This window comes from Sinohyriopsis cumingii, unplaced genomic scaffold (assembly GCF_028554795.1).
Source record: "Sinohyriopsis cumingii isolate HCF-2022 unplaced genomic scaffold, ASM2855479v2 utg000198l, whole genome shotgun sequence".
NCBI classification, from domain to species: Eukaryota; Metazoa; Mollusca; class Bivalvia; order Unionida; family Unionidae; genus Sinohyriopsis; species Sinohyriopsis cumingii.
In genome coordinates, this window is record NW_028315875.1 from 3092992 (window position 1) to 3237170 (window position 144179).

General features: G+C 37.2%; 3 protein-coding genes and 1 pseudogene across 3 annotated transcripts; 3 read left to right on the plus strand and 1 right to left on the minus strand.

Annotated features, from left to right (window-relative positions):
* Positions 1 to 821: 821 nt before the first annotated feature.
* On the minus strand, positions 822 to 106190 carry LOC149774584 (polypeptide N-acetylgalactosaminyltransferase 1-like). The gene is made up of 10 exons (XM_089945026.1): positions 105889 to 106190; positions 87512 to 87678; positions 63351 to 63528; positions 57203 to 57403; positions 54563 to 54680; positions 47187 to 47375; positions 46440 to 46574; positions 30881 to 30985; positions 20115 to 20249; positions 822 to 1837 (listed from the first exon to the last, which is right to left on the minus strand). The coding sequence occupies exons 1-10, from the start codon at positions 106188 to 106190 to the stop codon at positions 1709 to 1711; spliced, it is 1659 nt and encodes a 552-aa protein (XP_089801152.1). The 3' UTR covers positions 822 to 1708.
* A 566-nt stretch (positions 106191 to 106756) lies between these two features.
* LOC149774585 (uncharacterized) lies at positions 106757 to 118584 on the plus strand (annotated as a pseudogene).
* Positions 118585 to 131638: 13054 nt separating this feature from the next.
* On the plus strand, positions 131639 to 132517 carry LOC149774586 (SCAN domain-containing protein 3-like). The gene has a single exon (XM_089945027.1). The coding sequence runs from the start codon at positions 131639 to 131641 to the stop codon at positions 132515 to 132517; it is 879 nt and encodes a 292-aa protein (XP_089801153.1).
* A 5055-nt stretch (positions 132518 to 137572) lies between these two features.
* Positions 137573 to 141185, plus strand: LOC149774587 (5-hydroxytryptamine receptor 4-like). Its single transcript, XM_089945038.1, has one exon. It carries the CDS (start codon positions 137785 to 137787, stop codon positions 138739 to 138741), a length of 957 nt encoding a protein of 318 aa, XP_089801164.1. The 5' UTR covers positions 137573 to 137784; the 3' UTR covers positions 138742 to 141185.
* Positions 141186 to 144179: the final 2994 nt, after the last annotated feature.

Genomic DNA, 144179 nt, shown 5'->3' on the forward strand with positions numbered 1-144179 from the left:
GTGTATGAATGAATTAGCGAAAAAAGGAAAATTGATTGAGTCCTTAAAAGTTTCTAACTAATCCATTTATTGAGAGAGAGAGAGAGAGAGAGAGAGAGAGAGAGAGAAGGGGGTGGGGGAGAATAAAACTATGCATTCTTACCACCATCACTATTACCCAGAGTCAAGATTACCCATTAGTGAATATCGCACCGTAGCCCCGTAAAATAATTATATATTTATCCTGCAAGCAAGTCGACTTCAAGAATATTTCAAACGTTATCACATACTTTTATACACTGTCAGATTCAAAGGTTTTATTTTTGAAGTTCCAGCTGAGACTGTGTTTGCGTTTATCGTTGACTTTATTAGGTCTATATTTGTTCAAATTTAAATAATAATGTCAGACCAAAATTTAGGGCACTTACATTTTTGTTTTAGAAAATTTGAAGTTAATCTAGTCACGTGGGAAAAAATCAAATCAAAGATAAGATTTTTTATAACTTGCAATATTTGTGCTCTTACGTTTACAGCCGTTAAACTTTTAACACAAACCTTTCATTGATGGGGTACTGGAATATTTCTTTTCGTTGATACAAATTAGTATCTACAATACGGATATATTCTTTATATTCATCTGTTTCTGTATGTTTTCATTTTTTCTCATCTTTAATGCTGCTAAAAGTATAACTTTAGAACCAATTGGCTGAAAAATACATAAAATAGTAGTTTCTTTAAATAATAAGCTCATTGGCTAAAGTTATGAAAAGTTTGAACTTGATTTCAAAGTCAACAATTTGTTTGTGTCATGTATGACATCTTTATTAAAACATAAGAAGAAATACAGTGCCTGAATGTCACAATTCCAAGAAATACAGTCCATGAATGTCACAATTCCAAGAAATACAGTCCATGAATGTCACAATCCCAAAAATACAGTGAATGTCACAATCCCAAAAATACATTACATGCATGTCACAATCCCAAAAATACAGTACATGTCACAATTCCAAGAACTACAGTCCATGAATGTCACAATCCCAAAAGTACAGTCCATGAATGTCACAATCCCAAAAATACAGTACATGCATGTCACAATCCCAAAAATACAGTACATGTCACATTTCCAAGAAATACAGTCCATGAATGTCACAATCCCAAAAATACAGTACATGCATGTCACAATCCCAAAAATACAGTACATGTCACAATTCCAAGAAATACAGTCCATGAATGTCACAATCCCAAAAATACAGTACATGCATGTCACAATCCCAAAAATACAGTACATGTCACAATTCCAAGAAATACAGTCCATGAATGTCACAATCCCAAAAATACAGTACATGCATGTCACAATCCCAAAAATACAGTACATGTCACAATTCCAAGAAATACAGTACATGAATGTCATAACTTTAAGAAATACCGTACATGAATGTCACAATTTCAAGAAATACAGTACACGAATGTCAGAATTCCAAGAGAACTTTTGTAGTTTAAGTCTTGATACGTAGTTAAATGATTTGCACTTTTATTTCGTCCTCTTGTAGATGCACTGTATGTATTACAGATAACGTCCATACAGCAACCATACAGTGGATGGACAGTACCAAAGTCAATAGTTAAATTAATAGAGATCAAATATATCTAAGGGGAAAAGTAGCATTTTCCAATACCTCTATTAGTCTTCATTCTACCAATAAAATACAAGCCTGTCAATCTAATGTTAAGCAGTGAGGTAATGGTTGAATTGCCATAATTGTGTGATGCTGTCGTTTCTGCAGTTCCTCATGATGGGTCCAGATGGGTCAAGGTCGAGGCAAAGCCCGCTCTTCTCGTGCTTTAGGTAGCCGTCCTGGTAAACAAACAAAAATCAATTTTCTTCAAGGTCAGTATATACAATATTTTTTTTATGATGTAACGTATCTAAAATTATCATCTTCATATTATTTGTTTGATTAATTTTTATTTCACTAATAAAATTGTAATTGTTTCATTAAAAACTCGTTGTTGAAACCAGTTTGTAATGTCTCGTGTTTCTTGAGTCACATACATGAATTAAAACTCTTCTTTTCAGAATGTGCAGATTGTAATGAATCAAAATACAGCATTATGCCCATCTCGGCCAATTATATGTCCGGTTTAATTAGTGCATATTATAGCTTTGGGGGACCACATTGTCTAACAGACAGGCATAAGAACTAATTGGTCAGCGGGAACTTGCAAATTGGAGGGACTTGTATGCCGGAGATGAGAAGTGCTTTTAGGAAAATTAACGTAAAGCATGCTTAGCTCAACGAAACTATATATAAATATACTACTGAAATAGCGTGAAAAACATACATAATTGCCAAATCTTCAATCCTTTCGGAAATTATTATCTGTTGAAAATACTGTTACTGAGCAAATTATTTCGTTATCCGTCAGCTTCCTTTTACTAAATTTATATTTGCTTTATAGCTGCGAATGCATATAATTGCATTTTACTTTAAGACATTGGCCGTCAGTTTTGGAATTGTAACTTTACGACCACTCTCACTTACGAATAAATGCGATAGTAATCATAGTAACGGGTGATTATACTTATGGGAAATTTCGAGATAAACAAGACAGTCATGTGTAATCTAAATCCACTCATAATTTTTGAAGACATTTTGATTTTGATCTCAAATTCATGGATAACCGGTAGTCTGAATTGTGTGTCCAGTTATGCAAACAGGTCACGTTCATTCAAACGCCATTTCTAATTTGTTTCAAGGTACTTTGCTAATAGATCAGACTAGTTAAAACATAAAAATTATTAATCATGATTTTTGCAATGAACATAAAGCAACACCGTGCTGATTTTCAAACTCATCCATTATCTGATAAACTTAAAGCAGTGTATTAGATCTGGTCATATTTCATTAATTTTTGTCATTTTTTGAGTTCTTGTGTTCAAAAGCTGTATATAGTGCATACACTAAACATGTGCATTTGAACTTCACCCAGGAGCAAAGGAGATTTTGCCATGATAAATAAACAAGAGAAGATTTAGTCAAAATGCATCCATATTTCTTCAAGTTCTCGTGGTCAATAGCAACCACAGTTAAAACCTAAAACATACTATTGACATGGAAATGCAAGATCACTGTCGAACTTATCGAAGATGTCTTTCAAGTGTCTCTCTCTCTCTTTCTCTCTCAAAAGATCTTGCATTAAAATGAAGGCATTTCATGTTTTTTCTCTCTCTCCAGTCTAGAAAATGAAAACTATTTGGTAAAAATATACAAAAAAGTGAACGAAAACGAAAGAAACCAAGGAGCTGATGTCACGATTAGGTAAACCAGATAAAATTTAAATTTCCATAGCATTGTTTATCACGTAAACAAACCGGCAGAAAGGTAGCTTATAATATGTTACCTTGTAATGTAGACTGATCAACACACAGTAATGAACATGAGCGTTGGAAAACTCATGCGTAGATCACGTGCTGTCACTGTTATAGCTTCATTACCACACGATATGTGTTTGTTGTTGTTGTTGTTGTTATAGGTTTTAACGCCATTTTTCAGCACATGATAGGCTATACATGGCGGCCAGTATTAATGGTGGAGGAAGAACCCGGGAAAACCCCGGAAAGAACCACCGACCCACGAGAAGCTACTGGCAAGCTTTCTCACATACCCACATTGGCCGAATCCGAGACTCGAACCCACGCAGACAGAGGTGAGATGGCAGATATGTGTTTGATTTAAAATCTGTTCGTTTTAAGGTACGTATTATTCTCATCCAGAAACCTAAACTCATTGAACATTATCATCATCTGCATTTTCACTATCAGAGAGAAGCAAGTCTCTTTTTCAAATTCGTTAACGTCATTTAGTGAAACAGTATTTTAATCATCAATGAAACAAAGTTATCTGACCAGAACGACCTGGGGAGACTTGAGCAGTAAACAAAGGTTATTGTCGCACCATTAGTTTAAGCTGGTTTTAGGAAGGGTCTGGGTAGACTTGAGCGGTAAACAAAGGATATTGTCGCACCATTAGTTTAAGCTGGTTTTAGGAAGGGTCTGGGTAGATTTGAGCGGTAAACAAAGGATATTGTCGCCCCATTAGTTTAAGCTGGGTTTAGGAAGAGTCTGGGTAGACTTGAGAGGTAAACAAAAGATAGTGTCGCCTCATTACTTTAAGCTGGGTTTAGGAAGAGTCTGGGTAGACTTGAGCGGTAAGCAAAAGATGTTGTCGCCCCATTACTTTAAGCTGGGTTTAGGAAGGCAATGCAACTTTACGATTCACCAATATACCGAATTCGGTCACAATTAGGTCTTGTGCGAACGACACTTCTGCAAGACAAATATGTTCCTATGGACCTTTGACCGTGACTCAAAGATCATAATAGTCATCTGCGATATAAGCGAAAAATGTAATGTTAGTAAAATTTGATCAAAATCCATTTATATTTGTTTAAAAATATCTCTACAACAATGTTTCAACAGTGATTGTATTTTCATGGTGGGAAAGGGTCAGGTTGCTAATCAGTATACAGCATTGCCATGCTGCTGCATATTATGCCTGCGAAAGTCATTGTTCCCGACAATTTGCTATGTCATTCAGCTCTCTGATGGACATGCAATGCCAAACGTTTAATATATACACATATATGTTGAGCAATATTTTTTGACTTATTAGTAATGCGTGACATTCGTTCTGTTTTCAATGTTGCACGTAGTAAAGAGCCTGAAACAAAACTGTTGGGTAACTTTAATTGTTTTTTTCTAGGCATAGTACATAAAAGACCCACATCATGCTATGTCATGATATTTCACATGATCCCAAGTTCAAATAATACTGATTACCAAATTTACCTGAGATTTTACTGAGTTGTATCCTTAAATATGGTTGAGGTATAAATAAATAAGCGAATAATAATAAAACTATTTCTTTGCTAAAGCTTTTGTGTACAGTTCAAGTACTTTTCGTGTTATCTGACTCTGAACCAAACATCACACTCTCGTCCATATCGATTTGGATGTACACGTTCAAATATACTAAGTTTGACCAAGGTTCATATGTTTTGTTTTGTATTTGTTTTCTTGCTTTATTTCTTTTCTTTTGCTTATGATATTACGTTACAAGAAAACTGTTGTGCACAATAAAAACAAAGCACAAATTTGGACCGTTGACCTTCCGTTATGAATGCGGACTGGTTATCGCTCGACTGAGATATCTTCAAGATAGACTCTCATTCTATTTGCTTAAAATCGATTAACATGTGTTGCAGTTATTATAAATATGTGCTAGCCTGCAGATGACAAACCATAAGCTCCACAGGTTTGTGTGCCACTTAAGCGAAAAGATAAAACAAGCTGACAATCATTACTTCGCCAAATCCTATGCAGTTTCAGAGAAGAACACGATCCGGACGCACGAGTTTGTAACCATTTAATTACAAAAGTCGGAATAACTTTGAAACCGAGAGTAGTGAATGGGGTCACTTTAGCGTCAAGGGGAATTAGCATTAAAAAAACACCCTGGATCACTTTGGCGTCAATGGGAAATTTAACATTACGAAAACCCCTGGGTCACTTTGGCGTCAAGGGAAATTTAACATTACGAAAACCCCTGGGTCACTTTGGCGTCAATGGGAAGTTAACATGGGAATATATTTTGGGTCTGTTGAGCGACAAGGGAAATTAACATGGGAAATAGATCGTGGGACTGTCTAGGGACAATGGGAAATTTAACATGGGGAATAGATCGTGGGACTGTCTAAGGACAATGGGAAATTTAACATTACGGAAACCCCTGGGGGGATATAGCCTCAAGGGAATTTAACATATGGAAATTGAACATGGTGGGTCTGTATAGCGTCAAGGGGAATTGAACATGGTGGGACTGTCTAGGGACAATAATGGTAGAGGGTCAAACACAACAGAGACAGAGACATACATACACTAGTACAAGCGTGAGATTTATATATAAAGCATTACCAAGACCTGAAATCTTGCTGGGGTGTTCAAAATTTTGCATAATTGTAATGATGCTATAAATCGCTATAATCAAGGAAATGTTCAACGACAAAATGGATGTGACTAAAAGTAACGCTAAAATGACGAAATTGTCCCAGAATTTAAAGGAAAATAAACATATCCCCGAAAATTAAGTTACAATGGTTTAGACTAAAATGGATAAAATTAGTAACTACTTACAATATCAACTTGTGTGACGATCGTGAATAAACACCCATGTATCTATTTATAGCTATAATCAGCTGAAATTCCTATGAAATCTCACTATCTATTTATAGCTACAACTTGTGGGTTATTCCTTTGGAAAACCCCACTATCTTTTTATAGCATCAGCTTGAGCGACGTTCCTGTTTATGAACTCTAGTACATATATATAGCTACAACCTGTGGAAAACCCCAAGTCCATATTTATAGTCTCAAAATTTCCAGCGTCAGTGACGTCACTGTACTGGAAACTAGGGGATGAATGGCAACAGTGTTGCAAGTGGCTGACCTGAATACGCGCTACTGTAGGTAGGTAGGTAGAATGTATTTGATAGGGATAAAGGGAGTTTTATAGGGACAAACAGAGACCAATACACACACACACACACACACGCACACCACAGAGGGAAGAAGAAAAAACAAACCCAAAATATACCATTCACACAGGGAAGAGGAAAAAACCCAACAAATATACTATCCACACGTTCTTACACTAACACACACACACACACACACACAGATCGAAGAATAAAACCAAAATTAAAATATACTATCCATACAAACGTACTCGAACGCATACAAACCCCAAATATACTATCCACACTCGGGAGGAACAAGAAAAATAATCAACCAAATATACGATCTAAACAACGTACGCGAACACACACAAACACACACACACACACACACACACACGCACGCACATCACAGAGGGAAGAAGAAAACCATTATTCACTATCCACACGGCGTGAAGAAATAACCCTTTATATATACTATCAACAGAGAGAGTGAAGAAAACAACCCATTATATTCCATCAACACAGAGTGAAGAAGAAAAAGTTTTTTGAAAGCACCTAAGCCCTCACCTGCAATGACCAACTCTGCCAAACACCTACATCCCACCCCCACCCCAACACTACAAAACCCATTTAACCCGTTATTTTATGGCATCAGTGTGTGATTTAGGAAACATCAAGACACAAAATGATGGATGAATAGACTGACTATTGTTTACCGACTTGCATGCCTAAAGAGCGTGCGTGAAGGAAAACAGCCTTCCATTTCAGTTCTAACTAAAACATGATCCAGAGGGATAGAGAGAGGTGAAAGAGCACAATTTCATAAAGTGTGAGTAAAAACAAAACACGTCATCCTTATTATACAATGTCAAGACCAAGAGACACTTATGTTTTCTTTCTGGTCTATTCTCTTTTAGAAGGTAGTATGAAATTTCACATCAGGGCCAACGCATCGGCTCACATTGTCAATTTTTCCATTTCCTTGTCTTCACTGGCACAAGTTCTTCCTCATCTTCAATTTCTTCTTCTTCTGAATCCCTCTTCTCTTTTTCGTCTTGTTTCTGTTTCTTCTCTTTTCTCTTAGGGCACTCTGAATCCCAGTGTCCTTTCTCCTGACAACGATATTAGGTATCTTGACTTTTGTCTCTCTTTCTTAGACGAAGCAGGTATTCTGGAGACAAATACCCATTTACCTTTGCAGATATAGCAAACTTCATCAGCACTTACACACTTTCGTATGACTCTCATCAAATCAACGACCAAAAGAGTAAGTTTTGTTGCCACTTTCGCCTGTGAATTATGCTTTCGTATGACTTTTAGCATATATTTGACCAGCAGGTCGATCTGTGCTGACTCTTCCATCTTCTTGATCGTTTGAGAGTGGAATGAATACTGTGACGCTAAGACACACTCCCTATATACAGGGACCTGCTGCGTATGAAACCTAGTCAAATGTAATTTTTGCAATAAAATGAAACGATTTCATTGAGAAAGTAAAAGGCAATGACGTGCCGTGTCGCCTCACACAAGACCTGAAGTGTTAGCTCAAATCGTGTCAGCGATTTCGAAGACGACATAACTGAGCTTTAATCAGTGATCTCCAATTATGCCACAAAACCACTAGTCCTGATTCACGCCAAAAGAAATTTCGTTCGGTCCATAAAAAATAGTATCACATCTGAGAAACGCAAAAACGAACTTCCAGAAAACTGAGAACGACGGCTTACACATACAACGTGAAATGTATGAGTTCAAGTAGTGCGTAAAACTTAGTCAAATTAAATTTTTATAGTCAAGACGAAACGATCTCTTTTCGAAGAAGAAAGCAGACACCAAGCGACAATGGCGATCCGTGTCACACAACACTTTTCAAAATGTATATTATCAGAGGTTTGTTCTAGCGATCTGCACGGTTAAATTAAATGTTGATGTATTTTGCAATAAGACGGACACGATTTCCATGGGATCGCCCATGGTACCATTGTCCGTACATTAGTTTAATTTTTTTAAATATTTTTTTTATATAAATCGCCTATAGGATAGACAGTGAACCTCAAGGATGATGACCCAATCTGTCTGTCTATTGATGCGTGTATTTACTTAAGAAGAAATATGACCTCTAAAACACAAAGAGATACGGCAAGCATGATTAGAATGAACACAACGATGTTTTCCTTCACGCGCGTGTAATTTAGAGTTTCAATCCTCTTTCAAGACAAACTTGGTCTCCTTTTGTAGGGCTTGAAATATAAAAAAAAAACTGAAAAATCTTAAGCACTTTGCTATAGATAATTTCATCAACAGACTAAACAACATAAATACCGTTACAACACCAGAAAGCCTTAAATCTTCTATCAAAAAGAAATGCATGAAAAAATTAAAGATTAACGATAACTAACCAATGAAACCGAATTTAACAAAGGCAATGACATGTGAAGAAATGTCTCTCACATTGGAAAGTAGGCGAATGTAATCTGTCATGCACCATCAACTTGAAAAAATTATAAACAGAGAGAAATCTGAATTCAAAATTCATTTGTTTTTTTTTTAAAAAATTGTTTCGTTTCTTTTTTCTTTTTTGGAACAAATCTAAGCACTAATATAGAGTGGAAAAGGGAAAATGCACATAAAAGCTTTGATATTTCTGAAAAAATGAGGGGATATTCCTAACGTTCATAATCACCTATATATGCTTGGACTTGTCTGTGACTTATCCACAAAACAAGATGTACATATTTCTGGTCAAGCTGCAAGTGTGTGCGTGTTTTGGAAAATGGTAAAAATTGGATATACAATTTTCTCGTGACACTTATAAAGTGAAGAGTCTGTGCAAGTGTCAAAAGCTAAAGTCATATAAGTTTTGTATTTTGTACGGCTTGTAAGGATTTACACTTTAGAAAATGTGAAGTATCACAAGTTATTGTCACAAACAGAAGTGGAACATAGGGGCTTGCAAGAAAGAAAATAACCCAGACAGTTGGTGTCATCAAGAGTGCTAGAGACGGTACCCGAACTTGCTTGCTTGCTTGCTTGAATTAAAGTGATTTTCGCTCCAATGGAGCATGTATCACTGGTTTAATCACGCACCGCGTGATTTTTAATTACTCCTGGGGAAGGAAAGAGAACCTCATCCCCCAGGCTTTTATGTACTCACAGACTACTTTTAAATTTAGCCACTCAAGATGTAGGACTAACTAGTCCTTAACAACCTGACGGAAAGGCTTTAAACATAAGTGGGAATAGTCTCACCACACACTCATTTTTCTTAGTTGGTTTGAAATGCCTCAGGTGTCAACCCAAGCAGTATGTAAAGCCCGCTACGATTGGTCGGTAGCGATGGCGTCACATTAGGACACATGGGCGTGTGGCAGGTCGAAATCGTTCCACATTCTGCCACATGTACGATGTCCGAGCGTGGTAAAGGAGGAAAAAAGGTGCTCAGCAAGCCAGCGATGGATGTTAAGTACTCCCCAAAACGCCAGCCCGTACTTATTTCAAATCAAGTCGTGTCACCAAAAAAGAAGACGTGTACGACATCGAAGGCATTCTCGAACGCAGAACCCGTAAAGTCAGAGAGGTCAATGTACGTTCGAAAGGATATCCACCCAATTTGATTCTTGGATCGACGTTTCGCAAGTCATCGACTATAAAAAGAAGTGACCATCATGCCCTTTCACACAGATTCGGCTACTGTGATCACTCCTTCACCCAGTTCTTCTCTGCAAGATTTGCAAAAACAACCCTTCTGGGTGTGGTGTGGAGAACGTGTGCCTAAAATGCAAATCGTCTTTTTCTGCCAAATCTTCGTGGTGTATTGTGTCATCGGGGCAGCCATTGCCAATTTTAGTTTGCAACAAGGAGACAAACAATTGTGGACCATTTTGTTAAGCAGTTGCATTGGTTACCTGCTTCCCAATCCCTTCCTGAAATTCTCCTCGAGCGGGAAGAACGGGAATCTTGCGTCCAGTGTCAGTCACCACTCTAACAACAATAACAACAACAACCCCATTTTGGGCGGAGACACTCCTCTGACGTCTAGCAACCCCTCCGACAGCCACAGAACTCTGGAATTATGAACAATAACAACCAATTTTACTTAACCTTACCCAGTGACAGTTCTATGGAGGTGTTTCCCAACAACATTTTGTGCTGTTACACGGTCAAGTTACCTCAAACCATCCAATTAGATCACGAAGCCCATTGGGAAGTGGCGTTGGTGGAAATCATTCACCCAACTCAAATAAAAAACATCACCTAAAAGCAAAACACTTTCCAGGTGGAAATCCTGAATGCCCAATTGGAAGAAGAAATCAATAAAATCGGGATTTTAGGGGACACAAGACCAGCCAGCAATCCAGCCTTCATTATCTACACCTTGAAAATTCCTTCAGGTTATTATTTTAGTGGTGAACATTTGGTGGACACTATTGCGGACAGGTTCAACTTAGCCTTTGGCAAAGCACTGAACAGAGCCAAAAAAAAAGTGTGAAGATTGAGTACCATAAAGTGGCTCATCGTCTCATGATCAAATTTCAAGATACGGACACATTGTCCCTCAGGTTCAATGGTAGTTTGTTTGAAATTTTGGGTGGACATGTAGAAATGGTCGCAAACAATTTGAGTCCCAAGATCAACAGTAATATGGATTTTTACAGAGCTTTTGGAAACCCGGTAGAACTGAACCAAGGACTGAATTTGATCTTTGTGTACTCCGATGTGGTGGAGAATTACGTGGTGGGATACACCTCCGTGCCGTTACTGCGTGTCATTCGTTTCAAAGTGGATAGTGCCACGACCAGTGACCAGGAAGGTGGAAACACCTATCACGTACACCGCGAATTTGTACATCTTCATTATTTGCCCGTCAGTAAGTCGTATTTGGACACTGTCAACATTGCTTTAAAAGGAGATCTGGGACAAAATATTCCATTCTCCAAAGGGAAAGTTACAGTGAAACTCCATTTTCGAAAACGGTTCTCTAACGAATTGTAAGTCAAGACAGCGACGAGGGACATTTCCACCCTATAAAATCCGACCATATTCGTGTGGAAATTCAGTTTGCAGAAAATCTAAGCGCAGATAATATGGTGAACGTCATCCTGTATGCTGAATTTGACAATACGATAGAAATCAACAGTTTGAGAGAAGTCATTCTAGACTATTAGAAGTCATGGAAAACTTTTATCAATGTTTATATAGTAGGGATTCTTTGGACATGGAATGTGAAGATCCTTAGGAAGGAAAACCCCAAGACAAAGACGAAGAAGTCACCATGATGAAGTCTAGATGGCCAGAACAAGAAGCCCATTTAGTTTCCTGTTATGCTATAGTTTTGGCAGAAAAAAGTGAAGGAATTGATCAAGAAAGATTGCTATGGATGTCATAACGATCATCCCAGTCAAATTCAATACGATAAATGCCTGATGTTGAGTCAAGAAGAAAAATTGGACGAATATCTGGACGAAGCTTGGAGTCTCATCTCGGAAGAAGACGTGTTGCAACAGTGGTATAAAGATTTGCGTGAACATTCTTTTCCTCCATTAACAACTCAAGAGATTCATCGCATCGAACCTCTCTTGGATCAGAGTTGGGAGACGAGACGAAGAAACGGTTACTTGTCAGACATTTTCAAGCAAAAAGTCAGGATCGAATTGATCACTTATCATTACCTGTGAAGAAGAAGAAAAAAAAACACACAAATCATTGGATACCTGGGAACTTTATTAGCTTTTGAACCACAGCTCGTACACGGCTTCTTGGAATCCTGTCGCCTGCGCTAAAGATGAACTCCCTCATCGCAAACCTCAAGACCATCAAGCTTATGTGATCAACACGGACGACAGTCATCTCCCAGGAACCCACTGGGTAGCCGTCTACTTTCCTCAAGAAGGATGTGTGGAATATTTCGATTCGTATGGATTGCCTCCTTTGGAAAACGATATCATTGACTTTATGAGAAGAAATGCTCAGACCACCCGATTCAATAATGTGAAATTACAAGGCACAGATTCCTTGGTGTGTGGACAATATTGTGTGTATTTTCTGCATCATCGCAGCCTGGGCTATTCCTTAGAACATTTAGTGACTCATTTTGATCCTCGTTCTTCTTCTAGAAACGATGTGAAAGTAGATAAATGGTTTTGTGACCATTATACTGGTCTTTTGTCTCAAGCTAGGAAACGTAGTGTCCATCAATGGCCTAATGACTTCCAACAGTGGAAATCACAATTTCATTCACAACGTTGTCAGCCCTGTCCAAAATAATGTGTTAGCTGAGAAAAAATGTTTGTGATTTGAACAAAATGTTTGATCTTATATTGTTTAATTATTGTTAGTGTTAAGTGATTTTGAATAAAAAATGTTGTGTTTTGAAGAAAGAAAAAATGCCTTTGTGATTTGTTTGGCTATAGATATCCTGATTCATGCTCTTTGACTTCTTACTATCCCTCTCATGACACTCATTGAACGTTCCGACTCGAAAACCGTGTAGGTATGTTTTCCTTCGCGTCCGCGCTTTGACTTTAAAGCCGGGGTAGTCTCCAGTCTGCCCATCCATTGTCGACCCATCTTCCTACGAAGATGTGCTCCAGACTAGCTAAGTTGAACGAAGCCTATGTGAATTTGCATACGTTCATGAAAAGTTTTATATCGCGACCTGAAGAGATAGACAATGTGAGAATGTTGAAAGTCACTGAAGACCTGAAAGAAGAGCACTTCAAGGAGGAAATCAAGAAGGAGAAAGAAGAATGGACGGAGAAGTACAGACTTCATAAACAGCAGAGAGAGCAGCAACAGCAGCAGCAGCATGAAACTGACAGAGGCTTTGTCGACTGTCGTATCGATACCAAAGAGTTCTTCTCCTCTTTCCGAAGAAGCAGACCTTATCCTGTGAGAAAGCCTGTCGTCAGAGGAGGCCGCCATCTTATAACCTAAAAGATCGCCATAGCTTCAAGTTCACCAAAAAAATAAAAATAAAAAAATTCAGGGCTACCCTATACTCTAGAAAAGAAATAACATTCCCTTGCCTATGATATGTTAGTCAGTTAGAAAAAAAAACCAGAAGTGAGTTCTATAAGCACATGATTTCTTTATCTTGGTTAGAAAGTGTGACTCTAAGCCCTTCGTTTCCGTCGCTTATCAAAATGTTTAAAATAGCGATGGTCAGTAAAAAGTGAGTGTTTCTTTTAGGTCTGTGCGGTTTTTTTTTTTGGGTTTTGTTTTTTTTCTTTGTGATAATATGGATAATGTAAGTTCGGGTACAACGAAATTAAAATAATTAGACCCAGAACTCGGTGTGGAGGGAAGAAATATACGCAACAGCAGCGGGAGCAAGAAATGCAGACCCAGCCAGTTAGTACTCCACCCACCTCGAGATCACAAATAACATCTAGTCAACAGCCGACTATACCTAACAAACAACCCACCCCGGAAAGAGTGGTGGCAGAATAAAGGGTGAATTATGTTAGACAAACGGTATGGCAAAATCAGACTCAATTATCGGAGGCACTACGTTCTTCTCTCACTCCGATACTACAGGCAATCCCAGCTGAAATAACAACCACAACAACAATAACAGCGACAGACACCATAGCAGCGGATTTGAAACTATCTACCTCAACTGAAGAATTAGTATCAGAACCAGAAGAGGAAATAGAGGCGGTTGAGGAGGAGGAGGGGGACGCTAACCCTCGTTGAGAAGTACACCGAAATGGGGCTAGATCAAGCATTGTATGACGTCAACAAAGCAAGACAGTGTATAAGAGCCATACAGTACGTTGCCTATAAATCTCTAGACACCTTTAAACCAAGACCTTCTCAATGGGGATTTGGGGTCATAGTTCTACCCCCAATTCTACAGACAAGCCTACACTGGATACCCCCTCAGTCAACCTGTAGAAGCCGCTGCTTACATTGTCGCCCATCATGGCTACGCATTTCCTGATATCAAGAATCATGAGACTAGAAGTGCGGGAAAGATCGTGAGGGCGAAAGAGAGACGTGGTATCTTCTAGCAGAAAAAACAGCCCTTTTAGGGCTCCAAAAGATTGCCTTTATTAAATAGGGAACCATATTTGGCTTGGTATCCCTCCTTGACTAAACTATTCTCGAAACAAACTTGACCCATTGGAACACCACAACAAACTTAACTTGTTAAACCTAACAGTGACAAAATTTGTATATGTCGCTTAGACATATTAATTTAAATAAGACCAGTATGGTTAATTTTATGTATACAAAGTACTAATATTAGATAGATACGTTAGGAAGTAGGAAATTTAATACACTCGTTAGATTTGAACTAATTGCACAGGTGGAAAACACACTATTGGTACTTTTTATCGTCCATTAGCAAAAACGGGACTTGATTTGAAATAAGTACGGGCTGGCGTTTTGGGGAGTACTTAACATCCATCGCTGGCTTGCTGAGCACCTTTTTTCCTCCTTTACCACGCTCGGACATCGTACACGTGGCAGAATGTGGAACGATTTCGACCTGCCACACGCCCATGTGTCCTAATGTGACGCCATCGCTACCGACCAATCGTAGCGGGCTTTAAATACTGCTTGGGTTGACACCTGAGACATTTCAAACCAACTAAGAAAAATGAGTGTGTGGTGAGACTATTCCCACTTATGTTTAAAGCCTTTCCGTCAGGTTGTTAAGGACTAGTTAGTCCTACATCTTGAGTGGCTAAATTTAAAAGTAGTCTGTGAGTACATAAAAGCCTGGGGGATGAGGTTCTCTTTCCTTCCCCAGGAGTAATTAAAAATCACGCGGTGCGTGATTAAACCAGTGATACATGCTCCATTGGAGCGAAAGTCACTTTAATTCAAGCAAGCAAGCAAGCAAGTTCGGGTACCGTCTCTAGCATTCTTGATGACACCAACTGTCTGGGTTATTTTCTTTCTTGCAAGCCCCTATGTTCCACTTCTGTTTGTGACAATAACTTGCGATGCTTCACATTTTCTAAAGTGTAAATCCTTACAAGCCGTACAAAATACAAAACTTATATGACTTTGGCTTTTGACACTTGCACAGACTCTTCACTTTATAAGTGTCACGAGAAAATTGTATATCCAGTTTTTACCATTTTCCAAAACACGCACACACTTGCAGCTTGACCAGAAATATGTACATCTTGTTTTGTGGATAAGTCACAGACAAGTCCAAGCATATATAGGTGATTATGAACGTTAGGAATATCCCCTCATTTTTTCAGAAATATCAAAGCTTTTATGTGCATTTTCCCTTTTCCACTCTATATTAGTGCTTAGATTTGTTCCAAAAAAGAAAAAAGAAACGAAACAATTTTTTTTAAAAAAAAAATGAATTTTGAATTCAGATTTCTCTCTGTTTATAATTTTTTCAAGTTGATGGTGCATGACAGATTACATTCGCCTACTTTCCAATGTGAGAGACATTTCTTCACATGTCATTGCCTTTGTTAAATCCGGTTTCATTGGTTAGTTATCGTTAATCTTTAATTTTTTTCATGCATTTCTTTTTGATAGAAGATTTAAGGCTTTCTATTGTTGTAACGGTATTTATGTTGTTTAGTCTGTTGATGAAATTATCTATAGCAAAGTGCTTAAGATTTTTCAGTTTTTTTTTTATTTCAAGCCCTACAAAAGGAGACCAAGTTTGTCTTGAAAGAGGATTGAAACTCTAAATTACACGCGCGTGAAGGAAAACATCGTTGTGTTCATTCTAATCATGCTTGCCGTATCTCTTTGTGTTTTAGAGGTCATATTTCTTCTTAAGTAAATACACGCATCAATGGACAGACAGATTGGGTCATCATCCTTGAGGTTCACTGTACTTTCGGTTCTTTACTTCATACAAACTCCAAATTTATTAGTTTTAATAAAAAAAGATAACATGCCCCTCAATACTGTAACACGTCTGTTCTGACTCTACCGATGTGAGTGTGAGTGTTTATGTTAAAATGTTTAAGTAAGATATAAAAATATGGTCAGCTTGGAAACGCGAACCAATACTGTGACGCTCAGTATTTTGATGTGGTAAGAAGAAATGGTACAATACACAAAGAGGGCTTGTAAGTTCACATTCCAGTCTGTCTGCACTGTAATGGTAACAACGCAAGAGCGTAGGGATTATTATGCCACACAGTCCTAGAACAAAACAATGCATCACCCGTTGTAAACCATTTCATTGGCGATACTTATTTTCTTACCGCATTCACTTCGAATTGACTTGAGTAGCTATTCACACAGTGACGAGAATGGCCATGCTTTACTGGGTCTATCCTATAGGCGATTTATATAAAAAAAAATATTTAAAAAAATTAAACTAATGCACGGACAATTGTACCATGGGCGATCCCATGGAAATTGTGTCCGTCTTATTGCAAAATACATCAACATTTAATTTAACCGTGCAGATCGCTAGAACAAACCTCTGATAATATACATTTTGAAAAGTGTTGTGTGACACGGATCGCCATTGTCGCTTGGTGTCTGCTTTCTTCTTCGAAAAGAGATCGTTTCGTCTTGACTATAAAAATTTAATTTGACTAAGTTTTACGCACTACTTGAACTCATACATTTCACGTTGTATGTGTAAGCCGTCGTTCTCAGTTTTCTGGAAGTTCGTTTTTGCGTTTCTCAGATGTGATACTATTTTTTATGGACCGAACGAAATTTCTTTTGGCGTGAATCAGGACTAGTGGTTTTGTGGCATAATTGGAGATCACTGATTAAAGCTCAGTTATGTCGTCTTCGAAATCGCTGACACGATTTGAGCTAACACTTCAGGTCTTGTGTGAGGCGACACGGCACGTCATTGCCTTTTACTTTCTCAATGAAATCGTTTCATTTTATTGCAAAAATTACATTTGACTAGGTTTCATACGCAGCATGTCCCTGTATATAGGGAGTGTGTCTTAGCGTCACAGTATTCATTCCACTCTCAAACGATCAAGAAGATGGAAGAGTCAGCACAGATCGACCTGCTGGTCAAATATATGCTAAAAGTCATACGAAAGCATAATTCACAGGCGAAAGTGGCAACAAAACTTACTCTTTTGGTCGTTGATTTGATGAGAGTCATACGAAAGTGTGTAAGTGCTGATGAAGTTTGCTATATCTGCAAAGGTAAATGGGTATTTGTCTCCAGAATACCTGCTTCGTCTAAGAAAGAGAGACAAAAGTCAAGATACCTAATATCGTTGTCAGGAGAAAGGACACTGGGATTCAGAGTGCCCTAAGAGAAAAGAGAAGAAACAGAAACAAGACGAAAACGAGAAGAGGTATTCAGAAGAAGAAGAAATTGAAGATGAGGAAGAACTTGTGCCAGTGAAGACATGGAAATGGAAAAATTGACAATGTGAGCCGATGCGTTGGCCCTGATGTGAAATTTCATACTACCTTCTAAAAGAGAATAGACCAGAAAGAAAACATAAGTGTCTCTTGGTCTTGACATTGTATAATAAGGATGACGTGTTTTGTTTTTACTCACACTTTATGAAATTGTGCTCTTTCACCTCTCTCTATCCCTCTGGATCATGTTTTAGTTAGAATTGAAATGGAAGGCTGTTTTCCTTCACGCACGCTCTTTAGGCATGCAAGTCGGTAAACAATAGTCAGTCTATTCATCCATCATTTTGTGTCTTGATGTTTCCTAAATCACACACTGATGCCATAAAATAACGGGTTAAATGGGTTTTGTAGTGTTGGGGGTGGGGGGGTCGGGTGTAGGTGTTTGGCAGAGTTGGTCATTGCAGGTGAGGGCTTAGGTGCTTTCAAAAAACTTTTTCTTCTTCACTCTGTGTTGATGGAATATAATGGGTTGTTTTCTTCACTCTCTGTTGATAGTATATATAAAGGGTTATTTCTTCACGCCGTGTGGATGGTGTATAATGGTTTTCTTCTTCCCTCTGTGGTGTGCGTGTGTGTGTGTGTGTGTGTGTGTGTTTGTGTGTGTTCGCGTACGTTGTGTAGATCGTATATTTGGTTGTTTTTTCTTTCTTCTTCCTCCCGAGTGTGGATAGTATATTTGGGTTTGTATGCGTTCGAGTACGTTTGTATGGATAGTATATTTTAATTTTGGTTTTATTCTTCGATCTGTGTGTATGTGTGTGTGTTAGTGTAAGAACGTGTGGATAGTATATTTGTTGGTTTTTTTCCTCTTCCCTGTGTGAATAGTATATTTTGGGTTTGTTTTTTCTTCTTCCCTCTGTGGTGTGTGTGTGTATTGGTCTCTGTTTGTCCCTATAAAACTCCCTTTATCCCTATCAAATACATTCTACCTACCTACCTACAGTAGCGCGTATTCAGGTCAGCCACTTGCAACACTGTTGCCATTTATTCCCTAGTTTCCAGTACAGTGACGCCACTGACGCTGGAAATTTGGAGAATATAAATATGGACTTGGGGTTTTCCACAGGTTGTAGCTATACATATGTATTAGAGTTCATAAACAGGATCTTCACTCAAGCTGAGGCTATAAAAAGATAGTGGGGTTTTCCAAAGGAATAACCCACAAGTTGTAGCTATAAATAGATAGTGAGATTTCATAGGAATTTCAGCTGATTATAGCTATAAATAGATACATGGGTGTTTATCCACGATCGTCACACAAGTTGATATTGTAAGTAGTTACTAATTTTATCCATTTTAGTCTAAACCATTGTAACTCAATTTTCGGGGATATGTTTATTTTCCTTTAAATTCTGGGACAATTTCGTCATTTTAGCGTTACTTTTAGTCACATCCATTTTGTCGTTGAACATTTCCTTGATTATAGCCATTTATAGCATCATTACAATTATGCAAATGTTTGAACACCTCAGGAAGATTTCAGGTCTTGGTAATGCTTTATATATAAATCTCACGCTTGTACTAGTGTATGTATGTCTCTGTCTCTGTTGTGTTTGACCCTCTGCCATCACTGTCCCTAGACAGTCCCACCATGTTCAATTCCCTTTGACGCTATACAGACCCACCATGTTCAATTTCCATATGTTAAATTCCCTTGAGGCTATATCCCCCCAGGGGTTTCCGTAATGTTAAATTTCCCATTGTCCCTAGACAGTCCCACGATCTATTCCCCATGTTAAATTTCCCATTGTCCCTAGACAGTCCCACGATCTATTCCCCATGTTAATTTCCCTTGTCACTCAACAGACCCAAAATATATTCCCATGTTAATTTCCCATTGACGCCAAAGTGACCCAGGGGTTTTCGTAATGTTAAATTTCCCTTGACGCCAAAGTGACCCAGGGGTTTTCATAATGTTAAATTTCCCAATAAAGCCAAAGTGACCCAGGGTGTTTTTAATGCTAATACCCCTTGACGCTAAAGTGACCCCATTCACTACTACCGAGTGTGCACAACACCCAGCTTTATCTCTTTGATAAAACATGGATGAATACCAAATTCTAGCAAGAGTGTCAGTCTGAGACTAAACCTTGATGTCATTAGTTCAAGATCAAGTCACTTACTTTGGAGTCGAATTACCAACTTTTTGGGGATATCATTTTGTCACACATGTCCATTTTGAAACCTAACACATATCTACCCCAAAAAATAGAACAGTTAGAAAACAAAGATTAATGCCAAGGTCGCATACAAAGGAGTTAAACGAGCTCACTTACTCTCTGGTGTTCCCATGTATCGGCCGAACCAGTTATACAGTCCTCAAGCAGAGGCCGTTCGCCATCAAACAAATTCTGCACGACAACACACTGTAGGGTGGTTCTTAACTGTCTATTTTTTAACCAGGAAAATCCCTAGAACAAAGATCAAATAACAGTTTTAGTGAGACCATAACGTAGTCCGAATTCAAAGTTTGTGCTGCGGAAACTCTTATTGAAATGTTGGAAAGGAAAATATAAAAAGTATAAATCACTATATAGTGTTATATTTCTTCGTTATTATTTCAAATCGTATGTGTAATGTGCAATTATAATGGAAAACAGTTTAATTTCCTCATTGCTATCAGTTCTCTCTAGAAACCAACCAGGCTTTAATCTATATAACAATCATACTATCAAATGGGCATGCAGTTTAATATTTAATGTACGAAATAAGTAACAAAATAATATTTTGGTACTTTTGACATAGATTATAATCTTACCCTGTACCTACCACATGTCTCTTTGCACATCCACCCCCTTTCTTGGACTTGAGCCAGAGGTCATAACCCCAAAACCACCGGTTAAGATTGATACATGACATTATTACACAATGTTTTAAATATTTCAAGCTCGTTTTATATTTTAATCTCAAACAGGGACGGATGGGGAAGATCCTTTGTAACCCATGCAAATTATACAGACGCCAGCAAAATATCACAAGTGAAATTTATCAGTGATGGGTGCAATTTAGCAAGTAAATGTTATAATGTAATATTTATTGGCGGCTCTAAAAGCTGTTTTGCCAATAAATTTAATAATTTGTGACAGCTGCTGTCATTGTGACATTTTATGTCGGTCCAGCACTGTAAATATCACAGTGACAATTACTTTTGAGCAAGTACAACTTCACCGGTAAATGTCATATTGTTTCCGATAAACAATGAGTCCTTTCGTAAGTTATTGTTCAGTATACCAGCTCATTTGCGGAGATAATACATTCAATTATGTCAGTTTGTTCGTCTGTTTTTTATTGACTCTTTATGCGTGTCCGTCAGTCCGTCTGATCGTCTTTATATATCGTATGATATTTCTAGGAATTATTAGTGTTACGACTATGCAGTCTTAAACTATGTAACAGAAAGAAGCCAAACCAACAAGTTTAATAAGATCAATAAATAATATATTTCCCTAGAACACATGAAAATTTAAGAGAAACTTATTGTGAATTAAATCCCAAATAATTATAAATGTTCTATCAAATTTCCAAAACTTTTGAATGTTCTGAATGAATTCCATTTGTCTTGAATGTTAAGAAGTAAAAATGTTCTTGTCAGTACTAATGTAATAATAGTCTTGATTTATCACAATAATATAATTTGCATATGTTTTAGATGAATTCACGATAATCACAAAGTAGTGTTTTAGTCCAAAAAGGCAATGAGAACTTTGTCATTCTAATGAATGATTTGAATAAATAATTCCCTGCTAATTATATTTGAACACAAGAGTAATTGATTCTAGAGAATAGACTTCAAACTTGAATGAATAATTGTTTATCTCCTCTGCTTTATGTATTAATTTCACTTGACTTGTAAAACCAAAATTTCCGATGGAATTTTTTTACCAAATTGTAGACCAGTTCTGTTCCGGATCATTCTCCGTAAATAAGGATAGGCATTGAACTCAGATTGAGGCAAATATTTTTTTGTTAAAAAGGAACAAAAGTCAGTTATGCAAAAAAAACCACCCTCAGTCACGGATCAAAAGTGAACTACACAGTATACATTATATATATATATATATATATATATATATATATATATATATATAACATTAGTATATCTCTTTTAGTATCTACCTATCTATTTGTCTATCTATCTATCTATCTATCCAGCCAGCCATCTAAAAGATACACTTTTCAAAATCAATTAAGTACAGTAAACATGGAAGCAATTAGCGCGGTACATTAATGGCTCTGAAAGTCTTATTTATAACTCTCTTCGCTATATTAACGTATATTTTTTCATAAGTGGGTAAAATGATAATATAAACAAAATAATTGCTGTTGGAAATGGTCCAGTTAAACTTAAATCTTACCTCATTATTAGAATTTATCAAACACAATAACTCAGTAAATAATCGACAAATTCAATTCTGAATTTAATAGAAATCATTCATAAGGATAATATGCTTTGAAAGTTGATAACATCAGGGGTAGGGTGGGGTGAGGGTGGGAGCTGCAGTAAGCACAATCACAAGTTAATATCCAATTGCTATAATCTTTGACCTTTGGAACTCCAACATATTAGAAAAATGCCTTTACGTAAGTGTAGTCTACAGATAAAATCATATGAAAACTGAATGAGAAAACATGAATTAGGCTGTAAGATTCACGGTACTAATTCAGTTTCCTTAGTAAACCTATCCAAATACCATGAAATTAAAAGTTAAATAACTTTTAATTTCTGGGTGCTTATTATCAAACCTATATCTATCAGTATAGTTGAAATCTGGATAACAGCTTCTGTGTTGAGGAAAAGATATGAGGCGCGGCATTTTCTGGACGTACGTGTGTTTGAAACGTGTACTTTCAATTCCTTACCAGAGCCAAGTATTAATTTCAGGAATGAGTGTTCCAAACTCAATACTGTTAAAGGGCCTAAACTAAATGAATAAAACAATAACTCTATTTAGTTCTATTACAACAAGGATAAGTACGACACCGTCACGATTCTTGGCAGACCAGCATACTTCCGGTTTTTAAATTTATACAGATCTTTTTATTCATTTAGAACTGTCATAGAGCTTGATCAAGAATATTCTGGATTCACTTAATAATACCGTAAGTTCTTCACATTTTCATTTATCACTTAGATAATTAAATCCTTCGTTAAGTTTCACAAAGCCTTTTGGATTGCTTCTTACTTTTACATAGATGACCATACAGTGTATATATATATATATATATATATATATATATATATATATATATATATATATATATATATATATATATATATATCTGTGTGTACATATATTATATTACATTATATTATATTATATTATATTATATTATATTATATTATATCAAATTATATTATATTATATTATATTATATTATATTATATTATATTATATTATATTATATATTCTTTAAAATCTTTTAAGTAATAATAATATCACTCTTTATAAATGCAACAATAATGTTAAAGCAGAATCAATGTGTCATATCAAACAAGATCAGAAGAAGATAAATAGAGGGAATATAAAGGATAGGAATATCCCATCCACCGCACTATAGGAAAACATATTTTCATATCAAATAGTTTATGATAACTATATTGATTCGAAAAGTATTCGCACGCAAGCACACCGAAATAATAATAAGGGACATAATTACATCTTGACTGTGATATATAATTTCTACATAGAAGCATGGGTTATGAAAGTAAATTCGAGAAAGGAGGATGATATAAATAATGCATTTACGGGTATTTGCGAAGAATTAAAACAATAAAACATACAGTTCATCGAAGGAAAATAATGTTGGAATGCCAATCTAATGAGTTGATAGAGAAAAAAATACTTTCAATACTTTTGGTCTACTTGCTAAGAAACGGAACCCTCTGCAGAGGAAAGAGATTAAAACAATTGAACTGCAGATTATTGGACTAATTTACACAAGGAAAAAGTTCAAATTTCAATATATATATATATATATATATATATATATATATATATATATATATATATATATATATTGGAACTACATACAGCTAAATATAACAATCATGACAGTTCAATAGATATAACATCAGTCAAAGAAAGCAACAAAAAAGAAAGACACAAATGGATATGCAGTATGGACTTAATTAATTTTGGGTTCAAATTGTATACCTATCTTTCCAAAAGAGCGCCTATCTCATTTTACAGAGGAGACTTTGCATTTAGTCTGTCTATAATTTGTAAGACTTAATGGAAAAAAATAATTAATGGTATATTTGATGAGGAGAAGATGTCCATGTGTGACAAACAAGATGACTTGTAGAAGATTGAAGAATTAAAGAATACATGATAAAACAATATGTGCCAGCGAAATGTAAAGAGTACGATAATTATCTTAGTTAGGAAAAATTACGAAATTATATCTCGAATATTAATGGAAGAATGTTATAAATGTGCTCAAGAGGACAGGTTTACTGTCTCGCCAGTTTATTTCCTCAACGAGTCTCAATAAACAAAAATAAAAACCCGAAACATGAAGGACTTACAATCTATAAAACGTAAATATGACACAATGATATCAGGAAGAAATAATATCTTATACATTTTTGGAAAACTACAAGAAGGAAATGAATGATTACAATGTTCGGGTGGGAAGCCTATTGGTTAGATGAAACAACAGGAAGCATATTTATAAAAAGGTGTAAGCAGGTTCATAAAAATTTCTACTGAATAAGTAGTACTATAAGAACTGTATAAAACAAAATAATTCTAAAATATCCAACTCGGAATGAAGACAATTACCTCTCCCTCATCTGTGTTCCGAACTGAAAATACGTTGATTGAATGAATAGACCAAAATTAGAAATATAAATATGTATCAAAAGATAAATAGGTAGTCGTTACAAGGACAACCTGCTTTCTATACAGTTTTTGTTTCATGGGAGACTCATTAAGACAACTTGCAGAAAGTCTAATTGTAATAAATTCACAGCAGCCAACAAATGTTTTCAAAGGTTGAATAAAAACTAGAAAATATTTAACTTTGAAGATGATTGAGAACAAATGTACAAGAATATCACCAATCACGAAATTGTTATTATAGTCTTTATGGATAAGGGATAATAAACGATGATTACACATATGTTATTTCAAACCGCAATCACGACATGACATTCACCACTACTACTGGCACAATAATACTTTATTTATGAGTCACATTTGAGACGTTCAAAAACGTCTTCAGGATAATTCAAATCTAGACCCATAACAGTATTACAATGCAATGGGAAACATTCGTAATAGGTAAAGTATAATACAATAATTCAAAGAATATTAAATAATTTAATCAGATATCAAATGGATTTATAATTTGCGAGGAGCTCCATTAAACACAAAGACCTAGTGTTAGTCAGTTTAAAGAAAATTTACATACCATTTATGAAATATTTGCAGTATTAACGCTTGGTAAATATATAGATATATGCTTTTCTTTACGTTATGCTTACGCAACTCTGTGACGATAGACTCATTACGTATTCTTGTATAGATGAGTATTTTTTGAATGCAATAAATTATAAAACCAGTTTAACGATTAAGGTGATTACAAGAACGATAAGACAGCTGGTTTTCCTAAAACAAATAAGAAAGTTTTCGGCCTTTGTAAAGATAATATGTATGGTGTTCTAGTATTAAAAAATGTTGTGGATTGATAAGAAAGTTCTGTCGTTTAGAAACTGACAATGTAAAAAGGTTTGTAAATGGATATTGAAATATGTGATGGAAAATAATTAAAACAGAACACTTACAAAAAAAGGTTTTTACACTAACTGTAACTGACAAGAGAATGACGTAATAAGACCTTACCATCATGAGATATAAAACCGTAGGCAAAATAATGTTGCTCTGTCTGGATACGACGAGAACATATGTTTAATCTGTCTGGATACGACGAGAACATATGTTTAATCTGTCTGGATACGACGAGAACATATATTTAATCTGTCTGGATACGACGAGAACATATTAATCGACAACTTAAACACACTTCCATGTATTGACTCGACTACTTTGCAGTCAAAGCGATAATCCGTCATTCAGTGGAGGGTTTTGGGGATTTTGTTCTATGCTTAAGCTTTTGAACTCTCTCATCCTAATAATGTTTTATAAAGAAAAGTTTATGAGTGTCCTGTTAAAAGTTCAAGAGTAGCTGCCGATGTTTATGGCCAATATCTATTACATCTTCATCCCTCTGTTTTACATGAAAGATTATGAAAACATAATCACATATAGTTCCTGTATTCTTTTCCAAACAAATCTAGATCTAGTTCAAACTTTATCCTTCCAGAATGTTCAACATTAGATAAAAAGATAAAGTGCAATACCACATACAACTATGAAGTGTATTACCACATGTAACTATGAAGTGTAATACCACATACATCTATGAAGTGTAATACCACATACAACTCTAAAATGTAATTTCGCATACAACTATGAAGTGTAATGCCACATACAATTATAAAGTGCAATATCACATACAACTATGAAGTGTAATACCACATACAACTATGAGCTGTAATACCACATACAACGATGACGTGTAATACCGCACACAACGATGACGTGTAATACCACATACAACTATGAAGTGTATTACCACATGCAACTATGAAGTGTAATACCACATACATCTATGAAGTGTAATACCACATACAACTCTAAAATGTAATTTCGCATACAACTATGAAGTGTAATGCCACATACAATTATAAAGTGCAATATCATATATAACTATGAAGTGTAATACCACATACAACTATGAGCTGTAATACCACATACAACGATGACGTGTAATACCGCACACAACGATGACGTGTAATACCACATACAACTATGAAGTGTAATACCACATACAACTATCAAATGTAATAGCACATAGAACTATGAAGTGTAATACCACATACAACCATGAAGTGCAATACTACATAACATATAAAGTGTAATATCACGTACACATATGAAGTGCAATACCACATACAACTATGAAGTGTAATACCACATACAACTATAAACTGAATTATCACATACAATTAGGAAGTGTAATACCACATACAATTATGAAGTGTAACAAACACATGCAACTATAAAGTTTCATACCACATGTCACTAAGACGTGTAACACCACATACAACTATGAAGTGTAATACCACATACAACCATGAAGTGTAATACCACATACAACTATGAAGTGTAATACCACATACAACTATGAAGTGTAATACCACATACAAAGATGAAGTGTAATACCACATACAACTATGAAGTGTAATACCACATACAACTATGAAGTGTAATACCACATACAACCATGAAGTGTAATACCGCATACAATGATGAAGTGCAATACCACATGCAACTATCAAGTGAAATACCATTTACAAATATGAACTGTAATACCACATATACCTATGAAATGAAGTGCCACATACCACTTGTAATAGTAATACCACATACAACGATGAAGCGTAATACCACATGCAGATATGAAGTGTAATAAAACATCCAACGATGTAGCGCAACAACATATACCACTAGTACGTATAATACCAAATACCACCATAAAGTGTAATACCTCATACAACTATAAAGTGTGATACCACATACAACTGTGAAGCGTCATACCACATACAACTATGAAGCGTGATGTGAGTTCGAGTCTCAGCCTCGGCTAACGTTGGTACGTGAGAAAGCCTGCCAGTAGCTTCTCGTGGGTCGGTGGTTCTTCCCGGGGTTTGCCAGGGTTCTTCCTCCACCAATTATACTGACAGCCATGTATAGCCTATCTTGTGCTGAAAAATGACGTTAAACCCTACAACATCAACAACAACAACTACTATGAAGTGTAAGAAAGCATACAATGATGTAGTGTAATACCACATACAGCTATGATGTGTTATACCAAATACAACTATAAAATGTAAAACCACATACAACTATGAAGTGCAATACCACATACAACTATAAAGTTAATACTACATAGAACTATAAGTGTAATACCACATACAAATGATGACGTGTAGTACCACATGCAGCTTTTATTTGTAATACCATATACAACTATGAAATGTAATACCACATACCACTATGAAGAGTAATACCACTTACCACTATAAAGTGTAATACCATATACAACTATGAAGTTTAATACCACATACAACTATGAAGTTTAATACCACATACAACTATGAAGTGTGATACCACATAAAACTATAAAGAGTGATACCACATACAACTATAAAGCGTGATACCACATAAAACTATAAAGTGTAATACCACATACAACTATGAAGTACAATACCACATACAATTATGAATTGTAATACCACATACAAATATGAAGTGTAATACCACATACAAATATGAAGTGTAATACCACATACAACTATGAAATATAATACCACATACAACGATGGTGTGTATTACCACACAAAACTATTATGTGATACATAACATATGATACTAGGCTCCTTCAAATAAACCATTTAAAATATCAAATAATAGTTATGTGTTGGTATTTTCACGGAATGTTGCGCAAGAAAATACGTTTCTATTTAACTTTTTGCGGATAAGTAGGGTATGGTATTCCGTTGTTACAGTTCTGAGTATAACACAGTGACGTGTCGGATGATTACCGCTCTGTGGTGTTTTATCTTGCTTTGTAAAGTGTGATGCATTTATGAAAGTTACCATTAATGTATAACCTGAAATAGTCTTTATTAATTAAACACAAAATATCGCAGTTAATTAAAACAAAATGTCGCAGTTGTCGTTATCATTGAGTTCTAGGCGTCAATGTAGTAATTTTAGCATGCCTACAGCAAATGTGGTAAAATCGTTAATAGGGTTGGAAAAGGAATATCGTTTTGATGATATTGTGTATATATATAGTACCGAGAAATTTGTGAACAATGTTAAACAAGTCGTGCAAAATATTTTCAACTATTTGTTTCAGTTATCCAAAACACCAGTAGCGGGGTTTCCTAGCATCACTGGCATTGTAATGGGCAGATTTCTTTATTCTTCTCTAATCGTGTCTTTTTGCCGCTTGGCCTGTTATTTGCAGTTTTGATCAGACACGGCAACAAGAATGATAATAAAATAGTTGCAAATTAAATTAAGCACAATTCTGCAACCATCATTATGACTAGAAATGATTGTTTTATAATCATTATCGTTAAACTAAATGCGGTTGCGTCCTAAATATCTATTTAGCTCTATCCCCTGTATGTTCCTCTATTTCGTTGTCTATCTGTGAGTGAATGGTTATGAACGGATTATCTGCTGTTCGAAGAGTATTCTTGTTTTTTTGTATTTCAAGCAGTGATGAATTATTCTAATATATTGTCTAGTTATTTTCTAAATGTTGCTAGTGTTGTAGCCAACAATTCTGCCAGTTTTCATTACGAAATCACTATGGAATAAAATATTCTATAACCACATACAGCATGATACTGCTGAAATCTTATCGTGATGTTGACATCTCAGTTACAGCTTAGTTTGTTTAATTTCTCAAAGAACATGGCAACAGTGTCTCTTTAGCAGTTGAAATAGACTGCGCATTATTATTACTTCTGATACTCCGATCTATCCCTACTTTAATCAGACAGAACCTTTTAGCGGTGAGCTAATTTCATCCGAGGACAATTTTCCCCATTATTAAACATTACGTGATCCAGATACATAATAAAATTTGAAAGCTTTCAAAACACACACACACACACACAGAGATATAGGCACTCTAAAATCCAGATGTATCTTTTTCCTTCTTCGGATCCATTATCAACCAAGCCTGTATTGTTCCCGTGATTATTTCTTGAGTGTCTTTATGGGTTCATGGAATGTTAGCCTTATTAAAGATATATGTTTTAGTTGGATGGATTACAAGCTTGTTACTGATTATTCCGACAACAGTTTCCATTTGAAAGTAGCATGAAGTCCGCTTATGGACTCTAGTAGCTCAAATGCATTTGTATCTGTTAAATGTCCATAGCAGTTTTGACACAAAGTGTCTGGGATCAATGCTAATCGATTAGATTGATTTTTTAACACTGTGCTGTGTATCTCATAGCAAAGAGAGTAATAAAAATGAAATTGTAAAATTTATTAAACGAAAAAGCTTACTAAAACTGTTCCACGTTTTGCATGTGAAACAGATGTCTTTATTGTCATAGATTTGCATATCTTTAAATACTTGTTCAGTGTCCTGGTTAATTGGATTATTAAACTAAGTCGCCGTATAAGTAAAGCGACTAATTCGGACTAGATAATGGTTATTCATCAACCAGAGCAAGAATGTATTTGTCAACCTGCTTGAGGGTCGGAAATATTTTCCCAGGAATCTTACCCACCCCCATCCCCAGTTTCTCAAGCTAAACCAGTCTTTTCTGAGTTTCGGTGGACTTGACATTTGCGAATAAAATAGTTCCGAGTGGCTCAACGAAGACCATGTGAAATTAAGAGTTGAGTACATAATACACATGAACCCTTTCAGCATTGCTGTTTTTATCTTACTTTAAAATTGACTTCGCTTGATCGGAATTGGCACGAGAAGCATGGAGTATCTACAGCAGCGACAATATATTGATATTGCCTATAGGTATGGTTATCGATACTCGCCTATTTATGTGATGGCATTGACATGACAAGGATGTGTAATCTAATCGTATACGACAATAAATCCAACAGATTTGCTAGAGAGAGAATAAAACTCTTATGTGGCTAGCTATAGGCTATGGCGATTAAAAAATATAAACAACCTTTTAATTTCAATCAAAAACCAGTTGCATAAATATGATAGCATGCATTGTCAGAATAATCGGACGTAGTAAGGGACACATATAGGTATGCGCATGGACTAAAGTAAATACTGTATTTTTAGGGGAATGAAAGTTACAATATAAGTTAAATTTCAGATCATGGAACAAGGGAAGTATGTTTATATAGTAGTTATAGAAGTAGTAGTAGAAGTAATAGTTGATCAATTACAACGACATACCTACCTGTTCTGCTAATTTGTAATGACATACTTCGGCAAATAAAGTTACCGGACCATCAAAAAGGTACCTGTTGTTATCTAAACACCTATTTGTATGGAGATTTCTCGCCTGTGGAGAGAACAGAAAAGCTGAAAACTACATTTGCATATTTACCCCCTGCATTCAAGAAAAAAGCAGAACAATGACTTGTACTATATAATTAATTTACCATATACGACATGATCATTAATAAGATGATAATTAATCATTATTAAAACTGTAAATATGTTTTACGCTTCTGTCTGTTTGTATGAGTGTGTATCTGTTTGCTTGTTCATTCGTTTGTTTTGCTTGCTTACTTATGTACATAAGTAGTATATGGGGTGAGATTATCGACAATGGGAATTAGCATTAAAACACACCCTGGGTAAGATTAGCGACAATGGAAATTTAACATTAACCACCCTGGGTAAGATTAGCGACAATGGAAATTTAACATGGGCAAGAAACCCTGGGTAAGATTAGCGACAAGGGAATTTTACCATGGGCAATGGAAATTTAACATGGGCAAAAAACCCTGGGTCACTCTGGGGACAAGGGAATTTAACATATGGAAATTGAACATGGTGAGTCTGTATAGCGTCAAGGGGAATTGAACATGGTGGGACTGTCTAGGGACAATGATGGTAGAGGGTCAAACACAACAGAGACAGAGACATACATACACTAGTACAAGCGTGAGATTTATATATAAAGCATTACCAAGACCTGAAATCTTGCTGGGGTGTTCAAAAATTTGCATATTTGTAATGATGCTATAAATAGCTATAATCAAGGAAATGTTCAACGACAAAACGGATGTGACTAAAAGTAACGCTAAAATGACGAAATTGTCCCAGAATTTAAAGGAAAATAAACATATCCCCGAAAATTAAGTTACAATGGTTTAGACTGAAAAGGATAAAATTAGTAACTTCTTACAATATCAACTTGTGTGACGATCGTGGATAAACACCCATGTATCTATTTATAGCTATAATCAGCTAAAATTCATATGAAATCCCACTATCTATTTATACTACAACTTGTGGGTTATTCCTTTGGAAAATCCCACTATCTTTTTATAGCCTCAGCTTGAGTGACATTCCTGTTTATGAACTCTAGTACATATGTATAGCTACAACCTATGGAAATCCCCAAGTCCATATTTATAGTCTCGAAATTTCCAGCGTCAGTGACGTCACTGTACTGAACACTAGGGGATAAATGTCAATAGTGTTGCAAGTGGCTGACCTGAATACACGCTACTGCAGGTAGGTAGGTAGAGTGTATCTGATAGGGATAAAGTGAGTCTTTATAGGGACAAACAGAGACCAATACACACACACACACACTCACACACAACGTACGCGCGCAGACATACGCACATACACACACACACACACACACACACACAGAGGGAAGAGAAAAAAACAAACCCCAAATATACTATCAACACAGAAGGGAGATAATACAAGCCCCAAATAAATTATCCACACAAACGTATGCGAACGCATACAAACCCCAAATATACTATCAACACAGAAGGGAGATAATACAAACCCCAACTAAACTATCCACACAAACGTACGCGAACGCATACAAACCCCAAATATACTATCCACACAACGTCGCTAACGCATACAAACCCCAAATATGCTATCCACACTCGGGAGGAACAAGAAAAAAACAACCAAATATGCTATCTACACAACGTACGCGAACACGCACACACACACATACACACGCACACACAGAGGGAAGAGGAAAAACAAACCCCAAATATACTATCAACACAGAAGAGAGATAATACAAACCCCAAATAAACTATCCACACAAACGTACGCGAACGCATACAAACCCCAAATATACTTTCAACACAGAAGGGAGATAATACAAACCCCAAATAAACTATCCACACAAACGTACGCGAACGCATACAAACCCCAAATAAACTATCCACACAAACGTACGCGAACGCATACAAACCCCAAATATACTATCAACACAGAGTGAAGAAGAAAAAGTTTTTGAAAGCACCTAAGCCCTCACCTGCAATGACCAACTCTGCCAAACACCTACACCCCACCCCCCACTCCCAACACTACAAAATCCATTTAACCCGTTATTTTATGGCATCAGTGTGTGATTTAGGAAACATCAAGACACAAAATGATGGATGAATAGACTGACTATTGTTTACCGACTTGCATGCCTAAAGAGCGTGCGTTAAGGAAAACAACCTTCCATTTCAATTCTAACTAAAACATGATCCAGAGGGATAGAGAGAGGTGAAAGAGCACAATTTCATAAAGTGTGAGTAAAAACAAAACACGCCATCCTTATTATACAATGTCAAGACCAAGAGACACTTACGTTTTCTTTCTGGTCTATTCTCTTTTAGAAGGTAGTATGAAATTTCACATCAGGGCCAACGCATCGGCTCACATTGTCAATTTTTCCATTTCCATGTCTTTACTGGTACAAGTTCTTCATCATCTTCAATTTCTTCTTCTTCTGAATCCCTCTTCTCTGTTTCGTCTTGTTTTTGTTTCTTCTCTTTTCTCGTAGGGCACTCTGAATTCCAATGTCCTTTCTCCTGACAACGATATTAGGTATCTTGACTTTTGTCTCTCTTTCTTAGATGAAGCAGGTATTCTGGAGACAAATACCCATTTACCTTTGCAGATATAGCAAACTTCATTAGCACTTACACACTTTCGTATGACCCTCATCAAATCAACGACCAAAAGAGTAAGTTTTGTTGCCACTTTCGCATGTGAATTATGCTTTCGTATGACTTTTAGCAAATATTTGACCAGCAGGTCGATCTGTGCTGATTCTTCCATCTTCTTGATCGTTTGAGAGCGGAATGAATACTCTGACGCTAAGACACTCTCCTTATATACAGGGACCTGCTGCGTATGAAACCTAGTCAAATGTAATTTTGCAATAAGATGAAACGATTTCATTGAGGAAGTAAAAAGCAATGATGTACCGTATCGCCTCACACAAAACCTGAAGTGTTAGTTCAAATCCGTGTCAGCGATTTCGAAGACGACATAACTGAGCTTTAATCAATGCTCTCCAATTATGCCACAAAACCACGAGTCCTGATTCACGCCAAAAGAAATTTCGTTCGGTCCATAAAAAATAGTATCACATCTGAGAAAAGCAAAAACGAACTTCCAGAAAACTGAGAACGACGGCTTACACCTACAACGTAAATGTATGAGTTCAAGTAGTGCGTAAAACTTAGTCAAATTAAATTTGTATAGTCAAGACGAAACGATCTCTTTTCGAAGAAGAAAGCAGACACCAAGCGACAATGGCGATCCGTGTCACACAACACTTTTCAAAATGTATATTATCAGAGGTTTGTTCTAGCGATCTGCACGGTTAAATTAAATGTTGATGTATTTTGCAATAAGACGGACACAATTTCCATGGGATCGCCCATGATACGATTGTTCGTGCATTAGTTTAATTTTTAAAAATATTTTTTTATATAAATCGAATATAGGATAGACCCAGTAAAGCATGGCCATTCTCGTCACTGTCTGAATAGCTACTCAAGTCAATTCGAAGCGAACGCGGTAAGAAAAAAAGTATAGCCAATGAAATGGCTTACAACGGGTGATGCATTGTTTTGTTCTAGGACTGTGTGGCATAATAACCCCTATGTTCTTGCGTTGTTACCATTACAGTGCAGACAGACTGAAATGTGAACTTACAAGCCCTCTTTGTGTGTGTTGTACCATTTCCTCTTACCACATCAAAATACTGAGTGTCACAGTATTGGTTCGCGTTTTCAAGCTGACCATTTTTTTATATCTCACTTAAACATTTCGACATAAACACTCACACTCACATCGGTAGAGTCAGAACAGACGTGTTACAGTATTGAGGGGCATGTTATCTTTTTTTTTCAAACTAATAAATTTGGGGCTTGTATGAAGTAAAGAACCGAAAGTACAGTGAAACTCAAGGATGATGACCCAATCTGTCTGTCTATTGATGCGTGTATTTACTTAAGAAGAAATATGACCTCTAAAACACAAAGAGATACGGCAAGCATGATTAGATTAAACACAACGATGTTTTCCTTCACGCCCGTGTAATTTAGAGTTTCAATCGTCTTTGAAGACAAACTTGGTCTCCTTTTGTAGGGCTTGAAATAATAAAAAAACTGAAAAATCTTAACACTTTGCTATAGATAATTTCATCAACAGACTAAACAACATAAATACCGTTACAACAATAGAAAGCCTTAAATCTTCTATCAAAAAGAAATGCATGAAAAAAATAAAGATTAACGATAACTAAACAATGAAACCGAATTTAACAAAGGCAATGACATGTGAAGAAATGCCTCTCACTTTGGAAAGGTAGGCGAATGTACTCTGTCATGCACCATCAACTTGAAAAAAATTATAAACAGAGAGAAACCTGAATTCAAAATTCAGTTGTTTCTTTTACTTCAAAATTGTTTCGTTTCTTTTTTCTTTTTTTTTGGAACAAATCTAAGCACTAATATAGTGTGGAAAAGGGAAAATGCACATACAAGCTTTGATATTTCTGAAAAAATGAGGGGATATTCCTAACATTCATAACCACCTATATATGCTTGGACTTGTCTGTGACTTATCCACAAAACAAGATGTACATATTTCTGGTCAAGCTGCAAGTGTGTGCGTGTTTTTGAAAATGGTAAAAATGGGATATACAATTTTCTCGTGATACTTATAAAGTGAAGAGTCTGTGCAAGTGTCAAAAGCCAAAGTCATATAAGTTTTGTATTTTGTACGGCTTATAAAGATTTCCACTTTAGAAAATGTGAAGTATCACAAGTTATTATCACAAACAGAAGTGGAACATAGGGGCTTGCAAGAAAGAAAATAACCCAGACAGTTGGTGTCATCAAGAGTGCTAGAGACGGTACCCGAACTTGCTTGCCTGCTTACTTGAATTAAAGTGATTTTCGCTCTAATGGAGCATATATCACTGGTTTAATAACGCACCGCGTGATTTTTAATTACTCCTGGGGAAGGAAAGAGAGCCTCATCTCCCAGGCTTTTATGTACTCACAGACTACTTTTAAATTTAGCCACTCAGGTGTAGGACTAACTAGTCCTTAACAACCTAACTGAAAGGCTTTAAACATGAGTGGGAATAGTCTCACCACACACTCATTTTTTCTGTCCGAGCGTGGTAAAGGAGGGAAAAGGTGCTCAAAAAGACAGCCATGGGTGTTAAGTACTCAATAAAACGCTAGCCCGTACTTATTTCAAATCAAGTCGTGTCACCAAAAAAGACGACGTGTACGACATCAAAGGCATTGTCAAACGCAGAAATCGTAAAGTGGGCAAACGACGTGTCAAAGAAGTCAAAGTACGTTGGAAAGGATATCCACCCAGTTTTCATTCTTGCATCGACGCTTCGCACTATAAAAAGAAGTGACCATCATGCCCTTTCACACAGATTCAGCTACTGTGATCACTCCTTCACCCAATTCTTCTCTGCAAGATTTACAAACACAACCCTTGTGGGTGTGGTATGGAAAACGTTTGCCTAAAACGCAAATCGTCTTTTTCTGCCAAACCTTCGTGGTGTATTGTGTCATCGGTGCAGCCATTGCCAATCTGAGTTTGCAACAAGGACCATCCAGTTAGATCACGAAGCCCATTGGGAGGTGTCTTTAGTGGAAATCATTCACCCAACACAAATCAAAAACATCACCGAAAAGCAAAACACTTTCGAGGTGGAAATCCTGAATGCCCAATTGGAGGAAGAAATCAATAAAATCGGGTTTTTAGGGGACACAAGACCAGCCAGCAATCCAGCCTTCATTATCTACACCTTGAAAATTCCTTCAGGTTATTATTTTAGTGGTGAACATTTGGTGGACACTATTGTGGACAGGTTCAACTTAACCTTTGGCAAAGCACTGAACAGATCCAAAAAAGTGTGAAGATTGAGTACCATAAAGTGGCTCATCGTCTCGTGATCAAATTTCAAGATACGGACACATTGTCCCTCAGGTTCAATAGTAGTTTGTTTGAAATTTTGGGTGGACATGCTGAAATGGTCGGAAACAATTTGAGCCCCAAGATCAAAAGTAATATGGATTTTTACAGAGCTTTTGGAAACCCGGTAGAACTGAACCAAGGACTTAATTTGATCTTTGTGTCTTCCGATGTGGTGGAGTACAACGTGGTGGGACACACCTCTCTTCCTTTACTGCGTGCCATTCCTTTCAAAGTGGATAGTACCACAAACAATGACCAGGAAGGTGCACACACCTATCACGTACACCGTGAATTTGTACATCCTCACTATTTGCCCGTCAGTAAGTCGTATTTAGACACTGTCAACATTGCTATAAAAGGAGATCTGGGACAAAATATTCCATTCTCCAAAGGGAAAGTTACAGTGAAACTCCATTTTCGAAAACGGTTCTCTAACGAATTGTAAGTCAAGACAGCGAGGAGGGACATTTTCACCCTATAAAATCCGGCCAGATGCGTGTGGAATTTCAGTTTGCAGAAAATCTACGCGCAGATAATACGGTGAACGTCATCCTGTATGCTGAATTGGACAATACGATATAAACCAACAGTTTGAGAGAAGTCATTCTAGTCTATTAGAAGTCATGGAAGACTTTTATCAATGTTTGTATAGTAGGGATTCTTTGGACATGGAATGTGAAGATCCTGAGGAAGGAGAACCCCAAGACAAAGACGAAGAAGTCATCATGATGAAGTCTAGATAGCCAGAACAAGAATCACATTTACTTTCCTGTTATGCTATAGTCTTGACAGAAAAAAAATTAAGGAATTGATCAAGAAAGATTGCTATGGATATCATAACGATCATCCCAGTCAAATTCAACACGATAAATGCCTAATGCTGAGTCAAGAAGAAAAATTGGACGAATATCTGGACGAAGCTTGGAGTCTCATCTCGGAAGAAGACGTGTTACAACAGTGGTATAAAGGCTTGCGTGAACATTATTGTCCTCCATTAACAACTCAAGAGATCCATCGCATCGAAGCTCTGTTGGATCAGAGTTGGGAGACAAGGCGAAGAAACGGTTAATTGTCAGACATTTTCAAGCAAAAAGTCGGGATCGAATTGATCACTTATCATTACCTGTGAAGAAGAAAAAAACAAAAAATGGATACCTGAGAACTTTATTAACTTTTGAACCACAGTTTGTACACTGCTTCTTGGAATCCTGTCGTCTGTGCTAAAGATGAATTCCCTCATTGCACACCTCAAAACCATCAAGCTTATGTGATCAACACGGACGACAGTCATCTCCCAGGAACCCACTGGGTAGCCGTCTACTTTCCTCAAGAAGGATGTGTGGAATATTTTGATTCCTATGGACTGCCCCCTTTGGAAGACGATATCATTGACTTTATGAGAAGAAATGCTCAGACCACACGATTCAATAATGTGAAATAACAAGGCACATATTCCTTGGTGTGTGGACAGTACTGTGTGTATTTTCTGCATCATTGCAGCCTGGGCTATTCTTTAGAACATTTAGTGACTCATTTTGATCCTCGTCATTCTTCTAGAAACGATGTGAAAGTACATCGATGGTTTTGTGACCAGTATGCTTATCTTTTGTCTCTAACCAGGAAACGTAGTGTCCATCAATGGCCTATAGACGTCCAACAATGGAAATCACATTTTCATTAACAACGTTGTCAGCCCTGTCCAAAATAATGTGTTAGTTGAAAAAAATGTTTGGTATTTTAAAAAAATGTTTGATGTTATATTGTTGGATTATTGTTAAAAATGTTATAGTTGTTTGTTAGTATGAATAAAAAAATGTTGTGTTTTGAAGAAAAAAATGCCTTTGCGGTTTGTTTGGCTATAGGAATCTTGATTCATGTTCTTTGACTTCTCTCTATCCCTCCCATAACACTATTTGAACGTTCCGGCTCGAAAACCGTGTAGTAATGTTTTCCTTCACGTCCGCGCTTTGACAATAAAAACGGGACAGTCTCCAGTCTGACCATCCATTGTTAACTTATCTTCCTACGAAGACGTGCTCAAGATTAGCCAAGTTGAACGAAGCCTATGTGAATTTGCATAGGGTCATGACAAGTCTGATACCGAGACCTGAAGAGATAGACAATATCATAATGTTGAAAGTCACAGAAGACCTGAAAGAAGAGCTCTTCAAGGAGGAATTCAAGAAGGAAAAAGAAGAATGGATGGAGAAGTACAGACTTCATAAACAGCAGAGACAGCAGCAACAGCAGCAGCATGAACCTGACAGAGGCTTTGTCAACAGTTGTATCGACACCAAAGAGTTCTTCTTCTCTTTTCCGAAGAAGCAGACCTTATCCTGTGAGAAAGCCTGTCGTCAGAGGAGGCCGCCATCTTATAACCTAAGCCATCGCCATAGCTTCAACTTCCCAAAAAAAAAAATTCAGGGCTACCCCATATTCTCCAAAAGAAATAACATTCCATTGCCTATGATATGTTAGTCAGTTAGAAGAAAAAATACAGAAGTGAGTCTATCAGCACATGATTTCTTTATCTTGGTTAGAAAGTGCGACTCTAAGTCCTTCGTTTCCGTCGCTTATCAAAATTTTAAAAATAGTAATGTTCTGTAAAAAAGTGAGTGAGTGTTTCTTTTAGGTCTGTGCGTTTTTTTTTTTGGTGATAATATGGATAATGTAAGTTCGGGTACAACGAAATTAAAAGAATTAGGCCCAGAACTCGGTGTGGAGGGAAGAAATATACGCAACAGTAGCGGGAGCAAGAAATGCAGACCTAGCCAGTTAGCACTCCACCCACCTCGAGAACACAAATAACATCTAGTCAACAGCCGACTATACCTAACAAACAACCTGCCCCGGAAAGAGTGGTGGCAAAACAAAGGGCCAATTATGTTAGACAAACGGTATGGCAAACTCAAATGTAATTATCGGAGGCACTACGTTCTTTTCTGGGGCCCCGAGTGGCCGAGTGGTCTAAAGCGCTCTCCGTTACGGATCACTGTCATCTCACCTTTGTCTGCGTGGGTTCGAGTCTCGGATTCGGCTAATGTGGGTATGTGAGAAAGCTTGCCAGTAGCTTCTCGTGGATCGGTGGTTCTGTCCGGGGTTTTCGCGGGTTCTTCCTCCACCATTAATGCCATGTATAGCCTATCGCGTGCTGAAAAATGGCGTTAAACCCTACAACAACAACAACGTTCTTTTCTCACTCCGATACTACAGGCAATCTCAGCTGAAAGAACAACCACAACAACAATAACAGCGACAGACACCATAGCAGCGGATTTGAAACTATCTACCTCAACTAAAGAATTAGTATCAGAACCAGAAGAGGAAATTGAGGAGGAGGAGGGGGACGCTGACCCTCGTTGAGAAGTACACCGAAATGGGGATAGATCAAGCATTGTATGACGTCAACAAAGCAGGGCAGTTTATTAGGGCAATACAATACGTTGCCTACAAATCTCTAGACACCTTTAAACCAAGACCTTCTCAATGGGGATTAGAGTCAGAGTTCTTCCCCAATTCTACAGACAAACCTACACTGGATACCCCCTCAGTCAACTGGTAGAAGCCGCTGCTTACATTGCCGCCCATCATGGCTACGCATTTCCTGATATCAAGAATCATGAGACTAGGAGTGCGGGAAAGAACGTGAAAGCAAAAGAGAGACGTGTTACCTTCTAACAGAAAAACAGCCTTTTTTAGGGCTCCAAAAGATTGCTTTTTATTAAATGGGGAACCATATTTGGCTTGGTATCCCTCCTTGACTAAACTATTCTCGAAACAAACTTGACCCATTGGAACACCGCAACAAACTTAACTTTTTAAACCTAACAGTGACCAAACTGGTATATGTCTCTTAGACATAATGATTTAAATAAGATCAGTATGGCTATTTTTATTTACATTAAGTACTAATATTAGATAGATATGTTAGGAAGTAGGAAATTTAACAGTCTCGTTAGATTTGAACTAATTGCACAAGTGGTTAACACATTATTGGTACTTTTTACTGTCCATTAGCAAAAACGGGACTTGATTTGAAATAAGTACAGGCTAGCGTTTTGTTGAGTACTTAACACCCATGGCTGTCTTTTTGAGCACCTTTTCCCTCCTTTACCACGCTCGGACAGAAAAAATGAGTGTGTGGTGAGACTATTCCCACTCATGTTTAAAGCCTTTCAGTTAGGTTGTTAAGGACTAGTTAGTCCTACACCTGAGTGGCTAAATTTAAAAGTAGTCTGTGAGTACATAAAAGCCTGGGAGATGAAGCTCTCTTTCCTTCCCCAGGAGTAATTAAAAATCACGCGGTGCGTTATTAAACCAGTGATATATGCTCCATTAGAGCGAAAATCACTTTAATTCAAGTAAGCAGGCAAGCAAGTTCGGGTACCGTCTCTAGCACTCTTGATGACACCAACTGTCTGGGTTATTTTCTTTCTTGCAAGCCCCTATGTTCCACTTCTGTTTGTGATAATAACTTGTGATATTTCACATTTTCTAAAGTGGAAATCTTTACAAGCCGTACAAAATACAAAACTTATATGACTTTGGTTTTTGACACTTGCACAGACTCTTCACTTTATAAGTGTCACGAGAAAATTGTATATCCCATTTTTACCATTTTCAAAAACACGCACACACTTGCAGCTTGACCAGAAATATGTACATCTTGTTTTGTGGATAAGTCACAGACAAGTCCAAGCATATATAGGTGGTTATGAACGTTAGGAATATCCCCTCATTTTTTCAGAAATATCAAAGCTTGTATGTGCATTTTCCCTTTTCCACACTATATTAGTGCTTAGATTTGTTCCAAAAAAAAAGAAAAAAGAAACGAAACAATTTTGAAGTAAAAGAAACAACTGAATTTTGAATTCAGGTTTCTCTCTGTTTATAATTTTTTTCAAGTTGATGGTGCATGACAGAGTACATTCGCCTACCTTTCCAAAGTGAGAGGCATTTCTTCACATGTCATTGCCTTTGTTAAATTCGGTTTCATTGTTTAGTTATCGTTAATCTTTAATTTTTTTCCATGCATTTCTTTTTGATAGAAGATTTAAGGCTTTCTATTGTTGTAACGGTATTTATGTTGTTTAGTCTGTTGATGAAATTATCTATAGCAAAGTGTTAAGATTTTTCAGTTTTTTTATTATTTCAAGCCCTACAAAAGGAGACCAAGTTTGTCTTCAAAGACGATTGAAACTCTAAATTACACGGGCGTGAAGGAAAACATCGTTGTGTTTAATCGAATCATGCTTGCCGTATCTCTTTGTGTTTTAGAGGTCATATTTCTTCTTAAGTAAATACACGCATCAATAGACAGACAGATTGGGTCATCATCCTTGAGTTTCACTGTACTTTCGGTTCTTTACTTCATACAAGCCCCAAATTTATTAGTTTGAAAAAAAAAGATAACATGCCCCTCAATACTGTAACACGTCTGTTCTGACTCTACCGATGTGAGTGTGAGTGTTTATGTCGAAATGTTTAAGTGAGATATAAAAAAATGGTCAGCTTGAAAACGCGAACCAATACTGTGACACTCAGTATTTTGATGTGGTAAGAGGAAATGGTACAACACACACAAAGAGGGCTTGTAAGTTCACATTTCAGTCTGTCTGCACTGTAATGGTAACAACGCAAGAACATAGGGATTATTATGCCACACAGTCCTAGAACAAAACAATGCATCACCCGTTGTAAGCCATTTCATTGGCTATACTTATTTTCTTACCGCGTTCGCTTCGAATTGACTTGAGTAGCTATTCAGACAGTGACGAGAATGGCCATGCTTTACTGGGTCTATTCTATAGGCGATTTATATAAAAAAATATTTTTAAAAATTAAACTAATGCACGAACAATCGTATCATGGGCGATCCCATGGAAATTGTGTCCGTCTTATTGCAAAATACATCAACATTTAATTTAACCGTGCAGATCGCTAGAACAAACCTCTGATAATATACATTTTGAAAAGTGTTGTGTGACACGGATCGCCATTGTCGCTTGGTGTCTGCTTTCTTCTTCGAAAAGAGATCGTTTCGTCTTGACTATACAAATTTAATTTGACTAAGTTTTACGCACTACTTGAACTCATACATTTACGTTGTAGGTGTAAGCCGTCGTTCTCAGTTTTCTGGAAGTTCGTTTTTGCTTTTCTCAGATGTGATACTATTTTTTATGGACCGAACGAAATTTCTTTTGGCGTGAATCAGGACTCGTGGTTTTGTGGCATAATTGGAGAGCATTGATTAAAGCTCAGTTATGTCGTCTTCGAAATCGCTGACACGGATTTGAACTAACACTTCAGGTTTTGTGTGAGGCGATACGGTACATCATTGCTTTTTACTTCCTCAATGAAATCGTTTCATCTTATTGCAAAATTACATTTGACTAGGTTTCATACGCAGCAGGTCCCTGTATATAAGGAGAGTGTCTTAGCGTCAGAGTATTCATTCCGCTCTCAAACGATCAAGAAGATGGAAGAGTCAGCACAGATCGACCCGCTGGTCAAATATTTGCTAAAAGTCATACGAAAGCATAATTCACATGCGAAAGTGGCAACAAAACTTACTCTTTTGGTCGTTGATTTGATGAGGGTCATACGAAAGTGTGTAAGTGCTAATGAAGTTTGCTATATCTGCAAAGGTAAATGGGTATTTGTCTCCAGAATACCTGCTTCATCTAAGAAAGAGAGACAAAAGTCAAGATACCTAATATCGTTGTCAGGAGAAAGGACATTGGAATTCAGAGTGCCCTACGAGAAAAGAGAAGAAACAAAAACAAGACGAAACAGAGAAGAGGGATTCAGAAGAAGAAGAAATTGAAGATGATGAAGAACTTGTACCAGTAAAGACATGGAAATGGAAAAATTGACAATGTGAGCCGATGCGTTGGCCCTGATGTGAAATTTCATACTACCTTCTAAAAGAGAATAGACCAGAAAGAAAACGTAAGTGTCTCTTGGTCTTGACATTGTATAATAAGGATGGCGTGTTTTGTTTTTACTCACACTTTATGAAATTGTGCTCTTTCACCTCTCTCTATCCCTCTGGATCATGTTTTAGTTAGAATTGAAATGGAAGGTTGTTTTCCTTAACGCACGCTCTTTAGGCATGCAAGTCGGTAAACAATAGTCAGTCTATTCATCCATCATTTTGTGTCTTGATGTTTCCTAAATCACACACTGATGCCATAAAATAACGGGTTAAATGGGTTTTGTAGTGTTGGGAGTGGGGGGTGGGGTGTAGGTGTTTGGCAGAGTTGGTCATTGCAGGTGAGGGCTTAGGTGCTTTCAAAAAACTTTTTCTTCTTCACTCTGTGTTGATAGTATATTTGGGGTTTGTATGCGTTCGCGTACGTTTGTGTGGATAGTTTATTTGGGGTTTGTATGCGTTCGCGTACGTTTGTGTGGATAGTTTATTTGGGGTTTGTATTATCTCCCTTCTGTGTTGATAGTATATTTGGGGTTTGTATGCGTTCGCGTACGTTTGTGTGGATAGTTTATTTGGGGTTTGTATTATCTCCCTTCTGTGTTGATAGTATATTTGGGGTTTGTTTTTTCTTCTTTCCTCTGTGTGTGCGTGTGTGTGTGTGTGTGTTCGCGTACGTTGTGTAGATCGTATATTTGGTTGTTTTTTCTTCTTCCTCCCGAGTGTGGATAGCATATTTGGGGTTTGTATGCGTTAGCGACGTTGTGTGGATAGTATATTTGGGGTTTGTATGTGTTCGCGTACGTTTGTGTGGATAGTTTATTTGGGGTTTGTATTATCTCTCTTCTGTGTTGATAGTATATTTGGGGTTTGTTTTTTCCTCTTCCCTCTGTGTGTGCGTGTGTGTGTGTGTGTGTGTGTGTGTGTATGTGTGTGTTCGCGTACGTTGTGTAGATCGTATATTTGGTTGTTTTTTTTTCTTCTTCCTCCCGAGTGTGGATAGCATATTTGGGGTTTGTATGCGTTAGCGACGTTGTGTGGATAGTATATTTGGGGTTTGTATGCGTTCGTGTACGTTTGTGTGGATAGTTTATTTGGGGTTTGTATTATCTGCCTTCTGTGTTGATAGTATATTTGGGGTTTGTATGCGTTCGCGTACGTTTGTGTGGATAATTTATTTGGGGCTTGTATTATCTCCCTTCTGTGTTGATAGTATATTTGGGGTTTTTTTTTTTTTCTCTTCCCTCTCTGTGTGTGTGTGTGTGCGTATGTCTGCGCGCGTACGTTGTGTGTGAGTGGGTGTGTATGTATTGGCCTCTGTTTGTCCCTATAAAGACTCACTTTATCCCTATCAGATACACTCTACCTACCTACCTGCAGTAGCCTGTATTCAGGTCAGCCACTTGCAACACTGTTGACATTTTTCCCCTAGTGTTCAGTACAGTGACGTCACTGACGCTGGAAATTTCGAGACTATAAATATGGACTTGGGGATTTCCATAGGTTGTAGCTATACATATGTACTAGAGTTCATAAACAGGAACGTCACTCAAGCTGAGGCTATAAAAAGATAGTGGAATTTTCCAAAGGAATAACCCACAAGTTATAGTATAAATAGATAGTGGGATTTCATATGAATTTTAGCTGATTATAGCTATAAATAGATACATGGGTGTTTATCCACGATCGTCACACAAGTTGATATTGTAAGTAGTTACTAATTTTATCCATTTTAGTCTAAACCATTGTAACTTAATTTTCGGGGATATGTTTATTTTCCTTTCAATTCTGGGACAATTTCGTCATTTTAGCGTTACTTTTAGTCACATCCATTTTGTCGTTGAACATTTCCTTGATTATAGCTATTTATAGCATCATTACAAATATGCAAATTTTTGAACACCCCAGCAAGATTTCAGGTCTTGGTAATGCTTTATATATAAATCTCACGCTTGTACTAGTGTATGTATGTCTCTGTATCTGTTGTGTTTGACCCTCTACCATCATTGTCCCTAGACAGTCCCACCATGTTCAATTCCCCTTGACGCTATACAGACTCACCATGTTCAATTTCCATATGTTAAATTCCCTAGTCCCCAGAGTGACCCAGGTATTTTTGCCCATGTTAAATTTCCATTGCCCATGTTAAAATTCCCTTGTCGCTATCCTTACCCAGGGTTTTTTGCCCATGTTAAATTTCCATTGTCGCTAATCTTACCCAGGGTGGTTAATGTTAAATTTCCATTGTCGCTAATCTTACCCAGGGGGGTGTTTTTAATGCTAATTCCCATTGTCGCTAATCTCACCCCATATACTACTTACATATGCGCCTAGGTGGTACAGAAAATAACGAGTGTTTGTCGCCTTGCCTTATATTATAACTTGTTTCTTTGGCATCAAACTCTTCTTTGACCAGTTTATATACACCAAAAAAAAGTACTCATGCATGCATGTTTGTGGATTAAATGCACATCCGCACAATACTGACTGTATGGTGAAAATTAAAATTAAGTTTACAAATGTATAGATAAAAACATATAGCACTACAAAATAAAGTTCAAAGCTCAAGTTACTGCATACTTACTGATCCCCATGCGTAAACATTTTGATTATAAACCAGAATATGCGGCCATTGATTGGCCAAGAAATGTGAAAACGGTTTGCATTGTAGTCTCTTCTTAATCTCAAATCTTTCCGAAAGGTCACCAACATCCAAATCCTAGAAAGAAAAGAAAAGTGAGTATACAAATATTTCACTTATCTCATGACCTCCTACGTATATTATATATCCAGCTGGCTGACTGACTGTCTGTCTGTTTTCTTTAGCTGGTGTTGACATTAAGAAACATCGAAACAAATTGACTGACAAAAGTATAATTCATAAGTTTTTATTTTGATCTTGCTCTAGCAGAAAAGGTGCCGAATGGTGGTGAAATATACACTCTAGCAGAAAAGGTGCCGAATGGTGGTGAAATATACACTATAGCAGAAAAGGTGCCGAATGGTGGTGAAATATACACTATAGCAGAAAAGGTGCCGAATGGTGGTGAAATATACGCTAACTCATTCACACGTAGTACAAATATAGGACATGTCCTAACCACAATTACGGTTTTATGCAACGTATTTAAAAGTGCTAAATTAGATCAGAGAGCAATATAACTTGCGTCTTACCTGCATACAACAGTATTTAACTTATATTTCTCATAATAGTCCCTTCATAAATAACCAGTAGAAAATATAAGAATATATTTCGGCCTCCAGTCAAAATTTGAGCTGTATAGTGGTTCTTAGATATCAAATTATATGACATAATAAGAATAAATTGTACCTTCATTTGCGGATAATATTCATATACAAATAGTCTGTATTCCGGTTCCATCCATAATTCTATCGCACGCTTATAATTGTACAGTAGTATGGACATTCTCTCTCCAGGAAATGGGTAGTTTTGGGGTCTTGCCACATGACCTATATGAGAACACGGAACATGGATCATGCGTCCACCACATAAGGATACCTGTAACACAAGTTTTCGTTTTTAAGATGGGCACATAAAAATCATTTACTGACAATTGCTTTAAATATTTTGCATACTCAAAATGTATCAAATCAAAGGAAAAAATGTTTTTCAGAAGGAAAGGTAATTGCAAGTTTTTACTAAACCAGAGAAATCTTTTCTTTACAAGTCTAGAGAACTGTTTTATTATCGGCACTAACTCAGTTCTCAAGTACCCAGTGACGCTTATTAGGGATTTTATTTCATCGAGCATGGCCTTTTGAATGAGTTCTTTTCGTTTTAACAGGGCAGTATTTTTAACGCATGCAATCCTTGCGATGCAAACGGCTTGACATGCTAAAGAAAGAACGATTTGAGCATACTATCCCAGCTATGGTATCGTTATCGAGCTACTCCATTGTACACGGAATACACGAGTTACAACTCAGTCAAGAATCGGTCTCGAAAATGGGGTTTCACTTTTCCTTTCATTGATATATTGTCCAAGTTCGTTTACACAAATATTCATCGTGTTAATAAATGATCTATTGACTGAAAGATAATGGTGATGATCAAATTGTAGTTAAATGTGATAAGTGTCCCCCCCCGCCATCATTAATACTAAGCTCAGAATCCACTTTAGACGGAAGAACTCTCAGTAATTATGCAGCCATTCCATTAATTCAATGCTGTATCGAAACTGATTCAAGAATTTACTGTTGTTGATTATGACTTTCAACTGCAAAGCTATTTATGTGTTTCCAACTAGAATAGAAAACAAAATGGAAAAACGTTAATGGAGAGATTTCCTTCAGATTCATCCACCTTTATGCGATGATTAGATGCATCTTAATCAATTATACGCAATCAAATCATTTTGACGAGATGATGACCATGAAAATAATATTCTACAGCAATTCTTCTTTCATACACATACAGTTTGGGGTTGACTTGTATTTTCTTTCTTTTCCAAATGTTCTTGTACCTGCTCTTATAGTATTCCTACCATAAAGTGTCTTTATGTCCCAGCTATTTTCCGATCTTGCGTAAGATGAATAATTTCTTCTCAATAAACTTAATGGTCCAATTGTAGAGATTTATGTAAAGACACATACAAACTGATATTGACAGTTCAGTTGTTCATGACTTTGCAATGGTTACCAAGAGCTGCTGTGTTTCAGGTTATGGCTGTTGTTAATGCCTTTGTATTTGGTGTTGCTACTCTCGGTATAACTATAAAACTGCTGAGTAACATGGTCACGGCTTTTTTATTGCCTTATTGCAAACTCAAGTCTGCAATTGCTGCTTCAATCAATAACAAATCACCACAATGTGACACAATAGATAAATTTATTTGCAGAGACACGTTATTATTGTTGTTGTCGTTGTTTGTATTTTCTGAAGATCTTGAAGAAATGAGGTCGATGAAAGTGATGCAAAGTTTAAAGACAAATTCGCAAATTCATCTACTTTTCATAGACAACCGCTTGCGATACTGCATTCCAAGACTCAAACATGGATGGGCTTGGATACGACGTTTTCTCTCTTAACGTGTTCTCTGAACGAGAACACTTTCGATGTTTGCACATGTGTTATTTTTCACGTTAACACAGGCATGTACAACAATCATTTTAACATTTTTTCCACTATTATCTTCTAAATTATAGACGGGAGGGGCTGGGGTGAAATGGTGGTGGTGGTGGTGGCGGCGGATAACAACCACTCAGCAGTTTTATCACTTGGCTAAGTTCGAAAAAATATCTTTTCTAAAAGTGCGTTTTTTCTATATCCTGTGCTTAACATTGTTTTCTTAGTGAATAATGTCTACGACGTTCCAAACAATAGATCAAACGCTGCTTTTTTGTTTTGGGTAACATGGTTTGGGGCTGAAATAATAGGCATATGTAATAATTGCGCTTGAAGGCCCGAAACGTCAGTATAATCTCGTAAGTTTTAACTTGGTTCATTCTTAATCTCATTTCTATAAATTTATATAGTACTAGTGTACGTTCAGGTAAAAGTAAATATAATTATTGGTTTGAATTACCGAATTAAACAATGATTTTGGGCTGTTCTAGAATTCGTCATTTACAAAGAAGAGTAGGATTTTTAATTTCGTTAATGGTGGAAACTAATTTATTTCTATCGCTATCTTGGATATTTCGGTTTAAATTTATAGGAGACTCTTTTGGCTTTGTTTTAGTTTAGGAGTTCATTGGTGACTTTAAGAGACCCCGTGACTCTTCATTTCAATATAACCTAGTAATTACGAATCTCTTCAAATTTTTGAAGTAACGTTCGTATCGTAGTCTGTTATCAATAAATTATGCCTTATGTTGCGAACACGGCAAGCCCGAATTTAAAAAATGTCTGTATGTCACATATTTTTAGCTAGGGTTTCCGGAAATGTTAAGGATGGGGGAGAGTCACACGATGATGAGCTATGGCTGTTCTGAAAAACTTACGGAAGTAGTAATAACACCCCTAGACGACTGATTTTTGACGAAATAATACTGAAAAACTTACGGAAGTAGTACTAATACCCCTAGACGACTGATTTTTGACGAAAGAATACTGAAAACTTAAGGAAATAGTACTAATACCCCTAGACGACTGATTTTTGACGAAAGAATACTGAAAACTTACGGAAGTAGTAATAATACCCCTAGACGACTGATTTTCGACGAAAGAATACTGAAAACTTAAGGAAATAGTACTAATACCCCTAGACGACTGATTTTTGACGAAATAATACTGAAAATGTTTGGAAATATTTACTTGTATATGTTTGCACAGCTTTTACGAAAATGCTTTTTAACAAGAATTAATCAAGATATATTAAGATAATGCTTGAATTACCTCAATTTTTTTCACAGGTAATTTATGAGACTTTTCGAAACGAGTGTCATTCTTTAAACAATGCATAATCAATTAAATTTGCAGTACCTATATTGTATTTCAACATATCAGTAGATCAGTTAGTTGTAGATCATGTAGAAATAATTATTTCTGTTGAAAAGAAAACTGAATCAATAAGAATGCATTTTTTAATTAACACAATTAGATTCACGTTTCACGTCTCCATCAAATTATGTAACGTTTCATTTTCAGCTGGAGACAAACGCCACATCGCCGTTTTCTTTGTACACTAGGTTAAACCATGTTGTTTGTTTTCCGTGTTGGAAAGAGACCAGGTTTAGGAAAATCAAACCTTAACTGAAATAGGTTTTATTCAACTGTTGTTTTTCTCAAATCATGTTTATGTGTAACTATATATATATATATACATGTATATATATATATATATATATATATATATATATATATATATATATATATATATATATATATATATATATATATATATATATATTTGTATTAAAATCAAAGGAGCTTTTCTTTTACGCGTACATACATGCCCATTCCATTCCATGATTAGCATCTCATCTGTATGAGATATGTGTGGTCCTCAAATAGGACTGTTCGAAAATAGTCCAAAACATTCTTGTCTTATCCCTCAACAACTATTACTGTCTGAAGCATTTCGTTTATTCAAGTTTAGCTGAAACTGGCACCGGGGTCTTTGCATGTGTTTTTTTTTTTTTTTTTTTTGTGGTTGTTGCTGTGATTTGTATAGGAAATTTTATCCGTTCCTCTTGCTTTCATATTATTCTCCAATCTTTTTAACACTGATCAGTATCTGATGTAAAACATCCATGATTTACAGATCACGCCCTGTTGCCTTTTGACAGTCGTCTTTTTTATTTATTTCTTGGGTGCTTTCTTCTTTATTTCTTGTTCTTGTATAAACCTAGTTGCTTCCTCCTTCTGACTTTGTATAAATCTCTGCAAACATCTTTTGTCGTTTTTCTTCAATTCATTTTATTCTGTTGTTGTCGTTAGAAATTCACACAATTTAAATTTAAGTGTTTATTTGGAAACAATGACGGTATGGTCATTATTGAACATAGGAATAACTGCGAGTACACCTCAGATAATAGACTTTGTTTTTATTTCAGCCATGTACTATTTGCGGCATTAAAAATTGTCAAACACATCTTGGTTGTTGATCGTATGAATGCTTCTATTGTAAACCACCTGAGTGTCATACACACTTAAAGACCTAATAATGTTTCCTTACCTTAAATATTTTCAGCATGTTTTCTGTTTTCTAATTTCATGGTGTTTGGATTTTTTAAATCATGTAATTATAAATGTTTGTTTTAGGTGTTGGCGCATGCTGTAATGCGCTTATAGCTTCAAAAGATTAGGCGCTATACAAAGTCCTCATTATTATTATTATTATTATTATTATTATTATACCCTACGACATCCCCTATACTGGATACAAAACACTCGAGTGATTGATGATCCTTGAAATGATGCTTTATTCTTCAAGTGAGGGTCACATCGCATGCATTCCCAGGCTCTGATTGGTTGATACAAACTATGCGATGTGTGAACTGAATTATGCGCACTTTGATTCGTTGAGACTAACAACGCGACAAGGTGACGCGCTACCATTCACAGCGTGTTGAAGCAAGTTTAAAACCTCTGTATGTCAACATAAAGTACAGTTTTCACCAGTCCTTGCAGAAAACAAGTACGTGTTTGAATGGGCACTTTTAGCTGGTCGTGTTTCATTTTAGGAAGATATTGGACTTCCTGAGCCAGGTAAAAGACTTTTTTCCAGAGAGAAGGCAAAGCAAGGTTTAATGCACTTTCGACAACTCCATGGGGAACTAAAGACTCGCACTGATTAAGAAAAGAGTATAAACAAGAAAAGCTGTAGTAGGTGCAACAGTTAAAGAAACAACATCAAAAACATTAACAAAAACAACAGTGCCAGAAAAAAAATGTTGCCTAAGATGGAGAACAGGAAAAGACGGATTAACAAACGTCACTTTTCATTATGATTGTGGGCTGACGTATGGAGGATCAATGGGCAATGAGGTGTGTTGATTGCGGACCTGGCTAGCTAGTTTAAAAACTCAATTCCTGATATTTTTCAAGGAAAGAAACCAGTAGTTCTCTTCGCTGTTACCCAATATTGTTTGGTGTGTATTTGTGTATATCGTTCTAGTCATTTATTTTTTCAAATACAAAACTTAAATATCAAATATCCACCTTCTGTGATCATGAGCGATTATATATGTTGATGTTTGCGCTATTAGAAATAAGGCCAAAGCAAACAATTTCTTTCTTTGCATTATTAGTTTCTTCGTAAAAGTACTGATAATGGATTATAAGTGCATTTGTGCTTCTGTGATAATATATCTTTTTTACTCTCAACTTCTTTGCAAGCGCATGACTATTGGATGGTAAACATGTTCTTTGCTGACCATAACAAGACTATACTTTTTTTCATATATGGCGTATTTAGGGGATGTTGAAAGTGGATTTGGATAGTAAACGTTTGTGTTAGTGACACTTACATTACTGGCCGTTCCCTCATCTCCTCTTCTCATAAACACTTCACGTTTTGTCGCTCATATTTGTGATTATTTAGTGTTTTAGTAGTCATTACGTATCCCCTACTTTTCATCATCTATTTTGTTTGTAAGGGTCGGTGATGAGTGATAAATGAATGTGTTAACGGCCATCGTATCACTTATCATTCCCATTTCTTAAGGGTATTTTTTGGACGGAGAAACGTAGTTTTTGGATTGTAATTATGTCTGTTTGGGACCATCACATAACTTTCCATTCTATTTCGCGTTATGTTTGTAAGGTGAGGTCTTGGATGGTAAGAGCTGGTGGTTTTGGGTGGTATCCATGTAGGATAAATGATAAAGGCGATTTTTAATGACGACCATTTAAGAAACCTAAAGATACAATTATTAAAGACAACGATTTAGAAAGCTAAATTTAATTATGTATTACAATTTTGTGGCGTTCGAAAACACAAATAGTTGATAATTTAACAGATATAGAAAATATCATTCAAGAACAAATGAATAAAGCTCAGTAAACTTTTGAGAAATATTAATATTAGGTGAAAGGTTAGACCAACTGTTCAAACGAAAAGGTGTAACAATGTATACTGTTTCTGCAGCTGTTAGTATGTTATCAACAAATATTTGCCTACCATGGCAGAGTTTTAGCATTTATATGTCAAACAGCATTTACGGTTAAAATACTTCCATCTCACTACATTTATTTGCTATGTTTTGGCCTGGATTTTAAGAAAAAAATATCTGCATTAAATAACGTCGCTTGACATAGGGATGACTGTTGCTTGTTAGATCTTTAACCTGAAATTGTTGATATTCATAGGATTTTAAAATAATGAAATTGGAGCAACTCACGCATACTTACCCTATCTACTTTGGTGCTCTGGCAGCTGATCAAGGAACTGCGCTCATGAATATTAACGACCTTTGAGTCAAGCGTTGATGTTAATACATTTTTGCAGGTTAGTGAGTAAAGATTTTAACATAAAGTCATCAGTTAGTCATAAACATGTGATGACTGACCACTAGGCCAGAGTTGTGTTGTTAAAACAACTACTTAAGGAGTTAGTGATTTAGATTTTCTTTATTATAAATTTGAGTGGCGGACAGGCTAAATCCAAGTAGGATATGTTAAATGAGTTATGTCTGGTCTAGGTATTTTTAATTAAAATTAAAAATGGAGGATGGTCACAAGCTAGTTGAAAACCGGTTTAAAGAGGAAAACTGATGAACCAGTTTAAACTATATAGAACTAATTAGAACATTACTTTAGCTACTTTTGTACGATGTTTCTATTTTCATCTATTTACTTCATTTACTGACATACTGATATGCATAATTGAAGGTTTTGTGAGAAATAAATATATTGAATCCTGAATCTACACTCAATCTCTACGACAGTTCCAACAAAAATCTAAAGTTTAAATGGTATTCAAATATTTTAAATGCACTGGCAACGCATTTACCATGTGCAGTTATCAAACTCAAGAGATAACACCGTTTATCAGTTATTTAGAGCGTTTATAAATTTCTCAGAATGTTTTCGTAAGAAAACTTTGTTCTAAGAATTATTCAGAAATTCAAGACCCAGCCTATTCAGATTTCCCCCCTTCCGCAACATTTGTGGAAATTGCTTAACTGAGGAACAAAACTTGCATTCGTAAAATCACGATGAATGTATGGCAGTAGCTAGTAGCACCTCGTCCACAACGTGTAGATAAAACCTTGACCCATTTTAATCCAGGTGCAACTTACTCTCCAAGACAGCTCCAAGTTTTCTCCTCCCCACACTTTCATACTCTCGTCATAAGTGCCGATTTCCCGGAAGTAGCTGCTGTCAATGGCGTACGCAGCCCCAACCATTACGGTGCCTCTGAAACAAACCTCTAATGGGACGTAATACGCCGTCTTGTGACATTTTCCTTGCAATCATCTTCAGCATACAATTATGGAACTATTACACATAACATACTGCAGCGATCATTTGCATCCAATCCGATTAAAAACGAGATAGCCGATATAAAGGGTATCTGACACACACGGATAAACGTTTATTTTCTGGTGACCTTTGAAATCCCCGGTCCACTTACGTTTAGTAACCTATCTTATTGTATGCTCATTTTTGTCTGCGTTAACTTTACATTGTCAGAATTGTGCAACATTTTACGATATTCAACACCTTCATATTGCACTCACGTGCACGACGCGTGTGCCCAATAGTGTGTTAGGTACTACTTTTTAAACAAATCATGTGCACTCATGTTGTAGACGCCTTACGTTTTGGTTGATTCAGTTTGTTTCTGAATGAACTAAAGCAGATGTTTCGTGGAGTGCCACATGCCAGCTGCTTTGCAATATTCCGCATTAACTGTTTTGATTCAATGTTACGGATTTAAGCTAGCGATAGACGCCAGACAGGTAAAAATAATTTGCTGCGTCCCTACAAATAACATGCAAGTGATAAGAATGGCAAAAAAATGTACTTCCAGTTTTACATCCTGAATTTCCTCAAAATGTACATTCTTAGTTCAGCGAATCCGAATTACATGAGCCATGTCATGGGTGTTAAAGCTTGATTACACATTTCGAAATTGAATTTTTAAAATAAGTGCAATTACATCCTCCTTACCGCACTCAAAATGAACTAAACATTATATTCCAAAGCGTCCTTTTGATGATTACAATTCAAAGACTTCATATTTTCCCCCCACATTACGATTCCAAACATTCATTGACAGAACAGAAACACACTTGCAGATGTCAACACCCTGCTCCATCGCTACTGAATTGAGATGTGCTTCATGTAGAATTGACACAGATAAGGCCAGTCATTATCACGACATTTAGTAGAACCGACAAAAATACCAAAATCTATTAATTCCAGACTAAACGGAAAATTTGTTGCAATGCGCATACATTCACAATATGACTTTAAATTTCAATTTTAAGTAGACCAAAACGCCATTTTCTTTCGAAAGTTATGTCTAGCACGCGACGAAGTTCAAATTTTTCTTGGCGGAGTTACGTGCGCATTAGTAATTTTCTTGTTATGTACTGATGAGTCTCCGCTTGTGTATTTAGTTTCGAATACAGCATAAATTCAGTTACTTTGTTTCTTGTAGTGTAATTTTGTTTATATAATTAAGCCTTAGGTGGAAGAAGAAAATGAGCATATAATAAAAAGGTTACTGCGCTTGTATGAGACAATATGAACGAGTCTTGTCTGTTGGATATACTGCACTCCCAAGGTCGTGCAGTATGTCCATCCGAAAAACTCGTTCATAATTTCCTAGTGTTGCGTTTGGCTTCAGAAGAGTTCTCGTTAGTAATCATATATCCCTAATTTTGTTTTTTGCTCTTAGAAATTAAAAAGCTGTGAGTTTTATGGTATGCAACACACAGTACAATCTGGAAATATATCATGGTTAAATGTTATGTAAATGTAATTCAAAACTATACCATCCAGAAAAATAAACACAGTAACTAGTTAACATTTGATCGGTACCACTGAAACTGACAGCAAAGACTCTTCTTCCCTTCCTTCGTTTAATCATGGTGTTTTCTGGATAAAATGTAACTAATCGTTGTGTTTTCCTGGGAAAATGTAATTATATTATGTTAAGCAGTTGAATAATTACAAAAGCACACAGAAATACGTATCACGTCAATGGGTGAAAAGGTTACGCATTCCATCACCATAGTTTTGATCAACGTGTCAATGGTAAACAGCTCAGACACGAGTCAGACATGAATATTATAAAGTGTAGCTAAGCTGTGTGTCGCCTGCTATCCTGTATCAGGATAAACATCACGATAGTCACATACAACACGATATTCACATACAGCACGATATTCACATACAACACGATATTCCCATACAACACGATATTCACATACAACACGATACGAGATGTATCAAATAGTCAAATTGTACTATCACTTTGGTCGTCATTTTTCAACAACTCGAACTATCTCTCTCTCTATTTGTTTTCCAAATTATTACATAAACAAATGGTTCAGATGATATGTTTTTGTTGGTTCTTAAATTCCTAGTTTTAATTTAAAATGTATTATTTCCATAAATGTAGGGAAATAAAAGCAATAGAGAGTGCGTTTTCTGTCTCATTAGCTTATTTTTCCAGAGTTTTAAAACCAACATTTTCTATAGTGTTTGTAAATATAGCTTGCTAACGTTAAACGTCGATTAGAAAAGAATCACACTAACGATTACTAATAGAAGCAATAACGGCAGCAGAGGCATAATTGTCGCTTTTGTTTTAATTAATGCATTTATAATATTTTCCAGTGTAAACTACAACACGCTTGGGTACTCTATAACTGATAGTTACAAGAAGCATGATTTAGAACAATCACAGACTGATTCATAATACTTACGGACGGATATCTTCCGGCTTGTCTCCAATTTCGTCTTTTCTGAAGGTTGTTTCAAAGAACGTGAGACTCCAGTCAAAACCATATTTAGGCATATGGTTCTTGTAGAAAGTATACTGAAAGGAGTCCCTCTGAATGTAGTCTAAAACTGCCATGGCAACGCTCTTCCGGTTTTTATTTATTTCCGTAAGTAGAGGTTGCAACCTGGACCAAAAGCGCAGGGTTTTGTATTAGAAATTATTTGATAATTTGCTAACGAAATATTAAGATTTAGTTGTGAATTATAATTTTGGTACCAATCTTATATGTATCTCTTAGATATTAAATCGATATAAACAGATTTTCACTTTAGCATGTAAAGTCTAAACAAAGCCGCTACCGTCCACCCACTTGAATCATCAGGAATGGAAGTAAACATTAATGTCGGAGTACATATGTAAGATACAATCTATTTTAACGTATTTGGAGTACTCGCGTTGGTCTATGGTCGGTATGATGACATTCATGGAGGTCTATGGTCGGTATGATTACATTCATGTAGGTATATTGCGGGTATGATTACATTGCTGTAGGTATATGGTCGGTATGATGACATTGATATAGGTCTATGGTCGGTATGATTACACTGATGCAGGTCTATGGTCGGTATGATTACACTGATGCTGGTCTATGGTCGGTATGATTACATTGATGTAGGTCTATGGTCGGTATGATTACATTGATGTTGGTCTATTGCCAGTATACATTGATGCAGGTCTATTGCCGGTATGATTACATTGCTGTAGATCTATGGGCGGTATGATTACATTTCTGTAGGTCTATGGGCGGCATGATTACATTGATGTAGGTCAATGGTCGGTATGATTACATTGATGTAGGTCTATGGGCGGTATGATTACATTGCTGTAGGTCAATGGGCGGTATGATTACATTGCTGTAGGTCAATGGGCGGTATGATTGCATTGCTGTAGGTCAATGGGCGGTATGATTACATTGATGCAGGTCTATGGTCGGTATGATTACATTGCTGTAGGTCAATGAGTGGTATGATTACATTGATGTAGGTCTATGATTGGTATGATTACACTGATGTAGGTCAATGGGCCGTATGATGACATTGCTGTAGGTCTATGGTCGGTATTATTACATTGCTGTAGGTCTATGGTCGGTATGATGACATTGATGTAGGTATATGGTCGGTATGATTACATTGATATAGGTCTATGGTCGGTATGATTACACTGATGTAGGTCTATGGTCGGTATGATTACATTGATGCTGGTCTATGGTCGGTATGATTACATTGATGTAGGTCTATGGTCGGTATGATTACATTGATGTAGGTCTATGGGCGGTATGATTACATTGATGTAAATCTATTGCCGGTATGATTACATTGCTGTAGGTCTATGACTGGTATGATTACATTGATGTAAGTCTATGGTGGTTTTGATTACATTGCTGTAGGTCTATGATTGGTATGATTACATTGATGTAAGTCTATGGTGATTTTGATTACATTGCTGTAGGTGTATGATCGGTATGATTACATTGATGAAGGTCTATGTTCGGTATGGTTACACTGATGTTGGTTCATCACGCACAGGATGAAACAATCTATGCAAAACATTGACCTATATGTAGTATAATATATAGTTGTGGTAATAATAAACAAGCTCAATCAGGCCGAAAGTAATTAGGTTCAGTTGAGATCTAAGTCCAAGTCAGATGTAACATCGTAAATGTGTCCATGTAAATCGTATGGCCCCAAAATTCCGTTTTTTACCGTTAAAACAAAACGTAACAACATGCAAATAATTTGTCGAGAAATTCGTCTTGTCAGTTATTGATTATATTTCCGAGTCATATGCAGACAACATATTTTATTAATTAATTTATGATATTACAATATGTCTTTCGAATTTAAATATTTTAATAAATCGAAAACCTTCAAGAAGACTTGAGACAATAATTCTTGTGCAAAGGTAAAAACGGCTATTTTTATTGAAACCCGTTTCATTTAATGGAACATGTTTCGAGTCTCAAAACGCTGGTGAACGTCATTTATATTTAGTATACTGAAAATGTTTAAGATATAGGGTATCCGTTACCAGTCTATGTTTAATGGAACATGTTTCGAGTCTCAAAACGCTGGTGAACGTCATTTATATTTAGTATGCTGAAAATGTTTAAGATATAGGGTATCCGTTACCAGTCTATGTTTAATGGAACATGTTTCGAGTCTCAAAACGCTGGTGTACGTCATTTTTATTTAGTATGCTGAAAATGTTTAAGATATAGGGTATCCGTTACCAGTCTATGTTTAATGGAACATGTTTCGAGTCTCAAAACGCTGGTGAACGTCATTTATATTTAGTATACTGAAAATGTTTAAGATATAGGGTATCCGTTACCAGTCTATGTTTAATGGAACATGTTTCGAGTCTCAAAACGCTGGTGAACGTTATTTATATTTAGTATACTGAAAATGTTTAAGATATAGGGTATCCGTTACCAGTCTATGTTTAATGGAACATGTTTCGAGTCTCAAAACGCTGGTGAACGTCATTTATATATAGTATGCTGAAAATGTTTAAGATATAGGGTATCCGTTACCAGTCTATGTTTAATGGAACATGTTTCGAGTCTCAAAACGCTGGTGAACGTCATTTATATTTAGTATGCTGAAAATGTTTAAGATATAGGGTATCCGTTACCAGTCTATGTTTAATGGAACATGTTTCGAGTCTCAAAACGCTGGTGAACGTCATTTATATTTAGTATGCTGAAAATGTTTAAGATATAGGGTATCCGTTACCAGTCTATGTTTAATGGAACATGTTTCGAGTCTCAAAACGCTGGTGAACGTCATTTATATTTAGTATACTGAAAATGTTTAAGATATAGGGTATCCGTTACCAGTCTATGTTTAATGGAACATGTTTCGAGTCTCAAAACGCTGGTGAACGTCATTTATATTTAGTATGCTGAAAATGTTTAAGATATAGGGTATCCGTTACCAGTCTATGTTTAATGGAACATGTTTCGAGTCTCAAAACGCTGGTGAACGTCATTTATATTTAGTATGCTGAAAATGTTTAAGATATAGGGTATCCGTTACCAGTCTATGTTTAATGGAACATGTTTCGAGTCTCAAAACGCTGGTGAACGTCATTTATATTTAGTATACTGAAAATGTTTAAGATATAGGGTATCCGTTACCAGTCTATGTTTAATGGAACATGTTTCGAGTCTCAAAACGCTGGTGAACGTCATTTATATTTAGTATGCTGAAAATGTTTAAGATATAGGGTATCCGTTACCAGTCTATGTTTAATGGAACATGTTTCGAGTCTCAAAACGCTGGTGAACGTCATTTATATTTAGTATGCTGAAAATGTTTAAGATATAGGGTATCCGTTACCAGTCTATGTTTAATGGAACATGTTTCGAGTCTCAAAACGCTGGTGAACGTCATTTATATTTAGTATACTGAAAATGTTTAAGATATAGGGTATCCGTTACCAGTCTATGTTTAATGGAACATGTTTCGAGTCTCAAAACGCTGGTGAACGTCATTTATATTTAGTATACTGAAAATGTTTAAGATATAGGGTATCCGTTACCAGTCTATGTTTAATGGAACATGTTTCGAGTCTCAAAACGCTGGTGAACGTCATTTATATTTAGCATACTGAAAATGTTTAAGATATAGGGTATCCGTTACCAGTCTATGTTTAATGGAACATGTTTCGAGTCTCAAAACGCTGGTGAACGTCATTTATATTTAGTATGCTGAAAATGTTTAAGATATAGGGTATCCGTTACCAGTCTATGTTTAATGGAACATGTTTCGAGTCTCAAAACGCTGGTGAACGTCATTTATATTTAGTATGCTGAAAATGTTTAAGATATAGGGTATCCGTTACCAGTCTATGTTTAATGGAACATGTTTCGAGTCTCAAAACGCTGGTGAACGTCATTTATATTTAGTATACTGAAAATGTTTAAGATATAGGGTATCCGTTACCAGTGTATGTTTAATGGAACATGTTTCGAGTCTCAAAACGCTGGTGAACGTCATTTATATTTAGTATGCTGAAAATGTTTAAGATATAGGGTATCCGTTACCAGTCTATGTTTAATGGAACATGTTTAGAGTCTCAAAACGCTGGTGAACGACATTTATATTTAGTATGCTGAAAATGTTTAAGATATAGGGTATCCGTTACCAGTCTATGTTTAATGGAACATGTTTCGAGTCTCAAAACGCTGGTGAACGTCATTTATATTTAGTATGCTGAAAATGTTTAAGATATAGGGTATCCGTTACCAGTCTATGTTTAATGGAACATGTTTCGAGTCTCAAAACGCTGGTGAACGTCATTTTTATTTAGTATGCTGAAAATGTTTAAGATATAGGGTATCCGTTACCAGTCTATGTTTAATGGAACATGTTTCGAGTCTCAAAACGCTGGTGAACGTCATTTATATTTAGTATACTGAAAATGTTTAAGATATAGGGTATCCGTTACCAGTCTATGTTTAATGGAACATGTTTCGAGTCTCAAAACGCTGGTGAACGTCATTTATATTTAGTATACTGAAAATGTTTAAGATATAGGGTATCCGTTACCAGTCTATGTTTAATGGAACATGTTTCGAGTCTCAAAACGCTGGTGAACGTCATTTATATTTAGTATACTGAGAATGTTTAAGATATAGGGTATCCGTTACCAGTCTATGTTTAATGGAACATGTTTCGAGTCTCAAAACGCTGGTGAACGTCATTTTTATTTAGTATACTGAAAATGTTTAAGATATAGGGTATCCGTTACCAGTCTATGTTTAATGGAACATGTTTCGAGTCTCAAAACGCTGGTGAACGTTCTTTATATTTAGTATACTGAAAATGTTTAAGATATAGGGTATCCGTTACCAGTCTATGTTTAATGGAACATGTTTCGAGTCTCAAAACGCTGGTGAACGTCATTTATATTTAGTATGCTGAAAATGTTTAAGATATAGGGTATCCGTTACCAGTGTATGTTTAATGGAACATGTTTCGAGTCTCAAAACGCTGGTGAACGTCATTTATATTTAGTATGCTGAAAATGTTTAAGATATAGGGTATCCGTTACCAGTCTATGTTTAATGGAACATGTTTCGAGTCTCAAAACGCTGGTGAACGTCATTTATATTTAGTATGCTGAAAATGTTTAAGATATAGGGTATCCGTTACCAGTCTATGTTTAATGGAACATGTTTCGAGTCTCAAAACGCTGGTGAACGTCATTTATATTTAGTATACTGAAAATGTTTAAGATATAGGGTATCCGTTACCAGTCTATGTTTAATGGAATATGTTTCGAGTCTCAAAACGCTGGTGAACGTCATTTTTATTTAGTATACTGAAAATGTTTAAGATATAGGGTATCCGTTACCAGTCTATGTTTAATGGAACATGTTTCGAGTCTCAAAACGCTGGTGAACGTTCTTTATATTTAGTATACTGAAAATGTTTAAGATATAGGGTATCCGTTACCAGTCTATGTTTAATGGAACATGTTTCGAGTCTCAAAACGCTGGTGAACGTCATTTATATTTAGTATGCTGAAAATGTTTAAGATATAGGGTATCCGTTACCAGTCTATGTTTAATGGAACATGTTTCGAGTCTCAAATCGCTGGTGAACGTCATTTATATTTAGTATGCTGAAAATGTTTAAGATATAGGGTATCCGTTACCAGTCTATGTTTAATGGAACATGTTTCGAGTCTCAAAACGCTGGTGAACGTCATTTATATTTAGTATGCTGAAAATGTTTAAGATATAGGGTATCCGTTACCAGTCTATGTTTAATGGAACATGTTTCGAGTCTCAAAACGCTGGTGAACGTCATTTATATTTAGTATGCTGAAAATGTTTAAGATATAGGGTATCCGTTACCAGTCTATGTTTAATGGAACATGTTTCGAGTCTCAAAACGCTGGTGAACGTCATTTATATTTAGCATGCTGAAAATGTTTAAGATATAGGGTATCCGTTACCAGTCTATGTTTAATGGAACATGTTTCGAGTCTCAAAACGCTGGTGAACGTCATTTATATTTAGTACGCTGAAAATGTTTAAGATATAGGGTATCCGTTACCAGTCTATGTTTACTTCCATGTGGCTGTCAAAGAAGACGACGATCTTTCCAGTTGAAATTTTCCAACCTTCCACACGGGCTTTTATTAGTCCAAGCCGTTGCGGAAGTCGAAGTATTCGAATCAGGCCGTCTGGAAAGTGAATCATCAGATAGTCCTCTAGGTCTCTGTGCAGTTCCTCTATATAAAAAAATACTAACAGTGAACTTTGATCTTGGAAAAATAATTAAAACATCATCCGTGCCACCAACATAAAGACGTTTTCTCCTAATTTACTCATATAGACTTGGTTTTTAGTAGTATTACCGTTTTCCTTTGATTATACGTTGGAGAAAATGCAATGCTTTTAAGCGTCTGTAAATGATTCCTGGTAATTTAAAGAGCCTTGACGTTTCATACACAATTTATGACACTAAAAACTTGTATCTGTTCTCTTCTGGCTCTATTCTTTCTTGCTACTTGTTGTATGTGTTTGTGATTTAACATTATTTTCATTGTTTCGTTTTCACTAGTTCTGGTTTCTATAGAATATGCGATAAAACATATACGGTCAGACTACCTTCTCTGTTTTTAAGAAGGAAGCAAATGACACAGATTTGGTTTAAATGTAATAATTCGTGAAGTTCTTATACATTTATGAAACTATTAACTTTTACTGCAGTTTTTATCACAGGTCTTCTGTAGAGGCTTCACCGTGGTAAAATAATTAAATGAATCTTTTTAACACACTACATAGGTACACTCACACTATACAAGCGTACAATAAAAGTAGTGAAGGGGGGCACGTTACGTACAATGGGAATTAGCATTACAGACCCCCCTGGGTTAGATTACGTACAATGGAAATTTAACATGGCGAAAAATCGTGGGTCAGATTACGTACAAGGGGAATTAACATGGCGATAAATCGTGGGTCACTCTACGTACAAGGGGAATTTAACATGGGGAATAGAGTTTGGGCTTGTTTAGGGACAAGGGGAATGGAACATGGGATTTTTTTCTTTTTTTTAAAAAAAAATTTTTAAAAAAGGGGTAGGCAATGGAAAGACTATCTCTTTTCTAGAAATATGGCTGGCCCTGAAAAGGGCCTTTGGGTTTTCTTCTTCTTCTTCTTCTAATTTCTTCTTTTCCTCCACCAAGTTCTTATTTTATCTCCTACACTCTTCTTCTCTTTCTTTTTTTTCTTCTCCTCCTCTTCTTTCTTCTTCTCTTCCTCCTCTTCTTTCTTCTTCTTTTCATTTTCTTCTTCTTTTTCAATTTTTTCGTTCCAATTGCGTATTCTTATTCTTTCCTCTTCATCCTCCTTCTCCTCCTTGATCTCTTTCATGACACCACTAATCTTGTCCTTTGCTTTCCTTAAGTTATTAATTTCCATCTTCACACGATGGGGACTATAGGAATAATGGTCTTCAACCAGTCTTAATAGCATCTGTTCCATTATTCCTAAGTTGTCTAAAACCTCTTGCAAGGTTTGCATCTTGTCCATTTGGTTACAAGCCATCTTCTTTGTAGAATGGTTCCAACGAAGAACGTGGTGGGTTCTTATACTGAAAGCGCGGACGTGATGGAAAACATCCCCCTAAAAAAACATAAAATGGATCTTACCTAGATGATGACTCAACATCGCGCGTACGTGAAGGAAAACATCCCCTACTTTCTCATTTCATATAATCAAACCCAAACTATACTCTCCACATACGCTAAGAAACAATAAAGAAACCCATAATCTACTATTCACACAAACTTACGTTATCACTTACAAACACAAACACAAACACAAACACACAAACACACAAACACATACCCTCACACTATCTTAATAAAGAGTTAGTGTTTATTTTCACACTGCTCTACCTACACACATTGGCAAAATTGATCGTTATTTCTTTTCTAGAGTATTGGGTAGCCCTGAAAAGGGCTGTTTAGGTTGGAATTTCATGGACACCTGGTTAATGGTGGCACCTTCCAGGCCTGGCGCCACATACACATCTTATCCCCCAGTTACTTTTTACCTTTTGGGGGGAGAGAGCAGAGGCAGGATATGTCGCTTCAGAATCCCAATTTTCGCTCTCTGGGATTTTGAAATTTCTTCTCTCCTTTTCCTCCTCTTCTTTGTTTCTTCTTTCCTCTTTATATCTTCTTTCTTCTTCTTCTTTATATCTTCTCTCCTCCTCTTCTTTGTTTCTTCTTTCCTCCTCTCTTATTCTTCCCTCCTCGACAATGGCTTCCGCGGCCAGTTCATTTAATATGCGCCTGGCATATTCCAGATGCACATGAAGCTCCAACAGTTTCTCCAGTCTCGTGTTCATTTTTGGTGTTGATCAATCAACAAGGGTAGCTGGACTGCCGAACGAGTTTCAATTTATACTGAAAGCGCGGACGTGATGGAAAACATCCCCTAATAACATAAAATTGATCTTACCTAGATCATGACCAAAAAAAAACAACAACGCGCGGACCTAAAAGAAACACTCACTCACTTTTTTATGCTACCCATCACTATTTTAAAATTTTTTATAAATCACTTCAATTGACTATCCACATACGCAAAGCAATCCAATCTAACTCCAAATATACACCTCTAACAGCCAAAAAACAAACATCATTTTAATCTACTATCCACACTAACGTACTTGATCACTTACAAACACTCAATCCTATACACAAACACATACCCTCACATTTTTTTGAAAAAGAGTTAGTGTTTATTTTCACACTACTCTACCTACACACATTGGCAAATTGATGGTTATTTCTTTTCTAGAGTATTGGTTAGCCCTGAAAAGGGCTGTTTTTTATTTGTTTTGCTATGGCATTCTTTTTTAGTTTCTAAGAATGCGATGTCCTCTGAGGATAGACTTTCTGGCGATAGGTCTGCTTCTTCGGAAAGAGAAGAAGAACTCTTTGGTGTCGATACGACAATCGACAAAGCCTCTGTCAGCTTCAGGTTGCTGCTGCTGCTGCTGCTGCTGCTGTTGTTGCTGTTGCTGCTGTTGCTGCTGTCTCTGAAGTCTGTACTTCTCTGTCCATTCTTCTTTTTCCCTGTTCATTTCTTCTCTGAAGAGCTCTTCTATCAGGTCTTCAGTGATTTTTAACATTCTCACATTCTCTATTTCTTCTGGCTTCGGTATCAGACTGTGTCTGACCCTATGCAAATTCACGTAGGCTTCGTTGAGCTTAGCTAGTTTGGAACACATCTTCTTAGGAGGATGAGTCGACAATGGATGGTTAGACTGGGAACAACCCCCGGTTCTTAAAGTCAAAGCGCGGACGTGAAGGAAAACATCCCCCACACGGTTTTCGAGCCGCAACGTTCAGTGAGTGTCATGAGAGGGATAGTAAGAAATGAAAGAGCATCAATCCAACATTCTTATAGCTAAACAAAAGACAAAGGCATTTTTTTCCAAACACAACATTTTTTATTCAAAAATCACTTAACACTAAACAACAACTCTAACATTTTTTAACAATAATCCAACACTATAACATCAAACAATTTTTTTCAAATCACAAACATTTTTTTCTCAATTGACAATCTACTTTGAACAGGGCTGACAACGTTGTGAATGAAATTGTGATTTCCACTGTTGGAAATCATTAGGCCATTGATGGACACTACGTTTCCTAGCTTGAGACAAAAGATAAGCATAATGGTCACAAAACCATCGATCTACTTTCACATCGTTTCTAGCAGAAGAACGAGGATCGAAATGAGTCACTAAATGTTCTAAGGAATAGCCCAGGCTGCGATGATGCAGAAAATACACACAGTACTGTCCACACACCAAGGAATCTGTGCCTTGTAATTTCACATTATTGAATCGGGTGGTTTGAGCATTTCTTCTCATAAAGTCGATGATATCGTCTTCCAAAGGGGGCAATCCGTACGAATCGAAATATTCCACACATCCTTCTTGAGGAAAGTAGACGGCTACCCAGTGGGTTCCTGGGAGATGACTGTCGTCCGTGTTGATCACGTAAGCTTGATGGTCTTTAGGTTTGCGATGAGGAAGTTCATCTTTAGCACAGACGACAGGATTCCAAGAAGCCGTATACGAACTGTGGTTCAAAAGGTAATAAAGTTCCCAGGTATCCATTGATTTGTGTGTGTGTGTGCGTGGTTTTTTTCTTCACAGGTAATAATAAGTCGTCAATTCGATCCTGACTTTTTGCTTGAAAATGTCTGACGAATAAACGGTTATTCGTTCTGTTTCCTCACTCTGATTCAGGAGAGCTTCGATACGATGGATCTCTTGAGTGGTTAATGGTGGACAAGAATGTTCACGCAAGTCTTTATACCACTGGTGCAACACGTCTTTGTTCGAGATGAGACTCCAAGCTTCGTCCAGATACTCGTCCAATTTTTCTTCTTGACTTAACATCAGGCATTTATCGTGTTGAATTTGACTGGGATGATCGTTTTGACATCCATAACAATTTTTCTTGATCAATTCCGTCATTTTGTCGACCAAGTGTTTGGCAAAACAGGAGACTAAATGGGCTTCTTGTTCTGGCCATCTCGATTTCATCATGATCACTTCTTCTTCTTTATCCACGGTCTCCTTACATTCCATGTCCAAAGTTTCTCCACTAGGTAAAGAGGGATAACAGTCTTCCATGGTTTCTAGTAATCTAGAATGACTTCTCTCAAACTGTTGATTTCTATGGTATTATCGAATTCTGCATACAGGATGACGTTCACTGTTGCTGGTAGTTCTTTTGCAAACTGAAGTTCCACACGAATCTGGCCAGATTTTATAGGGTGGAAATGTCCCTCGTCGCTGCCTTGGTCTGGAGTGAAATCGAAAGCCCACAAAGCATAGCCTCCTGCATACTCCTTGTACTCAATGCCGTGACTGGTGTTGGTTCCTAACTGGCCGGTGGCTTCGTACAGGGACAAGTACGATCTCAAGTAACTTTCGTTGGCAAAGTCAGGTTCGAAAGGTCGGGTACACAAGGTCTTGCCATCGCGACTGACTTCGATTTTCTTCACGTCGAAGTGTTGAAAGTTGAAAGGATTTTGAGCGAAGGCTCCGTTGAAGGCTGAATTCGAGACCATACCAAGGATTAAACGCTTGGGTAACTGTCCTTGAAACAGATGATCTTCGATCATAGAATGCTGTCCCTTGGGAATGGTGAACGTTTTCACTTCCACACGTCGGATGGGATACTTGGCGGTCGTTCTGCTCAACGTTTGACTGATGTCGTTACCTACTTTGGGTAACACTTCTACGCGTCGTACGTAGAGTTTGGCCACTTCGATTGTGCTTTTGGGATTGATGTCATTAGTCTTAGCCATCAAATGGAAAGCGGCACTGCTACGATTCAGTCTCAAGCGGACATTGACCCCGTTCAGCAAATATTTCTCTTGCAACCACATGTCCAAATGCAAACGATCCATCAGTTCTAAACTCTGTCCATCTTTGATTCTGTCTCTTCGTTCTGTAAATCCCTCATTGTATGGTTTATCTTTATCCTTTGTATCAGTTTCGGTTGTTTCAAACTCGTTAGCTTCGTCAGCTTCCCATACCACACAGGCATCGAGATGAGTGTTCTTGGCGTCTATTCCGTACGTCAAGAGATTTTCCAGGTAGGCACGGTAAGGGTAAGTATCCATGCTGCTACTGACTAGTTTGTTATTCAAGTACAAGTCCACTGAGCTGAACAAGGAATGCATGAAATTGTTGACGGGAGCTACCGGCTCAGTGTCTATAGCAGCTCCATCCTTATCTAGAACTTTGACTTTCAAGTACAAGTAACTGCTATTCAGATCGATGTAATCTTCGGGCTGTCCCTTGATTTCAAACTCGATGGGAGCAGAATCGGTCAAAGAGGAGATGGGATTAAATTCCACCCACTGGGATTCTTGCATCGTCATCATGGTGGGGGGCATGGCAAACAGATCCAGTTCCGTCTTGGAACAAGCGCAAGACTCTCGGTGCATCATTTTGTTCTGTGTTTCAATAATCGAAAACGTCTAAGTCTCGAACGGTTCTTCTTTTCTTGGCCTTTCTAGCTTGAAGTCTGGTGAAAGGGTGTTTTCTTCGTCGTCTCTTTTTGCCTTGTCCTTGCTGAATGCCTGATTCGGTAGCGTGCAGGGCATTTATAGGTGTGTCTCGTCGGCCCAAAATGTCTTTGCCCGTTTGCAGCAAGACATTTTTGCCTGCCCTCATGAAGGCTTCTTTAGGGTTTTGTTTGTCGATGATGACATTTTGGAGAAATTCTTTGCCTTGCGTCAGTGCCGCATCTTTCAAGGCGTGCAATCCGCGTGTCACCATCGGTTTCAACACCGGGGCCACCGAACGAAAGGCCGATTTTAACATGTCTCCTAAACCGTGTCCTCGCTGTCGAGCCACCCCTTGGTACACTGGATACATGACTTACTTACGAGTCGTGAGAGAACCGTTTTCGAAAATGGAGTTTCACCGTGACTTTTCCTTTGGTGAATGAAATATTTTGTCCCAAATCTCCTTTTATAGCAATGTTGACCGTGTCCAAATACGACTTGCTGACAGGCAAATAATGAGGATGGACAAATTCGCGGTGGACGTGGTAAGTGTTTCCACCTTCCTGGTCACTGGCCGTGGTATTATCCACTTTGAAAGGAATGACACGCAGTAACGGTACAGAGGTGTGTCCCACCACGTTATACTCCACCACATCGGAGTACACGAACATTAAATTCAGTCCTTGATTCAGTTCTACAGGGAATCGAAAATACTTGTAAAATTCCGTATTGCTGTTGATCTTCGGATTAAAATTTGGAGCCATGTTTGTGTCTCCACCTAAAATATCAAATAAGTCACGATTGAAACTGATGGACATCGTTTGGGTATCCTGAAATTTCATCAGTAAGCGACGAGCCACTTTATGGTACTCCAGGGTGACACTTTTTTTGGCTCTGATCAGGGCTTTGCCAAAGGCGAACTCGAACCTGTCCGCAATAGTGTCCACCAAATGTTGGCCACTAAAATAAAACCCTGCTGGAATTTTCACGGTGTAGATACTGAAGGCTGGTTTGCTGGCTGGTCTTGTGATCCCTGAAAACCCGATGTCAGTCATGGCTTCTTGTAATTGTTGGTTCAGGATTTCGACCTCAAAAGTGTTTTGCTTTTCGGTGATGTTTTGGATTTGTGTAGGGTGAATCATTTCTACTAAAGCCACTTCCCAATGGGCTTCGTGATCTAAGGGGATGGCCTGAGGTAATTTGGCCGTGTAACAGCACAACGTGTTGTGGGGAAACACCTCCATGGAACTGTCACTAGGTAAAGTTAAGTAAAATTGGTTTTCGTGACTCATAATTCCAGAGTTCTGTGGCTGTCCGAGGGGTTAGTGGATGTCAGAGGCGTGTCTCCGTCTAAAATGGGGTTCTGATTGTGATTGGAGTGGTGACTGACACTGGCACTGGACACAACGTTCCCGTTCGAGGAGAATTTCAGGGAGGGATTGGGAAGCAGGTAACCGATGCAACTGCTCAATAAAATGGTCCACAATTGTTTGTCTCCTTGTTGCAAACTCAAATTGGCGATGGCTGCCCCGATGACACAATACACCACGAAGATTTGGCAGAAAAAGACGATTTGCGTTTTAGGCACACGTTCTCCACACCACACCCACAAGGGTTGTTTTTGTAAATCTTGCACAGAAGAACTAGGGGAAGAAGGAGTGGTCGACGTAGCTGCGTCTGCTGTGTGAAAGGGCATGATGGTCACTTCTTCTTTTTATAGTCGATGACTTGCGAAGCGTCGATCCAAGAATCGAAACTGGGTGGATATCCTTTCCAACGTACTTTGACTTCTTTGACACGTCGTTTGCCCACTTTACGGGTTCTGCGTTCGAGAATGCTTTCGATGTCGTACACGTCGTCTTCTTTTTTGGTGACACGTTGTAACTCGGGCAAATAAAACGTTCCTTTGAGTACTTCTCCGTTCATGTCTTCCAATTTATAGACGGCAGGATGACGGCCATGCACTCGTCCAGTGACGCGAAACAATTCGGTCGTCCAGTTAGGTAAGTAACCTTTGTCGAAAGTGCGTTTGGTTTTGCCAATGCGCACCCAATCTCCTATGGTCAACTCTCCACTTTTCTTGGGGACAGCCCTCGTCGGGGACGTACCGAACAGGCGCTCGAAGACCAGCACTTCGTTGTCGGGAGTCACGTCTTGCGGGGCACGTCCGATGCTTCGATGGTAAGATTGGTTGTACGCTTGCACCAGGTGCGGTAAGATGTCGATGTACTTCAGAGTGTGGTGATGCGTAAAATATTTCCACATGCGTTCTTTCAAAGTGCGTTGAAAACGTTCCACGATGCTGGCTTTGGTTTCGGGATTCTCGGTGGTAAAAAAATGAATGTCACGTTTCTTTAATTCTTTTTGGAAAGCTTGGTTCAGAAATTCGGTGCCTTTGTCCGTTTGCCATCGAAGAGGGCGACGACCGCTTTGTTTCAACACCCGTTGCAGGGCTCGCACTAACTCGCTGCTCGATTTGGAAGTCAAGGGCACGACCCAGGCAAATTTGGAAAAGACGTCGATGACACAAAACAAATATTTGTAACCACGATTGTAGCTGGCCAAATGAGAGACATCGGCTAAATCGGCTTGCCATTGATGATCGATGCCTTCCACTCGGGTGCGACTTCTGGCAAACTTGCGTCGAATGGGTTTGTGTAAAGTGTAGGTAGCTTGTTCTTGTAACCATCGTTGCACTTGAGGTAAACGGAGACTTTTCAGTCGCGTTTTGGCAGCACGATACAATTTTTGAACTCCTGCGTAACCTGCAGGATGGGAGGGATCGTAGTAAATGCTGGCTAAGACTTTTTCCATTTTTTTTTTGTGTTGATTGGTGTGTTAATAAGGCACCCACTCTTGGAAGAGGCTACTCTTTTTCTCTTGGGGTATTTTCTTGGATTGCAAGGCTTTGCGTGTGCGACCGGCAATAGGTGTAGAAGAGGAGGAGGATGTCTGAGCGGGGGATATCGGTTCTTGTTTCACTTCTGTCTTCACTTCTGTCTTCACTTTCTTTTTCTCTTGTGAGGAAGAAGGGGTGGCCATCATCTTTTTAATCCATCCAATTCTGGAGGTAGGTGGTGTTGTTAACTTGCGTACTTTTTCTGGTGGAGTTTGAAACCCTTCTTCTTCTTCTTTTCCTTTTTCTGTCTTGGTCACGGGTACTGGTGGTACTGGTACTGGTACTGGTACTGGTGATGGTGCTGGACTTTTCATCAAGGTCTTAAAATCTTTCAGAGTGGGTAGAGCTGTTTCGTCTAAAGCTTTCTGGTGAAAGAGTTGCAGTCGTTGCAAGAGTTGACCGTACTTTTGCGATTTTTCTGTTTCGGACAAATCTTGGCGATCCATCAAGGATTGCAATTCGTGTTGTAACTGGGACATCTCGCTCAAATGGGGATTGGGAGGTAAATGCGGGGTGCGTTGTTCTTGCCACCGATGGTATTCCATCCATCGTTTGTAAGGCACTAAAGCTAGTTTTCGTCCTTCCATGGGGTTGGCAGGGGTCGATTCTGAGATCTTGGGACTTCCGAAGGCCTTTTTATCTTGCTCCCACCAGTCCTCCCAACATGGTTCCCAAGACTCCTTTCAGTATGGGGCCTAACAAGAGAGGTAAAATGCCTCCACGTTGGACCAACATCTTCTTTTTTTGACGAATGGGAATTTTCTTTTGAACCATTTTCCGAAGAACGTGACGATGTTTGCCTAAGCATTGTTTCTGATGTTTGGACAAAGGGATCGTGCCTTTCAAAACGTTCAAACAACATTCGCACACGGTATCGATGACCTCTTTGGAGGCCGTTTGAATGAGTTTTTTTCGTAGGGGTGGAGAAGCTTTGGACAGGACAGATAACAGGTCCCCATGTTTGGCTAAACGTGGTGGCAGTCCTTTCCTTTTCTTTCCTTGGGGTTTTCTGGAGGGTGACATCTTTGAGTCTTCAGGAGCACCAAAAAAACACTGATACCCTACTCGGTCACAGGCCTTTTTTATACTGGAACGCGTCGCCACTGATTGTCTTTACGTCGTATCAACTTCATGACAGGCATTACACGTCGTGCAGGGGTACGTAACGGACTAAATCGAGCCAGTTCTTGCTTGGACAAATCCAGTAAACTTTGTAACATGCCCGATCTTTCTTGGACTTTGATTTTGGGAGAAGGTACTTTGTGAGCAGCAGCCACTGCCGCTAAATTGGAAGGTCCTGCCACTGGGGAAGTTCTTTTGGGGGTCATCAACGGAGAAGTTCTTGGTATGATCAACGTCTCCAAGTACTCTTCAGTTCCTGGTGACATCAACGGAGAAGTGGATAAACGTGAGGCTGCCGGAGACGCAGTCACCGCTGTGGCAGGTCGTGGTTTGCGAGTGTAAGGTTGTGTCCTGGCTGAAGTGCCTCTCTTGCGACTAGTTTTCTTCTGTGGACTTTTCTTTTTCTGGGGACTTTTTCTCTGTTTCTTTTTCTGGGGGCTTCTTTTCTTTTTCCGGGGTGGTGTCTGGTAAGAGGAGGGTCCTGCCACTGGAGAAGTTATTCTTCTTGGGGACCTGGTCTTTTTCTTTTTCTTCTTGGGGCTTCGTTGGACTTTTGTCTTGGGGATAACTTTGGGGGCATTAGGATCCCATCTTAAGAGTGAGCGAATGATGACCCCTCCTAAAGTACCGCTCCCTCCAGGTTTCAAAATGATTTGTTTTTTGGTTTGAGTGTCGATGCGGGGATCGGCCAGTTGGACCAAAGCGACTTTGTTTCGATCGAAAAAGCGTTGGGTTTGATGAGGAATCTGAATGATTCCTTGGAGTATTTGACGTGCCGTCACCGTGAACCATCGTAAGACTTCTTTGAGACTAGCTTCTAAGACACGAGCACGTGTTTGTGGATCTTTTTCTCGACTGATGCCATACAAGGCACGAATCAATTTGACGGGAAGATGCGACTGAAGGGACGTCATGTTCGCACTGTGTGAGACAGAGGAAAAAGGGTCTGAGGTTTCTATAGATTTTTTTATGGGGAGTGAAATGAAGTCGAGGACGGAGACGTGTACAGGACAGGCCCTCCGTCTTGGCACCAGTGGTGAAACAAGTGGGTACGAAATCGCAAATCCTCGGGGGTCGTAGGTTTCAAATCGACGAGTAAATAGGCGTGTGGCGTTTGAGTGGCATCGTCGTACGCCTGACTCTGCCAAGGCGTTCCTAACTGTTTGGCTAAGACTTGCACTTGCGATTTATCTCGAGGGCTTTTAAACAAGACCACGTAATGCGCATTGAGACTGATGGTGCGATGGGCTTTACTTTGTTGAAACAAATTTTGGGTGATGTAAACGACACTGGCATTACGGTGATGCCCTTTGCGCGTGAACCACAATTTAATTTCTTCTTCGTCTTCTCCTAACATGTCGTCGAAAATGACCAAATGGGTTTGACGGGAGTCAGAGACGATGCCGTCGTCTTCTTTAGGAATGCCTTCCACAAACACGATGGAATCTCCTTGACTTTCTCGCAAGAGACTGTACGCCGATTGCCACTCTTTGTAACACCACACGATTCGTTGAGGGGGCCGATCGATCAAATGATGTTTATGTTCGATCAAACGTTTGACGAATTCGGTTTTGCCAGAACCGCTAGGTCCAGCAATGAGCATGTTAAAGGGATGGCGAAGATACAAAGCCTCCCAACTGGCACGATCTAAGTGTTCGTCGATGACTTTGACAGTAGAGGAAGAGGGAGCAGAGACAGTAGAGGCAGCCATGGTGTGAGAAATGTCACTTGTGACACGAAAAACAAACAAGACAAGAGTTTATATACTTTTTCAGAACACGTTTATTGAATGTTTTTTTATCAAACATGAATACGAAAGACAAAAATACATAAAAGCCAAAGGCTTAAGTACAAGGATAAAAGGCACATGATAACTATGAACGTGGAATAAACACAAGTGTCTGTACAACAACCACATGTTTTGGGTAATGTTCTAACCAGTTCTATAGTAGGGGGTAAGGTCACACAAGTGTCCTCCCGAAAGGGTCTTTCAGGTCTGTCCACGACAGTCCTGTCCTGGGTGACGGGTTCTTCTGGCACCGTCACTAACACGGGTTGAAAAGTAACTTTTTTCCTTGAACAACTCTCGTGCATACTGGGCCACTTCTTGGGTCCAAGCCTCAAAACCCCATTCTTTCCAGGCACGGACATCTGTCCAATGGGGATGTAAGTCACAAGCTACACACACATCGTCATACACGTCTTGGGTAGCTAAAAGTTGACGAATCTTTTTTTCCTGTTGAGGTCGAGAAGTATCCAAATGAAACCGCAAGGCTTTGAGCAAAAGGAGTTTTTCGTGACCATTTAAGGCCATGGAGGTGGTAAGTACTGATCGTAAAGAGTCCACAAAGAATCGGCTGGTAAACGAAATCCCAAAAAACAAGTCACTAAGACACACACCACTTGTCGTCCCAAATTGAACGGATACAGTTCTTGTAATAATTGATGGTAATGATCCACGGTTTGAATATGGTCATTGAGTTCCTTCCACGGAATCTGTTGAATGATATGTGACATAATCCGTGGCATGGCAACTTGATTTTATAGTGTCTTTGTTTCGGAAGCAATAAAGGTAATTTCTAACCAAACACGTTCGTTCTCCAGTAGGGAATTTAAATGTTACATACTGTAACTGAAACGTCAGAGTTTGTCTAGATGTTTCGTCTTTTTCTAAGCAGATTCCATGTAACAAATGTTGGTAATCCTTTAACTCGTCTTCCTCAATACGTTGCAGTAAGTGAATCTCCAAGTAACCAAAATTACGAACGTCTAGCCCATCATCATCATTCATATACTGAAAGTATTCAACAAGGTCTGACCAGTGAAAAAATTTCTGACGAATCAGTCCTCTTATACCATTCAGGTACCAGTGGTTAAAGATCTCTCAACTCCTCAGGCAAGCCCAAAATGTTCTCTTGTAAAGTATCCATAAGTATATACACTGTTTTTGGAATCGCTGGGTGGTAGCCAATAGCCTCGTTTAACTTTGTGCCTAATGTAATATCCACTCATAATCAGTCTTCTTGTACTTTGGAACATAGCATAATTTAAAAACGGATGAATCACTTTGAGTTTGCGTTTCACTTGTATTTTGATCAGTTCTCGGTAAATGCGTTCTCTCAACTCCACAGGCAAAGCACGAATGTTCTCTAGCAAAGTATCCATGAATAGGTCATACTAAATCCTCTTTGGTCTGACACAAGAAATGTACTGTTTGCACAAACATGGTTTTACTTCAGTGTCGAATTTAAATCGTTGAGTCACTAATTTGCACATTACAATTCGTTCAGAAGTTTCCTCTTTCACCAAGTTGACATTGTGTTCAAGATGTTGGTAATTCGTTAACTCTTCCTCTGGAATTCGATGCAGTACGTTTACAATGATGTAGGTAGAATCGTCCATACCAAACCAATCCTTTTTAAAATTAGAGGATCGTTGATCAATGTCTGTCCGATGGAACACTTTCAATTGAATCAATCCTTGTATAGCTTTCAGGTACCAGTGGTTCAAACACCGGTGACGTAACGGATGCAATTGTTCTTTACGTTTCATTTGTATTTTGACCAGTTCTCGATAAATGCGTTCTCTCAACTCCACAGGCAAAGCACGAATGTTCTCGTGTAAAGTATTCATGAACAGATTATTATGGTAAGAAGTTACTTCAATGTCTCGGTCCCACTAAGGGTAAGTAATGACAATTCGGTGACCATCGAGCATGTTCAACGTAGGCCGAATCTTGCGGTTCCCAGTGGTGAAGTGACACACCGCAACTGAAGCACTTGACTTTATCTCCTTCGCCCAAGTAGAAAAATCCGGCTCTGGCTAATTCTTCGGGGGTCGGTCCTCCCAGATATTTAGGCCATTTTCCTTTGAACGATTGAAGACGATTTTCAAAGTCGCAGTATTCCGACAAACGCACAGGAAACGAATATTCGTTTTTCACAGGTTCGTTTCGATGAGGGTTGGGTGACAGGAACAGGAGTTTGCTCAGGGCTGGATGACATCCGTAGGGGGGTAGACGTGAAGGTGAACATTCCCCTTTAAAACGAAACCCAGTAAAATGTCCAAGAGGACGAGCGGCATCGCTTTCGCATCCCTCAGGTTTGACACGCACAGCATCACTTTCCATGACAGGGGTAGTGAGAACAAAGTTCCCATGATGCTTTACGGCATCGCTCAGATCACAAGGTACAGCATCGTATCCATCGCAAGGCTCACAATCGCACTCGTCTGCAAATTCCGTTACGCAATTACAATGGTAACCACATGGACAATCGCAGTTTCCTTCCGGACATTTTCCGTCGCAATGCCTGGGTCTTATCCATCCAATATTAGTCACACTAGAGGAAGATACAACTTTTTTACAATCCCCAAACTGAAACGATGTCTTTTTCAAAGTATTCATCTTGTTCGCTCGGTCTTGGTAGTCACAATGAACTATCGATCTTAACCATAGCCCCCTTTTTATACTAGTCGCAATGCAGTCTCCAGCTTGTACATCTTTCCTTTTTTACGTTTTTATGTCTTGTTCTGGAAGGTACCGTCTCTAAGGTACCGTCAACATTGTACCGTAGTGTGATGGGTGGAAAGGCCATAGAAAGGTAAGGGCAGTGCGGAGACCATCGAGTATGTTCCAGAATAGCTGAATCTTTATAGATACATAGATCCATTCGTAACTTCAGTCCGCAAGCAAAACACTGTACCTCGTATCCCAATCCTGACTCAGGTCCCAAGTAGACAAATTCTGTTCTAGCTAAAACATGCGAAGAAGGTAATCCTTCCCTATCCGTAGGCCATTTCTGAAACGTGTCCAATCGACGGGCACAATCACAATAATCAGGTAAGAAGACTGGAAAATGGTAGGGTTTGAACTTGGAGTTCGCATCGGGTTTCTCACTCGATTCTTGCTGTGGCGAAGTCATCTTTCTGGTGGGGTAACTATCCTCTTACAACCAATGTTTTATACCAACGTGTCCATACGGTAAGGTGAAATGATTGGGAAGTCGAACTCGCTTCTGGTACACGATTTGATAGACTTTTTCCAAGGGTCGACTGACGATGTGGTGAGTGGGTAAACGTACAATCTTGTTCGGTTGATAGGTGGTCACTTTAAAGTTTCCATCCTCTCCAGACTGCAAGGCTTCTTTCAATACCCCAAAGTTGACCACTCGACTGGTACGATAATTCAGAGTCAGTCCTTTCACTTTGCACGTCGTGTGCACTTCTCCTTGTTTGTCACGGTATTCGTAGCCGTAATTTTTGGGACCGCCACTGATGAAACTTAGAATCTTGTCGTCGGGATGCTCGTCTGTCCAGGCTCCTAAACGGTCTCCTTCGATGTTAGGGTGATGTTGAATCGGGTGATGGATGTAAATGCAACTGTCCGTGTCAAAGTACAGGACGCGTTCCCCTAACAGTTCTAAAGCTTCGTACAATTTTAAGCGAGCATGGGCTGTCACGTAAGCCGCAATGATGACATTTCCAAAAGGGTCGTCTTGTACAAAGTCCAGATCTTCTTCGTAATTGACCAAGATCAAATTCTCTCGAACGACGTCCACGTGTTTCATGTATTTGGTTTTGTCGTGAATCATCTGGAAGTAACGGGAAGGTTCTGTCAAATATTCCGTCTTGGGTAAACACGGTCGTTGTGCCATTTTACCCCACAAGCAATTTAACATCACTTTGGCAAACGATCGCCTGCCTTCATTTTTCTCAATGTGGTCTAAAGTGATGCCTTCTTGTTCGTAGTATTTCTCTTTGAATTTTATTTGGTCTTCGGGAGTGTGACACCAGGAAGGATAGCCGCTGGCTTCTTGCTTCAGTTTCAAAAAGGCATCCACGTAGTCTGCGAAAATGCCTTTCTGACTGGGATCACCCTTGTGGTATTGTTGTGTCTTGGGAAAGTGGCAAATTTCGTACACTTCTAACAGTTGGTATCCCATGTCCAGAGCTTTGAACAATTCTACGCTGACCCAGGTTCCCGTCAAGGCACGTTCTTCCTGGGTGTGCTGACAAGGTTGGTCTTGGTTGCACGTTTCGGCACAAGTACGGCACAAGGGAAACATCAGTTTGCCTTGACAATGGTGAGGTAAGACGGGATGGTATAGGTTCGTGGGAGGTAAAACTTTACACTTGATCAAGCCTTTGTATTGTCGAATGTTTTTCAGGTCGATGTGTTCCGTCAGCAATTGCGGGTGCCCTACAGGAAAGCGACAATATTTGCACACGTAGGGATACAGCGAACACACGTCCAAGTATTTGATTTCTTCTCCTTTCTCTTCGTCGGCTTGGTACAGCAAACAGGTGGCATTGGTCCTTCCTCCGTACAAACTATCCCTCGGGTTCAGCGGGTCCACGAACTGGTAACTTTCCACGAGGCGTTTAAACTCGGGATCGGTTTTCAAACGGTGATCGTATTTGTGTTCCCACATTTCCACCACTTGGTATCCTTGCTGTTCTAACTTTAGGCGTCGCTGACAAGTGTCCTGGTACAAGTCTTCCATGGTTCGTTGCAGAAACTGATTTTTAGTGCCACGGTCAGGGTAACAGACGGGACATCCGTGAAATAAGCAACCGTTAAACTCGTACACGATCTTGGGGTTTTCTAAGTCCCAGCCATCGACCGAATACGTTCCGATGGTCTTTTCGCCCCCTCCGTTGCGGGCATGCTGAATCCACTTGTCTTCCTTGTCGCACAAGTAATGTAACCAACGTAGGGCTTTGACCGAGTATTGACGTTTGACATAGTGGGTCGTTTGAGGGCTGATGACAGCCACGGTGTTTTCAGGCATGAATCGTTGTCGATACACTAAGGAACACGCTTTGGCAATGGTGCAAGCTTCTTTCAAAGGATCGACCCCTCCGTGTTCCATGAACAGTTCTCGAAATTTTCCACAGCAACGCCGTAAAATGTCCACGTCGGAACGACAATACTTTAGCATTTCTTCCTGAAAGTCGAAAGGGTCCGAGGCGTGAGCCTGGTACCAAGCGTAGAAAGCTTCTCGTTGTTCGGTACGCATGTTGTCGGGGTCGTAATAGTGAGCCTCAGGTAAATGGGGTAGAACGGCATGTTGATTGGCTTCCGTATTGAAAAAGTGTGGAAAGTACCCTTTAGCCATTTCTGTCATTCCAAACGTTTTAGGCATTCGACTCAAAGGCATGGCCAAATAGCTCATCGAATCTTTAAACTGTACTTGTCCCACTTGCATGAAAATGATTTTGGCTCCGTTCAAAGTCACTTTAGGACGCTCGGTGCCTTGTTCCGTATAGTACCTCAAAAGAAACTGTCCATCGTATCCGGAGAAATTGTGAGCCATCACCGTGGCATGACGATGACAATCTCCGTAAAGTTCGATGTCCTCTTGGCTCCACGTCTTGTCGACGGGGTCTAAGACCCATTGGGCAAAATCGGCTAACGTGTTCGGTCCTCGAAAGATTTTTTCACGCCCTCCAGGAATCTTGCTGCAGTGAGGGCAATGACTGAAGATAGGTTCTTGAATGCACTTCTCGCACGCTCGATGAGCCACGCAGAAATTAGGAATGTGAATACCGGTCTCTTGCATGCATTCGAAATCGAAAAAGATGAAATTGCCTTTCTTCTTGTGACTGTCCTCTTTCTCTGGTGGGGGGTGGTATTTTTGCACGTAACATTGGTGTTCCAGGTCCACGATGTGGTGACAAATGTGACATTTTTTCTTTCCTGAACATACGTGTGCCTTGGTATTATTGGTACGTATGACTTGTTCACACGTAGGGCACAATCTCAGGAGTTGACAAGCGCATTTCTTCTGTGAACCTTGCGTTTTCAGATGTTGTTGGTAACAAGTAGGGCTAACAAACGTGCGCAGACAAGTCGAACAAGGCACTGGTTCTTCGCTCAGACAGGGTAAAGAGGCCAAACATCCTGAGCATTTCGATCCACAATGCTTGTGTTGCTCTCGATTATTATAACCATGGTCACATTTCTCACAGTAATAACTGTATCCCAGGAATCCGGTGATACTGGTAATCGTATCGAAATGGTCATCGTGATAATAAACATGAATGTATTTTCCGTCCTTAAAATCTTGGCCTCGAAACAACAGAGGCCCGCGCATTTCTTGAGGGTGCACTTTTAAGGTGTAGCGTGGAGCTAGGGCATCTTGCAATTTTTGCATCTCAGGAATGCCACAGGGTGTGTCTTTTGACAGGCCAGCTTGTTGCAACAGGAGTTCTGCTTCGTTTCGTTGTTTGGCTCGATGGGAACGTTGAATAGTGTTCCAGGTTCTTTTCCATTCTACCGTGTCGTTCTTGTTGGCATAGGTTCGTCCCACCACGATGGCACGGGCTAAACACATCTGGTCATGAGAGTTGTTAATTCGGACGAGACTCTTTTTGGTGTTGCGAAGGTCGTCCACCAATAACATCTTTTTGCGTCCAGTTCCTTGAGGAGGAGAGACGTGGGTCATGTCCAATGTGGCTTTTCCATCGGTGATGTCAAACTGGTCATTAGATTGTTGCACGTGTTGAATCTTGTCCATGACTTTGGAAGCGGTCAATTCTGCAGCGGTGCTAAACTCGATCCAAACAGGGGATTTCAAACCGTCGTGTTGTATGGAAAGTCTCAAGCGATCGTCTTCTTTGGGTTGACATTGCTGCTTGAGTGCAGTGAGCAAAGAATCCCACACCTCAGTGATGAACACTTCTGCTTTCTCTAACGGCACTTCAGCCTTGAAATCTTTAAACTTCACTGTGTATTTGTAAGCCGTGGTTCTAAATTTTCTAGAGGAGCGCTTTTCCGTCTCTCGAATGGAATAGTACTTTTCAGGGTTGACTAAGGGTAGTGAACTTGGTTTAGAGGGTTCTGATTCTGGTTCACTCATGTCCTCTTCAAAATCACTGGCATGAATTTGTGCCAAGATTTCAGCCCTGGTACGAGGCGATAGATCACGTTTCTGCCTCTTACTTTCTTCTTCTTCTTTCTTCTCGAATGAATTAGATCGTTTCATCTTGAAAGCAAAAAGTCAAATGACTCAAGTTCAAACACCATGAGCTACTTTATAGTCATAGCAGACCAGCGTATATAAAAGGGTGTGTGTCTTGTCCTTTCACTATTCATTTCACTCTCAAGCCGAGCACAACGATGGAAGAGACTAACCACATGGAACGTTTCGTCAGAGCTTTGCGAGGGGTCATTAGAAAATTCTCTTCAGACCAGCCTACGGACTACTCTCCTTCCTTTAGAGATAAAAGTCAAGATACTTGCTATATCTGTCAGAAGAAAGGGCATTGGTCTTCAGAGTGTCCAGACCGTCAAAAAAGAACAAAAACAGGGGCTAAAAAAGACAAAAGTCAAGATACCTGTTATTATTGTAAAGAAAAAGGACATTGGTCTCCAGATTGCCCAAAAAAGAAACAAGAGGAGTCAGAAGAAAAGAGGGATTCTTCAGAAGAAGAGAGGGATTCTTCAGAGGAAGAGAGGGATTCTTATGAGGAAGAAAGAAGACAGGTGAAGAAAAAGAAACAGGAGAAAAAAAGAAGAAGGGAAGAAAGCGAGGAGGAGGAAGAAGAGGAAAAGAGTGTGACGGTGAAAAAATTCAAAAAACAGAGAGACTAAACAAGGAGACAGAAGAAGTGAATGAACTTTTAATTAAAGTGTTGTGTTGTGAATTGTGAATTGGATTGTAAAAAAATGGAGAAAAGAATAAATTAATGATATAAGGTAAGTGTCTTTGAGTTTTGATTTCAAAAAAAGAAGCTACACTCACGCACTCATACACAGACACGTACTATAAGGGTAAAATGGGTGGGTTATTTTTTTTTTGGAGTTATTGGCAAATTGAAATTGTATTTCTTTTCGAGAAATGTGGGTGGCCCTGAAAAGGGCCTTTTTTGGTGTAGGGGTGAGTTTAAGCAATCAACTTTAACTGCCTTAAGCCTTTGCCACGGCCAAGGCCTACTTCTGGACTACGTAATGTTGATGATGATTGAGTTGAAATCACTAAGGGTGGTACGGTAGGCTTAGTCACAGGGTTGACGTGTTTAGCTCGGGAAGGTCGTATTCTCTTCGGTCGTAATAAAGAAGTCTGATACATTTGTTTCAGACTTCTTAACTCCGCTAAAATGTCCAACAGTACCGTGACCGTTTGATTTTCACCCTCTTGTTTCTTTGCTGCTACTTCTTCTTGCTGTTGCTGCTGTTGTTTTTTTCTTACCTCTTCTTCTTGCTGTTGCTGTAGGAGAAAAGCTTGTTCCGCTTCCTTTTGTCGTTGTATAAATTTCTCCAATTCTTCTTTCTGTCTCTGTCTAAAATTCTCCACTTGCGGTAATGAAGAAGGTAACGCAGGTTCCGGAACAAATTCTTGCGAAGAGAGAAAATCCACAAAATCCCAATTCACCTCTTCTGAAAGTAAGTCCGGGTTCCCTTGGGCAGTCTCCCCTGCTGGTGCACCCCAATGGATCGTTTTCTGAGTTTCCGTCATGTTGAATCACTGTCGCATAGATTGACTGCACACAAGCGCTAGCAAATCTATATTGACTACGTGACGTCACAGACTGCTCTCTTCGGATTGGATGCGGCTGGCTGAATTTTGTAACGCGTGTTCGGATTGGTGAATGAACTCAATCCGTTTCAATCCTACCTCTGCCTATAAATAAGCGCCGTTCACTGCATTGATTCACCTGTTTCTCGGAGCCTCAAGATGTGGACCGACGTTCAATCTTCAACCCTTGTGTCAACAATGATGTTCAGGACGGACATGCTCATGTATGTCCGGTCCAAGTGGACTGTTGTTGATAGGACAGATACAAGTCTATGGATGAGGAGAGTTTATATAGAAAGACAAGGATGTCTCAAGAGGGTACTTGTGTATGGACCGACAGTTAGAAGGAGTTTAAGAAGAAGAAGAAGATGTGACAGATGCCATCTATGTTAATATTAATATTAACATAAACCCAAAGGCCCTTTTCAGGGCCCCATATTTCTCGAAAAGAGATAGTCTTTGAATTGCCTACCCCTTTTTTAAAAAATTTTTTTTAAAAAAAAGAAAAAAATCCCATGTTCCATTCCCCTTGTCCCTAAACAAGCCCAAACTCTATTCCCCATGTTAAATTCCCCTTGTACGTAGAGTGACCCACGATTTATCGCCATGTTAATTCCCCTTGTACGTAATCTGACCCACGATTTTTCGCCATGTTAAATTTCCATTGTACGTAATCTAACCCAGGGGGGTCTGTAATGCTAATTCCCATTGTACGTAAAGTGCCCCCCTTCACTACTAATAAACCTCGCCTGTATAACTGAGCTCGATACCTTACACTATATAAGTGTGTCATAAGCCTCACACTATGTAAATGTACCATACACTTTTCCATTTTGTTATTCTTGTACAAATTGAGAATCTAACATGCAACACTAGCACATTTACTTGCAGCAAACATTATCATGACTTCTAACACATTGCCCTGACAAATCATTAGCATGGCTTGTATCGTCGACATGAATTTCAAACAAATGATCGTAATCATCAACACAGTCAGTCATGTTTCAGATATTGAAAGACTTAAGAATCGAGTACGTGTGTAAAGTATGAATGCAAACCACGGCATGGCTAACACATAATTAGGATCTTTCAACGAAAAAGTGAAAATTGGTTACTTTGGCACACAGGCAAAACATGCACAGATATCTACAGAACCGGAAGAACACAAGCAGAAAATGAACAGAGTCAAAATAAAAAAATGATTTGGAAGACATAAACAAAAATGAATAAAAATGACATATCAACTGAAAACTATATCTATTAAAATCTCCAGATGTTATTCTTTAAACTGTGACATAACTGATCAGCAGATTTTATCCGATCAATAATCTGCACACCTTATAAATGAACTGAAAGATAACAATATTACTTCATATGGGAGCATAATATTTCCTGACGTTTGTTTATTATTTTTATCTCCACATGATGTTTAGTTTAAAATTTAGTTCTCTCTCTTTGTGCTAGTTTGATTCAACACATTAATTTGAAACGTCGTACGAAAATAAATAATACGAAATAATGATATCACTCTTTCTGTTTATGCTTTGTGCTTCTAACAACAATTTTACATAACTTCTTACCATATACTCGTGTCTCGAGGGGAAAATAAATTAGACACAACAAGAGACGAAAGATACTAATGAATTAAAATATTTATCAATGGTGAACTTTGTTATCTTTAATGACTGGATATATTTCATATATTATTCTCTCGATTATGTTACCCTTTCTTGATTTGTTTTCTCTGACTTTCACGTATCTAGTACTTGACCAATGAAAACATTTTTCATGCTCCTCAGGATCGGAACAGACCACATGATGAAATTCGAATAAATGAACAACGTAAACGTCATCTTTACATACAACTCCAGTTTTTTAATTGAATTATCTTTAAGATGGGTCTGTTGATGGTATCCAATATATTTTGCATTATGGTATCTGACCTGCGGCTTTGTTCTAGTCAATGTAATGAAACGTTTTCGAATTGTTAATATTTTATGCATTTATTGACTATTCATTAGACCTATCTATGTTTTCTTCTTTTATTGTTACATTGATTTCTACAGGCAACAACAACTTTTGCCCATGGTGAATTGTGTATATGACTCTTGTTTTGATTAAGTCAACATTGTATTATTATTTAGCTGACGCAAGCATCTCTTTTTATGGACTATATACAAACAAAATCTCGTACTTATGTTGTTTACATGTATTGATTTTTTTCTTGGTCTCTAAAATTTGTTTTGTACAGCATTTGTTTTCTCATCAGCTTTTTAAGAAGAAGGAACAGGCAAAGACAACTTTATATTTGAACCCAATGAAGAAGATATTTAAATCAACTACACAACAATCCATCAAATTATAAATTGCTTCAATTTAAACAAGGTTAATTTCTTTCATGCAGTGTTATTGCGTTTACAAGTGATTCTGAAGATTCTGCTTGTTTTTAGTTCCATTTCTGTAAATTTTTATCCTTAGATTTTTTTTTTATAACTCATGCGATCATTTGCACGTTGTCTACCATGATTCATATTACTATGGTCTTTTGGCGTTATTGAAATCATAATCACAGGTGATTGTTAGCGTTTGATTTATCTTGCTCTACCTTGAGCTTACTTTTTATTTGTAATAAAATTTCTGAGATGTCAGGAAATTATCGCCAGAAACGTTAGGTATAAAATATAAAATAAAAAAGTAAATAAATGAAATTAAAATTAAAATAGCCAGTGCAAAATGAAACGACGCAAAACGCATTTACACTGAAGCCCTGATTATATCCGCCAATTTATTCTGTGTAATCAGAGTTTGTTCTTAATTCCTTGGGCGGGTCGTCCAAGACTACTGGTCCCATAATTAAAGGAAACTTTCTGCAACTTAAAATCTGCACCCGCTTTATCGACCTTGCTAATTTTCTTGCTGAAAACATTTCCTGGTGTTCTTGTAAAAAGAAAGGTTTAGGTTGTGAAAAACACAATGAAAACTATTCCAAATTTTACTGCAAGAAGAAAGCTATAGGATTTCAAAAGGACAAAGAAAACTGTTCCTGATTTTCTTATGAGTAGAAAGGTACAGGATGCGAAGAGGACAACTACATTATCACTGTCTCGCGTTATTATTCCCTTGCTTATAATCACACCTCATCTACAATTACATCCATGACAATAATGTCGTTTAATAAAACGAATTTTTCTTTTGCAAAATTCAAATCTAACAGCGCCAGTCATAGGTCTCAGCGCATGCTCTGCTTTGTCAGGTCAATAACGTTCGCCGTAAACTTCCGTAAATATCAGTGCAATATGGAAAAGGGCAACAAGATTTCATTATCATAATGGGATACAACATCAGCTTCAAACAAGATTAGCTGCTAATAATAATAATAATAATAATAATAATAACCTTGATCTGTGATCTTGTTATTAAAGGTGAAATAGTGCAAGGGATAAGTGGCACACACTATAGTCGTCATAACACCCAACTTTCATATGACCAACTTAATTAACTTAAGAGTTATAATTAACACATGTTTCTAGTATCCACTTTATGCCCCGCCACCCTCCCACATAATCTGATTTACATTTACGAGAGTATAAAACAAATAAATTGTGAAGATCTTACTCATGGTGCTGCAGTCGTCAACCAAAATAATTTCTTCTAACAGGTGGCGCGGTGTTCGATTGACCAGGCTATATACAGTTCTTAGGAGAAGAGACGGCCATTCGTCATAAAATGGAACAATAACACTTGCTGATGGAAGGTCTTTAGGGTACGATATTTTGCTGCAGCTGAAATTAGAATAAAATCATACAAAGGTAGCGAGAAATAAGAATGGAAAGATAACTTTTGCTATCCCATCACTGAGCATAAAAAGGATCGGAACGTAGGTATGCGGTGGCGTAAGAAGTATTTTTATCTGTACTGGATAGTATTTGGGGGAAAACAAGAGAATTGCTTGCATCATTTTCTTTGCTGCCTTTTTAAAATCTTCAAAGAATAGAGAACTGAATCAGCAAGGAGATTTGAACAGCAAAAGCATATCTTTCTATAATCACCCCTCCCCCGTGTCAAATAAAATCTACCCCTACCTAGCACGTGAAAATCTCTAAAAGGCGTGAAAATCAAACAGAAAACAAACACAAAAATGAACAAAATCTAAGTTATTCATATGTAAAGATGAGACAAATAATTCCAAGATATTACCTTAATTAACAGGAAAGTGGACCAGAAACCAGAAATGTACCCCGCTACCAATCATTCGAAACTATTTAATGTTAACCTGTGTAAGCAACTTGCTGTTGTTGTACGTCCGCACGTTTAATTATGTCCATATATTTGTGTACGAATATGTCCACGTTAAAATAATTGCCACATGCCTAGGTTAGATTGATTGATTTTTCTGCTGTATGACAGCAGTGGAGAATTTCTACATCCTACATCACGTTACTACTGTCTTACGTCACATTACACTATTCTTCAGATTAAAATGAATATAAGACTGATGAATACATTCTTGTCAACGTCTTTCCTAGATCGTTTGTTTTTAACGTTTAAAAGGGTTATTAACTGAGAGACATGTACATACAAAAATCGTATCAGAGTGTAGTGTTTTCACCAAACGGATCAATTGGAACCAACAGACGTACCAACGTGTATACATTTTGTAATCTAGCTGTGTGACAAACCCTGGTCATTTTTACTTCTATTTTACGAATGCTGTCTTCATGTTTAGAATAGCTAAATTAATTTGAGATCTAAGATCAAATGATGCGATTTCTTGAATTTGTTTCTCATTCTTATTTCATCTCTGAGATTTGAGCGACTGATATGTTCTGTCCCGATCACATATTGCAATTCCTTCGATGCAATTTTAACACAGTATAGTTTTTGCCTTAATTAAAGTTCACAGTTAATTTATTTTTAATGAGCACCTTGCATGTACTTTCTATACGTAAGCAAAGATTTTTAAATGTGTTCATTCTTTGACTTCTATTTACATATTCCGTACAATAATCTTTTCTTTGAATTAAAAAACGTTTACAATACGCAATACATTGATACTTTTGCATGAATGCCGACCTCCCCATTTCCCAGAGAAATAAAGCATCTACAAGATAAATAGATGATTGCTTTTTGGAGTAGATATACGGAATTATTATATATGTTATAACAAGATAATAAAAAATATCAGTGGAAAAAATGATATGGCCACTGTGGAGATACCAATTTTAGCGTCGATGGTGGCGATTTCACTTTGGAATTATTTTCTCCTTCCATTTAGGACGTATATCTCTGCCTTTATGCATATTCTTCAGATCTGTATTTCCATACTTTTGGAATATTTTAGTTTTCGTCTTCTCTTTCTCTCTCTCTTTCGCTATCTCTCTCTCAAAATGAATAGATCATAAAAATGTAAACAATGTTGGCCCTCTAGAATACATTTATATAATCAATGAAAAGACGAAGCCAATAATGCATAAAATGTGACCTCAAACAGTAACATGCAGGCTTCAAGAATTAACTTTTTTTATTAGCCATCCACGTGAATCATGCAATTTGTCAGTGACTGAATTAAATAACCTGTTGCTATTTAATATTATGTCTCTCCCGAAAAAAAAAAAAAGGGTTACTCTCGACGACAAATTGTAAGGAGTTCTATGATAATGATACGGAGTTCTATGACAAATTGTACGGAGTTCTATGACAAATGATATGGAGTTCTATGACAAATTGTACGGAGTTCTATGACAAATGATATGGAGTTCTATGACAAATTGTACGGAGTTCTATGACAAATGGATGGTACATATTTTTCAAATAGATGCTCTACATTTTTAAGACAAATGGGTATCATTTTAAATTAAACGGGTTAGGGCTAGGGTTAGGGTTAGGGTTTTAAAGACAAATTGTACACATTTTTAAGAAAATCTCTTGATTACGTATAATAAAAAAGTTGTTTAAGTAGCAGTTTTAACTGTCATCACAATTATAATCATGTTGGAAAATTATGGAGAAATCAGGCATAGATTAGTACCAATTGCAAACCGAAATTTAGTCACAATCGAAATTAAGGTACAGCGTATATTAACGAAAAAGCCTATTAACACACAAAAATTCACGAATGAATGCAGAAATAAAAAATATAACAACCAAAACTCTTGCAAGTAAACTTACAATGATTAAAATCCTTTGTTATGCTCTGAAATGTTACATTCTAAATCCTGTTGGACCAAAGGCATCTATGTTCCCAGTGTTCAATGTATACATCCACGCAAAGCACGTGTCAATTAAATAAAATATCTTCATTTTCGTACGAAAATATGCATTAATTTGACAAAGTACACAGGTTGAAGCATTATATTTACAATATAATTTCGTAAAATGTCAGTGTGAAAAAAAAATTGCAAAATTTTGGAACTTCATGTTATTCATGAAGCTGTGCAGCCTTTAATCGCCTGACACAGAATGGAGAAATCCATGTCAATCGAAAAATCTGACAATAAAAATATGTAAAAGAAAAGAAACTCGTGAAGTGTAAACAATCGTATTGTCACGAGTGTCAAATACAAAACTTTACCGCTTGTGACAATGCAATGTTTCCATTTCACACTTAAAATATCTCCATTGTTTTTACTCAGAAAACATAGATATCCTCGCACTGTCTCCAATTGTTAAATTATGAGTGACAATACAAAAGGTTTCCATTTTACGAGTGAAATATTTCCGTATATTTTAATACACATATATTTACTTTCTACTTTATATTTTTAAGGGCAAAAGCCGTCGATTTCCCCGAGTTTACTTCATTATGTGCCAAAGCAATCAACAGCTGCTTACTATATTGATGAAAAGAAGTTCCTAAATTGTACAATAATTTGGGACTAAGACTTTTTAAAAATTTTGCATGTACATATCATTGTTCAAATTGCGTAATTTGTCAAAATAATGACTCCATTACTACAAAAAAATGAAGTCAAAATAATGACTCCATTCCTACAAAAATGAAGACAAAATATTGACTCCATTCCTATAAAAAATGAAGACAAAATAATGACTCCATTCCTAAAAAAAAATGACATTTTTGTCACACATTTCATTCGCTGATTTATTATGTTGGATGGGATAACAAGAAGCATAACAGAGCGGTTGTATCTGACAGACTACAGAGGGTATCACCTTCAAACAACAGATTTTAATGAGCATGGGTTTACTTGTAATGGTTAATGTTCTTCATTTTTTATTTTTGTATTCAAACGTAAATGCTTTTGAGGCCTTGGCATGGGTAGTCTAGCTCGGTAGAAGCTGTATAAAATTTGGATTGTCACTTTTTTATTTGCAATCAACTCTAACCAAGATCTGATTTATCTTTCGAATTCAAACAATATTTTGAAGCGTTTTAAAACTGCCACTTAAAAATATTAATACTATATTTAATCACGTGTTTTTTCTCAAAGATTGTACCTTTTATCGTAAAGTATTTCAGGTATACATACAAATTCAGTTACACACATTTTTCATGATTCATATAGAACTATAATTATTAAAAAGGTAATATTTAAAGTCTACATTTTTCTTTATAGGATTTCATTTTTAGGCGTTTATTGATGGCACTTCATTGATTACAAATTGCACACATTTTAAGATCTCTAACTTATGATGTTGAGGAGAAAGGGGGTGGAAAGGAGAGAGAAAAAGCAGAAAAAGATGATAAACGAACTAGGCTTCAATATGGAAATACGAGCCTGAATAACTGACGTAATGGCAGAATATACCTACAAAATGGAAAAACAATGGGTTTTTTTTTTCTGGAATGATACCGCCACTTTGGCGATAAAAGTGGCATGAAATAAATTAGCCTTCCCATGGAACATAATGCATTGAGAACTGTCAATTGTCGGCCAGCTTTAGCAAGATGTAAAACTTTTCTTTATGGTTATTTACCATTTTCCACAGATCGTATATTATACTAGATTTGTGATCTGCTCCATAATCGTATTTTAGTGTTTCCAAAAAACTATACCCACATATCCGTTTAAGTCAGATATTTTTATCACATATCTTTTCTTTTTAAATGTTATTTAATGTCTTTTTTTTTCTTAAACCTTGTATATTTTTATAGTTTTGTAGCTCAAGATACCGCAGTACTGAATTGTTCTAGAAAAGAAATTAAAAATTGCAGTGCTTTTAAATAGGCCATTTTAATATATCCTGGCATTCTGCGTTTTCTACAGTTAACTTCAAAATATGGCTGAAAGAGCGTTGCACCATTAAGCTTGTATGTTTTCGTCCATACATCATGTACATTGGCCTCCTATTCAGCATCATTTTTGAGTTCAAAGTCACTCAACTGGTTTCTGTATCATATTTTCCAGCACCAATAATCTAATTTAGTTAATAATATTAAAAATCATTCCCGTCTCCGTCATCAGCCATTATTTGCCAGACGAAATTGTCATATGAAGATAAACAAGTTGAGAAAGAGCCATTGTAGTATTATAAGCATTCCGCATGTAAAATATGCATTTGTAAAATTTCCTTGATGCAAGGTTAAAACTATGACATAATCTTTAAGCAAAACATTTGAAATTACTCATACAGGACGAAGCAGATGTGATTACAAGTAATGTTTGTTAATTTAACAACGAAAAGAGTAGAAACGTATTTCATAAAGCCAGTACAGATCAACCAATTTACGTAGTTGCTAGAAACAGATGTCTGTAAGAAAGACACACCCCACCCCACCCCCATCACAAAAAATATGATTAAGTAGTGTATACTTCACATATCTGTGCTAAAAAATTCTACAACTGATTATAGAATCTCAGCTAGCGTGATTCAGTGTTACTTGGACTCGAGTTTCTACATTCAGTACGTCACGTATTGGCTGTTTAGTTGCTACTTTGGGCCGAGCTATTTAGAGATAATTTAAATCATCTCTGTTGTATCTTACAACGTTTCTAATTCAATAAAGGTTCGTGTACTATTAATTGTGCTTCCTATGTTACTTGTAGTATAAGAAATAACCACTAAGTGGGGGGGGGTCTTCTATCCCATTTTATGTAATAACTCTGCAGCGTTTCAGCACTGATTTAAACCTTTGACAGTTTACCTTTCGCTTGTAATTTGCATAACATGATCTGAAAGTACCTTGCATCATTCATTGCTCGACACATATATATGGAGAACCGCAGATGATAATTTATTTCGTATTTTTTGGCGTCAAATGCAAACGCCCTCAAGGTAAACTTAGAATAAATTATTGCCAGCGATTTCTAGCTGCCTTTCCCTTATGTATGAACCATCTATTACCAGTATAATAGTTTACTTTGTCAAAGACTATAGTAATTTCCTCTTTGTAGTGAAAGGAAACGTGACTTGAAGTGAATGTATATGATGTGTTAGAAAGTTTACGTTTGTCGTAGCAAATAATTGCAATGACATTGAAAACTGTAATAAACAATCAGGTGTGCATGCAAATATTTTTGCGCAAATGTTAGGAACTTAACATTTTAAACAATACGTATTAAGAAAAAAATCTGACAAAATAAACACAAGCCATTTGTTTTGGGATTTTCTTCTGTTATGTGACTTTCTATTCTCCAATTAAGATAATAAATCTCGAAATTTGGAAAAGTGCCCCAAAAGCCTAAAAACATCCAAAACATCACATCTTATATGTTTTGAAAAGGATCAAGCCATATCCCACCTACTCTTTGTTTTTCTCAGATGTATTACGCCTCCATTGAGTCTTAACCTAAGTAATGAAAAAAAGCGCAAACCAACAAGTTATGTAAAAATTAAAATGCAACAAATACTATATTTCTCCATAATACAAAAAGTGAACGTTTAAAACGTCCTTACATTATTGTGGATTAAATCCAATATAGTAGTAAATGATTCATCACAAGTCCAAATGTTTAAAATTCCAACTGAATTCTAGTGGTATTCTAAATAAGTTCCAACATTGAATGTGCTTATATGCTTGTAGTCTCGAATATACTAATGTGCCAATGGCCTAAGTTGTGATGATGTACTAACAGTCTTTTGATGCATCACAATAATATAATCCAAAATATTCTTGTCTATAATTCAAAATGTATGAATAATTATTATGAGAACTGTGCATTTCCAGAGAATAATTTAATCTAAACACAACAATAAGAATAATTCTGCTTCAAGATGTTACGGCATGAATGAGTAATTTCTCAAGCAAAGAACATTATATAAAATGCTTGGGCACAAAAATAGAACCAGGATGAGGGTCAAAAGTTCATTTGTGGAAAATTCTTAGTTGTTAACAAGATAAGGTCTATTACTAAAATCATAATAAAGAACATGGGAAACACCAGGAAAACCAGGTTGCTCCATGGGTAATTTTAATGTCCTAGACTGATATTAAGATACACATGTTTACCTCCATTGATAATGATCCTAATATTAAATCTATACTCGTAGCGAAATAACAGCTTCGCATTATGTTGTTTACAAAATCAGTGTCGTCAGTCAGGTACACGGTGAATTGGATTTTGGACAAGGTCAAGTACAAAATACAATTGATTATAACATTAAGGAAAGCCAACAAATAATACAAATTAAATATACATAGCAGATGCCAATAATAAGTGTTTAATTTTTAGATATCCATTTGCCGCTTGCCCTTGACTGAAATAAATTCCATGAATATAATGACAATGGGAAGAAGAAAAGGAAATATTGTAGACGTTGCCTGTGTCTCGGTCGAATTGACCAAAAGAAGCAGCGTTTTGAAACCAAAATAGGCTTTACTTTTTTTGGCCCATTTCAATAATCAATACATTAATTATGTATGACTGAGGTCAAGAGAAACGTTTGAATATCCAACATTTACAAAATCCAGAAGAGGATGCAGACTTAAGACCAAATAAACACATGACAACACTGTTTACTTCAAGGTTCCTACGTCGAATGTTAACTTTTGCTTTTGCTCCTATGCACCACCCGACGTGTGTGCAGCCAAATTTAACATCTCACAACAATTTAGTTTATCAGTTCCACTTTAATTTAATTTGTACATATAGATACTGACAGATAGCATTTTATTCATTTGTTCGGAATCATCTAGCCATAGACTGACTATAGGGAAGATTATAATTTTGAAAGATGTTTTATGTTGAATTCCATTGACATCATTTATATTTGTCTCTTACTGGAGACACTAAAACTTTTACAGATGATATGAAGTTCACATATATCTGATATGAATCAACCTTGTCCCAAACCCTCTGTAGGAATATGTTCAATGGAAACCTAACGAAAACAGTAGCAAGACTTCTTCAAGGATTCGAACTATTTTGTAAGAAAAAATATTGTGTTGTGGCCAATCCTAGACTCCTGTGACCATTAAGAAAATGTAGCTAGTTTCTTTTAAAGAAGGCTGTTTTTGCCTCAAGTTGCGATACGATGAGAACAGCGTGTTCCTGATTTCTGCAAAATTAAATATTTATGCTGCAAAAAGTATGTGACTGGGATTTCGTCACGAAAAATGAGCATGCATTAGCATTCGTGTGTCTGAATCCTGAGTTCCAGAGATGAGAGCCGCTAATTATTTTCGCTATATTGGTCTTCTGAACTAAGGTGAATAACTAGCCTGAATGCAACTGCAAACTCTATGTCTTAATCATAGCATCATTTTCCGATAAAATCTGCGATATTAACTTTCTATACGGGAATAACGATATGTTTATTCCATTACTTGAGTATAATGATGCTTTTACTTACTTTTCCGACTTCCAAAATTAACATTTGTAAAAAAAATTAATTAGACCCTCAGGCTAGGATACCATATGTTCCATCAGCTCCACCAGTCTATAATTTTGGTTCCATGCGTTTTCTTAGATCTTATAACGTGACGTACATTTTGGAAGTTCTGGTGTATTTTTTGGTATCATAATCTCGTAGAGGGATAGGAGAAAATTAAAAATCTAAATTTACAAATTACTCGTTTATTAATTTTGGTATCACCATCCCAGATTTGGGATAGTACAAAATTCTGGCGTTTCCATTTATGTGTATATCACCGTCTCGTAAAGAAATAAGGCAAACTTTCTGCTGTATTATGTTTGTGCAAGTAGACTTGTAGGCATTTTGAGAATTATTTCAGAAATATTGGTCATTTGTCCAACTACTGAATTAACACATCTTAATTGCAGCTAATAAAATCTTACTGGCATATTAGTCGTATTAAGGAATTGATTGTTCTGAACTGAAACTATTTACAAATGACTCTATCAATCAGGAGTCCACTTACAGTCAGGTTTCACGTGGAAGAAGAGGAGCTATGACTAACTTGCATGCAATTAAAATGACCTTAATATTTAAGTCTCACAAGTAATATAATCATCTACACACATTTGGTCAAAAGTGAAATTGTTTCATTTGGTATCATAGCGAAATTCTATACTATTACAGCTTTGAATTACATCAAGAGTTCGTCTGTAGAATTAAACATGAAGACATACAACTTTTTATTTATTCTAGAAATGTTTCAGAAATAAAAAGGCTTAAAAACCAAGAGGCAATATGCATTTTTAAGAAGGCTGAATTTTATATGGCAGCAGTCAATGTACAGTCAATGTGTTCTTGGTAACTTTAACAATCGCAGTAAATTTTTAAATAACTCATCCAAAGTGAATCCATAGTTTGGGGATTTTTTTAGCGTTGTGTCTTCGTTTTGGTACTGCTGGCTTTGTCAGTAACTGCATTATATATATATATGAAAAAGCCAAAATAAAATAAAACAACAAGCTCGATGATACAGTGTCTTAAACAATTTCATTTTTAGCTCTTCGTGTTGTTGTTTGTTTGTTTGGGGGTGTTTTATTTTTTTCTTCCTGTATTTTCTTTCTACTCTTTGCAAGATAAAGAATTACTATGTCTACTTAATCTGTATTATATAATGGGTTTTCTTAATGATTTACGTTATGTTTATCTGTATTTTGTACTTGACCTTGTCCAAGCTCATGTTGTACCTGAGAAGTGACATTTATTTTGCAAACAACATAAAGCATAGCTAATATTTCTGTAAAAGTATAGGCTAAGTATTCAGCAAATTGTATTAGGAGGTAAACATGTTTATCTGAGTCCAGGTTTAGGGCATCAGATTTCCACTTGGAAATTCCTAAACCGTTGGAAACTCGAATGTCTTATAAAGGATGCTGACCTACATCCAGGATCATTATTCGGTCTTATCTTCTTATTTGATGTTATTTACGCGAGAAATTACTCAGTAATATTCTTGGACTGGAATTCTTGGCATCCGTCCGTCTACGAGAGACGATGGCATAGCTCCAAAGTACGCTTTTGCTTATCCTTCTTTTTAGCTCTCTTTTCAGCTTGCTTTATTCTTCTCTTTTCCTCTGCGTTTTGAACTCCCTGCCTGACAGCTAGACGCCAGCTGGAACGGTTGTTTGCACAGCTCTCCCAGTCGTTGGCATTGATGTTTGCTGTCTTCATATCCTTCTTGCAAACATCTTTGCAGCGCAGATGTGGTCGTCCAGTTGGTCGTGCACCTTCTGCTAACTCCCCATATAACAGGTCCTTGGGAATGCGACCTGGGTCCATTCTCTTGACATGGCCGAGCCAGCGAAGGCGCCTCTCGCTGAGTATGGAGAACATGCTGTTCATGTTGGCGCGTTCTAGAACGTCTGTGTTGGGTACTTTGTCCTGCCACTGGATGTGCAGAATGCGCCGCAGACATCTCAGGTGGAAGCTGTTGAGTTTCCTCTCGTGTCTTGCATAGGTGGTCCATGTTTCGCTGCTGTAGAGAAGTGAGCTGAGCACGCACGCTTGGTAGACACGCAGTTTGGTCTTCTCTGTGAGGTTGGGGTTGTTCCAGACCCTCTGGTTAAGTCTGGCCATCACTGCTGCTGCCTTGGCAATCCTGCCGCCCACCTCAGAATCAATGGAGAGTGAGCTGGAGATGTTAGACCCGAGGTATGTGAAGTTCTCGACAACTTCCAAATTGTACCCATCGATGGAGACAGAGGGAGGGGAGTCTGTGTCCTGTGCCATGACATTTGTTTTCTTCAAACTGATGGTCAGTCCAAATTCCTTACATGCATGGGAGAGGCAGCATACCAGCTGCTGAAGTCCATCTTCCGTGTGTGATGTCAAGGCTGCATCGTCAGCAAAGAGCAATTCACGGATGAGTACCTCTGTGACTTTAGTCTTAGCACGGAGACGGGCGATGTTGAACAGCTTGCCGTCAGCCCTGGTATGGATGTACACTCCCTCGCTGCAGTCCTTGAATGCGTACTGGAGAAGCATGGAGAAGAAGATGGCAAAGAGCGTCGGTGCAAGGACACAGCCTTGTTTGACTCCGCTAACGACTGGGAATGCTTCAGATGTTGCGCCATTGAAGCACACTGTGCTGTGCATGTTCTCGTGGAACGACATAATGACAGCAAGCAGACGTGGGGGGCAGCCGATCTTCTGCAGAAGTCTGAAGAGTCCACTCCGACTAACCATGTCAAACGCCTTCGTCAGGTCTATGAAGGCAACGTAGAGGGGCATCCGCTGCTCGCGACACTTCTCCTGCAGCTGACGTAGTGAGAAGATCATGTCTACAGTTGACCTGCCGGCTCGAAATCCACACTGGGATTCTGGGTAGACGCGGGAGGCTAGGATCTGCAAGCGTGCCAAGGCAACACGGGCGAAGGCCTTTCCGACGATGCTGAGGAGGGAGATGCCCCGATAGTTGTTGCAGTCGCTACGGTCTCCTTTGTTTTTGTACAAAGTGACGATGTTGGCATCACGCATGTCCTGTGGGATGTATCCCTGTTCCCAGCAAAGGCAGAGGAGTGTGTGTAGGGGCTGGAGCAGTGCTGGTTTTCCGCTCTTGAGGACTTCAGGCGGAATGCCGTCGCTTCCGGGAGCCTTCCCACAGGCAAGGCAATCGATGGCTTTTCCGAGCTCTTCCAGGGTGGGCTGTGTGTCTAGCTCCTCCATGACAGGCAGGTCTGGAATGGCGTCCAGGGCAGTTCCAGTGACATTGTTTTGGGTTGCATATAGCTCGAGATAGTGCTCAACCCATCGCTGCAGTTGTTTCCCCTGGTCTGTGATGACTTCGCCCGTCTTGGACTTGAGGGGGGCGGTCTTGTAGCTGGGGGGGCCTGTCGCTTGTTTGATACCCTCATATATTCCTCTTGTATCCCCGGTGTCAGCAGCTGTCTGTATACTGTTGCAAAGGTTCAGCCAGTAGGTGTTGGCACAGCGGCGGGCGGTCTTCTGGGCGTTATTCCTTGCAATCCTGAGGGCTTGTAGTGTTCTGGGGCTAGGTGCAGCCTTGTATGCCAGGAGGGCTTTCCTCTTTGCCTCAGTCACGGGCTCCATCTCATCCCAGTTTGCCTCATACCAGTCGACATTCTTTCGCTCCCTCTTCCCGTAAGCTGTGATGGCTGAATTGTACACAGAGTCACGGATATGGGACCACTTGGAATCAATGGTGTCATCAGGTGTCACTTTGGTGAGGGCTTCCTTCAGTTTGCTGATGAACTGCTGTGTTTTCTCTGGGTTGCTTGCACAGCAGGTGTTGATACGTGGGTGACCCTTCTTCTTGGCGTGGTGCAGCTTCTTGGGTAGTATTCGTACCTTGCTGGCCACGAGGGAATGGTCCGTGTCCCAATCGGCACTGTGGTAGCTGCGGGTAAGAAGGACACTGGCCAGTTCTGCACGCCTGGTGATGACGAGGTCAAACTGGTGCCAGTGGCGTGAACGTGGGTGTCTCCACGACACCTGGTGGATCTCCTTGCATTTGAAGAAAGTGTTTGTCACACATAGGCTGTGGGAGCAGCACATCTTCAGCAGTCGCTGACCATTCTCGTTGATCTTGCCCCTTCCGTAAAAGCCGAGACAGGTGGACCAGGCCTCATGGTCAGCTCCCACTCTAGCATTGAAGTCTCCTAGTAAGTAAAGGCTTTCATTGTTGGGGATACTGGATATTGCCTGATCCAGAGCCTCATAAAACTTGTCTTTCTCCTCGTAGGTGGAGTAGAGGGTTGGAGCGTACACACTGAAGATGTTGACCGGGCCTAAGGATGTTGACAGCCGGAGGGCAAGGATTCTCTCAGTACCTGATGATGGAGGTTCAATGAAGGCGATTAGCGTGTTCTTGACGGCAAAGCCTACACCATGCTGCCAAGGTTCATCCAAGGGCTTCCCCTGCCAAAAGAATGTGTAATTGGCTTCCCTGACGGTGCTGCTGTCAGCCAGTCGGGTCTCCTGGAGGCAGGCAATGTCGATGTTCAGTCGGGAGAGTTCTCTATCAATGACGGCAGTCTTCCGTGCATCGTCGATCTGCTGTAGGTCAGTGGTCAATCCAGGACACATGGTCCTGATGTTCCAGGTTGCAAAACGAAGAGTTGGAGTCTTTTTATTTCTTCTTTTAGTCTTTCCTGGTGCAGAGTTTTGTGGCCCACTTGTCGAGATGGTTCTCTAAGCTCCACGCACCCAGTGAAGCAGGCAGGCCATGGCGGGCAGCACCTTACTGACTGGGGGCTGCCCAGCTTGAGGCGGGCGGTAGCTGTCCAGTGAGACCTGATGATCTCTCCCACCGTCAGAAGTAACCCCTGGCGCCAAGCTCTACGCCAATTGAGCTTTGACTTAGAACCGGTAAACTGCTACTTCTCGTGTTGTGCCGACGCCGTACGACGACGCTGGAGTGTCCTCTCCAGTGGAGCTATGAAGCCTGGGCAGGGTGGTATGGAGAATCAGCTGTTGCCCATGCAGCAGATCCCCCCTCTCCACGCAGCTGGTGTGCCCAAGGGAACGACGAATGCCGATACAGCTTGGCACCAACGGCGTCGCAGGAGTTGCCGGAATGACGTTGAAGTCAGTGTCATACCGCCTTAGGGACTCCATCTCCGGATTTTCTGTCGGGGTTTACTCCCTTAGCCTTTCCCATGAGTGGGTATAGCCACAAGGCAGCAGAGGTTTGGAATCGGAGTTTTCCTTCTCCTAGATGAGCTACCATCCAAGGTTTACGAGTCCCATCTACCCGAAGCAACTGGTTTTAAGGCGCCAGTGGGCCGCCTTCACCCCTTCTCCTGTTAGTAGAAAACATGGTCTGCCAGGCTTCAAATCTAAGCCACTCGCGAAGGCCAGGAGCTGGATTTTAGTTGACAGAGGCAGTAAGAGACGCAGGCCGTATGGGGCATTTTGGAGGATTGGGGCGCTTGTCTCCCACTCCCACCCCGGGCAATGTCAACCTTAGACCACTGGACTGGAATATTAATTTGGATTTACAATGAGTTCAGACCAGAACATTTTTAATTATATTATTGTGATATCAAAAGACTGGTAGTACATCATCACATCCAGTCCACTGACACATTAGCATATTCGATACTACAGACATATCAACACATTCAATATCGGAATTTGTTTGGAATACTGCTGAAAATAAATTAGAACTTCTAACTTTTCGACTTGTGATAGAAGTTTAGGACTATTGGGATTTATTCAAAACACTGTAAGTTCTTTTTAAATTTTCACTTTTTTATTCTGTGCAAATAAATTGTGTGTTGAATTAAACGAAACTAGATGATTTTCGCTATTTTCTATTAATTAGTTTAAGACCATATAGTCGTAAGAAATAGCATACAATTTAGTGATAAACAGGGAGAAAATTATAAAACTATATTTAAATAAATACAAGGTCAGTTATTCTAAGTGAATCCATTACTCCCCATTCATCCCGTGGTACATTTAGTGAAGAAAATGACTTACTGTTGCAGTAGCATACAGGTTTGTCAAGAAACATACCTTACATGTATGATATTACATACCTATATTTGTAGATATAGATTGTGTAAGCACACCTATCCTTCGCTGGATCAACATACCTTGATATAAATGTACATCAACTCCTACGCTGAGTTTGTTTGTTTCTGATACTGTGTAATCGTCCAAGAAATTGGATGCAGGACAATTCGCAGGTTATCAAATACAACATGTAAATTTAAGTCAGATAAAGATCAAAAAGTTCCAGGGAAAATGGCGGATCATCACAAAATTGTATGATTGTTACATCATCAAATTGTTGCTGAAGCTTTCGAAAACGTTCACACAGATCGTCTGCAAAAGCTGAGTACGCCGTCCCAATCACAACACGTTCTCACACTGGTGTCGCTTTCCAGCATAGAGAGGTTTCAACAAAATAAATAAAGATCATTGTGCGTTCATAAGCTCACCAAGAATGATGAACTCAACATGAAAATAGTGCAATGAATCCATTGTACGGTTCTTAAGCCTATCTAAAGGTCTCATCCATACACTCACAACCCACTATCGATACCACTAGCGCATCTAGAATTACCCACCAAGAAAAAAACAAAACAACATGTTATACATTGCCTATAGCTTTGCCTTGTTATGAAGATTTTGAATGTCGATTCCAGACGTTCAACTGGAAACTGACTAAGTATCTGGAAGGACCCAGTCCCAAAGAAGGACCAAGACTCAGTCCCATAGCTTCAACCAGGGCAGGATTTGTTTACCTGGGACAAGGAGACCAATGGTAATGTTTTAGCTATGGTGTGAAGCTTCACGAATCTTAGTATAAAGACAAAGGCTTCCTTGAGTAATCCAGATATTTTGTTACCGTCGTTACCTTCCTTCATTGGGTCCAGAATTCGATTCGATTGGATACTTTGGATGAGAGGATTCGCAGTGTACCTTGGGAGATGTAAAAACGCACTTACAGAGACTTTGCATAGTTTCAAGTGACACGCAAAGTACTATCGCATTATTTTCTTTGGGACATAATCATGAACGAAAACTGGAATTTTGTGATATAGTTTGAAATTTCATCGTGAATCTTATCCGTTATTATATACTAAACAAACGCGGGTGTCTTTTTACTTTTATTTATTAGTTTGCTTTTTCTTGTTTATTCCTTCCTTTGTTGTGATAAATATGGAAATTCAAACAGATTCACGCATACCATTACATACAATTCCATAATGGAGGGATTTGGTTTTGGTTTCGTTTGGAAATCATTTGAATAGTATCACTTTTCCAAGGCAACTAAACCTGTTTTGAATAGTCTTTTAAGTACGCGTGTGTGTGTGTGTTCTTCACTTCACGTCCTGTCGTCAGAACACTTCACGTCCTGTCGTCAGAAATGTACAAAGAGGCATTCGAAAATTTGACAATCGTTTTCGATTTATATCTTTACCAAGATATATAAGTGGGCTTTGAAGAGGGCCACTTTGGGTTTTGAAAACATGATGGACTTCAGAATATAATATTTAACTGCCTTACACGTTTTCATGTTCAAACTGCTAAAGGGCTGGTGATAGTTGCCGTTGCTATGCACCACGATAGAGATCAAACGGTCAAATATCTTTTCACAGTAAGTACCAGCACTTTATTTAAGCTTCAGATGCATTAGTTGTGCATTTTTAAAAGGCCAACAGACAAAGTTATTCACACACACACACACACACTTCAAAGTTTCATGCGTCACGCAATGAACTGTGGTCGGATCTACCGTTTAAAAACTCTTTAAAACCCTAAAATCTGCATGTTAAATGCTACCTTAAGTTCAACAATGTGTTAAGTTTACAACTATTCCCTCATCATATAGTCAAAATTTGAAACAAGGGAAATGAACAGACTTGGAGTAAATTCGGTCAGTGTACAAAATCTATATCTGGCGAAACTTTCAACAAAAAGTGGTATGGAAAACCAAGATCTGGCTCATTTAAGACTCCATTTTGGGGAGTGGGTAACAAAACGCATGCCAGTGAATGGGAAAAAAGAAAAAGGTATTTACACACATTTTAAAATTGTCTGCAATAAAAAATGAACAAGATGGAACTAAAATCTAAGAAACTAAATTAACACCTATAAATTAGAAACTAATTTGTAATATTATGCACGTCTACGCCGGCCAGTGCATACTAAAAGTAAAAAATGTTTGAAAAACTGAAACACCAAATCTGGCTGACTTGGCTGATTTTGATACAAAACAATCTGTCAATATGTTTATCAAGCAACAATCGGTTAAAATCTTGGACCACAAAGACAAAATCCAGTACTAGGATAAGCATGGGTTTTAGTTTGGTTTTATACATAATTTGTAGCAATGGGTATGTTTGTGAATGTGTGAGTGCATATACAGGTGGTGGATATAGTAGTCTAGTAAAAAAAAAAAAAAATAATAAGGAGTGTGCTCTCTCTCTCTCTCTCTCTCTCTCTCAACCCAACCCCAACTTCTGTCTGTGTTCTAAAAGTCTAGGATTGGGGAAAATGAGTATCTAGTTCTGTATGACTTGCCACGGACCGTTTCCTAATAGCTGAACTTACTGTCAGTGTGTTGGTACAAATTTACTAAAGTCTTAAACTCTAATCGGGATTCATATAGCTCAAAATATTGAAATTTTTTCCCCATAATTCCACTCATCTTGTCAAACGTAGAACGCCCAGTGTAACGTAAACTGAGGTCAGTCAGTGCAAATGTTGATGAACTCGTACTATTTGAAGCGAAACATAAACAAAACAAGAAAAATAAACAATAAAACAAACAAAGCATGGATGAATGAAACTTTTCCTGACTTATCACAAAGTAATTTTTAAATGCAACTTGCTGCCATTAACATACGTAGCTATGTTTAGCAGGAATCATAACTTTAGGATAGCCATAAGGATTTAAATTCTAGTATTTATAACATTTCTTTTACAGCTTTCCGTTTGTATGATCCATAGATGATAATGTACCGGTCAGTCCTAACTGCGTGTTAAATATTAAGTTTTGTTTAATCATTACATTTCCCGTTATAGGCAAGAAAGACGTTTTAAATCTACGGCGTACTTTTATTTTCCATCAAAGGCTATTGGGTCCCATACCGAATAGATACAGAATGTTATCCCATACCGAATAGATACAGAATGTTAAACCTGTGTACTTTTTGGCATATAATCTACTATCTTGAAACACATGTACCGCTTAATATCAAACCATTTTTGGGGTAGAATTTTCAGCATTACATTCCCCGTTTGGGTCCATACTCCACAAAACTTTTTAAAATAGGATTCCGTTCGGGTACCCTGTGACGTCCTTTACTACTGAGAACACCGTGAATCCACTAGTATTTTTTAATTAGTGCCACCTTTTGTAAGGGCAAGACACCAAAGAAGCCACTTTTGATTTTAAGTTATTATCGTGTATAAGTGCTAAAACACTACGAGGTCGTTTGACAAATTGGAAGCGATTTCGTAGATAAGGAATTTCCAAAATTAGGTTTCTTTAATAATGTGTGTGGGAGAGGGGGAAAGTAGTAAACAAATTACTTTACTGTACTCACCCACCCACCCCAATACTGTGACCGAAGCTTGGGTTTATTTTACGTAAAACTAAATACCATATCAGTCAACAGTAAATGAAAAATTTAACGTACAAAATTGTAAACTTGGTAAAACTGAATGAAAAAATGAATAACTTTCAATTTCGAAAGATCATTTTTCCCATATCATATCTATTATGCACCCTACACCCTCTACGTGTATGGAAGAAAATTGTAATCCGGCTGGCACCGATTGGTTGCACAGGTTTATGTATGTTTCCCGCATGAAGCGCAGGTTGCAATAAAGCATGGCTTCGGATGAAGAATATCAACTAGAAATGGTGATATTGATATAAATAGCAGATAATTTTGAGTATATTCGCAACAGATATTTCCGTTTCCTATTTTCCGAATATAAAGTACACTCTGGAATTATGTCATCCTACAAATATATTAGCCGGTCAAAAATCAAACCTGATAGTTGTATGGAATCATATTTGAATACCACAGTACTTGTGTTAAAGTCTCCCTATAAATAACTAAAACCACCTCAAGAAACGTAACCTCCTACATCATAAAAGAAAGCTTAAAGAACAAATAAAAAGCACCAAAAGCCTTGTATGATATGTTTAGAAAAGAAGAGGAGAAAAATGAACTAGGGAGAAATAAACTTACTTCGGGAATCTTGAATCAGGCACCATCCTGTTTAGTGGTATTAAATCACTTGCATTTACATTTATCTGATATTTGTCTATTATTTTCTTCACTTTCTCATTATCTTCACCCGAAAAAGTCATACCACGTCCAAGTTTTCCATTTTCGCTGAGATCAGTTTCACCATAATCGTCAATCAGAGGGTTTCCTGTTATCTTACTCGGATCATACTGGTACTCTTTCCATGTTTTTGCGATTTTTCTACCGATAAATGTTCTCCTTAATTGCGTAGCGGTTCGACGCTCAGTTTCCTTTTGGGGCATGGCACCGTCCTTACGGTAATTGTCTAACAGAGAAGAATTTCTGGAAATGCCTAACAGCCCGTAGTTACGCGGCATCAGCTGTGGGGTTTTGCCCATATAACTAATTAACAGCCGAAAAGTTAAGGTAAGATAAATAACAACGAGAGTAATGGCACACCGTTCTGCAAACTTCATATTTTAAATCATAGTTAGTGTAGCCAAGTGTAGTGATGAAAAGAAAAGAAAAGAAAACCAAAGGACAAAATCAAAATGAAAAACTCATCAGTGGTCATAGAATTACTCGTGTCTCAGACATACGTTATATATATATATATATATATATATATATATATATATATATATATATATATATATATATATATATATATATATATACACGGCAATGTCGCATCTTCCTGCAATATGTGCGCACCAGCTGTTGCAATTATCTACTGTCAACACTCTGATGGACGAGCTTTCATGAACTAGCTCAGTGGACAGAGAAACTAAAGGTTTCGAAACTGAAAAAAATATTTTACAAGATACACGAGGCTGCAGCACTAAGTAAGACATTATAAGGGACAAAAATGGCCAACCTCAGTGTTCCTTCATGGTATGATGTAAGGGAAAAAAATGACCAACCTAAGATTTCCTTCATGGTATGATGTAAGGGCCAAAAATGACCAAAATAAATGTCCCTTCATTGTATGATGTATGGGACAAAAATGGCCAGCCTAAGTGTTCCTTCATTGTTTTAGGTAAGGGACACAAAATGGTCAACCTAAGTGTTCCTTCACTGTATGATGTCAGGGACAAACATAGCCAACCTACGTGTTCCTTCATTGTATGATATAAGGGACAAACATAGCCAACCTAAGTGTTCCTTCATTTTGTGCTGTAAGGGACAAAAATGGCCAGCCTAAGTGTTCGTTTCTTGAATGGCGTAAGAGCCAAACATAATCAACCTAAATGTTCCTTCATCGTATTATGAAGCTTTACCATTCGTAGGTATCAAAAATAAAAATCTAAATTGACAAAATCCCCAGTTATTAGAAACAATCAACATCAATGGAAAAGTTTTATTGGATGCAATTCAATGCCATCAATGATAATATATTTACAACTGACCTTTGACCTTTCACTAACGAACTGTATTGCAAAATGCAACTTGAAAGCCGTGCATTTATATTTTATGCGTCTTACCTAAATGTAAATGTATAAATTGCATTAATTGATTATTTCTGCGGACTGATTTCAGTGCAATAAAGTGTTAGTAGAAACAATGGTTGGGGTACACCTATTGCTTTTTCCGTATTACTGTTAATTCAATTGTATCTCTGCGTGTGAGTGACAAGTTGCAATCAAGCTTAGAAAAAATAGCATAGTCTTTGCTAGGAACTACGAGCGTACTAGTTTCCAGTTGATTGCAGAAGGGGTACTTAGAAAAGAATGACATTAGCTTCTAACCCGCTCTCCGAAATACTAATTTATACAGCAAAAGATATAGAAAAACATTTTTCTATTTTTGTTTGATAAACCCTTCTTTTGTGAGCAAACCATTTTTCAATATGTTGAAAATACAGACAATATACACATCATTTTGGATCATGAACATGTTCCTTAATTGAAATGCCTATTAGTGAAAGTTATGGATATTCTAAACTGAGCCACAACGGTAATTTTATTTTGCTTGATGGCAAATCATTTAGTTTTGCAAATAGTTTCAACTGCTCTGTACAAGTTATGTCAAAATTACCTGACTGCATGCATGATACAAATGACATATTACCTGAGCCAAACATGTAGACCCTATATCAATCCCCATTCGATGTATTTTTGGGCTCATATACTTCTTAGAAATATATGTGATCTCGATACTGTTGTCTGACGACAAAGTTATATACATGCATATTCTGCTCTTGATTATGCCACCAACAAGGAGAAAATGTATTCATGCAGATTGATAGAGAATGTGGCTATTTCTTTAGGGGTCGGTCATTTAATTAATGATTGTTTATTTATTAAATTTAAATTTATATGGGATACTGATTTATTTTGCTATAATGATTTTTACATTAAAATTAAAAATTTGATTTTATTCCCCAGACGGTGGAAACTAGATCTATAGTAGTGTGTCACTGTGGTTTCAAAAACATATATGATGTTCCTAATGGTAGGTCTCACGTATATGCGGTAGTATATGTCTGGTTCGATAAGGTTCTGACACCTTTCTGCCCTCAGGAAGTGTACATATACTGGTCACATTTGCCTTGTTTATCCTCGGGTGGAGAATACAGCTGTCGACGAATGGCAGGATCCATAACTCAGTGGATAATGCCGGAAGGTAGAATTAAACACAAACATGTCATTTTGAAAGAAAACAAATAGCTTTTCAATATTGCTGATATTTAAAGACTATAAAGACAGACTTAGCCCTTTTTGATACGTATACATAATAATAATAATAATGAAGACTTTGTATAGCGCCTAATCTTTAGAAGCTCTAAGCGCTTTACAACATTAGACAACACCTATAACATAAAAAATCTACATATATAATGATATTATTACCAAAACAACACCGTGAAATTAAAAAACATAAAAAAACATGCTGAAAATATTTAAGGTAGGGAGCATTATTAGGTCTTTAAGTTTGTTCTTGTAGTAGAAATAAGTGAGTTTTAAGAGCACTCTTGAATATGATCTTTGTGTCTAAGTTCAGTGGGCAATTCATTCCACGTTGCTGGGTCCTGGTATGCAAAAGAACGTTATCCATATGACTTCGTTTTCGTACTGGGAATAATGAGTATACGACTGTCAGAAGATGAGCGTAAGTATCTTGCTGGTGTGTACACATGGGTGAGGTCTGATAGGTATGTTGGACTGGAGTCCGTCAGTGAAACGTAGCACAGAGAACAAATTGTGTGCTTGATTCTGGGTCGAATGGATAGCCAGTGTAGGGTACAGAGCAGCGGGGAGGTGTGTTCTGATTGTGGTATTCTAAGTATGATCCGATCAGCTGTGTTTTGACCTTTTTGAAGTTTCTGAAGTAGATATTGAGATGAACCAGACAGAACTGAATTACAATAGTCCAGTCTTGAAAGTACTAATGAACATACACGTGTTTTAGTGGCATCAGCTGAAAGATATTTGCGAATGGAGCTGATGCGTCTCAGCTCAAGATACGCAGCCTTGCATATGTTCATGACATGTTGGTGCAACGTGAGAGTACTGTCCAGAGTTACACCTATGTTTCGTACTGACTGTGTGAATTTAATGTTGGTGTTACTGATATTTATTGTTTGAGGTAAAGGGTGTGACTGAGAAAGTCTTTGTGTTGTGATCAGAATGGCCTGAGTTTTATCATCATTCATCTGCAGCTTGTTACATGTCATCAATGATTTCACATAAGAAATGCACCTCTCTACACCTTGGATGGTAGCATCAACTTCAGTTGGGTGGCTAGATTTGTATATTTGGGTGTCGTCAGCGTACAGTTGGTGAGATACTGGGTGATGATCTATGACACTTGAGAGCGGATGAGTGTATAAAATGAAGAGAACAGGTCCAAGAACAGACCCCTGTGAACCACAACACAACATAGATTAACTGGGCTGGAGTGTATTCCATTTGCAGACACAATTTGTGTCCTGTTGACCAAGTATGACTTGAACCATAGCAAGGCTGTATCATGAATACCAAATACATGCTGGAGACGGTGAAGTAATATATCATGGTCTATCGTGTCAAATGCTGCAGACAAATCAAGGAGGGTGAGGACTGTAATCTCTCCGATATCCACAGCAGAGAGAATGCCATTAACTACGTTTAGAAGATTAGTTTCAGTACTGTGGCAAGGGTGATATGCACATTGTACATGGCTAAAAAGAATGTTTGAATTCAGATGAGGTACAAGCTGGGATAGAACAACCTTTTTCACGACTTTTTATATAAATGGGAGATTATAAACTGGAAAGTAGTTCTTTAAATCGTTATGGTCGAGTGTTGGTTTCTTCAGCAGAGGCTTTACAATGGCAGTTTTGAAAAATGATGGTAATTCCCCGGATGAGAGAGAGGTATTAATAACATCAGTTAATGAAGGCAATACTGGCTTTAAGCACTCAAGCAGCAGTGATGTTGGAATTGGATCAAGTTCACATGACTTTGGTGCACTCTTCATCACGATTGTACGTACGAAATCCATAGAGACAGGTTCAAATGCTGGTAATGGTTGCCGCTGAAATTCTGTATCCCAACTGTCTGGTGACGAAGAGTCAATTGAAATTGTGTTGTCAATCTTATCTCTATTTGTTTGTACTCTGTCAGTGACGAAATTTGCAAACAGGTCCGGAAGGTCGAATAGAGAGAAGGTAGTTGGAAGTGGTTTACATTTGTTCCTTGACATTGGCTTGTTAGTAATCTCGAAGAGCTTTGCAGCTGGAACTTTCCATGATGTTATTACTGTAGTGGGCTGATTTCGCTGCATGGACTATGTTTGTAACGTTCTTCTTGGCGGCTCCATAGATTTGCTTCTGAATAGTGAGTCTGGTGGAAAGCCAAAACCCCTCAGCTTTACAGCGGTCTCTTTTAGTAGTGCGAAGTTGGTCCCTAACACTGCTATACCATGGAGAACACTTTTGAATGGATACCCTACACTTGGTAGCTGGGGCATGTTTGTCGAGCAATTAACGCAGGAAGTTATCGAGTTGTTCTGCTATAGTAGGTAGGCAAGTTGTTAGGTTTGCTTGGATGTCATGCATTAGTTTGGTTCTATTTACCATACGGAGGTTTTTCCTTGTAGCAAATAAAGATTCTGTGTTGTCTCAACTGTTTTTGTCATATGACTTAGTCTCCGATAAATGAAGAAATATAAAGAAATAGGTGAATGCACATTCTGGGCACTGGGAATCAAAAGCAGAGATCATATGTCTAACTGACTTGATATCAGATACGAGAACGATCAATTACATGATGATTATGAGGCGGAGGAATCAAATCTTGTCTTTTGTCTTCCTAATTCTTGTTGATAATAGCAAGGTCATCAATTAGAATTGAAGATCACTAAGTGAACCGGCAATGGATTAATGCCTTGTACCCCAATGTTCTATAGAATATTATAAATTACTGTTTTACAAAGACAAAAGGAACATTCATTTTCAAAGAACAATGTAGACTGTAGAGCTTACAACACTGCATTCCATTTTTGGACTTGGACACCTGCCCCATTTACATGTCCCTCTAATCACTTTCGTCGTGGAGCAGCATCTTTTACTCCTTTTTGTATGGAACCAATTCAAAGATAACTGAAATGGCTTACTGAATTTATCCGTGTATTAATCGAATCCATCCACAAACCATCTATACCCTGATCTGCCGACGCATACTGCAGACTGTTGGCATTTTGTCTATAGACAACATAGTGTTGCCAAAATATAAAGTTTCAAATTGTTACTGCAGGAGGAAATGTGTATAAAATGTGATCTCGCAAATCTGGACTGTCTTAAAGAATTTTCTCAGTCTACGCTGACAATGGAAACAATAGAAGTGTTGGATATTTAAATCTAAAACAAACATTAGATTTTATTCTGCTACACTTTGTTCTTAGTCATGTATACATGGCTTGTGATATTCAAGCTTAGCCAACTATGCATGGCCTGTAACATTCAAATGTAGCCTTGTATGCATGGCTTGTGCCATTCAAGCTTAGCCTAGTGTGCATGACTTGTGACATTCAATCTTAGCCTAGTGTGTATAATTTGTGACACTCAAGCTTTGCCTAGTGTGCATGACCAGTGACATTCAATCATAACACAGTGTGCATGACTTGTGGCACCCAAGCGTAGGATAATATGCATGACCTGTGACATTCAAACATAGCCTAGTGTGCATGATTTGTGACCCCCAAGCTTAGGCTAATGTGCATGACCTGTGACATTCAACCATAGCTATGTGTGCATGATTTGTGACACCCAAGCTTAGCCTAGTGTGTATGATTTGTGACATTCCACCATAGCATAGTCTGTATAATTTGTGACATTCAAGCTTAGCCTAGTGTGCTTGAATTGTAACATTCAAACTTAGCCTAGTAAGCATGACTTGTTACATTCAGTTCTAGGCTAGTATGCATGAATTGTGAAATCAATGTTTAGCCTAGTGTACATGACTTGTGACTTTCAAGCTTAGCCTAGTGTGCATGACTTATGACATTCAAGTTTCGCCTAGTGTACATGACTTTGACATTCAAGCTAGTGTGCATGACTTATGGCATTCAAGTTTAACCTAGTGTACATGACTTGTGAAATTCAAGCTTAGTATAGTGTGCATGACTTGTGCCATTCAAGTTTGGTGTAATGTGCATGACTTGTGACATTCAAGTTTAGTCTAGTGTGCATGACTTGTGACATTCAAGCATAGTCTAGTGTGCAAGACTTGTGACATTCAGTTTTAGACTAGTATGCATGACTTGTGAAATTCAAGTTTATCCTAGTGTACATGACTTGTGACATGCAAGTTTAGCCTAGTGTGCATGACTTGTGAAATTCAATTTTAGCCTAGTATGCATGACTTGTAACATTCAAGTTTAGTGTAGAGTGCATGACATGTGAAATTCAGTTTAAGGCTAGTATGCATGACTCGTGAAGTTCAAATTTAGCCCAGTTTTGCATGACTTGTGACTTTCAAATTTATCCTAGTGTATATGACTTGTGGTATTCAAGTTTAGCCTAGTGTGCATGACTTGTGAAATTCAATTTTAGTCTAGTATGCAAGACATGTGACATTCAAGTTCAGACTAGTGTGCATGACTTGTGACATTTAAGTTTAGCCTAGTGTGCATGACTTGTGACATTCAAGATTAGTCTAGTGTGCATGACTTATGACATTCAAGTTCAGCCTAGTGTGCATGACTTGTGACATTCAAGTTTAGCCTTGTGTGCAAGACATGTGACATTCAGTTTCAGGCTAGCAAGCATGACTTGTGACATTCAAGTTTAGTGTAGTGTGCATGACTTGTGACACTCAAGCATAGTCCAGTGTGCAAGACGTGTGACATTCAAGTTTATCCTAGTGTACTTGACTTGTGACATTCAAGTTTAGTGTAGTGTGCATGTCTTGTGACATTCAAGTTTAGCCTAGTGTGCATGACATGTGACATTCAATTTTCGGTTAGCATGCATGACTTGTGACATTTAAGTTTAGCCTAGTGTGCATGACTTGTGACATCCAAGATTAGTCTAGTGTGCATGACTTATGACATTCAAATTTAGCCTAGTGTGCATGACTTGTGACATTCAAGTTCAGCCTAGTGTGCATGACTTGTGACATTCAAGTTTAGTATAGTGTGCATGACATGTGGCATTCACGTTTAGTGTAGTGTGCATGACTTGGGACATTCAAGTTCAGCCTAGTGTGCATGACTTGTGATATTCAAGTTTAGTGTAGTGTGCATGACTTGTGACATTCAAGCTTAGTCTAGTGTGCATGACTTTCAAGTTCAACCTAGTGTGCATGACTTGCGACATTCAAGTTTAGCTTAGTGTGCATGACTTGTGAAATTCAATTTTAGCCTAGTATGCATGACTTGTGACATTCAAATTGAGTGTAGTGTACATGTCTTGTAACATTAAGGTTTAGTGTAGTGTGCATGACATGTGACATTCAGTTTCAGGCTAGTATGCATGACTTGTGAAATTCAAATTTAGCCCAGTGTGCATGACTTGTGACTTTCAAATTTATCCTAGTGTACATGACTTGTGGCATTCAAGTTTAGCCTAGTGTGCATGACTTGTGAAATTCAACTTTAGTCTAGTATGCAAGACATGTGACATTCAATTTTAGGCTAGCATGCATGACTTGTGACATTTAAGTTTAGTGTAGTGTGCATGACTTGTGATATTCAAGCACAGCCTAGTGTGCATGACTTGTGACATTCAAGTTCAGCCTAGTGTGCATGACTTGTGGCATTCAAGTTTAGCCTATTGTGCAAGACATGTGACATTCAATTCTAGGCTAGCATGCATGACTTGTGACATTCAAGTTTAGTGTAGTGTGCATGACTTGTGACATTCAAGTTTAGTGTAGTGTGCATGACTTGTGACATTCATGTTTAGCCTAGTGTGCATGACTTGTGACATTCAAGCTTAGCCTAGTGTGCATGACTTGTGACATTCAAGCATATTATAGTGTGCTAGACGTGTGACATTCAAGTTTATCCTAGTGTACATGACTTGTGACATTCAATTTTAGTGCAGTGTGCATGTCTTGTGACATTCAAGTTTAGCCTAATGTGCATGACTGTTGACATTCAAGTTTAGCCTAGAGTGCATGACATGTGACATTCAATTTTCGGTTAGCATGCATGATTTGTGACATTCAAGTTTAGTGTAGTGTGCATGACTTGTGACATTCAAGTTTAGTGTAGTGTGTATGACTTGTGATATTCAAGTTGAGTGTAGTGTGCATGACTTGTGATATTCAAGTTTAGCCTAGTGTGCATGACTTGTAACATTCAAGATTAGTCTAGTGTGCATGACTTGTGACATTCAAGCTTAGTCTAGTGTGCATGACTTGCGACATTCAAGTTCAACCTACTGTGCATGACTTGTGACATTCAAGTTTAGCGTAGTGTGCATGACTTGTGAAATTCAATTTTAGCCTAGTATGCATGACTTGTGACATTCAAATTTAGTGCAGTGTGCATGGCTTGTGACATTTAAGCTTAGTCTAGTGTGCATGACTTGTGACATTCAAGCTTAGTCTAGTGTGCATGACTTGTGACATTCTCAAGCTTAACGTAGTGTGCAAGACTTGTGTCATGCAGTTTTAGCCCAGTGTGCATGACTTGTGACATTCAAGCTTAGTCTAGTGTGCATGACTTGTGACATTCCAGCTTAGTCTAGTTCGCATGACTTGTGACATTCAAGCTTAGTCTAGTGTATATGACATGTGACATTAAAGTTTAGTGTAGTGTGTATGACTTATGACATTCAAGTTTAGTGTAGTGTGCATGACATGTGATAATCAAGTTTAGTGTAGTGTGCATGACTTGTGACATTCAAGCATAGCCTAGTGTGTATGACTTGTGACATTCAAGTTCAGCCTAGTGTGCATGATTTTTGACATTCAATTCTAGGCTAGAATGTATGACTAGTGACATTCTAGTTTAGTGTGCATGACTTGTGACATTCAAGTTTAGCCTATTGTGCATGACTTGTGACATTCAAGCTTAGTTTAGTGTACATGACTTTTGACATGCAAGTTTAGTGTATTGTGCATGACTTGTGACATTCAAGCTTAGTCCAGTATGCATAACTTGTGACATTCAAGCTTAGTCTAGTGTGCATGACTTGTGACATTCAAGTTTAGCCTAGTATGCATGACTTGTCAAGCTTAGTCTAGTGTGCATGACATTTGATATTCAAGTTTAGTCTAGTATGCATGACTTGTGAAATTCAAGCTTAGTCCAGTATACATGACTCGTGACATTCAAGCTTAGTCTAGTATGCATGACTCGTGACATTCAAGCTTAGTCTAGTGTGCATGACTTGTGACATCCAAGTTTAGTCTAGTGTGTATGACTTGTGACATTCAATTTTAGGCTAGTATGCATGACTTGTGACATTCAAACTTAGTCTAGTTTACATGACTTGTGACATTCAACTTTAGTGTAGTGTGCATGACTTGTGACATTCAAGTTTAGCCTAGTGTACATGACTTGTGACATTCAACTTAAGTGTAGTGTGCATGACTTCTGATATTCAAGTTTAGTCTAATATACATGGCCTGTGACATTCAACATAATAGTAGTACTAACTAGTTTCTTCTTTTTGATTCAGGAAGCTTTGAAAGTGTTTATTTTCTTACTTTTAAATGTAACGTGTTCTGTATGATGTTGAGGGTAAAATTAAATTACTGAATACTGTTGTTGTACACATTGGAGGTTGAATACTCATTAATGATAGATAAAATATCGTACATTTAATGTTTAGTGATAAATTGTAAATCCCTGAATCAAATTCTACTCTTAAGAGGTTAGACTCTCCTAGTTAGTATTATGGTACAGTTATGTAGGAGATGTACGTTGGTTAAAACTGTTATTAGTCTCATCGCCTCTTCATTTATTTTTCCTAGTTATTTTTCCTGCAATGTATAATTGTCCTAAATGTGGAGTGTAAAATAACATAACTTGATGACATATAAGATTGATACGTTTTCAAATGGTTTAATTTCTTCTAGGCTTTATCAGAATTATGTTTAACATGCGCCTGCCAAGTGGCTTCACTGGTTATGATAATTTGCAAATTTGTGTGCTGAAAAACCTCTTGCATGTTTGTTTCGGCCATGTGTAATGTAGGATGATGATTATGGTTCTGTCTTCCTGATATTCGCATTGATTCAGTCTTATCCGGATTAAATGTAACTAGCCAACTGTGACGACTCTATGATAACAAACTTAAGTAACAGAAAAGAAGCAAAACCAACAAATTTTGTAAACTTCAACAAACAATTTAATTATTAAAGTGATAAATGAAAACTGTGAGATGAACTTACAGTATAATGAAGTGAATCCAAATTTGTCTTTACAAAAGTGTTTGAAAGTCCTAGACGAATGAAACGTCAAATATAATTTTAATACCGGAAATGTATTGGACCATGACGTTGTCAAGATGGCGTTGTCCAAAATTCTTTCAAAAATTGTATAACAGTTGCAGAATAATATTATTATCCAAATAATGAACACTTGATATCACCAGTGAACAGTCCAAACAAATGTGGTCAGGATTCCTCTAGCCAAACCTAAAAGTTCCTTCAATCGTATGATATCTTGAAGTTCTTTCAGTGGTAGGTCTCAAAACAATTAAGCACTTACTGTTATTTACAATGCTGCAGCAAGCACACTGAAGACGATAAAAAGAAACCACATCCTAGCTGTGACATCTCCAAGAAGAATTGTTAAATGTCAGACTTGGTTTTACACAGATTGCACAACGGCCAAAAGCCAAGCCTTAAGATATCATGAACAGTTTAGATTAAAAGGCACGGGCGATTCTCTTGAAGATGATACATTTATAGAAATATGTTTAAATCTCTTACAAGAAGCAAGCAAAAGCAATACGAATTATAACAAAAACTAGCCTATTATCTGCATTATAATCTAAAAATACACAACTTTTCTGGCGCCTTGTAAAGAACCCAAGTTCTGGTATGAAAAACATTATCACGTCTGCAACTTGGTATTAATATTTTTCAGAATTATTTAATTTTTCCAGTTCTGTTGACCAGGTACAGGAAACTGGAAACATTAAATGAAATCATGACACTTTAGAAAGAACAATCACTGAAGAGGAGATACGTCTAGCAATGAGTAAACAAAAACATGACAAAGCTGGGGTAATAGATGCTTTATCCAGCGACTTCTTAATATTTAAGAGCAACATAAAAAATAGCACCAATGTTAACAATATTATTTAATAAAACATTTTATGTTGGATATTAACCAGAATGTTGGTCAACGGCTATCATCATAACCAATTTTGAAGAAAGGGGATGCAAATGAATCCTCCAATTACAGAGGCATTAGTCTACTACCTGTATTAAGCAAAGTGTTTGCATCCATTTTAAATAACAGAATAAATGGGTGGGTGGAGGAAAAAGGATTACTGGGCGAAGAGCCAGCAGGATACAGAGCGGGGTATTCTACAGCAGATGCTATATAGTATATACATTTATTTATGATGCCAGTGATACCGACAAAGCCCATTTGTCATTTTGTAAATATATCCTTGGTACATCTAAGTCTACTCCAAATGCATTCGTATATAACGAATTTGAAATAAATAGTATGCAGCGTATACGATATAAACGTGTTTTGAAATATTAGCTAAGAATTCTAAAAATGCCGGAAGACATATATCCTAAACAATGATACGATTTACAGTTAAGATGGGGGGGGGGGGGGGGGGACAGTGATTGCTGGGCTAACAATGTTAAAAAGCTTCTATTTACATTTGGATTTGGCAATGTTTGGTGTACTCAGGGCGTAGATGATAAAAATATATTTCTTAGATTGTTCAGCCAGAGATGTGAAGATATTTTTAGGCAGAAGCTACAAGATGAGATTAAGTTGATGGAAATACTGCGATTATATTGGTCATTGGTAATAGAATTCACTTGTCAAAGATATCTAGACTTGTTGGGAGATAGCGATCTTTGTTATATAATCACTATCGTTATAGTGGGGAACTTGCCAATCAGAGATAATACGGGAAGATATGAAAGTATCTGCTATGAGGAAAGACTGTGTAAAATTTGTAACGTTAACTTCGAATATGTATTCCATTTTATTACTGCTTGTCCACTATATGGACAAATACGAAGAAAATATTTACCCACCTTTGTATATAAAAATCTAACTTAGGAAAAATTTTGGAGTATTTTATACGCAATGATACTAGTGAAATTCTGAGGACGAAAACATTAGAGAAACCGTTTTATCAACGACTGATGCTACATAAGACTTTATAAAAAAAAAAATATCACAAAACTTGCTCCATGCAAGTTATAGTGTCACCGTTAAATTCGTTTGTATGATTCCTGTGCATTTTATACTTGTATCTCACCCAATTCAAAAAATGCAATAATGATTACTTTCCTGTATATTACTTCCAATAGATACGATATTCTTTCCTTACACACTATAACATCTTTTTGTACCGCATGATATATGGATATGTATCATGGACCTGTGGCCTATATTACAAATAAACACTATTATTATCTTTATATTTAATAGTATATGTATTATGATATTTATTATTATTATTATTATTAATATTATTATTATTATTATTTTGTATCGTTGTCCTTTTTTAAGTCATATATTTAAATTTCGTATCCCGATGCAACAACATATCTGGAACACTCACTTTTTGAAAATTATTTATATGTACTAATATCATATTTAATAGCTACTTAAATACTTATAACACATGTAATACCTCAACTGTACACTGAGCAGAGGGGAAATAGAGTACAATGTTTCTCCTAACATAAATCATGACACAAAGCTACCTTATGATAGATTCATCAGTCTGTACATTTACTGTTAAATATTTATCATCATGCGAGAAGGTAAGTACGTGTCACCAGTATGCAAACCAGCTGCTTGCAGTGATTTTTGGAGATAGTTAAGGTCGAATGATAATATAATATGAGTGGTCGAGTGGTCTAATGCGCTCTCCGTTACGGGTCACTGACATCTCACCATTGTCCACGTGGGTTCGAGTGCTCGGCCAATATAGTAACGTGAAAAAGCTTGCCAGTTGATTTCCGTAGGTCGGTGGTTCTTTCCATGGTTTTTCAATTATACAGCAATAACAATAATGTACTACGTGTTTTATACTGTTATAAACTGTCATAGATCAATCGATAATCAATCAACAAAAGATGATCCTTTTTCGTACAATTGGATATCTACAATGTTAAAACGGACTGTACTAGTAAAACAACGCCTTTTTCCCATGTCGTCAGAGCTGATACGAGTAAATCCCCAAGTTAAGATTGGTTGTTGTTGTTGTTGTTGTAGGTTTAACGCCGGAAAGAACCACCGACCCACGAGAAGCTAATGGCAAGCTTTCTCATATACCCACATTTGACGAACCCGAGACTCGAACCTACGCAGACAGAGGTGAGATGGCAATGATCGTAACGGTGAGGTGGCGTTATACAGTTTCGCATTTTGCATAGGTTATGATTTTAAAGAAAAAGAATGTCCCCGGCTTTCCTCACTGGTTATACTGGCTATTTAAAAAAAGACCTTGTATATCTTAGATATAATGCAAAGAACCTTTAATTCCTTATATTTTGGTGTATGATTGATGGGTGTACTATGGGATATAGAGTATACAGCTTGGCCTTACTTCAAATGTGCACCTTTCAAAAAAGTGCTAGCTCTACTTGGTCATTTTCACTTCCTGAACTTCAGAGGTAAATTGTATAAAAAAGAGCCGATAACTTTTTTTACATTTTATATATTTGGTAATTCATTCATTGCACTTTCAGAAGCTGGTATTGTCTAGTCTGGCAAAATTCATTTTCCATATTTTAATAGCTGCTATGTATAGTGTACTTTAGACTAATTCAGGCTGATTTTTTAACACAAGGGAGCAGTCATTTTAGTTAGCAGTGTGCTTAAATCATGTAAAATTTCCAAAAGTACAATATCCAAAAGAAATATCATCCACATTACATTAATGTAGCATAGAGGTATGCAAACATTCTCTCCACTGTGCATGTTTTAAATGCGAACTACTTCACCTTACATACGTCACTCTCTCAAAAGTACATATTATCTGGTGAGCGCCGCCTGAGCGCTTTAGACCATTCGGCCACACGGGACCCCCACTTGAGATTGGTATGGGATTGAAGACGTGTAAATCCTCATTTGTATAAACCTACCTGTTGTTACGAAGATAACTCCTCTGAAGATCAATATGTTGCTAAAGATCTGTTTCGGACGGGTGCTTATCTTTTTTCCTTTGACTTGAAAGCTGTTGAACTTCCTGATTCGATTTTCCCTGAGTACCAAATTGCTTACACGGTGGGGTGGGGGATGGCTAAGTTACCTATAATTAAAGTGTTATCTTTTAGGATCAATACCGCGGGTTACATTTTATCGAAGAGTCTGAAACACCGGTTAGAAAGTAGAGATCACGTGGTCACAAAACATAGTTTTTTTAGATGTTGGCAGAAGTTGGTGTCCAAATTTGAACCCTTAAGCGAGCTTATCAGATTATTCTTATGAGATTTGGTTTCTCGCAAATCATTCAAAAATATCAGCGGTAACCGATTTAGAAATTGGTGTTGCTGGGCCATATTTTTAACACGGAATCCAATACTATTTCCGTCAAGTATGAAACACGGGTTCTTGAATGAGCTTTAATATGAGGCGCGGAAGTGGACAAAAACTGGTCCAATCAGAACGTTGCCGTTGAAATTTAAATGTCATATGTTCAGAATTCCAATTTCACATGTTGTATCAAAAATGCTCGTCCTTAAAGTTCCGTTTTCAATGTCGAGATTTTAGATTGTATCTGTTGAATTAAACAGTAGTGGTTAAAAGTTATATTTTCTATGTTGAGGTTTTAGATTGTGTCGTTTGAATTATACAGCGGTGGTTAAAATTTCAATGTCATACATCGAGAATTCCAAATTTACGTATTGTTTCAAAGAGTTTATGTTGAAAGTTCCATTTCATATGTTGAGTATTTAGAGTTCATCTGTTGAATTTTACAGCGCTGGTTGAAAATCCGATGTCCAATGTCGTGTTTTTAGATTGTATCTTCTGAATTACATGGAGGTTGTTGAAATTTTAATGTCATATGTCGAGAGTTTTAGCATGTTGAATAACATTGATTGTGCTGAAATGTTCCATTTCGTATGTTGAGTTTTTAAATTGTATCTGTTGAACTGCACAGCGGTGACTGGATATTTTAGTGTGCTTGTCAGAATTGCTATTTTTATATGGTGAAATGATGTGTTGGTGTTAAAAGTAACATTACACAATGTCCACTTTAACAATTCAAAATAATATCGAGTATTAAGATACATCATTTGTGTATTCAATTATGAGGCGCCATTACATTTGGTGCATTTACAGTTGAAAGTTACCATTCACAGGTTGAGAATTATTATGAATTTCTTAGCTAGAGGTCGCTCTCGTGAACGGACCGCTTTAGTTTTAAACAAGGAGGCTGCTTTTCGTTGCCATGAAATTCAACAGATGAAATCTAAATACTGGCCATATGAAATGGAACCTTCATCACAAACAGTTACATAAAGCGTGTGAATTAGGGATTCTCGACATATGATATTGTAATTTCGACCACCACTGTGTAATTCAAAATATACACTGTAAAACGTCGACATAGGAAATAAAACTTTAAACCACCACTGTATAATCCAACATATAAAACCTAAAATGTCGATTTAGAAAATGGAATTTTAAGGTCACGCAATTCGATCCAACACGTGATATTGGATTTCTCGACATGCGACATCGAAATTTCAACTGCAGCTTTATCTTTGGACATTGTTTTGTCCGCTATGGCGCCTCATACTTTAATACTCAATTATCACTCAGGTTGCCATTAGTAAACTGAGTTTTGAGCAGAACGATTGCGTAAGTGGTCATGATAATTTCAGTGATGTGTTGTGTTTGGCCGGTAGTTAGGTTTCGAACCAGAGCTTATGTATGTATGGATATTGACCAATACCACTGGGCATGCGCCTTTGTAAAATGTAATAGAAAACGTAAAGAAACGTTTTACAATGTACTTATAATAGATTTGAAGGGTATAAAGTAGGTGTATAAGCGAAATTATACAACGGTGCCCTTGATTTCGATAAACAATGATAATTTATGTTCAGAGAAAGGTGTTGTTATAATACCTATGTGTTTCTAGAAATAAAAGCTCTTCTACACGTAAGTTAAACAAAATCTCATGCTGTAAGAGTCGACAATAATTGGGTTGTTGTTGTTCTAGGGTTTAACGCCATTTTTCAGCACAAGATAGGCTATACATGGCGGCCAGTATAACTGGTGGAGGAAGAACCCTGGAAAACCCAGGGAAGAACCATCGACCCACGAGAAGCTACTGGCAGGCTTTCCCATGTACCCACGCTAGCCGAGCCTTGGACTCGAACCCACGCAGACAGAGGTGAGATGGTAGTGATCCAGAACGGTGAGCGCTTAAGACCACTCGGCCACTCGGGTTGGACATATTAGATTAACAGCAAATTTCGACATGTATTACGATTCTATGGTCTTAAGATAAGTAGTAGAAAGAGCGAGAACCAACAAGTTTTGTAAAATTCAACAAAAACTTTATTTCCCTAGAATACAAAAGTGAAATTTAAAAGAAAAAACTTATAGTATTGCCAATCCAATTCCAAATTTTTCAGTAAATTCTATCACCAACCCTAACGAATAAAGTTTTAATTACTTTCCAGTTGTGTTTAGAATAAGATCCAGCGCTGAAGGCGTTAATGTGCTTGATGTCTTGAATATGCTAATGCACCAGTGGCCTGAAGTGTGATCATGTGCTAAAAGTCTTCCAATTAATCGCAACAATATAATCCAAGATGTGCTTGTCTGAATTCACTATAATTCCAAATTAATGTTTCTGTCCAAGAATATAATCGAGCACAATGTAATTCCAGACAGTAATAATTTAATAAATATTTCCACCTTAATCAGAATATGAACACATGATTAACACTGATTCTGCTTAGAGATGTTAAGGCAAGAATGATTATTTTTTTCTCAAATAAACAGTGTTATAAAAATACTAAGACACAAAATAAGAGCTATTATGTATTTCCAAAGTTCATTTCTAAAAACTTCAAAGTTTTAAATAGATGAATTCTGTTGGTAAACTAATAATAAAGAATGTGGTAAACATCAGGTACAGAAGGTGTCTCTATGAGTGAATTCCAATGCCCCAGAATAAGACTTAGATGTAAAATGTTTACATTAATGCTAATCTGATAACTTAATACACACTCTAGGAAAAATATTAACTATGTCGTATGTGTTTACCAAATTCACAACAGCATCAGTGTCCCCACTTAGGTACTTAGTCAATTTGATTTTGGACAAGTCGAAAATGCAGTTATACATAACGAATACTCATGGAGGAAAAAAAACTAACAAACAATGCAAATTAAATATACATAACAACATGGTTAAGCATTTGGAACTGTACTAGTTCCAGGTTGGTTTTCTGCTTATTTGTGGCCTACATTGTTTCCCAATTTGTACTGTACAGCAAAATATACGATTGGTGTTTGTGTTTAACCCAGTGAAATGTATTTTCAGAAGTAGAGGCAATAACGAAATAGTTCATGGACGTTATTTAAAGTTTAAATTGTTCGATTTCCGAATAAACGGCTATCGGAGTTTGTTTTTCGCTCTCTGCAAACCAAGTGCTGCTGTATGAGATAGACCGGCAGAATGGCAAATCTAGAGTACACAAGTCATTTAATCAAGACATTGGCAAATCTAGAGTACACAAGTCATTTAATCAAGACATTGGCAAATCTAGAGTACACAAGTCATTTAATCAAGACATTGGCAAGTCTAGAGTACACAAGGCATTGAATCAAGACATTGGCAAATCTAGAGTACACAAGCCATTGAATCAAGACATTGGCAAATCTAGAGTACACAAGGCATTGAATCAAGACATTGGCAAATCTAGAGTACACAAGCCATTGAATCAAGACATTGGCAAATCTAGAGTACACAAGGCATTGAATCAAGACATTGGCAAATCTAGAGTACACAAGGCAATGAATCCAGACATTGGCAAATCTAGAGTAAACAAGTCATTTAATCAAGACATTGGCAGATCTAGAGTACACAAGTCATTTAGTCAAGACATTGGCATATCCAGAGTAAACAATTCATTTAATCAAGACATTGACAAACCTAGAGTACACAAGACATTGAATCAAGACAAGGACATATCTAGAGTACACAATGCATTGAATCAAAACATTGGCATAGCTAGGGTACACAAGGCATTAAATCAAGACATTTGCAAATCTAGAGTACTCAAGGCATTGAATCAAGACATTGACATACCTAAAGTACACAAGGCACCGAATCAAGACACTGGCAAATCTAGAGTGAACAAAGCATTGAATCAAGACATTGGCAAAACTAGAGTAAACAAGTCATTTAATCAAGACATTGGCATATCTAGAATAAACAAGCCATTTAATTAAGAAATTGGCATATCTAGAGTAAACAAGTCATTTAATCAAGACATTGGCAAATCTAGAGTACACAAGACATTGACAAATCTAGAGTACACAAGGCATTGAATCAAGCCATTGGCATATTTAGAGTACACAAGTCATTTAATCAAGACATTGGCATATCTAGAGTAAACAAGTCATTTAATCGAGACATTTTCATATCTAGAGTACACAAGCATTCAATCAAGACATTGACATATATAGAGTACACATGGCATTGAATCAAGATATTGGCGAATCTAGGGTAAACAAGGCATTTAATCAAGCCATTGGCATATCTAGAGTAAACAAGGCATTTAATCAAGACATTGGCAAATCTAGAGTACACAAGTCATTTAATTAAGCCATTGGCATATCTAGAGTAAACAAGGCATTTAATCAAGCCACTGGCATATCTAGAGTACACAAGTCATTTAATTAAGCCATTGGCATATCTAGAGTAAACAAGGCATTTAATCAAGACATTGGCAAATCTAGAGTACACAAGGCATTTAATCAAGCCATTGGCATATCTAGAGTACACAAGGCATTGAATCAAGACATTGGCATATATAGAGTACATAAGGCTTGAATCAAGACATTGGCATATCTCGAGTAAACAAGGCATTTAATCAAGACATTAGCATATCTAGAGTAAACAAGGCATTGAATCAAGACATTGGCAAATCTAGAGTACACAAGGCATTTAATCAAGCCATTGGCATATCTAGAGTAAACAAGGCATTTAATCAAGACATTGGCAAATCTAGTGTACACAATGCATTGAATCAAGACATTGGCACATCTCGAGTAAGCAAGGCATTTAAACAAGACAATGGCATATCTAGAGTACACAAGGCATTGGATCAAGACATTGGCAAATCTAGAGTACACAAGGCATTGAATCAAGACATTGGCAAATCTAGAGTACACAAGGCATTGAATCACGACATTGGCAAATCTAGAGTACACAAGTCATTTAATCAAGACATTGGCATATCCAGAGTAAACAATTCATTTAATCAAGACATTGGCAAACCTAGAGTACACAAGACATTGAATCAAGACAAGGACATATCTAGAGTACACAATGCATTGAATCAAAACATTGGCATAGTTAGGGTACACAAGGCATTTAATCAAGACATTTGCAAATCTAGAGTACTCAAGGCATTGAATCAAGACATTGACATACCTAAAGTACACAAGGCACTGAATCAAGACATTGGCAAACCTAGAGTAAACAAAGCATTGAATCAAGACATTGGCAAAACTAGAGTAAACAAGTCATTTAATCAAGACATTGGCATATCTAGAATAAATAAGCCATTTAATTAAGAAATTGGCATATCTAGAGCAAACAAGTCATTTAATCAAGACATTGGCAAATCTAGAGTACACAAGACATTGACAAATCTAGAGTACACAAGGCATTGAATCAAGCCATTGGCATATCTAGAGTACACAAGTCATTTAATCAAGACATTGGCATATCCAGAGTAAACAAGTCATTTAATCGAGACATTTTCATATCTAGAGTACACAAGCATTCAATCAAGACATTGACATATATAGAGTACACATGGCATTGCATCAAGACATTGGCAAATCTAGGGTAAACAAGGCATTTAATCAAGCCATTGGCATATCTAGAGTAAACAAGGCATTTAATCAAGCCACTGGCATATCTAGAGTACACAAGTCATTTAATTAAGCCATTGGCATATCTAGAGTAAACAAGGCATTTAATCAAGACATTGGCAAATCTAGAGTAAACAAGGCATTGAATCAAGACATTGGCAAATCTAGAGTAAACAAGGCATTGAATCAAGACATTGGCAAATCTAGAGTACACAAGGCATTTAATCAAGCCATTGGCATATCTAGAGTACACAAGGCATTGAATCAAGACATTGGCATATATAGAGTACATAAGGCTTGAATCAAGACATTGGCATATCTCGAGTAAACAAGGCATTTAATCAAGACATTAGCATATCTAGAGTAAACAAGGCATTGAATCAAGACATTGGCAAATCTAGAGTACACAAGGCATTTAATCAAGCCATTGGCATATCTAGAGTAAACAAGGCATTTAATCAAGACATTGACAAATCTAGAGTACACAATGCATTGAATCAAGACATTGGCATATCTCGAGTAAGCAAGGCATTTAAACAAGACAATGGCATATCTAGAGTACACAAGGCATTCAATCAAGACATTGACATATCTAGAGTCCACAAGGCAGTGAATCAAGACATTGGCAAATTTAGAGCACACAAGGCATTAATCAAGCCGCTGGCATATCTAGAGTAAACAAGGGATTTAATCAAGACATTGATATATCTAGAGTACACAATGTATTGAGTCAGAACATTGGCATATCTAGAGTACACAATGCATTGAATCAAGACATTGGCATATCTAGAGTACACAAGGCATTAATCAAACCATTGGCATATCTACAGTACACAAGGCATTTAATCAAGACATTAGCATATCTAGAGTAAACAAGGCATTGAATCAAGACATTGGCAAATCTAGAGTACACAAGGCATTATTCAAGCTGTTGGCATATCTAGAGTACACAAAGCATTTAATCAATACATTGACATATCTAGAGTACACAAGGCATTGAATCAAGACATTGGCATATCTAGAGTACACAAGGCGTGAATCAAGACATTGGCATATCTAGAGTACACAAGGCATTTAATCAAGACATTGGCAAATCTAGAGTACACAATGCATTTAATCAATACATTGACATATCTAGAGTACACAAGGCATTGAATCAAGACATTGGCATATCTAGAGTACACAATTCATTGAATCAAGCCATTGGCATATATAGAGTAAACAAGTCATTTAATCAAGACATTGGCAAATCTAGAGTACACAAGGCGTGAATCAAGACATTGGCATATCTAGAGTAAACAAGGCATTTAATCAAGACATTGGCAAATCTAGAGTACACAATGCATTTAATCAATACATTGACATATCTAGAGTACACAAGGCATTGAATCAAGACATTGGCATATCTAGAGTACACAATGCATTGAATCAAGCCATTGGCATATATAGAGTAAACAAGTCATTTAATCAAGACATTGGCATATCTAGAGTAAACAAGTCATTTAATCAAGACATTGGCATATCTAGAGTAAACAAGTCATTTAATCAAGACATTGGCATATCTAGAATAAACAAGTCATTGAATCAAGACTTTGGCATATCTAGAGGACACAAGGCATTCAATCAAGACATTGACATGTCTAGAGTAAACAAGGCAATGAATAAAGAAATTGGCAAATCTAGAGTAAACAAAGCATTGAATCAAGCCATTGGCATATCTAGAGTAAACAAGTCATTTAATCAATACACTGGCATGTCTAGAATAAACAAGTCATTGAATCAAGACTTTGGCATATCTAGAGGACACAAGGCATTCAATCAAGACATTGACATGTCTAGAGTAAACAAGGCAATGAATAAAGAAATTGGCAAATCTAGAGTAAACAAAGCATTGAATCAAGCCATTGGCATATCTAGAGTAAACAAGTCATTTAATCAAAACACTGGCATATCTAGAATAAACAAGTCATTGAATCAAGACTTTGGCATATCTAGAGGACACAAGGCATTCAATCAAGACATTGACATGTCTAGAGTAAACAAGGCACTGAATAAAGAAATTGGCAAATCTAGAGTACACAAGGCATTGGATCAAGACATTGGCAAATCTAGATTACACAAGACATTAATCAAGATATTGATATATCTAGAGTACACAAGGCACTGAATCAATACATTGGCATATCTAGAGTACACAAGGCATCGAATCAAGACATTGGCATATCTAGAGTACACAATGCATTGAATCAAGACATTGGCATGTCTAGAGCACACAAGGCATTAATCAAGCCATTTGCATATCTAGAGTACACAAGGCATTTAATCAAGACATTAGCATATCTAGAGTAAACAAGGCATTGAATCAAGACATTGGCAAATCTAGAGTACACAAGGCATTAATCAAGCCATTGGCATATCTAGAGTACACAAATCATTTAATCAATGCATTTGCATATCTAGAGTACACAAGGCATTGAATCAAGACAGTGGCATATCTAGAGTACATGAGGCTTGAATCAAGACATTGGCATATCTAGAGTAAACAAGGCATTGAATCAATACATTGGCAAATCTAGAGTATATAATGCATTTAATCAATACGTTGACATATCTAGAGTACACAAGGCATTGAATCAAGACATTGGCTTATCTAGAGTACACAAGGCATTTGATGAAGACATTGGTATATCTAGAGTACACGAGGCATCAAGACATTTGCTTATCTAGAGTACACAAGGCAATGAATCAAGACATGGCATATCTAGAGTACACAAGACATTAATCAAGCCATTGGCATATCTAGAGTACAGAAGGCATTTAATCAAGACATTGGCATATCTAGAGTACACAAGGCATTGAATCAAAGCATTGGCATATCTAGAGTACACAAGGCATTAATCAAGTCAATGACCAACTATTTAGTTCATACCAGGAGAAATAATACAAAACAAACAACAACTATTGTAATAACGTTTATGCATAGAACTATTTGAAATGCTCGGCTCTTCACGATTCTCCCATACATTTGGAACTTATTTTACCTATTTATTCTAAAATAGAATGTCATATAATGTAGTTTCGTCCGCGGTTTTGGTATCAAATGGGCACACTATATCAATAGCATAACATCATATCAATAGCTTCACATCATGTCAATAGCTTAGCATCATATCAATAGCTTAGCATCATATCAGTAGCTTCATATCATATCAATAGCTTAGTATCATATCAGTAGCTTCATATCATATCAATAGCTTAACATCATATCAATAGCTTAGCATCATATCAGTAGCTTCATATCATATCAATAGCTTCACATCATGTCAAAATAGTTTAACATCATATCAATAGCTTCAAATTGCATGAGACTTGCCCATATTTTGTTTTGTTATTTTTCCGGATGTTTTGGGTATGATAAAGTTTGCTACCTTCGGTGTAAAGAGAATGCAAAAATATATGATTTACTGCAGAAAATGATTCAATGTTGAACGCAAATCCTTACAATATATGTAATACAGATTACATGATTGAAATTGACGTTGTAAGTGGCAAATCAAATTGTTGTTTATATATTTGTGTTGGAGCTTGGAACAATGTTCGTGCTTGTAGTTCACAAGAATCACTGTCATACTGTCTAGAGGTGAACAATATTGTGTACTTTAATTTGAATGTAGTTTATGATTTTCAAGTTATATTACGGGTAATCAAACCTAAAGCAGTATTACAATTTTAATCCGTGAAAAGCTTTAGCCCAAAATGGCAATTACACCATTTATCAAAGGAGTTACAATACCTTGGAAAAATCTGTTTGAATTATCTAGTCCCAACAGTGCAGGTAAAGTGAACACCAGACACAATACTGTCACTAAAGGATTCCGAAGAAAAACTGCAGAATCCAAAGAAATCTGAAAAAAAAGACACTCGTCTGCATTACTTAACAATTTAGAATACTTTGTTTATTTAAACATTTCTTCAAACGTTTGGTTGGAGCTTTTTCTCTATTCTTCTACAAACCGTAATCTCTACTTTCGAAAAAATCTAAACACTATAAACTTTGTGATTTAACCAACCTTCTAATGAGTGGGTACAACATAAATATGTACATATTGACATGATAATGTCTGTCAGTGTTTATGTATATGTTGTCATGGTAATGTCTGTCAATATTTATGTAAATATTGACATGATAATGTCTGTCAATATTTATGCATATATTGTTATGGTACTATCTGTCAATCTTTATGTAAATATTGACATGGTAATGTCTGTCAATGTTTATGTATATATTGACATGGCAATGCCTGTCAATGTTTATGTATATATTGTCATGGTACTATCTGTCAATATTTATGTAATTATTGACATGATAATGTCTGTCAATGTTTATGTATATATTGACATGGCAATGCCTGTCAATGTTTATATACATAGTGTCATGGTTATGTCTGTCAATATTTATGTAAATATTGACATAGTAATAACTGTCAATGTTTATGTATATATTGACATAGTAATGTCTGTCAATGTTTATTTATATATTGTCAAGGTAACGTGTGCCGCGGCACACTAGTGTGCCGCGAGGGATTTGCAGGTGTGCCGAGGGAGTTTTGAAAAATATTTAAAAGTGCTAGCATTTTGAAACCTTGAACATACCGAAAAATTAAATGGCAAATCAATGTCGCAAAAGTTAAAAAAGTAACATATATAAAAACGCAGTCTCTGTCAGTCTGTCATTCATTGGCTAATTTCGTAACGCGAGACTTGTGCGAGATCTCGGAATAATTCGATCGCTCTAATTATAATAATAGTCTAATAATAAATACATGCAGCCCATTATACAATGTTCTCGAATTTTCCAAGCTAAAATAATAAATACACGACATAAGAAATCAGACCGCTACATTTGCCCGCTAGGGGTGGCAGCTATACAATGTGCTCGTATTTTCCACGCTAATATAATAAATATACGACGTAAGAAATCAAACCGTTCCGTTCCATGCTTATAAATAAAGTTTGTTCATTGTTTATCCATGGAGAAATGCTTAAGCAAGTCTGGAACTCTGAAAGAGAAACTGTTAAATGAAAAGCAAGGAAGCAAGCGAAAGTACAAAGAAGATTACATCGAGTATGGTTTCATCGCTTCGGGATCTGAAGATGCTCGACTGCCATTCCGGCTGATCTGCAACGCAGTTTTGTCGAACGAGGCGCTTGTTCCCAGCAAATTGAAGAGACACATGGAAACAAAACATCCAGCTGTAAAGGACAAACCAAAGGAATACTTCGAAAATCTCGTGGCTCGACAAAATAAACAAGCTAAGAAACTTACGAACTACATGAAACTGCCCGAAAAGGGATTGATTGCAAGTTATAAGGTCGCTCAGTTGTTGGCAAAACGCAAGAAAGCGCATACAGAGGCTGAATCAGTCACTGCGCCAGCATTAGCAATTGTCGTTGAAACTATGCCTGGAACCAATGCCGCCGAAAAAGTAAAGAAAGTTCCTATGTCAAATGACACGATTTCGCGCAGAATTGAAGACTTATCGTCAGATTTAAAGGATCAAATTTGCGAACACTTCGAAGCGCCTGACGATGAATTGTCTCTGCTGTGGTCTCTTCAAGTTGATGAATCTACGGACGTTAGTGGCAAAGATCAGCTGCTGGCTTTTATTCGATTCGTAAAGGATGGAAAATGTGTGAACGAGTACTTATTTTGCAAGGATTTGGAAACTACGACGAGAGGCGAAGACATTTTCCATTTGGTGAATGAAAATATTTTGCTGTTCAGCCTACAGTGGAAAAACTGTGTCAGCGTTTGCACCGATGGATGTCCTTTAATGCAGGGAAGAAAGAAGGGATTCGTCACTCTTCTGCGCCAAAAAATCCAAACATGTTATTTGTTCACTGCATGATCCACAGAGAAGCTCTCGCCTCCAAATCTTTGCCGAATGATTTGGAGTCTGTTCTGAACCATGTTATTCAAGTTGTAAACTTCATCAAATCTCGACCGCTTCAATCTCGACTTTTCTCTCAACTCTGAAGCGATGGATTCAGTCTACAAATGCCTGCTGTACCATACCGACGTTCGTTGGCTTTCAAGGGGAAAAGTGTTAAAGCGTCTCGTCCATCTCAAGATTGAAGTGATTTCGTTCTTGGAGGTTGAAAAAACAGACTTTGGATTCTCTCTTCATGACGAAATCTGGTGGCTGAAGGTTCAGTTTCTCTCCGATTTATTCGACAAATTAAATTCGCTGAATTTAAGTCTTCAAGAACCATCGGAAAGCATCATCACTGCAACATGAAAACTGAAGTCGTTTGATGAAAAGTTGTCGCTGTGGCAAAGTAAGGTCTCGAAGGGAGTCCTCGACTGCTTTCCTACTGTTAACAAATCTCATTCAAACAAGAAAATCATTCCCGAAATTCTGGACACACTGAGAGACCTACAATCGGCACTGCAGCATTACTTCCCATCACATGTAAGCGATGAACATGGATGGGTGATCAATCCATTCGGAAACAACGAAACTACAAATCTTACAACCGAAGAAGAACAGCTCATTGATTTAAAAAACGATGATTTTTTTCAGTCAACATTTCCCGAAAAGAGCCTGGATGAGTTTTGGATCTCAGTCAAGAAGTCATATCCTGCAATCAGTTCATAAGCAATCAAAGTAATTCTGCCATTTGTGTCTTCGTGGTTTTGTGAGTTTGGATTTTCAGCATTGACTGAAATCAAATCGAAAAAGAGAGAGAGACTTCGTAAAATCGTCGATGACATGCGCGCTTATTTTCGACTTTGGAGCCTCGTTTCAATCTGATTTGATCTCGAACGCAGGCACATCCCTCACATTAAACTTAAAATTAAATATATATGTAAAAATAAATAAGTTCTTCACCACAAAAATTGTTAAATCTTTTCAGGTGTGCCGTAATTTTTTTAGATCTCTTTGGTGCGCCGCAAGACAAAAAGGTTCGAGAAACACTGCGGTAATGTCTGTCGATGTTTATGTTATTTACAAGATAGAAAAACTGTTTACAAATGGTTTTCATTCCGAGGATTGTGTTTTCAGGCAACAGTTCACAAAGAAACAATGTATTTCTTTGACGAACAATTAAGAGTTTAATATTTTTTGTTGTTGTGTTTTTTGTATTGTATCGTGGTATAAACTACCAGTTGCCAAATCACACAGCAAATAAGGCCCGATAGGTTCTGCCACTAATAACAAACTGCAAACACCGAGGTCGAGAACCAACCATTCCAAAAACTCTTTTACTGTATCATCACTTACCTCATGGAACTCGCTGAGCCCGTCGAGAAGTAATGCTAATTCCCTTGCACCATTTTAAAAGTCGTTAAAGTAATTATTTCTTGACCAGCTGCAATGATATATGTTAAAGCCTGACAGTACAGAATGTTATCACTGTATCCACATATAATATATGTGTTTAATTGCACTTGTGCCCATGTGACTTCAGATATGCTGAAATTTCAGATTGATACTGGTCATACAAAGGTGAGCAGTTGTATCTAAATTTCTTGTCTAGGGGCATACAAAGACAGTTGACCCTGGCTGGCCTTGGCAGGTATTGAAATGTTGACAACGAATTACGAGTCGCATGCTCTGTGCGAATCCGGGTAATGGATACGGACAATACTTATAATTGTTTATGTCATTGTGTATTGGTGACAAAATTATAAAATAGTATCAAGTTTAATACATTTATGCTGGTATATATATATATATATATATATATATATATATATATATATATATATATATATATATATATATATATATATATATATAGCCCTCTTGAAAAGATGATAAAAGAAAGATTTGACTTATACCCTTTTCTGGTATATATATATATATATATAGAGAGAGAGAGAGAGAGACAGACAGACAGACAGACAGAGAGACAGAGACAGACAGACAGACAGACACAGACAGACATAAAAACAGAGACATAGACTATATGTATAGTATGTATGCTGTATAAATGATCTTCCACGAGATGTATAAAGTTTTCATTAAAAGCAATCGAGGCTTGCCGAGTTTCCTCTTAATGAAAAATTTATTACAGTGGTATATCATTGATATTCGATTGGTATATCATTGATATAGCATACATACTATACATATATTTTATTTATATCACATACAAATACACATATTTGTACTTCGAATGGAGTTACGATATGCTCCAGGCAACTCCTCACATCCCTGCGAGTGTGTCCGCTACAAAATGTAGTTCTACGATTTTTCTTCTTGTTCACAATCACATATGCATATTGATAAGTTAATTGTTTCTTTTGGACTTCCTATTTTTATTCACATTTATTAAATCTATATAAGACACACTCATGATTTATGAAATATGTTTATTGTGAAGATAGTAGTGAACTACAAACTCGTAGATTGTACACTGAAACTGAACTGTCGGGCATTCATGTACTGACATATGGAAATTAGCTTGGAATAGAACCTAAGCGAAATGGCAAACGAACAAGAGGTAATTAAAATATTTTAATATTCTGAGTGTTCATCTAAGTCATTGTTTTGCTTTAATTAACATTTCTAAAGACTATACAATTCTCTCTGTCTAAACTTTACCATCATTCATAGGTCCAAAGATATCGTCGTATGACACAAGCAAAAATCCCCAACGCTCGTAATTTCATGGATTTTCGCCCCCGTATCTAGCTACCATAATCCAGAGAGAGAGAGAGAGAGAGAGAGAGATCATTTGGACATTTTTATATTTAATAATTAATAATCAATTTTTAGAACATTGAATATTTTTAAGAAACAACAACTACAAAGCATTACATACGCTACAGTATGTGTGCCTTGTGGCCGAAAAATTTAACATACAGGCCTGGTTTCGACTAGTATTGCAACTATGTATCATTGATATTGTGAACACTGTAGATAGATCCCAAGGAAAGCGTAAACATACCGTTACGACGAACCAGATTATTATAGGTTACTTGGTACAAGTTCAGTTTTAATGTTTTCGTCCAGCGAAATGTTTTTCTCACCCTCTCCAAATTTTTGCTTATTTTGCCCCTTTTACGCACGAGAGTGAAAAGGGGAATGGAAAAAGAAAGGATTTCGATGAAATTGTGTACCATTTTAATTTAGAAAACAGGGTCTATTAATACTTGTTATCGTTATTTTCATCTGTTAATTAAGATTAATGAATTAGTAGAAATTAATCATTGATCTTTAGGCTTGCATTTGAAAGAATGTTTATATATTCTTATTACTGCACCATGGGCGGATCACAATTTGATATACCAACAGTACTGGTATATCAATTTACTTGATACCAACACTTTAAATGCCATGTTATTTTTAATGTGTGTGGTGTGTGTATATATATATATATATATATATATATATATATATATATATATATATATATATAGAGAGAGAGAGAGAGAGAGAGAGAGAGAGAGAGAGAATATTAAAGTTGTAAAATTTGCAATTATTCCTCTACTTAGATTCGAACACAAAGCATACACACTCATTCATATATATATATATATATATATATATATATATATATATATATATATATATATATATATATATATATATAGAGAGAGAGAGAGAGAGAGAGAGAGAGAGAGAATATTAAAGTTGTAAAATTTGCAATTATTCCTCTACTTAGATTCGAACACAAAGCATACACACTCATTCATATATATATATATATATATATATATATATATATATATATATATATATATATATATATATATATATAGATATAGATACATACATACATATCTGCGACATATGTGTGTGTGTGAGAGAGAGACAGACAGACAGACAGACAGAATGAGCATACCCTGTCAGCATGTGTGTTTGAGTTGGGTGAATCGTAGGACGATAAATCAGCCCTTCACCCGTGGTGATATTGATTTTCGGGTGAGGCACAACATCGTCCATCCATATTAAAACAGATTTGTGGGGTTGATTTATCGGACTAGGTGAATCGTACCTACGCTACGTTTTAAAGTTGTTTTTTTATATAGACAAAATCAGTAGTAAACAATACTAAAACATATTGTTTGTGCTATTTGTGTCAGCGTGAAATCTTGATTTAACAACAGAAAATGGATTAGTCAACAAATCTAAATTGGACCTAGTCACGGGTCGCTTGAGGCTCATTTTTTAAACAAGTTAACTGTAGTCTTTCATGCCCAGAATGAGATTATTTCAGCTTTGATTCCTGATAACTAATGAATTGGATTACTTTATCTTTTTCCTTAAGTTGTTGTATGGGGGGGGGGGGGGTTCACTTGCAACTTCCGTATCCATAGACGGTCGCTTCGTATTCCTTTCAGAAGTAAAAGCAAAATTGTTCTTGCTTTAATCGAGTCATTTACATAGGTTGAACGTGGACTCGTTCCCTGGGGAAATAATCTGCTGACGGATATGTAATTCACATGACAGATTATATGTATATATTACCATGTGAAAAAGTGTTGAGCTATTTTCGTTCTGATATATATATATATATATATATATATATATATATATATATATATATATATATATATATATATATATATATATATATATATGTATGTATGTATGTATGTATGTATGTGCACTTTGTTTTAACGCATGAAGCAAACGTACGGGTAGTATCTGTTAAAAGTATTTTTACTTTTCAATATCTACTACCAATTTAATATTTTGTACCATGTATACCATCACCTGTCTTTTCTCACCTGCGAATAACCTACCTTTAGCCACTAAAATTAAAATATATTGCAAATTTCTTTGATGGTAACTGGAAAGAGGTTTCATCTAATAACCGGCACTGATAAATACATTTTCATTTTGAGTTTACTTTTGCTTGCAACTAATATTGATCTGGGGATGTACCAACAGCCTGTGCCTGGAATTTATTTATTTGAAACATATCACTTGCCATAGTACATTGGAGCAGACAACATCCGCTTCTCGGTAAGAGGTGGGTAATATATAATTGACAGATACTGTTATCGCTGTTTTGATAGAAATAGTGTTCTCTGCCTGGCACCCATTCTCTGCAAAGCTTTCAATGCATACATAAACATTCTCTCTAAAATGCTACTGATTCGGTATCAGGGATATATACGCTGCTGGTGCATGAAGCAATCGTGGACTTTGTCGATGAAATGGCTTACGACAACCTCTCAAGAATCCCTTTCGTTTGTGATACGGCGATCAAACAGCAAAGCGACCTGCTGAATCTTCCTGAAAGAGTTATACTTGGTGCCGGATTGGCGTGCTTAATTTTGTCCACAATTTGTCTTAATTTTATAATAATTTTCAGATTTATTTGCCGTGCAAAGCACAGGATGTTTACCCGTATTTTCCTGGTATCCCTTGCAGTGTCTGACCTTATGGTAGCTGTATCCGTAATGCCATTTGGAATTTATGGATTATTTTACAATAATATAGGAATTTTCGGAGAACAAACATGTTTCATTGCAAATAGTTTGGACGTAATGTTTACTACAACATCAATTATTCATTTCTCTTGTTTGTCTCTGGAGAGGTACATCGCAATATGTAGACCATTTTCTTACAACAAATGGTTTACTGGTCGGAATATCTTGGTTATTTCGCTTATCTGCTGGGGATTTCCGCTTGGTTTATCATTCGGACTCATTTCTCTGAAAGTACACATTCTAGATATAGAGGAATTAAGTGAGTGTGCAAAACTAAGTGGTTGTATACTAATTACCAACGCTCCGTATGCTGTGATCGGATCACTGTGTTCATTTTTCTTGCCGTCTGCTTTCATCTTGTGGGGAAATACTCAGGTTTATCTTACTGTAAAGCATCGGCTTCAGCAAGATTCTAGTTCCGAAGTACCAAACATTAGTACGTCTGATAAAAACATTAGACGCACAGAATCGAGAGTAGCAAGAACAATTGCCACCATGACGGGATGTTTCTTCGTTCTATGGGCACCATTTTTCACCATCAACATCATCGATCCATTCGTTAACTATTCTACGTCTGCAGCAGTTATCAGGGCCGTCACGTGGCTGGGGTACGCCAACTCTGCCATCAACCCTATAGTGTACCTACTAATGGAAAAACATACTTGTATTGGACCACCCTAGTTACACTTAATGGATGATGTCAAGAAAAAGCAATCCTTGTTACGTTTTAAATATGTTTTCAAGAAAAGCGACCCAAGTTGCATTTAATGGATGCTGTCAAGAAACAGCAATCATATTTATCTTTTAGATATGTTTTCAAGAAAAGCGACCCAAGTTATATGTATGAAACGCTATAAGGAAAAAGCGAACCTAGTTACATTTAAGGGATGCTGTCAAGAAAAAAAAGAAAAAAGAAGCTATGAAGATTCAGGGAACCGTTGCCTCAGATAATTGTTCCCATTCCATGTTTTGTGACACAAAAAAAGGATTGCTTACTTTTTGATCTCCTTTAAGATGTTACAAATATCTTTTTTAATTTGGTGGACTGCATGGAAATGTTGAGATGTGTAAGGTGTATTTTCTAGCCGATATAAACACGTATTTACACCTACCTTGCTTGCTGAAGGGCATGGACTGGTATCGGTCACCAAGGACCTGTCGTTTGATCGAAGATAATAATTAGTATAACATTGTATGGGAATAAAATAAAATATTTCAAACAGATGTTCAACCAGATTTTGATGAAGTGGCTAACTGGATGATGGTTACACCAATGCATAAGCAGTTCTAAGTCATAAAGTTGCCAATGACGCACTTCTTGGTCATTTTGAACAAAACGGAATCGCCACATACAAATACCATAAGTCATGAGGTACCACCTGGTTGTTAAGTATTTTACCGTAGAAAGCTCACAGGCTTTTGTTGTGATAGAGGTCAACTAGCATCTTTGTGATTTGGACTTACCCAGAATTCACTCAGCTTTATTGTTTCCTTTCATGTTACAGTCGTATTCTTATTTGCAGGGTTCACTGTTTGTGATTTATTTTACACTTTCAGTGTTAATAAGTTTGATCAAATAACCACAGGATGGTTTCTCTCAGTACGACATTTTTCATATGATTAATTTCGCTGTACATTATTAACTTTACTCCGATCTATTCAAAACACTTTAAACAAAATACAATAAATAAATAAATAAATAAAAAATAAATAAATAAACGCTTGCTATGATCAAGACGACAATTTGATTATGAGATTTGTTACAACAGATTCGGATTAACACAGATTCGGAGAGTTTGTCAGAAAACAAAGATATTGATTGATACCAATATATCAATAGCTTTCCAATGTGAGAAATGTGTCATCGATGATTATGATGATGATGATGATGATAACAATGATGATGATCATCATTATGAAAGTATAATCACTGGCATCCACATCATTGACTTTCAGCACACACACACACACACACACACACACACACACACACACACATATATATATATATATATATATATATATATATATATATATATATATATATATATATATATATATATATATATATATATATATATATATATATATATATAATTCTTGGTCATTTAGAGATAACTCCTAACTGTAAATGATATCTTAATATCTGAATGTTCTACACGTTTGCGTTATCCAATTTCTATACAGTGGGGTCACCCACATTTACTTGCCTGCTTGTATTTTTTTAAATTGAGATTCAGTTTTCATGATTTTACATGTTCCTTTGCGTATCTACATCACTACTTGACCAGATGTATGGGGCATTACCTTAAATTTATTTTCCATCCTGATCTTTACTTATGTTCCCTTACTTAGACACACATACACACACACCAAGACACTCACAAGCACACACACTCATTCACATGCACACACATTGACAGCTACACTCACATGTATTGTACACAGAGAACCACTCATTTACAAACCTCAATGGGTTTTACATTGAGTGTTTGTTTCATTGATGTGGAAGTAGAGAAAACTAAGAAATGGAACCAAAAGTTGACAAAAGCGTACACTTTTTCTTAAACTCATCACATTTGTTATTACTTTTGACGATATATTTTTCAGCCTTTTGTATATTAAATCACAATTTTTTATAATAGGTGCGATTTGGGATTCTGATGCGCCACGTGATCTGTATATAACATATTTTGCAAGCAAATTTAGGGAATTGATAAGATCATCAGAGTTGTTATTTCCTATAACGACATCTTTTTGTGTCATTGTAAGCTTCGGGTCGTAAGTTTGGATCCGTTCTTCAAACAATTTCCGAGACAGTCCTATTCACAGAATGATCATATAATAATTGCTAAAATTGTTCTCTTTCCTCATTAAACAAGGTGCATTCATCATTATCACCTAAATTAATCTTCATTAATAACTGGTTTGTGGCAATATTTCTGCTTAGAAATCTTAGCTTAAAGCTAATCCGTTTTGTGTCTTTTGTACAAAGTTTAGCCAAAACAAATGGGTTGGTCCATTCACATCCTTGCTGCATGGATCAATTTTTATATTCACCATTTGACTTTTGTATCTTGCTTCTTGTCAGGCCTTTATAAATAAATTTTATCTCTGCTCTTTCACTAAGATGTGAAGGTTTGTCGATTATTGCATGGACATATTTCCACTTTTAAAAAATAATGTAATTTTCTTCTTCAACTGCACAGATGTCGTTGAGATAAAAGCAAAGTACTGGATAAAATTAGTAGTTTGTTGTTTGTTTATTTCATCAAAACTTAACAAGAATCTTTCAAAAAGTTGTTCAATAAGTACAACACTGTTTGTTCTCCACTTTGTATATGATTTAAAATTGTCTGTATTTACTAAATTAAGTATATCTTGAGACAAGTGTTCCTGAACAGTTTACGGTTCATTTTTTTCTACTGAAATAAAGCACAAGTAATACCACGTAAAAGATAATTTAATTGTTTTATAGATTTCTCTTAATTTTGTTTTTCCTAATTTTAATAACAGTAAATTCCCAAATTGTCCAAATATTTGATCAGAAACAAACATATTTTGATACAAGGCGCCAACTCCAGGAACGTTTTATATAACACAAATGAATGCAGGTAAATATCTACCTGATTGGAACTACTCAGCATTATAATTGGTATTAAACGATATCGTATTTATGGATCGATGATACGTATTCACCGTATCCATCACCTAGCTTAGTCAATATGCCAACTTATTTTAGTAGCTCCAATACAAAAGAAGTGTTTGTCCTACGTTATAACACTGACTTGTATCAGCTGATGTGATTTATTTGATAACCTATGAAAAAAATGTAACATGCAAAATATAGGACAAACACCCTCATAAAATTCTAAGAGAATGAAAATCAACGCTTTCATATAAAAAAACTGTATGGATCCTCAGTTCTCCTCTAATGTTTCAATACATTTTAGTACAAATAATCACTCCTTAGGTGATTTTTCTTGCATGCTAATTGATCTTGTACATGGAGAGATGAATAGACTAATTAAAGAAACTTACGGGATTCGTAGGTTAGATACTTTGTATCCAAAATGGTCTTAACACCACGGCAATTTATAATCAAAAAGTTTTATTTTCTTTTGTTTTGTGACTTTCAGAGGATTATTGACAAAAAAAATTCTGAAACTGTTTACGATGAACTTTAAACTAAGAAACACTTCTAAAATGATACTCACTAGTGAAGAATAAAAAATAAAAATAAAACATTATAAATCCACCAACAGTTGTCCGATGTGTAAGGGGAGAATACTGAGAATACAGATACGGAAGAACAACGAAGTTTCCACCACCCACTATTAAGTTTAAAATCATGATTAACTAATAGGTATACGAAGAAGTCATACACATACAAAATTAAGTTAAATTACAAATATCCTAAATATATACTACTATTTGTTCATGATTTTTCTTGATACAGTCCGGATCTGATTATTAAGACAGTTGTACAGACAATCCCGATCGAGAAGTAGATATACTGTCTAATAATGATGAGAACTACATTTCCTATCATAGGAATTGCACACTCGATTAATTTGAAAACGAAGGCAAACTTGTTTTTGTGATAAGAACAGTTAGATTTCAAGATAATTATTTAATTATTGATCGATGTCCGAATGACTAGAATAAGTTGTTTAACATCTAAACGATGATAAATTCACAGAAACAATACAATATATATATATATGTGTGTGTGTGTGTGTGTCTGTGTGTGTGTGTACGTATGCAGATATTGTTAATGAAAGCGAGTTTGCACCAATAGTAAAAGTTTATTCAGATTTCAAAACTGTGCGAACAATCACTGTCTAACAGTCATAATATCGAGACTTTGGCAGGCTATAAACATCCGTTCACCTGGAGTGCAAACGATGCTGGCCCATCATGGTGTAAAACATGGTGCACGGATGTCTAGTGCAGGTTGGCGTTTCGCAGTTCTGACAGTGTAATTCTTACCACTTCGACTTCGACTTTACGGCTTCTCGATCACAATCAAATTGGTTTCGACAAAGTTCCTAGGATCATACGCTGACGTCAGCGTCAAAGTTGGGTATAAAGAAGTTATGTTTATGTTAATGAAACGTTATGCACCAGATTCATTGAAGACATATTCCTGCAAATTTGTGGAAAAAAACAACAACAAATAAACAACCACATATTTATACGAATGATAGCAATAACAGCCATTAATGATTATTAATTTCAAATTTATTGCTAACATTTACACACAGAACCTCCTTTGGATAGCCATATTTTTAAAAATTGCAGGGCTGATAGCCTCAGCAAGTTACGTTGTGCATGAGCGAGTGTATATCACCCCTCTTTGCAAATTATTTACTGTTAGATGCACATTCGCGTGTGAAAGGTTTCAAATACGTCATCAAATTGAACTACAATTTAATTTAGAAGTTTGCACGCATAGTACCGAAAGAGATCCATACGATTGATTTCTCCAAAACAATTACCGGATATCATGCCCGAGTTAATGACATGTCCCCAATTAAATTAAGTGGCAGACAAAGTCTATCAACGGTATTACCGTATATATAAATGAATAAAGTGTACCAAAAACCAAAACGCAAAGATCTGTTGGAGGATATTATGCCAGCATACCTGGGTCTATGCTGTTTGTGCTGAATAAATATACAGTGTGTAGAGGGCGCTGGGTGGGTGATATGCATGGATTAGCACAGGATCAGAAGCTCAATTGGTATATTGAAAAAATAGGAAACTACGATGCTGGGTTATGGGAAACAGTTTGAAAAAAAAAAAAAAAAACTTTCATGACCTAGTATGCAGATGCATTGACCAGCACCAGTTGTAACGTTGATCTTTCTCTCAGTTAAACCCAAACTATTCTATGTAGGTCCATGGACAGAGAGATCAACAGACATACAGAATGCCATGCAAGCAGACTACGACATTGATTTTTTTTGAGGTGGTAGTGGTGGTGGTGGTGGATGAAACTGCTTGCTTGAAATCAGGATTCGGCGAACGTTTGTACCTGAAAAATTCGGTATTTTCCGATTATCGATCGAGGTCGAGGGTTGTTTACATCAAGCGACAATATGACCATTTGCTAA

Excerpts from the sequence above, each read along its gene's own strand:
- LOC149774584 (XM_089945026.1), bottom strand. The coding sequence starts at position 106,190 with ATGCCCCAAAAGGAAACTGAGCGTCGAACCGCTACGCAATTAAGGAGA. Across the intron at positions 87,679-105,888 it reads CCTGATTCAAGATTCCCGAA|CTGCAGCAAAATATCGTACC; the intron begins GTAAGTTTATTT and ends TTCTAATTTCAG. Across the intron at positions 47,376-54,562 it reads ACTTGGAGCTGTCTTGGAGA|GTATCCTTATGTGGTGGACG; the intron begins GTAAGTTGCACC and ends CTTGTGTTACAG.
- LOC149774586 (XM_089945027.1), top strand. The coding sequence starts at position 131,639 with ATGGAGAAATGCTTAAGCAAGTCTGGAACTCTGAAAGAGAAACTGTTA.
- LOC149774587 (XM_089945038.1), top strand. The coding sequence starts at position 137,785 with ATGGCTTACGACAACCTCTCAAGAATCCCTTTCGTTTGTGATACGGCG.